General features: G+C 41.7%; 3 protein-coding genes across 3 annotated transcripts; 1 reads left to right on the forward strand and 2 right to left on the reverse strand.

Moving 5' to 3' along the window:
- The first annotated feature begins 24,622 nt into the window (after nt 1-24,622).
- Ppp4r4 (protein phosphatase 4 regulatory subunit 4) lies at nt 24,623-109,950 on the forward strand. The gene is made up of 25 exons (XM_051196536.1): nt 24,623-24,958; nt 26,334-26,407; nt 50,185-50,287; nt 73,029-73,176; nt 73,612-73,685; nt 75,970-76,076; nt 77,246-77,353; nt 81,148-81,269; nt 83,052-83,174; nt 84,124-84,293; nt 84,615-84,734; nt 87,983-88,060; nt 88,687-88,770; nt 90,066-90,248; nt 93,137-93,242; nt 95,094-95,241; nt 97,797-97,941; nt 98,801-98,842; nt 98,941-99,015; nt 103,503-103,572; nt 104,436-104,522; nt 105,229-105,322; nt 105,755-105,825; nt 107,342-107,489; nt 109,643-109,950. The coding sequence occupies exons 1-25, from the start codon at nt 24,836-24,838 to the stop codon at nt 109,665-109,667; spliced, it is 2,628 nt and encodes an 875-aa protein (XP_051052493.1). The 5' UTR covers nt 24,623-24,835; the 3' UTR covers nt 109,668-109,950.
- Nucleotides 109,951-112,974: 3,024 nt separating this feature from the next.
- Nucleotides 112,975-119,542, reverse strand: Serpina10 (serpin family A member 10). Its single transcript, XM_051196537.1, has 4 exons — nt 118,806-119,542; nt 117,100-117,373; nt 115,112-115,262; nt 112,975-113,720 (listed from the first exon to the last, which is right to left on the reverse strand). The coding sequence occupies exons 1-4, from the start codon at nt 119,506-119,508 to the stop codon at nt 113,529-113,531; spliced, it is 1,320 nt and encodes a 439-aa protein (XP_051052494.1). The 5' UTR covers nt 119,509-119,542; the 3' UTR covers nt 112,975-113,528.
- An 11,893-nt stretch (nt 119,543-131,435) lies between these two features.
- Serpina6 (serpin family A member 6) lies at nt 131,436-140,716 on the reverse strand. The gene is made up of 4 exons (XM_051196535.1): nt 140,094-140,716; nt 137,958-138,228; nt 133,325-133,472; nt 131,436-131,795 (listed from the first exon to the last, which is right to left on the reverse strand). The coding sequence occupies exons 1-4, from the start codon at nt 140,701-140,703 to the stop codon at nt 131,610-131,612; spliced, it is 1,215 nt and encodes a 404-aa protein (XP_051052492.1). The 5' UTR covers nt 140,704-140,716; the 3' UTR covers nt 131,436-131,609.
- Nucleotides 140,717-144,179: the final 3,463 nt, after the last annotated feature.

Genomic DNA, 144,179 nt, shown 5'->3' on the forward strand with positions numbered 1-144,179 from the left:
ATGCTATTCTATGTGTGAGTATTTGGCCTGCAGGGAGGTATGAGAGTCATGCGTGCGCAGTGCCGGTAGGGGGCAGAAGAAGGCTTTGGATCCCCTGGAATGCCAGGTGAATGGTAGAGACCAAAGCCGGGTCCTCTGCAAGAACAACAAACGCTCTTAACCATGGAGCCATCTCTCCAGCCCTGGATTCTACTTTTCTCACAAGTTCTAATATAAGGTCCTTGAAGTAAACTTTACTAAGCAAGTGTGTGTTGCTTTATCTATTTATTTTTAAAGTATATATTAAAAACTAATTTCCCTTGATTCTTACTGTAAACCAGTGACTTAGTTAGGGTTTCTATTGCTGCGATGAAACACCATGACTAAAAAGCAAGTTGGGGGAGGAAAGGATTTATTCCAGGTCACTGTTCACCACTGAAGGAAGTCAGGACAAGCGCTCAAACAGGGCAGGGTCCTGTGGGAAGGAGATGATGCAGAGGCCGCAGAGGATGCTGCTTACTGGCTTGCTTTCCCTGGCTTGCTCAGCCTGCTTTCTTACAGAAGCCAGGACCACCAGCCCAGGCATGGCACCACCCAACACGGCCTGTGCCCTCTCCCATTGATCATTAATTGGAAAATGACTTACAGCTGGATCTTATGAAGGCATTTCCTCAGCTGAGGCTCCTTCCTCTCTGATGACTCTAGCTGGCGTCAAGTTGACACACAAAACCAGCCAGTACACACAGTGAGACAGGCAGGGTGGTGTAAACACATTTGTGTCCTGTCTTTTTTTTTTTTTTTTTGAAGCAGGTTCTGTGGTGGCTTGAATGATAATGGCAGCCATAGGATCCCATGTTTGCATTTTTGGTCCCTATTGGTGGAACTGTTTGGGAGGGGTTAGGAGACGTGATCTTGTTGGAGGAGGTGTGTCACTGGGGGTGGGATTCGAGGTTTTAAAAGCCCACGCCTCCCCAGTTATCTCTCTCTTTCTGTCTCTGTCTCTTTCTCTCTGCTCCCAGCTCCTGCCTCAGTACCATCCCTGCCTGCTGCCATGCTCCCTGCCCTGATTTTCATGAACTTCTGATTTTTCTGCCTCCTTCCCCAGAGCGCTAACTCAACAGGTATAGGCCGGCAGGCCCAGTTTATACAGTTCTAGGGCGGAAACCCTGGGTTTTGTGCGTATGAGACAAGCACTCTACCAACTGAGCCATATCCCTAGCCCACATTAGTATTTAATAGGCTATTTGGCCAAAGTCCAGAGAGTTGACAGCCGTGGTCAAAGCCTCCTGGTGAGCAAGCAGCATTCAGGAGAGCACACCCGGGGTAAATGAGTCCATTTCCTGGGCTTGGCTCATCACACTACTCCCCTGCAAAGAGGGGTAAAGAATTGGCCCCAGACTGCCAGACAAGATCCTGTAGCTGTTACTATTTCATGCATTTGATGTTACTTGAACCCTGTTGCTGAGAAATTGCCTTGAGGTTGTGACAATTGTTCTATTATTCTGAGGTCCCGTTGTCCCTGGCCTAGTGAGACACCCCATTTAAAAAAAAAAAAAACCCTCAGAGAAGTTGCAAATGGCCGGAGGTGGAGAACACACACACTCTAGAGGGCGAAGCTGACTGTTTTCCTCTGCTGGATCAAGTGCACTCCGAGAGCTGTCCTTGGCAGTGAAAATGGGACGGATAACTGATACATTGAAAGAATGGAGGCTGCTGACTTCTGCCAGGAGATCTGTGATGGAAGAAACAGCAGACTCCTTGTGGGAGAACTGTGGGCGGTGCCAAGGGCACTGAGCACCGTCAAAACAGGGGACAGGCTGAGGCCGGGGACTCAGTTTCCAGTCAGAGCCTTCTAGTCTTTCACAAAGGACCATGTGCTCAGGGGCTCAGATCTTGGGGAGGAAAAGAAGAAAGAAAAAACGCTGAGTGGCAGCTTCTAGGTGGGAAGGTTGAACCCATGGCAGACTAGATAGGGAGCAGAGGCCCAGGGATGGAGCTGCTAGCCCCAAAGCTAATGATGCTGTCCCAGGCTTCCCTGCTTGTTATGGGCAGCCACGAAGTCACAGATGGAACCCCTCAACTGTAGTCTTACGTGACTCACCTGGCTTACCTCTGTGCATTTCACGGGCCCGATCTGGCTTTTCTAAAGTAGCTCAAAGGGGATCTGGATTGAAGAGAGCCGGCAGGAATCTTTAAGGTTCCTATTCGAGGGAAGGGCTACCTTTAATAGTTGCCGAAGGCCTGTGTATTACAGCGTGGTCCCCAGCCTGTGGCAAGATTGGGAGTTGCTGGGAGCTTTAGAAGGTAGTAGAAGATACTGAGGTCTGAGGGATGCTTTTCAAGGGGTCCCAAGCTCCTCCAGCCCTCTTTGCACCTGCCACACACCCAAAGCAACATGGGCTTCAGCTACTGAAACCAGGGACCCAAAGAAGCGTTTCCTCCTTTTAATTTGATTGTCCCAGGCACTTTGTCACAGAAACCTCAGACTAACACAAGTGCAAGAACAAGTGCAAGAAGGTCAAACCCTGGGTACCCCCCACGGAGGGGGTGGGACTCGTTTCAACAGGACGAGGTCCTTTCCAGGCCCTGTGCAGGACACATTCTTAGGTCCCTGTGGACCCTGTGTTTGTACGGCTTCGAGGAATGTTTGTTGGTTGCATGAAGGGATGAATTGTTCATGCAAGGCATTTCCCCCTTCAGTTCTTGTAGAATGTCAGCTGAAGATGTATTGCATTTGGTTGTGCTGTAGAATGTTTGTTTAACGATGCAAAGACGTGTTGCATTCTTTATGTTGCATTTGTTTAACTCTGTGAAGCTGTGTTACTTCAGGCAAATCTGAAACACCTGACTGGTCTAATAAAGAGCCGAACAGCCGAGAGCTAGGTAGGAGAGAGAGGCGTGGCTGCAAGGTAGAAAAAAAAAAAAATAAAAAAGAGAAGAGGAGGATGGGGAAAAGGAGGAAAGGAGGTTAGGCCAGGGGCCAGCCAACCAGTCACACAGCCAGCCATGGAGTGAGAAGGAAAGAAAGACACACAGAATAAAGAAAGGTAAAAAGCCCCAAAGCAAAACATTGTCAAAAAGAATCTGGATGATTTAAGTTAGAAAAGCTGTCTAGAAACAAGCCAAACTAAGGCCAGGCATTCATAAGGGAGAATAATTCCCCATGTATTTATCTGGGAGCTGGGTGATAGGGTCCCCAAAGAGAAAAACAAACAACAAAAATCAACTACACGGGACCCTTCTTATTTGCCTGTGCTTCTGGACACTGTGTGGTCAGACAGCTAGTGCATCTCTGAGTCCCAGGATACCCCCATATATTCTTTAGGAACCTTGAGGATAAATATTTATAATTTCAAATGTTCCACAATTCATATTAATGGCACTGTCTAGAAGTGTCATTTTAATTATTTAAAATGGTCTTTAAAAAAACACATCTTGAGTGATCTCTGGGGACCTGAGGGACCCATGAGCTTTGTTAGGTAGCTATCAGGAGAGTGGGTGTCAGTCAGGGACTGACAAGGAAAGTTGACATTGTCATCTTAGGAGATTTCAGGTGAATTTGATGGAAAAAAATGTTCATAGAGGTGAAACCAGGCATAGGGAAGTCACAGGGCTATCCTTCAGGACATCAGGCAGCCTGAAGGGACAAGAGGAGTTATTAGTAAGAGGGCCCCTTGTCATTTTTATTCTTTCTTCATCAGCAGAACCAACAGGGAAGTCAGAAGTTGGGAAGCAGACACCATGCAGGGGTATAGGACCTATTGAAGGGTGCAGCCTGGAGTGACAGATGGAGGGGGTTCTTCAGTGCTTGCTCCCCCACCCCCCATAAACTCGTGACCTGTTCACAGGTCACCAAACAAGCCTGAGAACAGTGTGCATAGAGAGTGAGGACTGAGGGCATGCAAGGCAGCTTTTGCTAAAAGGACCAGGGAGAGCCCGCAGGAGGTGGCTCCTAGTTGGGTCCTGTGGGTGAAGTGTCCAGCAGGGCGATGTTCAAGAAACGCCCAGATGAGGCTCAGGGGAGGAGCAATCAGCACTCTGGCACAAATGGGACAATGAATCTCAGGACCCAACAGTAGCTACTGGCACTGTGTGTATGGGGGGGATCTTGGGGGCGGGAAGGGGGCGTGTTCAGACAGGACTGGGCAGGGGGAAGAAGGAAATCGCTTCTTCTGCTGCAGCAGCTTAGCTGGCTAGCTTCACTATTTTTGAGGCCAGAAAAGGACCTGCAGAGGTCGTGAACACCAATGGCAGCCACCATCACTGAGTTCCCTATGTGTATGCAGGGGCGTCTGTGCCCATCCCCCACATGAAGCATCACATTCCTGCAATGTGGAATCATTGCCTCCTTCTTATAGAGGAGGCAACTGAGACTCAGAGAGATTAAAGCACTTTGCCAATGTCACACGGGGGGTGGCAAAGTCAAGACTCTGTTCTAAACAGTGAGCTTCCTGTTGTATTGCTGTCCGTGTCAGAGACAAAGACCTAAAATGGGGGCTTACAGAAGATGGGGGACAGACTATGCAAATCACTGAGGAGAGGTAAGGTAAGGGCAGGAGGCACGGAGGAAAACAGGTGCATTGCCCTTTGAGGGTCCAGCTCCGGTGACCATTGGCAGATACAGGAGTGGGCGGAGCTCCTTATCGAGAGGCAAATGACAAGACCTGTGTGGTTACTAGCACCCAGCAGGAGACATCCTCCATCAGAGTCGCATTTGGGTGACAGTTGTATATCTTGGTCTGTTTGTGGGGCCCCTAGCAGTGGGACCAGGACCTGTCCCTGAGGCACGAGCTGGCTCTTGGAACCAATTCCCTATGGTGGGAATGTCTTGCCCAGCCTTGATACAAGGGCGGGGGGAGGAGCTTAGTTCTGCCTCATCTTGGTATACCACGCTTTGTTGACTAACGTGGGAGGCCTTACCCCTTCTGAATGGAGACAGAGGAGTGGGTTCTGGGGAGCTAACTCAGCCCTCGCACATGTGATACAAGTCCTTTTACTGTCACCACCTGTATGCAACCTTTATTTCTCATTCCTACCCCCATTAAAGCTGGGTGGTAGTGGGTAACTCACTCTTATCTAGGGACTGTTTGCTTTCCTAAGAGCAGTGACTGGTTCCTGAGTGACTGGGATTCTGGGAAACTTCAGTCACCAGGAGTTCCACAGAAACCAGCTTCAGGGTCATGGTGAATGTGTGGCAGAGTGTATGAGAAAATCCCAGTTGTTTTCGCCTCTCTTGCTCTTGAAAGAAGAGGGCTGCCACCATGTTGCTAGTGGCCTTTGTGTCCCTTGGGACTAGGGCAAGCTCTGACCTCTACCTTACTCTTCTGGTCTCCGTACTTCCTGGTTTCAAGTCCTAGGTGCCCATGCTTGGCCTATAGGCAAAGAGTGTTTGAAGGGGAATGGGGAGAGAAAGTGGTCGGCTGCTGGCTGGTCCATGTGGTCACCAGGCGGCCTCTGTGGGTTGCTGCGTGGAGATTGTACTTCCTTCTTCCTCCCTCACATTCTCAGCTCTTCCTTGGCTCTTCCCTACTTTCACCGTTTGCCGGAAAATGTTCTTCAGGGTTGGTCATGGACTGTGTAAGGGATGAAAGACGAAGCCCTTCCCATTCCGTTCTCCAGTGTTAAGGTTGTGCAGTTAAGTTGGCACAATAAGTTGAAGAAGAAACAGTAGCCACGCGCTCATACCAGGCAGTAGTGGTTACTTAGCAACAAGCAAGAAGCTGTGTAAAGCAGGTTGTGTCTGTGTCCAGGCTGTGTGCGAAAGTAGAAGGCCACTCAGTTGCTTCTCTAGAACTCACTGCAGTCAACTCTCCCAGTGGCGTCAGAGAGGCTGTAGTAGTCCCAGAACTGCTTTGTAGGCCAGAGCTAATTTTATGAACAACGTCTCTGTGCCTGTTTGACATTTACACTGTGCTCATAGCAGTTCTCCTGTAGTAGCTGAGAAGAGCTTAAGGATGGACTTAGAAGCTAAGACCATCAGTCCCTCCTGCTTTTTGTTGCTCCAGTGGTATATTATTCCCATTTCACCTTCTGCAGTAGAGGTACAGAAAGGAGAAGGCAGGTGCCCAAGGTCTGAATCCACCAGCACTGTATTGATGGCAGAGCCCCCTCAGATCATCACCTTAAAAGTCATATTTGGGCATGGGAAGAGAGCAATTGGGAAAGTGCCTGCCTGGCAAGCATGAGCACCTGGTTTGCATCCTAGAACCCACATTTGAAATAGGCAGTTGTGGGGCTGGAGGGGTGGCTCAGTGGTTAAGAGTTCATACTGCTCTTGCAGAGGACAGATCTTATGTTGGGTAACACACAGCCAGCTGCGTAACTCCAGGAGCATTAGACACCTCTGGCCTCTGTAAGTACCTACATACACTGTTCTGCCCCACACTCACACTCACACACAATCAAAAATAATATATATATATATTTGAATATATATGTACATGTACACACACACACACACACACACACACATATATATATATATATATATATATATATATATATGCCTATATATTTAAAGCCAGATGTGGTGCTTATAATCCTAGCACAGGACAAGAAATAAAGACAGATGAATCCTTGGGGTTTCCTGGCCAGCCAACCAAGCCGCATTGGTGAACTCCAGGCCAATGAGAGACCATGTCTCAAAGAGGAGCATGGAGTTCTTCAGGGTGGCCTCTGAGGTTGACCTCTGGCTTCCACTTGAATCTGAACACATATGCACATGCCCCTGCATACCCATGTGCACCCGCATGACATATGCATTAAAGAAGCATAGTGTTCACATTATTAACTCATGAAACAAAGTGTATTTTCCTTTCCCTTTCCATGTGATCTAATTCTTCTTTGACCCCAGACCTGCCCACTCTGTCCCACATATGGGGTCTGTATGAGGTTTGCACTGTGACCCTTCAAAAATGGTATTCCTGGATATCTTGGTATTCCAAATCCAGCATGGAATGGCTACTGTTCTGGCAGGCCTTCCTTCCGAGTAAAGACGTGGGAAGAAAGGAAGCTAGATTGCAGCTGTAGTGTCCACACTGCCTTCCACATCACCGGGGCTCTAGTACTGTTTGTGCTGAGTGAATGAGGGAAGTGAATGAAAGCTTGCCATTCCATTCCCAGCTACCTTGAAAGCTTGCCATACAAACCAAGGCGGAACACGCACAATGGCTTCCGCTACCTGATACTCTGGAGATTATTTTTCTGTAAATGACACTGCTTTTGCCTGTTGCTAGAGAATTATAAGGTCTCATTGTTCGAATTATTGTTCTCTGTAATTATTGTGGTGACACAGGGAGAGGCGTGGCGCTGCCCCCTCTTATGAAACAGTGAGTCGGTGTGAGTCAGGCGTGAGCCTTAGTGAGTGTTGCAGTGAAACAGATGGACTGCTTCGGGCCCCTTGTGCTGAGACATGCGCCATGATGGCACTAGCTCTCAGGAACCTCTCAGGAGCATGCTGGGAAAGTGTAGAGGCATCCACCTCCTGGCTCAGTGCATCCCATGTTGCATGGGAGCCTTGCTCACATGGGCTTGTTTCGGAGCTCTTCTGAGATGTGCTTGGAAGCTGGCTCTTCACAAGTGAGCAGGTGCTGGGAAGATGCTCAGTGGGTGGTTTCACCTGCTGAGCCCTCTAGCTTGTATGATGGCTTAGCTGGTTAAATGCTTGCTGCTGAAGTGTGAGAACTGGAGTTGGATCCCTAGAACCCATGCAAATGCTTGATGGGCATGGCAGCCTGTAGTCCCAGTCTGGGCTGGGGATGGATGCAGACAGGGGATCCCTATAGCAAGCTGGCTAGCTAGACTATTGGACCAGTCAGCTCTGGATTCAAGTTAGAGATCCTGTCTCAACATATAAAGTGGAGAGAGATCTAGGAAGACAATAAACACAAGAATTCTTTGGATAAATTTTAAAAATTGCCTGAGCCAAGAGCTTTAATTATTTTTTTTTCTTACATAAGGTTAGTTGACCGGTTGCAGTGCTGAGCAGATTTGAGTTTTACCACTTGATTAGTTTTTCATGGTGGGGAAGGATTTATGCAGTCCTCAAGAGAGAAAATGAAGACTGATGAAGAGTGAAAAATTCATGGTTGGGGGACAAAGTCCTTGCAAGGAAAATACTAACTTTCATTATATGGAGTTTAATGTATTAATAAGTATTCTGGCCCACAGGGGTTCACCTGAACAAATTCATGGAGGCAAAACTGCTTTAAAGGTTTGGGGCCTTGCTGGTAGGCTGTGTCTGCATTCCTGGGCTTTCCTAGGGCAGCCCCTTAGTGAGGCCTGGAGGACTAACTGCTCTGTAAAGGGGATAAAATGCCACCTTTCCAAATAAGACAGGCGGGGAAGAAAGCCAGGGAAAACTTCCTTAGAAACATGAGTTTCTCAGTGCTCAGACTCCTGAGCAGAGCAATGTAAGAAAGGAAATGTCTATAACACCATGGATGGCTGTTTCTGTTGTTTGGCAACAGGGTACAGCAAAGCAAAGATGCTCGCCGCATGGCAGCCAGGAAGTAGATAGCACGGATGGAGGAGGAACCAGAGAGAAGGTAGGCCGCTGCTCAAGGGCGTTCCTATAATGGTCTCTCCCTACCTGGGCTCCTCTTCCGTGTTTCTACCACCTCTCAATAATGCTGTCGGATTATGAACTCAGCGACAGATGAGTCCACTGTGAAGCCAGTGTCCTCATGGTCCGAATCACTCTCCCAGTCTCTGATCATTTCACTGGAACCAAGCCTTCAACACATGGGGGCATTCATATGCAAATCATAGCAGAGTCTAATTACATTCTGTCTTTCTCTTAGATGAAACTCATTCTGGATAAATTGGTTCGGGAGAAGCAGATCTGCATTTGATTGATCCACTCAACCAGCATTCATTGAGTGCCTGATGGGAGCCAGGCACTGAGTCAGGACTTCACAGAGAGATTCAGCCAAGTCCTTGTCTTAAGCGTATGCCGAATGATGGCTGGAATGGTGGGTGAAATGTGGGTGGGTAGGGAGCTCTCAACCTCTTTGTATTGTGTGAAATGGCTTTTTTACAGCCAGCCCTCTGATGGTGGAGGAAGGTTACCCCCACCCCCACACACAGAGGTTGTTGTGGCTATGCTCACCATGGTAACAGTTTACAGAGAGCTGGAGCTCTGGGGCGGAGCCCAGCTGTTGGAGCTGCCTCCTCCGCTGTCTGTCTGCCAGCCCCGATGACTCTGCTCCCTGCTGAGCGCTCATCATTTCCCTGGGCGTGAGATTTGGCTGGAGGACCTACCGCAGGCAGACAGGACAGGTGGAGGGCTACTAGAGCCGGTGCGGGTTCACGACGAATAAGGAAGCCACGAGCCTGGTGTGCGAGGAACTGTGCTAGGCATGTGGCTTCGTCGTGTCTGATCCTCTGTGTGATTGGTCATCTTAGACGGTGACAGGCAACAGAGCATCAAAGTCATAGTTCTCTGTGTCTGATGACTGCAGTTCAGAAAGGCAGGGTCAGGGTATCTGCAGGGGTGTGGAGCTCAGTGGGTAGAGAGGCTAACAATGCAGATTTCCCACTTTGGGGCCTCCGACTGCGTCACTGTCCCACTGGAGGTGGAACCCAGGAACTGAACATGAAAGGAGTTTGTGAGGCCACCTCACCCAGGTGTGACGAGAAGGGAAGTGACCCGTCCTTGTTGTAGGGCTAACTACTTACACTATAGCTCAGCGGACTAGAAAGGAGTGGGTGCAAAAGTGGATGGAGTTTTCACCGAGAATCACAAAACATTGGGGTGGGGCTCCACACGCCGAAGGTCATTCTCTATTTACAATGGCAAGGCTCCCTCCAAATGATGCTCCAATCAATAAAAAGAAACGAAAGTGTGTGTGTGTGTGTGTGTGTGTGTGTGTGTGTGTGTGTGTATGGGGGGGGAGGGACCTCTAGCTGGTGCTTATTATATTTTCTTCTCAGCATTTGTGCCTACAAAGCCAGCCCACTTCCCAGCCCTGTCACCAGGGCAACCAGCACCCCCACCTCGACAGCTAAGCATCATAGGCAGCTTCTTGCACCCACAGCCAGGGCCAAGGGACCCAGCCCTATAATCAGCCTCCCGCTGCCTGTGCAGGCAGCCAGCAGCAAGTCTCATCCCATCACAGCTCCACAGACACCCCCTCCCCATTCTCACACGTGGCAATTTGCTAGTACCGCCTCCTAGGAGACCCTGGGAGTTGACGTCGTCACTCCAAAGGGAGGGATTTGCCCTGAAGGAGAAGCATAACTCGAAGTGGCAGCCTACACAGGAGAAAAACGCAACCTCCAGAAGGGGAGTGGTGGCAAGCTCCCTAGCCGAGGAGACAGCTTTGGGGTGTGGTGGGAGTCGAGGAAGCGTGTGAGGAGTGATGAGCCAGTGGGAGGTTGGGCAGCGCAGGGGAGGGAGACTCGAACTGGGCTCCCACTGCTCCATTGCTATGCAATCTGCTCCCAGCTGGGTCTCCAGCCAGTCCGAGGCCACACACACCTGGAGTGTGACCAGAACAGTTTCACAAGGCCAGGGATTGTCTGTCAGGGCTGTCAAAGGTCACCTTTCTATCCAGCTCCCCGGGCTCTGTTTTTTTCTAGTCTACCAAGCTCACAGGTCGCTCACAGTTGGAGTTCACAGGTCCTTCTGGGCAGCCCTATCTCCATCCCCCCCCCCCCCCCCCATTTTCCACTATCCAGCAACTTCCCTCACTTCTCCTGTTTTGGACATGTTCTTGGCCAGGCCACCTGGCTGGGGTCTTACCAATTCACAGGCAACAGGAAATGAATCTTTTCAACTCTTCTTCCTCAGTGCATGGCAACCTAGGGCCAACCTCAGCAGGCCCCTCTGCCTGCTCCTGGACTGGGATGAAGCCTTTCTCCAGAGGGCTGAGGGTCTCGTTCCCTCCTGGCTGCTTAAACAGCCAGCTGAGAGCCGGTGGGGGCGGCAATGGCAGGGACACACACCTTTAATCCAAGCACTGAGTTCAAGGCCAGGCTGGTCTGCAGAACAAGTCCCAGCACAGCCAGGACTACACAGAGAAACTCTGTCTCAAAAACAAAACAAATCAAGACTGCAGAGACCAACAAATAGCAAGGGCATTAACTCCTAGAGCCACTTGTAGCTGGTGGGAGGCACGAGGCGGGGGGGGGGCAGTAAATGCCCTCTTACCTTGGGCAGTTCTCAGGCCTGCGTTTTCTGTGTGGCCTGGCACTGAACGGAGTGGGGCCAGTCTGTCTGCACAGTGCTCCGGTCCCTTCTCAGCCCTGCTTGCCGCACATCCTTCTCCATCACGTTGCTGCTCCCCAAATTGTGCCCCCCCCTTAGAAGTCAGTGAAAGGAAATGCTCCCCTCACACCATTTCCTTGAGAACCTAGGGTGAGTACTTCTATGCTAGTTGATCAGAATTCTTGTTCTGTGTCACCTAGCCTGACCCCCTCATCTGATGGAGGGAGCCCAAGAATATAGAAGTAAAGGTGTTTTCCCAAGGATGCAGGCTGGATGTGGAGGAGTGGCTCTTACTCCTGCCCGTAACAATTATAACAAGGGTTTGCCATGTGCCCACAGGCACTGCAAATGCAGCAATGAATAAAATTGACAGAAATCCCTGGCTTTATGGAGCATGGCATTCCACTAGAGAACTGGAAGAGCGAAAGGACCATAATCCAGGCAAAAAAAGTGAAATCTTCAGAATGTGGGATGTGCTCACCCCTGATCCCAGTGATGGTGGGTGTCATGGGCTGAATAGGACACCCTAAAGTTATTAAGTGCAAGTTTAACATCCCTCTCAGAGAGCCCTTAAACTCTAAGTGACTAGGTTAAGTAGTTAGTGTCCTCGACAGAAGAAATTGGGACAGATAACCAGGGAGTGACTGCATGACCAGGCTGAAGGTGCGGCTGTCACCGCATCAGAAGAAAGCAGGCTCTGAACTTCTGACCTCCAGAACTGAGAAAATCCAGTCCCTGCGTCAACTCACCTAGCCCGTGGTGCTTCATTCTAGCAAGTGAGACTTTCATTTCCTAAAAGGAATCTTGAGTTGGCGTCACCAAGAACGTAACATTTAAGTGAAACACCGAAGTTGCTGATGGGAGGAGTTCTTTGAAAATCTTAGCATCCTGGGCAGAGAGAGAGAGAGAGAGAGAGAGAGAGAGAGAGAGAGAGAGAGAGAGAGAGGGTCTTCAGCACAGAGAGCCCATCCCATGCGATGAAGGAATGGATAGAGGCCAGCCTGCAGGAAGGAAGCTGAGTGGGTGAGGGAGGAGAGAAGCAGGGGCCCTAGATGAACTGTCTCTCTGCAAGAGGGAGACGTTGCAGGCCTGCTGGGAGTAAGTGTGAGGGTGCTTTGTCCCTGAGGAGTATTTGGCCATGTTTGCCAACAGCTTTTCTTGTCACCGCTGTGGAGGCCGGGGAGAGCATGGCAGAGCTGTGGCGGGAAGGGTCCAGGGATGCTGCTAAACCGTGCAGTGCCCAGGGCTGTGGTTCTCTCCCCTCACCCGCCAACGCTGGTCCACATGGTGGTGACACATATGCTGAGAAACCCCGGATTAAACATAGTCCGTACCCGGCTGCTGCAGTAACAGATCTGCTCTGGCTGATGTGGGAGAGGGCAGAAGCTGAGGTTCTGTTTGTTGGTCCAGGTGAGAAATAAAGGTGGCTCAGACCAGGCTGGTAGGAGGGCTGTGCATGTCTTCTTTGTTGCCGCTTTTCTCTTTCCTTGATCCTTCTTTTTTTTCTTTCCTCTCTTCCAATAAACATTAGCAGGGTCCTTAGTGTGTGCTGAACAGTGGGGCGAATTCTGGGCAGATTCAGGATCTCGAGCTCATGGGGGAACCTACTGGTTCACTCAACTTCTAAGCTGAAGAAGAAATACTACTCATGTAAGGGCATCTGGATGGAGTGTCAACAGATGTCACCCAGTGAGTCATTCAGTAGAACAAAGGATGAGTAGTAGGTGGGTATCCAGCTGTGCATGTCACCCTTACTGCTTCTGCCTCTCTGACCTTTGCCCTCCTCCTCTATTCTGTCCCCATGAAGACTTCACAAGTCTGTCTCATAGGGCTACTCCAATCTGCTGTGTTTGGATGTCCATCTAAAACTCCCCCCACAGGCTCCTGTTTTGAACAGTTCTTCACTTGGAAGGAGGCTGTGGAGTTGGAACCTAGCTCATGGAAAGTAGATTGCTTCCAGCAGTGGGGTGTGTGATTTCTGCCCACTTCCTGCCTTGCTCTCTGCATCCCGACACACCATGATGTGAACAACATCTATTGTAGGCTCCTGGTCTTATGAGCTAGTGTTCTGAAGCACCAGGATGGACTGAAAAACCTCTGAAACCTGGAGACAAAACAAATGTTGTCTCTCTCTCTCCAATGGTTTCTGTCAGGATTGGTGATCATGGTGATGAAAAAGTAACTAACGCATGGTCCATCATTTCATTCCACAGTCTTACAACCTTGGGATGGTGAGTGATAAGGTAAACATGACATCTCAGTGGTACAATACAATGAAGGTTTAGTTTTTACTTGTTCAGCAGTAGGTGGAATGTTCCTTTCCCCCACGTACACACACTCTTAGTCTCCTGCATCTTTCCCTTGCAAATTCCTAGTTTGCAATTACACATTGTATGGTTATTGACAGTATCTTCCTTGTGCTCAATAGTATATGTATCCCTTGATGGTGTGCTTCATGCCTGTTTATTGCTGGCCATCCCTAGTGCGCCAATCACAAAATATTTTAGGGAAAAACAACTATTAAAAGTTTTATTTGACTCCATGTGTCAGAGGTCTTAGCCCATGGTCAGGTGGCTTCATTACTGTGGATCTGGGTAAGGCTAAAGCATCCTGAAGTGGATGAAGCAGGTGTCAGAGTAGAGCTGCTCATCTCTGGGCAGCAGCTGGGATGTGAAGCGAGCAGGAAGGGGCCAGAGCGAAGATGCACCTTCCAAAGACACTGCCTCATTGACCTGGTTCCTCCAATCAAGTTCTTTGGCCATTCGGTAGTTTGAATGTAATTGACCCCCACAATCACATAGGGAGTGGCACTATAGGAGGTGTGGCTTTGTTGGAGTGGGTATGGCCTTGTTAGAGGAAGTGTGTCACTGTTGGGGCGAGCTTTGAGGTTTCCTATGCTCAGGGTACCGCCCAGTGTATCAGTCAACTTCCTGTTGCCTGCAAGATGGCACTCTCAACTCTGCCTGCACGCCGCCATGTTCCCTGTCATGGTGATAATGGACTGAACCTATGAAAACTGTAAGCCAGCCACCCCAATTAAATATTTATTTTCATAAGAGTTGCTGTGGCCATGGTGTTTCTTCACAGCAATAGAAAACATAACCAAGACACACCACCTCCCTGAAATGACCAAATTATGGATCGTCAATGAATTAGAATCTATTTATAACTCATTGATTATGCCAGAACTAGTAGTTGGGTGGGGACCAAGTCCTCAACACATGGGTGTTTTTTCTTTTTTTTGTTTGTTTGTTTTGTTTTGTAAACAATTTAAATCCAAACTATGACAAGTTGAAATTGAGCTGGAACAATTCTGGACATATTTTTGAATAACTGGATTCATGAAAAGAGTGGCCAAATGTAACTAGAAATCACATAATTGCCCCAGTCTAATCAGTTCTAAACTATGGTCTGGCTAGATGGCTCAGCAATTAAAGGCAGTACTGTTCTTATAGACAAGCTTGGTTCTCAGCATACATTAGGCAGCTCACAGTAGCCTGTAACTTCAGCTCTGGGGAATCCAGCACCCTCCTCTGAACTCCACAGGAACTGTACTCATATGCACATATCCACACATAGACACTCATTGACATATGGTTTTAAAAAATGAAAAACCGGGCCTGGAAAGATTGACTCAGCAGTTAATGACTGTCTGCCATTCCAGTGGATCTGAGTTTGATTCCTATCACCCACATGGCAACTCACAACTGTCTGTCACTCCAGTTCCAGGGCATCTGATGCCTTCTTCTGACCTCTGAGAACACAGACATGCAAATGGTACACAGACACATGTGCAGGCAAAATACCCACTCACATAAAATAAAAATAATTTTTATTAAAAAATGTAAAATATGAACTCCATAAATTATCTTTAAGATAAAACAAAAACTCAGCTTACTTCCTAAACAAAGCAAAACAGCAGAACATTCCAATGCCCTATGTGGGTCCCACTACAATTACAATTCATCCCTAAAGCTAAACAATAGATTTGAGTTTTGTGTTATAATCTCATCATCTTTTGAGGAGGGGTTCATTTAAATTATATATATATTACCTATATTGTCTTAGAATGTCATGTAATGGCGTCATGGTGTAGATAATCTTTGGCAATTTACATCTGTCATTCAACAGTTCAGCATCCTCAAAAGATTTATCTTGGTGGATGATGGAGCCATTCATTTTTCTCTCAGTTTCCTATTTTTGGGCCTAAAATTATTAACTTATTTGTTTGTCTGTTGATCATTGTTGGCGTTGTTTCGGTTTTTGCTATAGTCAGACCTTTTCTTTTTTTTTTTTTTTTTTTTTGGTATTGCCAGATCCCAAATAATGCCACAGAGACTTTTTATTAAGTATGAAAGGTTGGCCTTAGCTTAGACTTATTCCCAACAAGCCCTCAAAACTTAACCCATTAACATTAATCTAGGTTCTGACACATGGCTTGTTACCTATTCTTTCATGTCTGGCTGGCAATTCTCTGTGTCTCTGATTCCTTCCCAGAGTTACTACCTCTGCCTGAATGTCCTGCCTATCCTCTCGTCACTAGTTATTGGTCATCTAACAGTTTATTACACTGACCAGAAGGTGCCTTGGCAGAGACTCATCTTCACAGTGTGCAAAAAGATGACCCCACATACACAAGTTTCCTTGTGCATGTCTCTGTGTGAAAACAAGCAGAGTTTCTCCCAGGTGAATGCTGTGCACCTAGAAGAAGTGATGTATCTGATTTTACAAGCAAGTGGCAGATTGTTTTCCAAAGTGGTTGTACAAGTTTTCACTCCAGCCAGCAGTATGGAGATATGTTCTCCTAGGTTGTCATCTGCACAACATGTGACATGATCAGACATTTTTGCCTATTTAGTGAGTATATAGATGTGTTTATCCCATTTCGTTAAGCCTCATTATTAAGGTATTATTAATTTATTTTGTGTGTGGTATATGCATGTACACGTTCATATGTGCATGTGCACATATGTGTGCAGGTTTACACGCACTGGTGTGTATAGTCTGGAGGTCAGTGTTGGGTATTTTCCTACACCTTGTATTTTGAGGCAGATTCTCTCACTGAGTCTGAATCTTCTCGATTTGGCTATGCTGGCTGGGCAGAGAGCACCAGGCATCTCCCATCTCCAGCTCACTTGGTGCTGGGATTACAGGTATGTGTCATGGAGCCTGGAGATCAAAACTCAGGTCTTCATGTTTGCTCAGGAAGCATTTTCCCAAGGGAGTCATCTCCCCAGCCCTTGTTATTACTGATGGCAAATTGACTTTCATGGGTTTACAGGCAATTCTGTAAAAGATTTGTTAATCCCATAGATGGGAGGAGAAAGACCACAGATCCAAATCATGGACATTAAAAAAAAAATTTATGTGCATGGGCTCTCTCTCCCTAAAGGTGGGGTTCAACAGATCAGCATTGGACATGAGGAAAATAAGGGTTTTAATAGTTTGGGAGTTGAGGGTTTCCAAATGGGAGATTTGCTAGACAAGTAGGCAGGGTTATAGAAGTGGAACACAAGCATAGCAAGGCGATCATAACAACTTTTTGAAAAGAAGGCATTGTTGCAAGGTAGTTATAACAAGCTTCTGAAACAAAGGCATGGTTGGCTGGCATTTCCTGGAACAGACAGTATAGAACCGTTTGTGGTTAAGGTTACAGGTGGGGCATAGCCCAATCCTTGAGAAACAGAGATTTGATCATAAACAGGAATGAATGTAGTTTGTCTTTACTATAAGATGACTTTCAAACCCAAGATGGAAACAGGTTGGTTTGCCAGGTTGTGTACATATTTTGCTCACTTTTATATTTGCTTGTTTTTTTTTAATTTAAAAATTTTTATTTATTTTACATACCCTCCTCCCCCTCCTCCTGCTCCACCCTGCTTGCCCCCATTAGATTTTTTTTTTTTTAAGAGTTCTTGGTTCTGGACAGTAATCCTTTTAGGATTAATTTGTTGGAGGTTTTCCCATTCTGTAAGACACCTTACCACACTCTTTGATAAATACAAATTCACATTTTTTTTGAAGTAGGTTATACTTTTTCTTTAAAGAAATCACTTTTCTTATTTGGATGTTATAAAATAGTCTCGTATCTTCTTTCAAAAGTTTGAGAGATTTGTCTTCCTGTTTCAGTTTTTCTTTTTGCCTGTCCCAGAAATTGTTCCCTGGGGTCTGGCCCAGGTGGAGATCAAACTCTAGTTCATTCAGATCCCAGGCCATCGCGTTCTTAATCCCTATTGCTGCTGTGTCGAGGTGCAGATAACGACATAGCAGAAACAACAGTTTTGTTCTCACAGTCTGGAAGTCAGATGTCTGAACTGGTTTTTACTGGGTTGAATCTGAGTAAGTAAGTAAGTTGGTCAGTAAGACCAAGTTGTCATATGGAGATCTAGGGGAGAACATTCAAGGTTTGGGGGTCTTGCCTTCCCTTTCAGCCTTCTACAGGTCGTCGTCTCGCAGCCCTTTTGTTTTTGAATGTGCATAGTCGCAAGCCTAGTCCTCCTTATGTGGACTCGATCTACCGGGACTGGCCAAGTGGCCAAGTCTACCTCTCTTTCATGAAAAAAAAAAAAAAAAAAAAAAAAGGTCCCATATGAACAGGGCCTACTCTGCAAACAATTGAGAATATTCACTGGAAGATGGAAGATCATCTTGCACCATAAATCAGTCATCTCAAAGACCTTTTTCCATGCCAGACATCATGGGCAGGCTCAGGGGACTAGGGCAGGAACATCTCCAAGGAAGCATTACTTTGCCTCCCACAAAAACCGAAGAGCTCACTACAATATTGATGCTTTTCTGAGCCTGAATCCACATGGTCACTAGTCTGCCAGCTATAGTAGTAATAGTATCTACTTATGCTGAGAAGTTTTTAAAGCATCAAATGCATGTTATCCCAATTAATTCTTTCAACAACAATTATCCCTAAATACTATTATTATTTAAGATTTATTTGTGTGTGTGTATGTGTGTGCATGTGTGCGTGTGCACACACACGTGTGCACATGTAAATGCAGATGTCCAGTGAATCCAGAAGAGAGTGTCCAGAAATGCAGACTGTTGTTATGAGCCTCCTGACAGCTGGTTGGAATGGCACTTAGGTCTTCTGGAAGAGTTCTATGTGCGCTTAACTGCTGAGCCACGTCTCCAACCCTTATTATTATTATTCTTGTTTGTGTGTGCATGTGTGCATTTGGCACATGTATGTGTGTGTGTGGGTGTCTTTCTCTACTGCTCTGAACCTTATTTTTGAAGAAAATCTCTCACTGAACCCAAAGTTTCCTGCTTTGGTTAGGATGGGCTGGCCATGGAGCCTCCCATGCCTGTTGTGGAATAATCTTTTTGTACACTATGAAGATTTGCTAATTGGATTGGTTTAATAAAAAACTAAATGGCCAATATCTAGGCAGGATTGGGGGGGGCAGAGAGGAATATGGGGGGAAAAAGGGCAGAGAAGCCAGACAGGATGCTGCATGAGTCAGATACACAAACTGGATAGAGGTAAAAAGCCACATGGTAGAACATTGATTAATAGAAATGTGGGTTAATTTAAGTTATAAGTGCTAATTAAGAAGAAGCCTAAGCTATCGGCTGAGCTTTCATAATTAATAAGATGCCTCCGTGTGGTTATTTGGGAGCTGTCAGGCAGGAGAGAAAAATCCATCTACACCTACCCCGACCCTCTTCCCAGCAGTAGGTTACAGCTTGTGCCAATGCATTTTACATTGGTCATAGGGATCCAAAGCCGGCTCCTCATCCAACACAGCAAGTTCTTTACCCACTGAGCCTCCTCCCCAGTTCCCTGAATACTACTACTAGTCCTAGCTTAGAGATAGAAAAGGTCAGGGTGACAGTAAGTAGGATAGCAGGAAGTAACAGCCCCGATTAGAATCTAGGCAGCTTCAAAGTCTTGTGCTTAGCCACGTGCTGATGTCAGATGAATAAAAACTTTTCTCAGCTGTGTGATCTTACCTAAGTCACATAGCTTCTCTGAGCCTCAGTAGCACACCTGGGCAAACAGTGTCACTGAAGCATCTTTTCTACAGCCCGAAGACCTGCTGTGGGGCCTCATGGAGTCATGGGTAAAAGTAGGGCAGGAAAGAAAGAAAAACTCACCCTGACACAGACCTAGTAGACTTCCTAGGGGAGGCCTTACCCTCTCCGTGGAGCAGATGGGAGGAGGGGGGAAGTGGAAGGGTGGGAGGGAAGGAGGGAGGGGGGACTGGGATTGGAATGTAGAAAATTAATTAATTAAAAAAAAAAAGAGGGTGGGAAAACCACGCCCTGAGCACGTGTCACTGGTGAAGACAGGACTGAGACTCAGGTTTCCTAGCAGCCAGGCTACTTCCCACCTAGGGTGGCCATTAGAACACTTACAGACGACAGTCATCAAATTGATCATTTCTTGTCACCAACCTCCCCTTCTAATAGCCAACATCAAAGCTATGTCTGTGTAGTCAAGCAATCGTGAACCAAAGAGTGAACCAAATCTCAGATGACACAATTATAGAGTCCAAATATGCAATACTTCTTAGCTGCAGCAGGGTAAGATCCCCATAATGGATCAAGGGGAAAGGGGGCAGAATTTCAGAAATTAACACGAAGGGAAACCACATGGGCCTTGCTCCCTAGCAAAGCTTTTTTTGTCGGACTTTCTTTTGTGGGGTCACCAGCCAGCCCCAAGTAATGACACAGAGACTTATTAGTAATTATGAAAGCTTTGCCTTTAGATTAGGCTTGTTCTGAACTTATAACTTAAATTAATGTGCTTTTATTAATATATGTTTTGTCACGTGGGTGGCTTTTACCTCTCTCCCATTCTGTATGTCTGATGTCTGTTGTACACCTCTGATTCTTACCCTCTGAGTTCTCTCTGCTCAGAAGTTCCACCTAACTTCTCCTACCTAGCCATTCAGCTTTTTATTACACCAGTCACAGTGACACATCTTCACACAGTGTAAACAAAGATCCACAATACCCCATGACTTTGCCTTCTCTCCATCTTCATCCCATCATATTTCTGTTCCTTTTCATTGCTCCTTGACATTGTTTGTAGACTAGGGAACATCATAAAATCAGGATTTTAGCTGCAGGTTCACCACCTGAAACATTGAAAATATAATTGTGAAGAGTGAGGAGATATACTCTATTAGATATTAAGACAGACATTAGTCCCTGCTTCTGTCCTCAGGGGATGTATTTCAGATGCTTGAAACCTAAGCTAAGAATGCAACTTTGTATATTCTGTTTTTTTCCCCCTATAAAACTACAAACCCATGGCAGTTTAATTTATAAATTAGACACTGTAAGAGAGCCACAATAGGAACTAACAATAAAATGGAACTATATTACAAAAAATAAATGTAATATAAACACAAGTACTGTGACACCATGATAACAAAGATGGCTGCCAAGTGACTAATGGGTGAGTGGTATATAACAGATGGATACTCTGATCATGGGTGATTCACATTCTGCCTCCATTAGGATGGAACAGAATGAGATAATCTCTGCTCCAAGTGGAGCATGATTTAAAGTTTTAAAATGGTTTATTGGTGGGTTCCAGACCACAGATGATAGGCCGTAAATGAAACCATAAAAAATGACATTGTAGCTTGGGAGACTACTATGTAACTAAGGCATAGGAATACAATCAGAACCTGGGAAAGTAGCTCAGTTTGGTAAAGTATTACCTTATTCATGAAGCCCTGAGTTTAATCCCCAGCATCACATCACACCAGGAATGGTAGTACACATGTGTGATCCAGAACTCGAGATGTGGAGGCAGGAGGATCAGAAGTTCAACGTCATTTTTGGCTACTTAGTGAGTTCTAAGCAAACGTTGGCTACATGAGACCCTATCTTAAAAAGAAAAGGAAAGAAAAAGAGGCAGGTGGTGGCACACACCTTTAATCCCAGAGGCAGGTGGATCTCTGTGAGTTCAAGGCCAACCTGGTTGGTCTACAGAGGGAGTTCCAGGGCAGACTCCAAAGCTACAGAGAAACTCTGTCAAAAAAGAAGGAGGAGGAGAAGGAAAAGAAAAGAAAAAGTAATTCAATAACATAACACTGGTCTAAGAACATCTGGATCACCAGAGCAAGGAGAGCTAGGAACAGATGTGTGTGTATGTGTACTTGTCATAGTGTCATAGCACAGAGATGCACAAACACATTGATAGGGGATGAGTGAAATGTTGGGTGGTGCTGCTGAAAAACTGACTCACTAAGAAGAGAAAACACCACATTTCCATTAATACTATACATAATTAATTCCTATTGATACTATCTTAGTGACCCCCTGATGGGGTGTGGTCTAATTGTGGTAGGTGGAGATGTGAAGCCAGATACAGCAACAGGTAGCTGAGTATGTTGGATCTTGGGTGAGAAATGATTCTTTTGTTGAGACAGAGTCTCACTATGTAGCCCTATTCTAACTCTGGCTGCCCTGGAACTGGCTACAGAGCTCAGGCTTGTCTCAAACTCACAACAATCTGCCTCATGAATGCTGGGATCAAAGGCATGTACCATCACACCTAGGTACAATTCTTAAATTGATTTCCCCCAAATATACTTCCTGTATGAGTTAGGGCTCCCTAGGGTAACAGGATTTATAGAATGAAGCTCTCTTTATTTATGGAAAGGGGATTTATTAGGCTGTAGTCCAGCTAATCTAAATCTCTGTCTATGACTGGAAGGTCCAAGAATCAGGAGTTGTTCAGTCCAAGAGGCTGGATGTCTCAGTTGATCTTCAGTACATGCAGGAATCCCAAAGTAGGAGGCTCTAGTGCCTGTGATGGAATGAATTTGCAAGTGAGATGAGAGCAAGCAGGCAAAGAACAAAGAGCTTCCATCTTCCATGTCCTTATACAGGATTCCAGCAGAAGGCATGGTTCAGGTTAGAGGTGCGTTATCCCGGTTCAATCAAAAGGTCTGGATTAAAGGTTTCCTAGCCCAAAGATTTGGATTGGAAATGGATCTTCCCACTTCAAATTAAGCAAAAACAGAACAACAACAACTAAACCCCTCCAAAAAACCCTCACAGATGTGCCCCTCCAGTTTTTTGGGCTTTAGTTAATTCCAGACATAGTCAGGTTGATAATCAAGGATAGCTACCACACTCCCCATGTCTAAAATGTATTTGCTGTTTCAAAATGAAATATTTTTCATCCACTGTAGGATAGCAAAGACCAAATGAATAGGACACTAAAGAGAGAGCTATCTGCGTTGCTCAACCATTTCTCCTAAGATGTTCAATTATTTATTGAGAATAATTATTTAGAATATATAAGAAGTTCCTCCAATTTACTTAGAGAGATAATAGGAAAGCAGAAAAACAAGCAAAGGATGTAAGTAGGCATATCACAGGAGGGGGAAAATGTGGGGTGCTTAAATATGTGGAAAATGGTGAACATATCAAATCATAAAAAACCACAAAGATGATTACAGTGACACTATTATCATTAACATGAAATGTACCGCAGGTAATAGCATGTGTCAGGATGTGGCATGTTGAAACAGGAACTCTCCCCTCATTTATTCGCTAACGATTGGATAAAGCCACCCTAAAGGGCTGCATGGCAGTGAAGCCAAGGCCTGAAGACTGCAGGACCCAGCAATTTCATTTCTCTCAAAGCCTACACGGGGCAGGTCTAATGTCCACCTTATTGCTGTCTGTGCTAATTTTTGAGTCCTTGATGGTAGTATTGGACATGCAAGTAGAGTGTGTCAGTGGCAGGATTAACCCTCTTCCCCCAGCATACAGAGCCACACAGCTAACTAGAGCCCTTTTATGGGTCATATCTTACATTTCCCAAAAGGCCATATCTTAAAGTCGTAGTTATCAATCACAGTGCTATCTGGAGATGTCAGAAACAGGTTACTGAGAGCATGCCCTTAGGTCCTCCAGCAACCTTTCTGTGGTCACAAGGTTTATTTTTGTAAACCTGCCACCTCAGGTTCCTGCCATGAGGCCCAGCTGCAGCTTCAGGCTCACAGCAATTGGATCAAACGACTACGGACATAAATCTTAGGAATCATATGCCAAATGAATGTTTCTTCCTTTACGTTTATTCTGTTAAGTATTTAGGCACCGTGATGAGAAACTAATATACCTCTGAGATGTTAAACTGAGGAAAAATTAAGCAACAGAATGAGTTCTTACCTCAGACAAACCAAAAGCATTAATTTATTTTGTGATATGTACATATAATGTGGCACATTTTAAACAGAAGTGTGTGTGTGTGTGTGTGTGTGTGTGTGTATGTATGTGTGTGTGTGTGTGTGTGTGTTATACAGGGGTGTTTCATGAGGAAGCCAGAGAAAGCTATGCTTTTCCCCTTTAGGACAGGGTCTTACTGAAGCTGAATGCTGAATGCAGACTGCAAGCTTCAGGGATCTTTTGGGGGGTTACAGGCTCATGCTGTTTCTTTTTTGTGTGAATTTTTTTGTTTTGTTTTGTTTTTGATCTTAATCACTGAGCCATCTCTTCAGCTCCAACTTAGTCTTAAAAAGTGTGTGTGTGTGTGTGAACGTAAGATGGAATAAGTGTGGAGGTCATATGATGACCTGTAGAGTTAACTCTCTCCTTCCATCTAAGTGTGTCCAACAATTGGAACTCAGGTTATCGGGTATGGCATCTGAAAGTGTTCTTAACAACTGGGCTATCTCTTTAGCTCCTCACCTGTCTTATTCTTGCTAGAACTAAATGTAAGCGAGTCAGTTTGCTCCTCCAGGGCAAGGCACTATTCCACCAAGGTCTTAAGTATCTCTTTCCACCCACCGTGCCAACCACTAGCTCCTGATACCCTAAGAAGAGCTGCACTCGTCACAACCAGAACATGTCCAACTTTCATTCTAAAGGGCTGGCTCCAGCCTTTCTTAGTAAAGCCCTACTGATTTTTCAGGATTCAGTGTAGGTCTCTCTTCTAGGAGGCTATTTCCCTTCGCCAACGTCAGCGCTGCAGCATTGTATTCCCATACACCTGTCCCCTACCTTCAGGCACACACTGCGCACTGAAAGTCCGATTTGGCCACTCAAGGGCTTAGCCCGGAGCTAAGCTGCTAAGTTAGCAGGGGCTTGTCAGCGTCAGTAGGCGACCAGGAGGGCAGAGCAGAGACAAAAAAACTAGAGAAAGTTACTCGCACAGGTGCGGGACAGCCCAGCCCACCGTCCTCCCCCGCTTCACTCTCATTGGCTCAGCCTGCCCGCGCCCATTCCCCGCCCCCAGTCCGCCTCCCGGCCTCCTGGGGGCGCGGGGAGCTCTGCGCACGCGCCGAGAGGCGGGGCGCGCCTCCTGGGGGGCGGGGCCAGGGCCCGGGAGCCCGACGGGGGCGCGTCGTTGCGAGGCAGTTGCGTCCTACGGCGCGCGCAGCCCCCGGGCGGGGGCGGGACCGAGGCGGTCGCTAAGGCGGCTCCCCGCTCTGGTCCCGCCCCCTCCGCGCGCCCCGCCCCCTCCACCCACCCCGCCCCCTCAGCGCGCTGCGCTCGGGCTCCCGCCGCGCTCGATCTCTCGTCGCCCGCGGCCTCTTGCTCCGCTTGTCCGCGGCCGAGAGAGGGACCAGAGAGTCCTTCTGGTGGGCGGCGCGGGGCTGCGCGCGTCCGGCATCCCGGGGCCGCTCGGGCCGGCCGGCGAGGGTAGCCCCTCGGCGGTCCATGCATCCGCCGCCGCCCGCCGCCGGCGTCGCGATGGATTTCGGGCAGAACAGCCTGTTCGGCTACATGGAGGACCTGCAGGAACTCACCATCATCGAGAGGCCGGTCCGCCGGAGCCTCAAGGTGCGCAGGGCCGAGAGACGCTCCCCTCAGGGCGGCTCGCCCGACCCGGCGGCGTCCGACGGCCCCTCGGCGCTCCAGCGCCAGTCGCCGTGTCACCGCAGCCGCTTCAGAGCCTCACTCCGCCGCAGCCGAGGGTCTGGAGCCCGCCCCGTCCCCTGACTGAGGCTAGTCCCTTCCTCTGGCAGGAACCAGCTGGGTCCCTTGACTGCGGCCGGTCCTGTCTCGGAACTGAAATCAGCACTGTCCCCTTACTGGAATCAGCCCTGTCCCCCGACTTGGCCCCTCGACTGCGGCCAGCCCTGCGCCCCACCCGGCTCCGGCCTCCCCCGCGAACGGCCAAGCCGCTGTTGTTGTGGCCAGTCTCCGTGTGCCCCTCATCCGCGGCCGGCTTCTCTCTGGGTCCGTGTCCCCAGGTTCTGGTCGCTGGCCCACACAGCCCTACATCCATCTCTCACTCGGACATCCCAGGTCCCATCCATACACGGTCCTCCTCCCACTTCTGCATAAGACCACGCTCGGGTCTCCCGGTGCCCAGGGCGGCTTGGCCTCCCTTCACCTCCCAAAGAGAGGCACCCTTCCCAGAGTCGTCCTAATTCAGGGTTTCAAAGCCTCTCTCAGCCCTTTGCTCCCTTCCAGAGTCACCATGCATCTGTTTCCTCCCAGCCCCTCCAGGACTGAAGGTGGGACCCTGCTCCCCAACCCCCTTGAGGGAGTCAACCTTCTGTTTATCGTCCCCCCCCCCACGATAACTCCCCCACCTGCAGAGCCATCTTCCCAGCCTTCTGAGACTCCAATCCTCATCCTCACAGACGGGCAAACCTAGTTTAAGGACCCCTCCCCACTCATCGGGCCACTCCCTCAATAGCTCTCTTGAAGCTTTGATTCCTTTTAGTCTGAGTTTATTCGGTTCCCAACCGGAACTCCAAAGCTTGTCCTCCTCAATACCATTCAGCTTGCAGTCTTCAATCTAAACCCCCCCCCTTTAAAACATTGCCTGGTGTGGAAAAACGCTATAGAGTCATATATATATATATATACACACACACACACACACACACTTATATGTATATATATGAGATAAAAATATGACTATATTTATATGTGTCCACATGTGGTATATATGTATATATATATGCATATACATATATATATGTATATGTATATGATGTTAAACCCAGTGAGGTCCCGCAGTCTGTAAGAGTAAAAACAGCCCCCTCCCCAGCACCCAATTGGAGGTGTTTGCTATATACAGAAAGAAGAATCATCAGACTCTAGACTAGTTGCTGTAACTGTGAATTTTTTCCACCTTTGAGGGTCTTTGGGAGGCAAGAACTACTAATGTTTGTATATCTAATTTGCATTTTATACTTGACAGACACCAGAAGAAATAGAAAAATTGACTGTTGATGAAGACCTCAGTGATATTGACAGAGCTGTTTATCTGCTCAGGTATGTCTCAGTCTTTCTGTCAAATTGCTGCTCTTTGCCTGTGGGGCAGACATGAACTGCTTCTGAAATGTCATGTTTTGATTGTTAATGGTGTTTAGATTTACTCTCCCACTTGAGTACGTTTGCATGCATCACAATTATGTTATGAATTAGGTTAGGTTTGGGCTTATGAATTTGAGAACTGAAATCAAATCACATACCTAATTTCAAGAACATTGCCTGGAGGAGGAAAAGCAGAACAGCCAATGGTTTGAATTGAATCACATCCTTTTAAAATTACTTTCCAACTTTGCTCACACAGGAGTCAGTTAGAATAGGTAAGATTTAAGGGTATCCAGTGATGAATTTTTAAGTTTATTGTAGAGTATGAATATCACATGTTATTTACTATAGAGAAAAAATTCATGGATACAGATTTGCGCTCAATATATATTGTTCATATTAGTTTTGCAATGTGAGCTTTATATTGCCCAAGTTTCTTTTTTAAAAAATTGAGTCTACTCTCATTTAAGTTTCAGACCATCTCAAAGATTCTATAGCATAGCTTAAGACAAATGGTTGTATTGTTGCTATATATGTGTCTGTTAATTCTACATTTTATCAAACATAAAGGTCTCCAGTCTCAAGCTGGGGCCAGGGGCAGGGTTAGGACTGTTCTTAACTCCTCTTACAGGTTTCAGGACCTTGCTGAAATAAACCTCATATGCATTTATAAACATATTAATACAAATGCTCTGAATCATTTAAAACGGTAACTATATTGATGAAAAATCTTCAGAAATAGACAATGTCCTAGGCATTTTTTTTATATGTTTAGGAATTGTTTTCACCTATATATATATTTTCCTTTTGGTAATTAGTCTTCACTTTTGTTGTTTGGAATCAAATTTTTGAAAACTGGTGTTACCTCCTAGTATGTCTGTTCTCCCTGTTTTCTTTGCTTAGGCCTACTTTACTAGTTTCTAGAGCTGGCTATCTTATACAGTTCTTGATTGTAGATGATAGATCATATTTCCAGTCCCATGATATTCACTGAATGATTATGTAAGAAATTCCTTCTCAAAGATTCTTCCTCCTCCTCTTCCTCAAACTCAGGGCCTTGCCCATGTGAAGCAAACTGTTTACCAGGACATTAATTACTATTTATCTCCTGGTGGCACCCTAGTTTCTGTTTTTACTATGTATCAATATACCTACCATCCAGACCCTGTTGATCATGGTCTTCAGTGATTTTATGAAACAAAAACCAAACCAACCAGATAAACCAACAGATTGGCAGGCAGGCAGACAGACAGACAGACACAAGCAAGCAAGCTAGCAAAGCAAAGTGAAGCTAGCTTGGTAATGCCACTGTTTGGGGAGGCTGATGCAGGAGAATTGCTGAGAGTTCAAGGACAGCCTGGGCTGTGCTGGGAATACCAGGGTAGCCAGTGCTTCATAGTGAGACCTTTCCTACCACTTGGCTTTCACAACAATTCTTGTGCAAATAACCAGACAGTTGAAGAATATCGGATACATTTCTCTTGCTATGCAGCAGTTAATGATGGAAAGTAGGTCCTCCTTATTGTTGTGGCATACTTCTTTTTCTTTTAGTGTACCCTGGCTTATAATCAGGTAATGGAGAGTCTTACTGTTCTTACTGCTGCCAGCAGACACCTCACTCTAGATGTCATAGATAAACCTTTTTTTTTTTAAAGTTTTTTCTTTTATAACTTTGCTTTTATTGTACACTAGAGAACTAAGTTGTCTTCCTCCCCCTCCCTCAAATATAGAACCTAAGTTTCTTTTAGTTCTGGAAACTTATGAAGACCTTATGAGACAGATTACCCCCCCCCCCAGATCCCTTTTTAGAGAAGAGAGTTTAAAAGATATCATGTGTCTCCTTTAGTTTCCTATGGACAGGGGAACACTAGTTTGCTTGTGTGTAGCTTATCCAGCTAGGTCCTTCTTTTGTATTGCTACCTACCCTCTTACCGCCTCCTAGGGTCAGGTGGGGAGGGCAGAGGTCAGGGCAGGATGGGGACAGGAGGGGTTTCTCTTTCAGGCCTGCCTCTTGAGGGATTATAGGAGGATTGCCTGAAGGGTTCTTCTCTAGGATTCAGGGGAAGGGATTGGGTTGTCTTATAGATGTATTCAAACTGTCACTGCTAAAGCTTGCTTTCCTATCTGCTCTCTTGGAGTGAGCTTTCTATTTTAAATAATTTATTCCCTTAAAAATTTGCTCTGAATATTCTAGAACCTAATAGGGACTTCTGTCTTTTCCCTCTGTAGATGAGTTTCAGGTTTAATTTTGAGTGCTTCACCATTCCTAGTGTTGGATATGTATTATTTACTACTTTTGTGTGTTAGATTTGCTTCCTTATTTTTCTTTTTTCTTTTTTTTTTTTTTTAAGATTTATTTTTATTATGTATACAGAGACTGCAGGCCAGAAGAGGGCACCAGAACTCATTGCAGATGGTTGTGAACCACCATGTGGTTGCTGGGAATTGAACTCAGGACCTCTGGAAGAGCAGCAGTCACTGCTCTTAACCCCTAAGCCATCTCCCCAGCCCGCTTCCTTATTTTTCTTACTGTGTGTTTTAAAACTCTGGGAATCCTTGAAATTATTTATTTATTTTATGTATGCATGCAGGTCTGTGTACCACATGCAGTCAGTGCCTGAAGGAGGCATTGGGTCTGATGGAACTGGAACCCCAGTTCTCTGGAAGAACACTGGCCATCTCTTCACCCACCAATTCTTGGAATATTAATAATACTGAATTAGAATTCAGTCAAATTAGCATTAGTAGGTGAAGCTTTACATTAGTGGAGGTTCTCACAGCATTTAAATTGAATCTAGCAGCCAATGACAGACAAGTTCACTGTTTACTTTGTCTGAAAGTGTGACAGGTCAGTTATCATTGCTGTTTTAACAGAAAGTTTGGAACATTACAGTGCTTGAAGATTTAACACAGATGATTTTGCAGTTTTGCATAAATATGATGCTGATAGACCCATCTGTGGCATTTAGCACCGAAGCAAAACAACTTCCCAGTAGTCACAGCTTGTGTCTTAGTTAAACTCAGATCACAGCATCTTTTTCCTGTTCTCTCTCTTCTGTGTGATTTTGGCATGTATTTTAGGAATGTACTCACAATATGTGAATAATTTTATTAGAGAAGAGTCTAAGTATGCATACTGTATTTTCACTAAGTAAATTTTCACTCATAAATCTTGAATTGTTTCATAGATAATCCTAGACTCTTAAGGCATTTAAAACCCTTCCTTGTGCATGGTGATACTCTGTTTGTGACTCACTTTTATTTTTTTTATTTTTTTGGAGACAGAGTTTCCCTGTGTAGTTCTGGCTGACCTGGGACTAAGTCTTTAGACTAGGCTGCCTCTGCCTCCCAAGTACTGGAATTAAAGGTGTGCACCACCACTGCTTGGCTGTTCCTCACTTTTTAAAATGGCTTTACTGAACTATGTTTCCCATTCCATTATGTTTTTCTTTTGAAGTGAACAGTTAGTGGTTTTCATGTATTCATAGAACTATGCAACCGACACTATGTCAAGTTTAGAACATTTTCATCTCTCCACTCCTCATAAAGCTTGCAGCTACATCTTACTTCTGAATCCTTTCAACTTTTGGGAGCTACTTATTCTGGAATTCCTATAAATGGAATGATTTGTTCTGTGATTTTTGTATCTGACTTCTTTTACTTAGTAAAATGTTCAAGGTTCATGGTAGATCATCATCATTACATTCTTTTTGTTGGTAAATAGTGTTTTATTGCATGGGCATATAGGGGTCTTCCCTTAACTAAAGGCCATATGCTTCAGGACCCCTTACTGGATGCTGAAACTCTAGAGTACTGAGTCCCAATACTTATCACATTACTAAGAATATAGATGGTCATAACTTTTGTAGTTTGAGATTAGCAACAGAATAAGCACAAATGCCTTTTTCCTTATCATTTTTACAAAACCATCTTTTCTACCATTTGTTTTAGAAACTTCAGTATACTGCTTTTTTTTCTTTTTCTTATTGAGAAGTTCACCTTCTCACTTAAAGGAAGCACTTCATGGATCCTCTCTGGCATATCCCAAATTGCTAGCACTACTAGCCCTATGCTTTGACCATTACTAAATAAGGAGTACTTACACACACACACACACACACACACACACACACACACACACACACACACACACGAGTGCTATATTGGAAGACATTGCAAGAAGAAAAATTTTATCATTCTTGCAGAAATTGCATGCTATTTATAAGTTTTAAAAAAATTCTGGAATTACCTATTCACTATCTTCTGATAATAATTAAGGATGGATAACACACTACAGAAAACAAAATCTTGTGTAAGGAGGAACTCTTGTATCTCATTCTGTTGATCCGTTGATCCATTCATCAGAAGATAGACATTTGAGCTGTTTTTACTCAGATCTGTACATTGGAGCAGTAATGTTGATTTTTTTTCACTGTCCTTGGATCCATGTAGTTACCCCTTACTCTGCCTTTCCTCATCTCAGAATATCCCTTCATCAGACCTGTCTAACATTTACCATCCCAATATCCAACTGCAATCTCGTGCCTACTAGGAGGCCTTCCCTAATGCCAAAGCTTCTCTCAACTTCTTGTTGTTTTAGTATTTAGATCCCTTAAAAGACAAAGATTCCTTTATGTTTCCAAACTTGTGTGCATTTTCTTTAACATAGTTCATGCTTTTGAAGTACAAGTTATGTTCTGTTTTTTAATTCTTTCTTGTTTATTTTGTGATATGGATATATATACATATTTACCCCCAGAAAGGGTTTCTCTGTGTAACAACCTTGGCTGTCCTGGAACTCACTCTGTAGATGAGGCTGGTCTTGAACTCACAGAGATCCACCTGCCTCTGACTCCTGAGTGCTGGGATTAAAGGTGTATAGCACCATGCCTGGCTGAATATATACCTCTTAGCACAATGAACTATAAGATAGACAAAACCCTAGAGGAAATAAGCAACTTTTGATTGATTGAGAGAGAGAGAGAGTGCGTGCATGTGTGCATGTATGTGCATGTGTGCAAGCATGTGTCATGGGCAGTAGAATCAGGCCATACCCTATTTTATTATTCATTGCTTCTGTGATTATAGGAAAGTTACTAAAGTTTTGGAAGTCTGAATTTTTTCCTTGGCAAAGTGAAGATACCCATTTCCCAGAAATGTGAACCTTGGGGAGCACTTAGCACCCAGCGGGCACCCAGTTAATTCTAGCCTTCAGTCTCTGTTTTGCTTTCCCTGCTTCTCCAACACCCAGAGCTCAATGCACATTTCAAAGTCATAAAGTGGATAGTGCTATTGCTTTTTCCTTGCAATAATTTAGTAAAGTGTAAGTAAAGTTATCAGCTGCAGTTTGTGATAGATACCTGTGAGCCCTCTTTGCTGGTGGTACTCACTAGAAACCAGACTCTCCACAAGCATTTTCAACTGAGTGACAGTGATGCCCCATCTTAGCAATGTGCTATTGATATTTTGCATTGAATGTGTTCATTGGATAGTGCACCTAACCCATCTTTTTATGTTTCTTCACTTTTAAAGTCACTTGAAAGTATTTTGCACTTTGTGCTGTGAGTTTTCAAACATTTTGTACTCTGGCTGTCAAGGGGATTCAGGGGCAATGAACACAGGGCAGTAAATTGTGGTTCCCACTAAGAGCTCCACCTCACTCTGTGTTTAAGTCCCCAGTGAGATGGAAGCCAGGGGCAGTACCAATGATTAGCTTTCTATCATCTAGTTTTTGATTTTTATATTACAGAATTCCTATTTCTCCTGCTAACCCTGGAAAATGCCAGTGTATGCGTGTTTTAAAGAGCTGCGATTTCCTCACATATTTTTTACTTTTTATTATTGTTGCGATTTCTGCTCTTTATTGTTGAGACCTTCTGCTTCCAGTGTTGTTTTAGTCATTCATGGTGAGGTCCTACAGTGTATGCAGCCTGTTCTTTCTACTCTTTAAATACTTAAGGTATGACTTTGTAATCTCATTTTGAAGAGGGACTTTGTGTGTGTGTGTGTATGCTCCTCCAAAGCAAACCTTGAATATATACAGAAATGTTCAAAGGTTGTAAATATGTAGCTTGTTGAACTTTTATAAATGAACACAGCTAAGGAGCTAGTATCCATATTAAGAAATCAAACATTATCTATTGGATTAACCCTGTAGACACTCACAAACTCATTCCTTTCCCCCCAGCTTCTTGATAGGAACCACAGTCTGGATTTTTTCTTTTGTTTTGTTTTGTTTGTAGTCTCTTTTGCTCAACATTTAAAAATAGGTTTATCCATATTGTTGCAAAGAGCAATAGGTAGTTTGTCTTCATTGCTGTATGATATTCTTGTAGGAAAGTATCACAACTTATGATGATAATGATGGGTGTCTACCTTGATTCTAGTTTGGGTTTTTATGCAGAATGCTTCTATAAGCTTTATATATGTCTTAGTAAATAGATGTATTTCTTTTAGTTATCTTTTCTAGAAATAGCATACTCCTATGTCCAGCTTAAAGGACTGTCTAATGGTGTTTGAAGTGCTTTTATCAGCTTCTGTTTCTTTCAGCATAAGTTGTCCCAGTTGATATATTTTTAGGAAACAAAGTGACAAACTTTGTAGCACACCAGCTATGACTGTCTGGTTGGCCTTTGGGTGTTTCTGTCCCTGTCCTGACTTCCTCAGGTCTACTAGCTTCTCTTCTCCCTTACAGGGGAGTGTCTTTTTTTTTTTAAATTTACATTTACTTATTTATTTCTTTTTCTTTTCTTTTTTTCCAGGGGAGTGTCTTTACACTTCACAGCTGGTGCTTATTCTGCCTAGGCTGTGGACAAGACATCAGACATTTTGTGTATTTTTGTCAGAAAGAGAAGCAAAATGGATGTTGGAGATGTTTGTTGTTGTTGTTTGTTTTCTGAAAGTACTGCCCTGGTCTCTGTACTTTTTAAAATGAGCCCAAGAGGTCCTATTTTTTAAAATTGCTGAGGTGACATCCTCTGTGAAATTGATGTCCAACTGATTTGCCATTTTACGTAGAAATTTCAGGACTCCTCATACTCATTGTTTGGTTAGGACCATTGTCTCCTGTATTAAGAGAGAGTTATAGATGGAATTCAACCGCTTGTCTTTGACCATTGCTAAAGGACTAGTTCTTGGCAAATTGAATTCCGTGATTTGGAAAAGTTCTAGGTCTCTGAATATGAGAGGCTTGTCTTCTGTTCTGAGGACAACTGCAGGAGGTATCTGGTTTCTTTTCCCTACATACTGAGCTGCAGGAAGCTCTCTCTGTGAATCAGAAAGCAGAACGGTCTCTTGGGATCTGCAGGAAAAGCTTCAAAATAAAAAGTGAACTATTTTCATCATTGTAAAAGTGACCCATATAATGTCATTGGAAAGGCATGGAGTTTAATAGCATGATACTGTTGTGAGAGAACTGGGCAAATTTTCATCTTGTAAGTATAGTTATTTGATTACTTATTAACATACTTAGAAATTTCTATAATAAAACATCATAGAATTATTTAAAGTAAATGATTATATACACTTGAATGAAATATAAGCCATTATGTAATAATAATGTAGCAATAATAAACATGTAAGTTTTATATACATGTATATTTTCACAAATAGCTAATTCACACATATTTTGGGGATGTGGGTGAGGATTGAATTTTATCCTACAGAATACATAATGGGTTCCCAGGAAGCATTTGGAATTGTACTCTTTAGCTTGCGGCCTTAAGTTGAAGTTAACAGTGGTTTCTTAGTGTCCACATCAAGAATTAGTGTTTATTATACAAATGATAAAAAATTGTCAAATTAGGGCTAAATGAAATTAGGGCAGTGAAACCACCGAACAAACTCTATTGATCATTTAAACCTGTACATGTTTTGACATAGACTGTTAAATTAGTACAGTATCTTTCATGGCTCATGTTGGCCATCAGAAGTAGGAGGCAGAGGACAATGCTGAGGCTAAGTTTCTCAGTCCCTGTTCCTGCCATATTCTCATAAGATTCTGGTGTATGACAGGTACATCAGAATTGTTGAATATTTTATGCCTCATAACATAATCTTCCCTCCAACCAGAGATGTTAATAAGGGAAGAGATTTGTAGTGCAGCTAGTGGTTACTTTATAATGAATCTTATGGGTTTAAATTGAAACATACCAAATATTTATTAAGCATTTACATGCTTTGCGTCTATTGATAAAAGAATGGGAGTGTGCTAACAGATACCTGCATTCAAGGAAGTCATTGTTTAGGAAGCAAATGAATTTTATGTATTTTTCATGGCATAGAAGTCATCGCTAATTCACAAGTACTTTTATCATTGAGTCTTATGTGGAGACTGAGGCTTATTCACTTACTTTGGTAGACCTTGGGTGGGTTGTGTTTCTTCTCTGACCCCATGCCTTGCCTAATCTAAGTAGGAATTTTAATGCCTACATTGTAGGATAGGTGAAAGGATTAGAGGTAATGCATGTAGATGGCACCAGCTTGATACCGAGTTGTGTTTTCAGCAAAAGGTGATTTTTTTTTTCCTTTTAAATCACCTGTTTTCAGGGCACAACATAGTTCACTTTTGATACCGAGGAAAATTTCCATGTCAGAGTTCTCTGTCCGGATTTCTAGGTTGTAATATCTAACCCCTTCTACTATTTTATGGAAATAACTTTATTACAGTATACTTCAAATAAATTAAGCATACATTTTGATGATTTTGAAAAGCAGATCCCTTGTCTGACCTGCATTTCAGTCAACATATAGAACATTCACATTGGTGTCCTTTTGAGGTTAACCCTCCCCTGACTCTGGGCAACTGATGTTTTTTGTGACTGTTGGTCAGCTTCACTTGCTCCAGAATGTAGACATATGTTTTTATATCTCTTGGATAAGTTTTTTAGAATGGAATGCAATGAGTCATCTGGCAAGTATATTTTTTCATTTTTATAGCTTTGAGATACAATTGACATCCAGTAATCTGTACATATTTAAAAGGTGAAACCTGGTGAGTATTTACATATATACTTATCTGTGACACTATTACAATCAGGTAATAAACATTAGTCATCCAAAAAAGTTATTTTGTATTTTTTTTTGTCATGATTTTTACCTGTTTCCCAGCTCTTCTCCCACTCAGGACAATTGTTGATCTGTTTTTTATTGCCGTAGATTAGTTTTCAATTCCTGAGATTCTATGGATATGAATAATGATTATATAGTCTTTTATTTGGCTTCCTTTATTCAGTATAATTACATTGAAATTCATAATTTTTTATGGATGTGAGACATTTTGTTTATCCATTAATCAATTGATGAACATTTGGGTAGTTTGGAGAATTTGTGTAGTTTTTGAGTATTAAAAAATAAATGACTAGAAACATTAATTTACAAGTCTTTGTATGAGCTTGGAATGGTAGCACATGCTGGGATCTTACAATATGGGAGGTAAAAACAGGGGGATCAGTTCAAGGACAGTCTCTGCTACAGAGTGAGTTTGGGATTATCCTGAGATACATGAGACCTGTTTCATTGTGTGTGTGTGTGTGTGTGTGTGTGTGCACACACGCGCAAGCGAGCGCTGCCCTTGCTCACTGTTAAACACTTAGAAATGGAGTGACTTGGTTGTATGCAAGGTCTATGCTTTCACCTTTATGAAATAGCTAAGCTCCTCTGAAGTGATGGTACCATTTTATGACATCCTGTATGAGCAATCTCTTTAATTTTAAGCCATGCTGATGCATATGTAGTGATATTCCATAATAGTCATAATTTGGATTCCACAGTGGTTAGGGGAGGTCATGTGTGTTAATGAGGCAGCCATAGGCAGTCTTTTTTGGTCTGTTTGATTCTTTGCTCATCATTAGGTATCCAAGTGTTTTCCTTCAGCTGGTGACTTGCCTCTTGATTTTCTTAAGCCTATCTTTTGAAATGTAAAATCTTTTAATTTTGTTGAGGCAGAGTTTATTGATGTTTTTCTTTATAGTTAGTACTTTCTATGTCTTGTTTAGGAAATCTTTGCCTAATAGGTCACTGAGATATTTTCCTTTTTTTTTTTTTAAAAAAAAGAAATTTTAAGAATTTAGCTTTTGCATTTTAGATCTACGTTCCATTTTCTTTAAATTTTATAAATGTATTAGATTTAAATGCACCAGGGGTTAATGTTAATGTTTCTTTAATATGGCTTTAGTAAGGGCCAATTTGCTTTGGTAAAGTCAAGTATTTGGCTTCTGTTTTTGTCACCTAAACTCTTCAGTTGATGCTTTTCCTGGTTTGGATGTTCAAAATGATAGGCTGAACCTGATAAAACCTATCCTTTTGATTCTAAGATAAGGAGATGGACATCAGTTTCATATTCCAACCACTAGGTGGTGCTAATAGAGATGACTGTGGGGTGAAACTGCAAGCTCAAACTGCCAAAGTGGACAGGAAAAACTTGTGAGGCCTCAACCCTTCAGGAAGAACTATAGGCAGCTGAGTAAAGCTGGGAGCAGGGGAGGTGATCTTTCCCAGGGAGGAGCACAAAAATGGGTTGTTTAGAGTCAAATTGTATATGAGGTAATAGGCAAGTTAATTAGCTTGATTCTGGTATCCATTCCACAGTGTGTACATTTCAAAGTATCCTGATGGCTCTGTGTGTGTGTGTGTGTGTGTGTGTGTGTGTGATATAAGTTGTCAGTGTACCTTATAAGAGATAAGACCTCACTATATTGTATATTTTGAATGTATATAAATTTTGTCAGTTATGTCTCAGTTAAGCTTAAAATTCCCCCCCCCCCCTTTAGGTTATCTAGGATATTAGTAATTCATCTATCATTAAGAGAAATAGAAAACTTTCCTAAAATAGGTATTTACTATGAGGAACATCAAAAAGAAAATTAACTTTCTCTTAAGGGAAACATTCAGGTGTAAAGAGTTATTTAGGAAATCATGAAATATCTTAGGGGACTGATTGGTAACTGTCCTAATCTGATTCTTGCTTTGTGGAGATTATGCTTTCACTCTGAACATGTCCCATGGCTGCTTTCTTTACTACCACAAAGTGAAGCCCACGAAAGAGGTTATTTGTGTTTCTAAACACCTGTTTAACTCTCTCATTCTATTATGTCCTATTGTTCCTTGTCCTTCATTGTCACAGATGGCTGGCTGAGTGTCTCTTTGTTCTTTTGGGCCGAAATCATGAGCAAGCAAGAGGAGCAGCTCCCATAGTGTTGATATCCCTGATCTCTTTTTTTTTAAATATTTTTTTTATTTAATTTTATATAACAAAGTCCAATTAAATGAAAACAAACATTTATACACAATATTTGGGAATTTGGGCGTCGTTCTTTCCAAACTACTTCCTGCTTATCCTGATCTCTTGAGTGTCAGAGGCTTACAGGCCACGGTTTCAAACCTAGAGCCCATAGCTCTGCAGCCTTGAGACTAGGGACTCATGGCTCCAGGCTTTCTAGGCCACAGACTTACTTATAGCTCGAGGCTCAGGTCAGCTTTGAGCTGTGAATGCCTTTGGCTCCTTGCACCCAGCAGCTAGTTTTGCAGCCCTTGAACTTGGGATGTTGGTGCCCTGGCTTCTTACCTCCTTTCAGCAACTCTGGCTGCATCCTCCCCTGTGTGGTCTCTCTTATTCTGTCATCCTTTATTGTTGCATTCCTTAGTCTATACTCCCTGCCACTCTCTGGAACTCCAAAGACAGCTTCTAACTGCTGAATGAATAGAGTGGCCTGGGTTCTTTTGAATGTCATTCTGTAGCAGGTTTTAGTTGCTGCTTGGGGCTGAAAGCCCAAGGTTTCATCCATTCTTGGAGCAGCTCAGTCTGCTCCACCTGTAGTAAAAACCTCAAAGAGGCAAAAAAAAAAAAAAAAAAAAAAAAAAAAAAAAGTCCATCTGGGAGAAGCCTTTATTGGAACCCAGTGTTACAACACAAGGGGAAGTGCACCAGAGAGAAGCCACTGGAATCAGTCTGAAAAGAGTAAAAACAGCATGTTTATGTAGCTTATGAACAGCCTGAAACCTATCACAGCCTTACTTCACAGTGCCTGGCTTCTAGACCCAATAGCGTGCCTCACATAAGCATCAATCACAGGTCAATGAGAAGGTGCTCCTTTTGCATCTTATGTGAGATTAGCTGCAGCGTATATGAAATCACCCAGCACACTGAGGCTTATTGTCGCTACACCTTGTCTGGAGTGTTGTTCCCGAGCAAAGCCTCCTGAAACAGAAGCCAGGACTTCAGCCACAGCTGTGGTGTTCCTTACAGCTGGAGTGGAGTTTCCTCAGAACAGTCGTAGAGTGTTCAAAGCCGCTGCTGCCTTGGTGACAGTTCAGCTGACTGCCAGAGGAAGGGCTTCTTTAAAATGTCTTTTACTTATTTTTCATTTATGTATGTACAAATGTCATAGCTCACATGTGACAGTCAGAGGGACAGCTTGTGAGAATGAGTCTCTCTTCCTCCCATGTGGGTCCTGGGGCTTGAACTTGGGTTGTCAGGTTTGGTAGTAAGTACCTTAACCTGCTGAGCCATATAACTGGCCAGGAAGGACTTTTTTGTTTTGTTTTATTTTTTGAGACAGGGTTTCTGTGTATAGCTTTGGAGTCTGTCCTGGAACTCTCTCTGAAGATCAGGCTGGCCTGGAACACATGGAGATCTGTCCCCCACCCCCAACCAAGTGTTGGGACTAAAGACATGAGCCACCACTGACCAGCTTTAGGCACCCAAGCACAAGGTTTTGTAAGCTGTCAATCAAATGGCTGCCTGACTCAGCCCTGATAGTTTTTGACCATTTAAAAAAAAATCAAAGGAGGGGCTGGAGAGATGACTAAGTGGTTAAAAGCACTTACTTCTTTGGCAGAGGCCCCTGATTTGATATCTAGCACCCACATGGTGGCTCACAATTGTCTATAACTCCAGTTCTAGGGTATCCAATGACTTCTCCTGGCACTGCACACCTGTGTTACACATGCATACATGCCTGGAAAACATTCATATTTACTAAATACATTAAAACATCTTTAAAAATCCAAAAGATGCTTACAATAATGATGCATGAAACTGACATTCTTTTAAAAAGTTAGCCTATTCTGCTTTTACCAAATAAGGACTGTGCACATGGATAGAATGCACTTAGATATTTCCCTATTACTTTTTCTTATTCCCCCCATCAATGAGTATTCCTGATTGTCTCATTTTTACTTTAGGGTTTCCCCATTTCCAGATTCCACACATGAGAGAAAGCATGCAGTTCATGCCTTTATGGAACTGTTTTTATTTCACTGGTGTGATGATATCTAGTTCCTTCCATTTTTTCTCAAAAGTAACATAATCTCAGCTATCTATCTATATATACATATACATATATATATATCACATATATCACAAAATGATATATACATGAATCCTCATCCTTTTGTTCACTGATGGGCATCTAGGTTGAGTCTATAACTTGGGTATTATTAGTACTACATCCTTAAATATAGGTTTGCTGATCTCCACAGTAGCTCTGATTCTTTTAGGTATATATGAAACAAAAGAAATTCACATTCCTCATAGTACTTAACAAGGCCCAACCCCCAGCCCAAAGACCTGGGTGAAGGGTTGGGTCCCTCTGATATGTCTCATTAGCGTAAGGGAAAGGAGTCCTTGTTCCATACACCTACATAGTGACTTAGTTGACTCAAGATCTCTTAAATGTTATAATTGATGTTTGTATTGCATTTCTTCAGACTGAGTTCCTTATTTATCGGCCTATCAGTCAGAGGAGCAGACAGGAACTATTATTATATGTTACTTGGACTTTGTGTGGGTCATAGTATCCACTCTGGATTTTAGTCATTATCTCCATACTATCATTTCCAAATCTGAAATGTAGGTAGTAGCTGTCCCTGACCTTTTTTTTCCTGAACCTCAGGCCAAGATCCTTTGCTGGCCTTCTGGTGTTGTACTTCCACAAGGTGTCTCCTCTAGAATGTCTTGCTGACCTTCCAGATATGAAATTGAATTCATCACTTTTTAGTCTAAATGTGTTTACTTGCTATTGAAGCCTGATTATCCTTTTATGTCATTTCGATTGTGTGCTCTCCTTTCCGCATCTAAGTACCCAGTCACTAATTGCTACCTGACAAAGTCTATTCTGGGCACAAAGCATTATTAGGTTGTGCTAGAGAACTGAGACCAGTGCGTGGTAGCCAACATTTCCTAGTAAGTACGTCCTGCAAGGCTGGGCCTTCAGTCCACTTGTCTTCTTCTGCAGCTCAGTAACTGGGGCTTGTCCCCTTGTCACCTCTTTTTTATAGGCGCCAGGCTCCAGGCCTCTGTCTCCAAGTGTCACTTGCCATTTTACTTTCTCTGCTGAACTTTCCTCTTACATCATCTTACTTAATCTGTCATTCCTGTTATGCCAAACATATCAAACATATGTTTAGAAGCATTTTAAAAGGATTTCTTTCCAAAGTTTTTAGTAATGGGGACATCATAAGCTTGTTTAAAAAAAACTAGCAGGGGAAGAGCTTCTGGAAACCTTTGTATTTTGCATGCCTTTACATCTTTCAGCACTACCACTGTAGCTCAGGAATGAAAGCAGACCATTAAAACTTTCCATTTACTCTGAAAACACTGCAGAACTATGATATTCATTATTATACTTTTCTGACTGTATGCTCACCAGTAGGAATACATTTTAAAGTTGTGATTGGCCATATACAGTGCATATTTGTGTGTGTGTGCTTATTAATATATGTATTTATGAACATTTAACAATAATTATTTTATGTTGATGTCTAATAAATCATCAAAGTTGACACCAAATAAATCTTAATATGGAACTACAAAATGGGAAAAATTTAAAATAAATTACATAAAAAATAAGATTTGATGATCCTCAGGTGTTCTTGAATTTTATTTTATTTTGATAATTTTTTAATTTAAATTTGAAACAAGCTTATTTTACATATCAATACCAGTTCCCAAACCCTCCCATCCTCCCCTGTTCCTTCCACCAACCCCTATCCCATCCCCTTTCTGCTCCCCAGGGAGGGTGAGGCCTTCCATGGGGAGTCTTCAGAGTCAGTCATATCATTAGAAGGCATTAGGAGGAGGGAGAGTGGAGAGGTGGGCAAGAGGGAGAGGAAGAGAAAGAACAGAGGAGAGCAAGAAAAGAGATCCATAATAGAGGGAGCCATTATAGGTTTTAAAAGAAATCTGGCACTAGGGAAATATCCAGAGATCTACAAGGATGGCCCCAACTAACAATCTAAGCAAAAGTGGAGAGGCTACCTTAAATGTGCTGAGTTCCATTCCAGGCGAGTGGAGATTTTGTTTTCTGTAGAGTGTGGTGAGGTGTGAGGAGAGGGAAGCTTAAGCTGATGTTGTGACATGCATTTGAGAGTCAGAGGGCTGTTGTGTGCCTCTGGTAAAAGAGTAGCTGGAACAGCAGCTCCATTTTAGGTAGGTGGAGGCCATTCCCCAGCCAGTGGTCACTATGCACCTGATGATGTGTTTAATAAAGTTGAGGACTTTGGCTCTTTACAACAATCACAACCCCCCCAAAACATGGCATTCTGATATCAGTGGGAACATAGCAGAAGTCATTAGTAAAATAATTTTTATATTATTGATATCAAATAAACCATCTGACAACCCTTGTGGCAGTATCAACTAAGATTCTTTTTTGGAGGATCAAACCCAGTTGTGTGTGCTTGGCAAGTCCTCTCCCATTGAGTTAAACCCAGCCCAGAGAACTTCTTATAAAAAGATCGACTGTTAATCTGCTTCTTGTGATGGCATTGTGATCTGAGGTCATGCACGGCCATAGATTATGAACTTAGAAATGGTAGGTTGAAATCTTGCATGTAATTTTTACTAGTTGATAACTTTGAGTGAGCCATTTTCCCTTCCCCGGGTCTCAGTTTACACAAGTATAAACTATAGCAATATATTTATTCTATACTATAAAGATTAGTGAAACACTTTAGGAATAGTATTTGCCTCATGTAGTAAGCAGGGCCTTCAGCGTTAATTTTTCTTGTATTCTTGCCTTAGTTATGTTAAAAGGTTTATATTAATTTTTTGTGATACTAAACATGGTGATTATAATCAGGTTTGATGGTTCTCTGACTTTATAAGTTTTTAAGGCATTGTTTTGAAGATTTAATGTTGATTTTGCTGAATAAAGAAATAATTAAATAACTATATAAGTTTAGATTTTGTTATGACCTTAAAGCAAGGCCTGTTTAGCACCTGGTTCCTTGTATATTCAAACACTGTCTCAGTACTGTGTTGTAGTTTGATCTTAAGCGAGAGCCACTAGGAAGGGCTCCTTGGCTCTATAGGAGCTCAGGTCATTTAAACCCTGCACTTAGTCAAATAGTAGTAGTAAGTGAAGCTCTCAGATACAGTAGTGACTGTGTCATCCCATCTTTTGCAGGTAGAATTTTCTTCTTTCTTTACTGACTGATTTAGGGTTAAGTAAACTGTATAGATTGTTCAGGCTAGGAAAAGAGAGGACATTATGCAATATAGTTAATATTCTGATCATAGGAATATGTCTTCTCTTTGAATTTTGAACTTTTAGATGGTTGGCGTAGGGTATTAGACTAGTGACACTATTTTAAGAATATGGATTCATTGGTTCTTTATATGCTATGCATTCTTCCATTGCGCTACATCCCATGTTACTATTGTAACTTTATGAACTTGGACGAGGCTTTCATAAACAAGAGTAGGTAGCCTCATTTTGAGAACCTAGAGATAATGTTTCTGACATCTCCCTCCCCCCCTTGTCTCCCATTCTCCCCCCCTCCCGTCTCACAATGTAACCCAGATTACCCTTGAACTTTTATCTTTCTAATCCCTTCTGTTGCTTGATATTATACTATCTACTCTGCTTGCCTCCTCAGACAGACATGCACACATGCACACATGCACACGTACACACACACAAATCAACCTTCTTTCCTTGATTATCTCAAATTGATTATCAGTTTGTGTATCCTTTCCACAGTAAAGTGATCCATAGCTTAGCTTAGGAGCAAGAGTGGAGTGAATAAAGTGGAAGGAGAGGTTTGATCTTGGTTATGCATTTAGTTTATATTAGAGTTCCACATCTGCCACCTAGGCTCCATCCCCTAAGTGTTCTGAGGCCTCACCAAATAGCACCCCCATCTGGGGATCAGGGGTCCCAACATGAGCTTGTACATATCCACACATCCAACTGTAGCAGAGGCTGTGTAGTGTAGAGATTGGCAGCATAGGTTTGGAGTTGTGCAGGACGTATACTTTGAAACCTTTATCTTCCTAAAGTGAAAATAGAATGTAGCCGGTGATAGTATCTATCCACTTCTAAGATTATTGTGAGAATTAGCCTATGTGAAAGTAAGTCAGGTGTTTATTAGCCCAGTGCTGGGTGTGCAGTATAGCAGACACTGTTTTATCTTGTTATTGGAGGAGGAGTAAAGAAATAACATTTTTGGTGAAAGTGTTACAGATGTAGTAGTGAGAACAATGGCACAGAAGAAACAAAACCAGGGGGAATGTTAATGTTAGAAACTGGGGGATCAAGAGGGAAGGAATTAAAATCGCCATGAGTGTGTAACTGGTCTTAACCATGGGAAAAAAATACAAAGTAAAGGGTTCTGGTCAGCAAGGGAGATCAGTTTAAGGTTCTGGACATGGTAATAAGATCCAGCTTTTTGACAGTGGGAGCGGAATGCGGATGTGAAGTAGAGGAAATACGTATTTACCCTGTGCCCGTGTGCCAGGCATGGGAGTGTATAAGATCTTAGAAAAACACTCGACTAGAGGAGGTTGGAAACTGCCAGTTGGTCACTTAGGCACCCGAATGGTGTTTAATATCACAGCAGAGGGTGTGGCAACAGTGACAATCAAACTTTATTGTAGTAACAAATGCTTGAGTTTTCATTGGCTTAATCTATCACTGAAGAGGCTTTTTAAAAATAAGTGCATCTCCCAAGAGAAAGCAAATAATTAGTAACACTAATTTAGAATTTGAAAGATAGCTGTCCTACATCCATTTATTTAGTCTTATATTTTCTCCTCTTCCCTTTTTAACCTCTAGTGTACAACTTAGATGATTAACCCAGTTCTTTTCAGTATTAGAGGAATGGCTTTCTGAGTGGCTTTAGAGTGAATTGTTTGCATCCTTTTTGTTTCTGATTGAGTATCCTAAAAATGAGCATGCTCTAAAGACTAGGGCAGCCTGTGAGTGTTTTTCGTGCTTAGCTTTCAATAGAAAGCTGGAGGTTTTGAAGTCTTGGAAGCTTATTTTGCTTAAACAAAAAGGGTAAGATTAATCAGATAACATTTAAAGATTGTATATGCTGCATTAAGTAAAAAATTTTACACTGATTTCTCTATATGGTTTTGGGTCCCTTCTGGTAGTACAGATATGTATTAACCACATATGTTTATCCTGACTGTCACCAAAGTTAGCAAAGGCTAACTGCAGGCTCATAGCCTTGAGAAATTCCAGTTCAGCACTCGACTTTAGCATTTCTCTTTTGCCCTGTTGGCAACCATTTTTTCAGATTGTCTCACATTTTCTTATAATGTGCATTTAAGCAGAGGCTCTTAGTTCAGGTTACCATTGCTGTGATGAAACAGTGTGACCTAAACTATCTGGGGAGGAAAGGGTTTATACAGCTTACAGGAACTGAAGCAGGGCAGGGACTTGGAGAGAGGAGCTGATGCAGAGGCCTTGAGGGCCTCTTACTGGTTTGCTTCTCATGGCTTGCTCAGCCCCTTGTGCATCAATCACTAATTTAAAAAAATGCTCCAAAGGCTTGCCTACAGCCCACTCTTCTCAATTGAGATTCCTCTGATGACTACAGCTGTGTCAAGTTGATATAAAACTAGTTAGGGCACAGGCTATAGATCGTTCCACCTATACTGCTTTTGGTGCTATCCATGTTATAACAGCAGTACTGTGAGGATGGATGAAGAAGGGAGCATGTATTCGGTAGGCTGCTTCATTTGTGCAAACCGCTGCTGTGATTGTGGCTCATTCCACTCAGTCTACAAGTTGTGGTGACTCTGCAGGCTCTCTTTCTTCCTTTGTGTCTGTCCTAGGTTGCCTTTTATTGCTGTGAGAATCACCATAGCCAAAATCAACTTGGGAAGGAAGAGGTTATTTAATCTTACAGCTTATAGTCCACCTTAAAGAGAAGTCAGGGCAGGACCATGGAGGCAGAGACTGAAGCAGAGGCTATGGAGGTTTGCTGCTTACTGGCTTACTCCTCATGGCTTCCCCAGCCTGCCCAGGGGCGGCTCTTTCCAGTGAGCTGGACCCTCTTATATCTGACAAGAAAATGTCCCACAGAATTGCCTACAGGCAACCTGATGGAGGCATTTTCTCATGTAAGGTCCCTTTTCAGACAACTCTAGTTTGTGTAGTTGACAAAAAATCAACCAATACATTTTCTAAAATTATTTTTTCATTATTAAAAAGTCATCTACCATGGTGGCTCCTAATGCATGGTCCAGATCACAGCAGCAGTATCATTGGGTGCCTGTGACAAATCAGGTGCTTAGGCTAGAAACTAGAGTATCCTGGAGTTGGGCTCAGTTTTACCTGATTCTCAGTTTTATCTCATTCTAAAACATGTTAAGTTTGAGGGCTACTTCTCTAGCAAGCTGTGCTTAGCAGCCTGCATATATTTTGTTGAAGTCAGGACCAGTGTATTTCTGCTAAACTGAACATTAGCTGAAAATTTGAAATAACTATTGTAGCTAAGCTGTTATCTAACACTGCTTTTCACATCATTAGGTAATAGTTGCTTTGCCTAAGCCAGAGTTTCTTGGGTTTTTGTTGTTGTTGAGGCATGGATATTCTTTATTGTGGGGAGCTGTCCTACACACTGTAGGATGCTTAGCAGCGTCCTGGGTTCTACCTGCTGGGTAACAGTATATAGTGATGGTGAAAGATGTCTTTAAACGCTGTCTTATGGACCCCAAGCAGATGGGTAGGAGAGGGGGAGTTCGCTAACAGCTGAACCACTGGATAACTTAGTTCCTAATTAACTGATGATGCCAACTATGTTATGCATGGTACATCTTATTTTCTTCCTGACAGCAGAAGAGCCAGGTATTGATTGATTATAGAAATTTAGTTTTTGTGTTTGTTAACAAATGTGAGAACTAGGTTCACTTTATTTTTTTCCTGTTTACATCTTATGTATAGTAACATTATTGCTTTGTTAATATCACACTGCTATCAGAATCAGGGATGGCATGATTTTCTGTTGTTAAAGGGCAACAGCTTATCTAAGTGGTGGTTGCACTATATTGATTTCTTGGGACTATGGTATGGTCTTTCATTTTTTTTTAATTTATAAAAAATATTTTAAATTTATATGTATGGGTTTTTTACCTGTGGGAGTGTGGGTGTGTCTGTGCACTACTTGTGTCCTTGATGCCTGTGAAGGTCAGAAGAGGGCATCAGATTCCTTAAAACTGGAGTTGTTAATGGAAATGAGTCACCATGTAGGTGTTGGGAACTTTACCTGGGTCCTCTGCAAGAGTGGCAAGTGCTGTTAACCAAGGGCCATCTCTGCAGCCCTTAAGTATTTACTAATTTTTTCTTTTTCTTTTTCTTTTGGCCATGGCATGTATGTGGAGGCCAGAGGACAACCTTGTGGAGTTAGTTTTTTTTTTTTTTTTTCCTTTCACCTGTATATAGGTTCCAGGAATTGAACTCAGGTTGTCTAGCTTAGAGGTAATTGCCTTTATCTGCTGAGCCATTTTGTCAGCCTTTAAAAAAAGTTTTATTTGACCATTTCATACATGTGTACATACAGTGTACTCTGATTACTCACCCTCTCCTCCTTCCTCCCTCTCTTCTTCATACAAATGTTTTCCATATTCATGACTTTTTGTTTGTGTCCCCACTGAGTTTAACTTGTCCAGTCTGTTTGACAATGGGATTGAACTATTCTCCAGAGTCGCCTAGGCTCAAAAGTGGTCAGACAACTGGATACTGTGGCTCCCTCCTCTCAGAATTTTAGTTGCCAGTAGTTTATCAGTAAGTGGTGGGGTCCTTTGAGCCCCTCCTCACCCATATTCTTTGTTAATGGGGCCAGTCTTAGCTATGTCCAGGGCCTGTGTCTTAGTCAGTGTTCTGTTGTTGTGAAGAGACACCACGATCAAGGCAACTCTTATAAAGGAAAATATTTAATTCAGGGCTGGCTTACAGTTTTGGAGGATTAGTTCATTATCATTATGGCAGAGAGCATGGGCTTTTGAAACCTCAAAGCCCACCCCCAGTGACACACTTCCAACAAGGCCACACCTCCTAATCCTTCCAATCTTTTCAAATAATCCCACTTCCTGGTGACTAAGCATTCAAATATATGAACCTGTGGGGGCCATTCTTGTTCAAACTACCATAGCCAATTTTAAAAATATTTTTAACTTAAATGAAATTCCTTGCTGGGTTTTCATCTTGGAATTCCTTCCAACAGCGTATTTTATTTTTGTCCTTTTGTGTATTACATTTTCTCATATCCTTTTTACTTTTAAATCTTTTATTTTTACATTTAAAATTTCTCTTCTTTTCTCTTCATTCACCTCTTTTATAGTTGAATCATTTCCAACTTCCTGCTGAGTTCTGTTGCCTCAATTTTACATTTTGATTATTAATGGTGACTGTGATGTTTTTGTGCCATAGGCATTTTCTTAATTTTCTTTTGTAGAGAAATAGTAGGTTATAATTATGTCTTGTGGGCACTGCCTTTTGTGATAAGGACTATTAGTCTTTGCCTTACTTTCTCTTTAAACACACACACACACACACACACACACACACACACACACACACGAGAGAGAGAAAGAGAGAGAGAGAGAGAGAGAGAGAGAGAGAGAGAGAGAGAGAGAGAGAGAGAGAGAGAATTGAATTATAATCTTTAAACCCTGAAGGTCTGGTTCAGGATATCTTCCTATTTGCAGGGTTTTAGAGCCTTTTTTGTTACCTTTTTGTAGTGTTGGACATTGGATGTTTTGCTTTTTGAGGTCCAAGTGTTCAAATACATGAGCCTATACTCATATTTAAATCATAACGGTAGTACATTTGTTTATGTTGCTGATGTAACACATTACCACAAACTGGGTAACAAGAAATATTATTTTCATAGTTCTGTAGATCAGAAGCCGCAAATCAAGAAATCAGTGTAACTCTAGAGGTGCACCCAGTTTTGGCTCTCTTAGCAGATAATCTAGAATGATCTCTTCATCTCAGTATCCTTCTGAAAATTAAGAATACCCTAGCATTTCAGGATTGGGCTGTAGATATATTTTAGGGGTTACCTTTCAACCTATGACAAGTAATTTTTTTGACAACTTTAGTTTTCACCTTTTGACCATTTTTTTTAGATTAGCATAGTCCCCTAGTTCATGCCATTCTCCTTTATTTCTTCATTTTTCTTGAAAAGGTAAGAACAGTGAAATGATTGTGATACCCTGTATTCCATATTTTGCTGTACTGTAATAGGTCAATACTTGCTATGTAGTAGGACAGCTTCATTTACAACTAGATCATACTTTTTATGACTGAAAAAAAAACCCTACACAATTCTGAAGAAACAAACATATTACTTAAAAAAATTGAAGAACTTATATTTAAAGCTATGTACATTTCATAAAACTATGAATAATTCTTGTCATAGTTACTTTTCTGTTGCTATCATAAAACTCTATAAAAGAAGGAGTTTACTGGGCTCTTAAAGTTTCAGAGTATTAGAGTCCAGGACCATCATGGTGGGGAGCACAGCAGTAGGCAGGCAGGCAGGTGCTGGAGCAGTCGCTGAGAGCCTACATGTTGAAACACAACCTTAGGGCAGAGAAGGAGACTCAGAATGGCTCTTTTGAGACTTCAAAGCCCACCTCCAGTGACATGCCTTCTCCAACAAGGCCACAGTTCTACCAACTAGGGACCATGTATTCTTCTTCAGAGGACCACAGTTCTATTTGAAGAAAGTAAAAATAATTTTAATTTATTAAAACTATGTAAATAAATAAATGAATAAATAAATAAATGTTATGCCATAAGCATTCATTGTGTTTAGTACCTGTTTAGAACAGGTGGCATTTCCCTTTGGTACTTGACATGCTTGCAAAACTTGTATCATTCAGGCTGTATTTTGAAGTATTTGTAGTTCATGGAAATGTTCTTTCCAGAAGAATTTGAATATTCCTCAAAGTACTTAGGATACCACAGAGATTATTTTTGAGAACAAAGCCTTAATGCATGCTAGACCAAAAAGGCATAGTATAAAATGCCCTGTAAGAGCTTTGAGTATATCTTTCAGAAGTTTCTTGCAACTCACAAAGACAATCTCTACAAGTCATTTCAATGTACTCAACATTGTGTTTTTGCCTAGATTATTTTAGTTGTTGCTATAATTATTATTTTACTATATTGTATTATCATATGATTTTATAAAGTGTAGCAAACTGTCAGATCACAGAGCAAAATGTGGTAGAATTTTAAAATATTAAGATTGTTGACACTTTATGACGTGTATGTAAACAGGAAATCTTTCTTCAACATAACTGAAATGTCCCCATGTATTTGTTATAAGATTATTTAATAAAATTTTATATCTGGTTTTACTTTTGTATCTCAAGGGTGTGTTTAAAACATTGTAGAAAGTCATTAAAAGCTGTCATTTTTTTCAAATTAACCCATGAAATTAAAAATTCAGCTTCTAATTTTAAATTTAAAAATTTGCATTTTCCTTATAAGTGCTGGTCAAGATATCCAAGGAACAAGTGTGATTGCAAATCTTCCATTTTTGATGCGACAGAATCCTACTGAGACACTTCGGAGAGTCTTACCCAAAGTCAGAGTAAGTTGGTATGAAATAAGATTTAAGTTTCTTATTTTTCTTCCCCCAGTAGCATGTTGTCACTATTGAGAGAAAATTTCAGAAATTTGATGACTGATCTTTTAGAAGAAGAAATATGATTATGTTTATTTTAAATTGTGATAAAATATTTAGGAAAATTAGTTGTAAATAGTTCCTGGGTGATCTTCAGTAAAGACATTTTAAAGGTAGATTTTTTTAATAGCTTAAAAATGTAGCCGTCTTTATAAAATGATAGATATACCATTTGATATTGTTTTCAAAAATCAGCACACTAATTTTATGTCCTCACTACTGTATTAATTTAACTAAGATCCTGCACAATGGACTTGTGGTGACTTCTGAAGAATCCTCAAATGAAGTTCATTATGGTTATCACAATTTTAGTTTGCATGAATTTCATTCCTTCCTAAAGTTCTTGAGAATTAGTTTCCTGCTGTGAACATAAAATTTTCTCTACATCACATTTCTCTGCAAGTACATAATGCCCATTGATTATTAGTATATCACATTAGACATTTAATAATTAATATTTATTATTTGTTTATACCTGTGTGCATGCAAAGAACTCCTTTTTTTAAAACAGGTATTTTGTGAGCAATCCAGAAAGTAGTCTTTTTGTTCTATAGTTTCTTAACCATTAATGGGGTCAGAGGTTGCCTGCTATTGGAGATAATATTTACTAATAGTTTTATTGACTTACCTTCATATTTGGTTATAACTATTTACAAATTTATAAATATATATATATATATATATATATATATATATATATATATGCTGTAATCATTAGCCTATCTTTGAGCTTTGTTTTTTGGAATTATTTGTAGCATGATTCCAACTTATATAATTTTTATAAGAAGTCCACATTTCTATTAGCCAGTATGAATTCTTACTGGCTACCATGGTGATTCATGAGTGCATTAAGCTTTGTTATGTCTTTTTTCCCCAGAATCATGCCTAATTTTGCAGTGAGTAAGCTTATATAAATCAAGCCTACTTGCATATTCAATTTTGGTAGTGTTAACTGACATAACATTGTTATCATGACAGCCAGAGGCATCACTTAAATGGTAGAAAAGAGTTCATGTAAGTAAGAAAATTAATTTTAATGTAAAAAATGTCAAACATTCTGCATACTGTGTTTATTTGGCTAAGTCTGGTCCACAGAGATCAGACTGAATGTTCAAAATGCACACCTGGTTCCCAAAGAGGCTGGGAGAGGTTATTAGGATCTCCTGGGACTAGAGTTATAGATAGTTGTAAGTTACCATCTGGGTTCTGGGAATTGAATCCAGGTCCTCTGGAAGAGCAGCCATCTCTCACCTCCTAGCATCCAGGTATATAAAACAAGAATAAAGGGTGAAAAGCAGATAGCACCAATCTTTGGAGGTTCTCAAATAGTTCTGCCAAAGTTTTGATAATGTGCTCATAGTAAAGGCAATTATGTAATTACTAAGAAATTTTGCATGTGTGAGGACCTGGGTTCATTTTAGCCCCCAGCACCAAAACACCTCCCTTTTAAAAAAAGAAGAAAGGAGAATATGCATTCATTTCATATATACAGTGCATTCATATGCAGTTTCAAATGTACCTTCTCAGTATGTAAGGTATGTTTGAGTTATGGAAGATATGTTTGCTTTTTGTTTTTTGAGACAGGGTTTCCTGTAACTCTTTGTAGTCCAGGCTAGTCTCAAACTAAGAGATCTGCCTGCTTCTCTTTCCTGAGTGCTAGGATTAAAGGCATGTTTCACCATGCCTGGCTGAAGATATGGTTTAAATACAGAACATTAGCTGATTAATTGGATGCAAAACCAGTATCCACTAATGAATTTATTTTAAGAAAATCTTTACTTATTGATGAATGATTTCCTTCTTTTTATTTTATTTAATTAGTTTGCAGTCAGAATCCCGTGTAGCCCAGGCTGGTGTAGAACTCAGTATGTAGCTGAGGATAACTTGGAGCTTTTGCTGATTCTCCTGCCTCCACATCCCAAGCACTAGTATTAGAGGATTGCATCTCCATGCCCAGTTCATGTAGTACTGGGGCTCAAACTTGGGGCTTGTGCAAGCTAGGCAAGCACTCTGCCACTGAGCTCCAGCTCCAGCTCTTCATTCTTTCTTCTGGATGGTTAGTAAGCCAGCACTTGTTAGGACTTCCATCTCTCTTGCCTGCACTGTGTGAAGGAGATACAGAAAAGGTTAGAGGCGGGGCCCACATCAGGAAGGTCTTTAAGTCATGCAGTTGGCTGAAGGGGCAGCAGCATGCAGGAGAGTACTGTGTGGCTCCAACTTTGCATAAAAACATTCAAGTGAAACATAGGAGATAGACTTTAGGGGGCAACAGTGATGAATGTGCTTTTCTAGATAGCTTCATACACAATGGAAGATGGCCAAACATTTATCAGTGCACTTTAATGGGGAAACTATGCCGATCTGCAGACAATTTTAAAATCATCGTGCTCAGAGACCATCAAGACTTACTGGTACTTCAGGCTGGCCCATTTTCAGGTCTACCTAGCTTGTTTCAGCGATAAGCTGTGATAATGTATTTCTCATAGTCAGTTTGTTCACCTTGCTATCCTGGCGATTTCTTAGTTAATGTTGTGGCAAATCCACATTGTATGCCATGGTGAGCATTTAGGAATCATGACTTTTATGCTCACTTGTATTTATTTACTGAGCACTACTTGCCAGGTGAAAGGCACAGTTGTAAACACTGAAGTAGAGATGAATAAGAGACAGGGGACTTACCTGGGACTGGTATGTAAAATAAGATTGTTTCTAATTAAAATAAAAGACAAGGAACTTGTTGTTTAGAAGGCTGTGGTGCACAGGTGACCCAGACTTTAACGGTAGCCACACAAAAGGCTGACTGTCACTTGTGATAAGTGCTCTGAATGTAAAAAAAAAAAAAAAAAAAAAAAAAACAAAACAAAACTGGGACAGCAAGACAAAGGAGTAAGTTAGCAGGAGACCTTCCATGAACCCGGAGGGCAAGGAGAGCCTCTTAGCAAGACTGTGGCCAAGACAGCAGCAGGTGGCCTGAGACGCAAGAGCCTCATGGAACAGTGGTTAAGTGTGGTTGGGGCTAGTAGGAGGGGTAGAGTGTGAACAGAGAACATGCTGGGCAATGTCAGTGACCTTGGTTTTGAGGACAGTGGAAAGCTATTGGAGACTTTGAACATAAAGTTACTTAATCCATTCACATCTTGTGCCATTTTGATTAATGTGTAGATAGAGCAGGATAGTTACAGAGCTTCAGTACTGGGCCTCTAAAAGTCAAAGGCAGGTAGGATTAAAATAATGAATTAAAGCAGTGGGGTGGTGTGCATATGTGTCTCAGTTGGATTTATCATTGTGTACAGAATTCCATAATGGATTGGAGTGAACAAATTCCAATTGGGTTGGGTTTGGGAACAGCTTCCAGATGGTTGGGGGGAATGTCCTTCTGTAAATATGAATAAAGTACTGCTGGCAAATTGGAAGGCAAGATAAGTGGGACTAGGAGACAAGGAGGATTCTGGTAAATGTAGTCGGGGAGATTCAAGGTGTAGAGACTTGAGAGAGGAAGAGGTCTGAACCCAATTCTCTGGTAAGATAAGACCAGCTGGAAATACTTAGATTGATAGAAATGGGTTAATATTTAAGACAGAGCTAGCCAATAAGGAATGCTAGTAACAGGCCAACAGCTTTATATCTAATACAGCGTCTCTGTGTTATTTGGGACTGATGAGGCTCTGGGTCCAGGCTGCCGTAACAAAATGGTGTCCAACATGGGGCCTGAGAACTTTCATTTAAAGCTTTAAAAGGGGTTTTAGAAACAAAAGAACAGAGACGAGCAAGGCTTCTTGGTAGCAGCATTTTTTCTCAATTGGGCTCTGTTTTGCTAGAGACAAGCAGAGATTTGCACAGCTCCTTTAAGGGAGGTTTCCTGACTCAGCATTAAGCAGCAAACCCTGCTAACAACTTAATGGTGTGTTCAAGAGCTGGCAGTGGCAGTGACCATATCTCCAAGTGGTAGCATGCTGCTGGATGGTAGTTTAGATCAAGACGGTGAGCACAGCTCTCAGTGATGGTGCTAAATGTACCACCACCATCTTGGATAGACCAAAGCTAGTACAGCTGTGGCTTTCATTCTAGCAATGTTGTTGTTTACCAGATAAAAGACTCGTGGCCAGAAAAAGATAAAGTTTTACAGTAAAGACAGATTCAGATAAAGAAAAACCTCTAAAGGTTTACAATGTGTTTAAAAATATACGTAAACTTGGAAGAGAAAAAGAAACAGGATAAAGTGGTTTAAAAAAATAGAAAGATAGAGAGTAGCTGGGTGTGGTGGCACATACCTTTAATTCCAGCACTTGGGAGACAGAGGCAAGCAGATCTCTGTGATTTCTAAGTGACCCTAGTGTACAGAGTAAATTCCAGGACAGATAAAAGTTACACAGGGAAACCCTGTCTCAATAAATAAAAAAATAAAAGTAAGAGAAACAACAATAAAAAAGCCACCTGAAGATGGAAAGCACAAAGAGTCTGGATACTGTATGCTATTGTGTTGTCTTTGTATTGTTTGACTCCTGAGGCAATAACAACTGTTAAAAGAAATGCTGTTGGATTAATCCAATTTATATATTTAAAAAATGCTTTGACTTCCAAATCTAAGTCTAAGGACAGGTTACTGGGGAAAAGGATTTCTATTTTTATTTCCACAGAAAATGAAAAGCTGTGGATTCCTTCCAGACTAACATGGTTTGATCAAGCAAGACCCCCTAAAGCAGTGTCCCAGGCAATCCAACATTCAAAACAGCTGGGACAAGGCAGCCTTTCAGACCACTACAGCCAGGATTTCTGTGTCTTCTTAGGATCCCCATGACAGCAGTCCATCAGCAGAAAGCAGTTTGGAAATAATATCACCCAAATATTGTTTATAAATGTTTGTTTTCACTTAAATGGGGTTGGTTATAAATGACCACAACCAATCTCTTTTTAAAGGTAAAAAGGTGATTATGGTATAGAAATGAATACTTTGTTTTGGAATGGATTTTCATTTATTGATACAATTTAAGGTCAATTTTGTGATAAGTATATTTTTCCTCTTGTTTAGGTATTGTGTTTATATAGCTCATTTAAAAATGTAATGTAGTTTAAATACAGATTATAGTTACCTGTAATAGTCAAAACTTATAACTATATTAGTTAGGATTTCTAGATATACAGAGATATATTTGAGATGGATAAATATTCTTCAAACCTTTCAAAGACCTACAGAATATGGCATTTAAAATGGTTTAGGGTTTTTCTTGATATGTAACTGTTCCTGAAAACACCACCTGCATCAGAAAGGAAGATGGAAATGGAAGAAACTCATTATGGAGTTTACTTCCAATATGGCAAGACTAGCCATTTGGGCAAGATACTGCTTTTGTCTGGACTGTTTGACTTTATGCTGTATAAACTGGACATGCAGGACCCACAGAAAAGTGACTGCTGATCCAAGATGGACATTGCTACAGGGTTCCTGCTTCATGGAAAAGTCTTCCAGACAATCTGCTGGACACAGAGAAAAGTGACTGACAAACTGCCGATACAGGTGGATAGTTTAAAGTTTCTTGCCTTGCTGGGGAGTCTGCCAGACACACTATGGCCTATAGGCTGAAGATGGAACATTACAGAAGAACTTCAGGTGACTGGCCAGGTAGTGAGATATCTCTGTCATTTCTAGAGTTTATATACTATCCTTCTGTGGTCTTTAATGGAGTTGAAGACAGATAGGTATGGTTATAGTTTTCCTTAGTTAAGATTAAAGATAAATTACATATAAGACTTTAGACTCACAAAGATAAGATAGATGATAGAATATTTTCTTTAAATAATGCTAAATATTAATGGACTAAATATTATTAACTATAGCTCTTATTTGATGTATATTTTACTATGCTAAAGTTAAAACCCTTCTTTTTATTTTAGACAGAAAAGAGGAGATGATGGGAGATGTCATTCTGTAAATATGTTTGTCTTATTAGTTAATGAATAAAGCCCTGTTGGCTATTAGGAAGGCAAGATAGGCAGGACTAAGAGACAAAGAGGATTCTGGTAGATGTAGTAGGGGAGATTCAAGATGTAGAGACTTGAGAGAGGAAGAGGTCTGGACCCTCTCTCCAGTAAGATAAGACCAGGTGGAAATACTTAGATTGATAGAAATGGGCTAATATTTAAGACAGAGCTAGCCAATAAGGAATACGGTAACAGGCCAACAGCTTTATATCTAATACAGTGTCTCTGTGTTATTTGAGTTGATGGGGTTCTGGGACCAGGCTGGTGGGAAAACTGCTCTTACATGCTTTACCTAAAAGAACATGAAGAAAAGGGATGTTGGGGGCACTACTGGTCATACACATTATAAAATTGTACTGGTGGTATTTTCAACTACATTTGCATTTAATCATTACTACTGTGTCTTAATTAAAAAATACTTTTTATTTATTTTTATTGTTTTTTTTTGAGATAGGGTTTCTCTGTGTTACTTTGGAGCCTGGCTGCCCTTGAACTCACAGAGATCCTCCTGCCTCTGCCTCCTGATTGCTGGGATTAAAGGCTTAATTAAAATATATTTTAAAGGCTACTATTTTCACTATTTTAGAGATGAAGAATTTTGACACTCCCCTCCCCCGTTTTTGAGAAGATCTCTTTGGGTAGTCTTGGCGTCCTGGCTGTTCTGGAATTTTCTATGTAGACAAGGCAGTCCTCAGACTCACAAAGATTCTTTTACCTTTGCCTCCCAAGTGCTGGGATCAAAGATGTGAGTCACCACACCTGGCCAAGATGAAGAAATTCAAACTTTAAAATAGAAGGGGCTGGAAAGATGGTTCAGCACTTAGGAATGCATACTGCTCCTACAGAGAATCTGAGTTTGGTTTGAAGATGGCTTATAACCATTTGTAACTACAGCTCTGGGGCATCTGATGGCATCTTCTGGCCTCTGTGGACACTGCATTTATGTGCATACATGTGCACATGTGCACATGGAAACACACGCAACTAAAAATGTAAAAAAACAAAATAAATAAAATATTAAAATGCCAGCAACAAAATTGACCTAATTTCATTATTTCCAAAATTTCCTTTCTAAACTATATCCAAAGTGGATTTGAGATGTTATGTACCTGTCTCGTGGTGGAATTTAAGTAAAAATAAAGAAAAAAAATTTTTTTTTGACTTCCAATTTAAGTTCTATAAATGTGAAAATCCTTCAAGGTATAGTTATTTTGTTCATGTTATGTAATTTAATCCTATGGTCATTATTTTTTTCTACAACTTAAACTGGATTCTTAGACATTAGACTTAAATATTAAACTTAGGCTTATGCTGTTTGGAAGTGATGGGATTTTGACTGTCAAAATAAATTTCTAAATTCTGTATCCTTGTATAAAATTACAAATGACGGTGATATAATTACGCTTAAAATATAAAATTCCATTATAATGCAGTACCAAACATTTCTTCTTGTTGAACTTTTGAATTAATTTCATTTTTCAGTTACTTATGTTTTGTTCCCAACAATGTCATAATATTGGACAATTGAAAATGTGCAGTGTTAGGAACAGAAAATAGCTATAGTAAGTATTTACTAAGACTAAGGTCTTACTGGATGTCAGACGCTGTACACTGTTGAATGTTTTATGCATTTGAATCTCTGAGTCCAGACAACAGTTCTGTGATACACATCCCACAGAGGAAGAGATATCTGAGTTAAGCAACTTCCTACAACATCTCTCACCTCCTGTATACTTCTTTGTGTCTGTTCAGAAAGGGGCAGACCTCCCGTGGGTATCAGCAAAGCATGGCATATCAAGTTGCAACAAGACTAAACAACCCCCTCCCCTTGTATTAAGGCTGTGCAAGGCAAGCTACTATAAGGAGTAGGGCTCCAAGAACCAGCAAAGTGTTAGAGACATACCCTGTTCCCACTGTTAGGAATTCCACAAGTAGAATAAGCATAGAATAAGCTACACAACTGTCACATATATGTAGAGGGCCTAGGTCAGTCCCACGCAGGCACTCTGGTTGTTCAGACTCTGTGAGTTCCTATGAGCCAGGTTAGTTTTTTCTGTGGGTTTTCTTGTAATATCTTTGACTCCTCTGACTCCTACGACCCTTTCTCCCTCTCTTCAGCAGGATTCCCTGAGCTTGGCCTAATGTTTGGCTGTGGGTCTCTGCATCTGTTTCCATCAGTTACTAGATGAAAACTTTCTGATGACAATTAGGGTAGTCACCAATCTGATTATAGTAGACAGACAGTTCAGGCTACATATCCACTACTGCTAGAAGTCTTAGCTGGGGTCATCTTTGTAGATTTGTGGGAGCTTCCATTGCATCAGCTTTCTATCTGACCCCAAAGTGCCCCCTCTTCCAGTCAATTCGTTCAGTACTCACCCCTTCCATCCACATCTCAACCAGATCCCCACATTCCCATCCCCACCTGCCCCACTACACTCAGAAGATATTTTCTATTTCCCCTTCCCAGGGAGATCCATTTGTTCCCCCTTGGGCCCTCCTTACTGCCTAGCTTCTCTGGGTCTGTGGATTGTAGCATAGCTATCCTTTACTTTACAGCTAATCCACTTATGAGTGAGTACATACCATGCTTGTCTCACTCAGGATGGGTTTTTTCTTTTTTAGTTCCATCCAATTGCCTTCAAATTTCCAGATGCTGTTAACAGCTGAGTGATACATTTTCTTTATCCAATGAGAGGCATCTACGTTGTTTCTAGGTTCTGGCTATTACAAATAAAGCTGCTATGAACATAGCTGAGCAAGTTTCTTTGTGATATCACTGAGCATCCTTTGGTTACATGCTCAAGAGTGGTATGGCTGTGTCTTGAGGTAGATTGTTTCCCAGTTTTCTGAGCAACTTCCATATTGATTTCCAAGGTGGCTGCACAAGTTTGCACTCCCGCCAGCAATGGAAGAGTGTTCCTCTTGCTCCACATCCTCTCCAGCATAAGCTGTCATTTGTGTTTTTGATCTTAGCCATCATTTTTTGAGTTTAGCCTCTTGATTGGCTTATCTGTTTGCAAGGATCTCTAACCTGCAATTCACTTCTCAGGCCTCAGCTACCTTGTCTGCTTCTACAACAGCTGCACTCAGGACTTTGCCTTCTAGAAGCCACTCACCAAGAGGGGTCTTTAAAAAGTACTAACCGATCATGTTTTATAATCTTGTGTGATAAGTATCACTTAAGTGGTGAAGTGACAGAAATTTGTCCCCTTCCCTTTCCCTTATCCCCAAGAATTAAGCTCTGGTCTCAGGAAATTGTAAATGGTACCTTATTCCAGAACAAGGTAATTTCAGAATGTGTGTAAATAATGGATCTGTAGATAGGGAGATTGTCTTGGGTCATTTGGATGGGGCCCAAATGCTGTCATGTGTCTCTTTTAAGAAGGCAGACAATGAATGAGTGGGAAAGACAGCAGTGAAGACAGAGACAGACGTGGGAAGGCCAGGAAGTGATGGCATAGTAGCTAGCAGTAGTAAGGAAGGGATGCTGTCTGTGGCAGGAACATGGCAAGACATCTTATCTGAGTAATACTGCTTTAGCACATCTGGCTTCTAGAACGGTGAGAGAGTAAATTTCTATTGCTTTAACATGCTTAGCTTCTGTTAATTTGTAATAGCAGCTTCAAGAAAACTAACACAAATAACTTTTCATTTCAGATAGAATAAAACTTCCTATCATGTCCTTTCTGACCAGTCTTTCTATCTTTTCCATAAAGGCAGGGTCTTTTTCACTGTAGTTTGTCACTTAATCTTCAGAGGCTGGAATGGTGTTTGGAAATAACAGGTACTCACAGCCAAGTTTAGAAGGACTGTTAATTGAACTGAATATTCTGAGAGAAGCAGTGTCTACCCAAATGACCTATGATGTGTTTGACACTCTGGTCTGACTCACTGAAGCCTTCTTAAGTGAAACAGCATTGATGGAATGCTGTGACTCTGACTTTTCCTTCCAGACATCTTACAGGATTGAGAAGTACATAATAGATGATATAAGAGGCATAGTCTATTTAATCAATGTGAAATTTGATTATTAAAGTTGGCAGGTATGATATAGCAATATTTTGATTGTGCAAAGATCCACCAATTCTACTTTTACTACTGTTTGTGACTTTATTTTCATGAGTAGATACAGTAAGAAAATACCTAAAATATCTTGCAGTGTGAATAGTGCAGCATTTTATACTGAATAGAGATAGATTCTTAAATGATCTCATTTTGAATTTGATTAGAAAGCATTTACCTAGCAAATAAAGGTATTTGTGAATGAAAAGCTGAATGCATTTTTGAAGAAGTCTTATTTGAAATAGTCCAGTTGAATGGACAAACAACAACGATTTGTAGAATGCTTAATGTGGGGCAGGTGCTGTGCTTCATACCTCAGATACATCTTTTAAACAATTGTCACCTCCATATGATATATTATACTCATTTAAACCCGAGGAAATGTGCACTTAAAGCTCAATGTTTGACTGTAATGTTGTGTTAGGTTTCTAAGAAGTATAAAAGAATATAATTGATTCTGATAGTTCCCTGAAAACAAGTCTTAACTAGGGAATGAGCGAATACAAATGTGCTCTACAAACTGCTGCCTTCTTTGCTTTGCATCTCAGAAAACGTTCCTCTCTTCCTCACCATCGTTGACATTTCAGGGATAAACGTTTAAATTCCGAGAAAAGCAAAAGGGGTTTGTGAAAGCAGTACAATTATACATCTGAAACAGAACATGATGTTCCAGGACCCCTGTGGGTCACAAATGGCCTGCGGTGAAGCATAGCATTCCATTGGCTGACACTCTGATTGCAGACAGGGTGAGAGGAGAGGGGAAGGATTCCCACGGTGGTGTAAGGTTAATGGAGGCTTCCAGCATCAGGGTAAGCATCAACCATTCAGGAGGCCTTGTGGGTTAGAGGTATGGAGTTATAGAACAGTCTCCCAGTTCACCAAGAAACAGAGTGGGGACAGCTGGAGGGACTGGAGCAGGGACTGACAGTGGGGGCTGCTCTTCTGTGCTTTAGAGTGTAAAATAAAATTATGTTGACCATAATCTTTCAAGGATAATGTCTGTGCTATGTTTTTTTCATTTTATCGTTGTTTGTATTTAAGGATAAAGTAGATTGACATTGCTACTTTATAATTGGACATAAAGGAAGAATAATACAAGCAAGATTTTTTTTTCCCATGAGGCAAGGCCTGATGTAGCCCAGACTGGCCTCAGATTCTCTATGCATCGAAGGAGGTGGCCTTGAACCTCTGATCCTCCTGCCTCAGCCTCCCAAGTGCTACCATGTTCAACAGTTAATATTTTTTAAAAATAATTTATTTTTATTTTCTGTGCATTGGTGTTTTACCTTCATATATGTCTGTGTGAGGATGGCAGATCCCCTGGACCTGGAGTTACAGATAGTTGTGAGCTGCCGTGTGGTTGCTGGGAATTGAACCTGGACCCTCTGGAAGAGTAGCCACTGCTCTTAATATCTGAGCCATCTCTCCAGCCCCCAGTAGTAAATATTTTTAATAGATCTAAAGTTTGATTTGTGCTTCATAAAATTCTAATAAAGAACAGTGTTCATATATTTTTCTCCTTGGTCATTTAGTCATCCATCCTGCCTATAAGAAAAATGAGCTGGATTTTCTGAAATTTTTTTAAATGTATAGTTGAGCTTAAACAAATGTGAAACAATTCCTGAGCTCAAAAAAACAGTAGCCCCACTTCCTCTTAGGTTGTAGAAGTTTATTCTCCTTCTAAAACTAGGTTAGCAAGTAAATTCACATGCTGATATCTTGTCTTGAGCCTGTCACAGGTACTCACAAAGCTGCTACATGAGTTGAATTCTAAAGAGCAAGATGATTTTGAGTCCTTTAAAGAAGATAGGACACAGGGACACTGGCTCGTTTGTTTGTTTACTACAGATTGTTTCTGTATTGATCTGGCTGGGCTTGAACTCACAATCCCCGTCTCTACCCTCTGAGCACCAGTTGCAGATGTACCACACAGATCTGTATCAGGTTGAGATAACTTGTGACCTAGTATACAGGTTGAATCTCAGCAAGACAAAAGAGAAAATGGAAGACATAATGGCCAAGACTCTGAAATAAGTAAAAGACAAGATACCACAGTGCTAAGAATATAGGACACCAAACAGGAGAAACACACACAAATACACATATTCATGCGCAAACACACATGTGCACACACACTCTCTCTTTCCCAGGAACATGATGATAAAACTGCTGCAGATAAGGGAAAATGAGACAGTCTGGGGAGAGCAGCCAGAAAGAAAGGAGCAGGAAATATTACTTGGAGGGACACAAGCAAGAATTGAATTTCTGGTTAGAAACACACTGCTGGTGAGAATGTGAAATGACTCAATCACATAGGAAGATTGATTCTCAAAATTTTATTATGTACTTAGCTGATTCCCTTCTTTGGATTAAGACTGACTTTTACATTTGCTTAGAGACTTGGTCATGAATACATTGAAGGCCATGGTTAGTTACTTGAGGCTAAAGCTGAAAACAACTGAAAATATACATCCATAGGTAATGGATAAATTGTAACTGCATAGCCATGGGATAATCCTTTTGTTTTTATGAGACAGGGTTTCACTATGTAATCTAAGCTGGCCTTGAACTTGTACAATTCTGTTCCTCAGATTCCCTAGTGCTGGTATTGTAGGTGTGTACCACCATACCTGTACTTCAGGTTCATTCTAAACATATTTCATCTGGTACAGGATTTTAGAGTGCTTACTGGTAGGTTTTTGTTATTCTCTCTCTGTCTCTGTCTCTCTCCCTTCTTCCCTCCCTCTCTGTCTCTCAGGGCACACATACAGCTTCTCTAATCTGTGGTTTATTTTATATTGCTAGGTTTGGGAAATTCTGAATTATTTTTTTTCCCCAATGTGCTTCTACTTCATCCTTCCTAGGTTTCTCATTTCTCATATAATTCTTAGTGTCTTTTGTCTTTTACTTTTTCTGTCATTTTTCCTTTTTGTGATTTATTTTGGCTATTTGGTCCTGAAGTAGTTTGTGTCTAACCTAATTTTAATTTTCATCACTGTATTTTTCTGGTCTGGAAATTCTGCTTAACTTGTAAATTTTATACAATCCATTTACATATATTAGAATTTTCTGTTGAAATTCTTAATTGTACTTTTTGCTTTCTTTAACCAGGCAATGTGTCTGATAGCATCAGGACCTGGAACTCCTTTTCAGTATGTTTGTTTTTGAGACAGGGTTCTCACTATGTGGCCCTGACTGACCTGAACTCTTTCTAGAAAAGGCTCTTTTTGAATTCACAGAGATAGCTTGTCTCTTTGTTGACATGATTTGAGGCCCACAGGATAGCTTCATTTGGAAGGGAATGTTTTTCTTCTAGCTAACTACTTAACTATTGTCCTAATGTCTCTTGGGATCCTGTTCCAAGTGTAGGATGTATTATGATTCAGATATAAAGTAACCTTGAAGATACTTGGGTTGAAGGCTTATTTCCCAGCTGGTGGCATTGTCTAGAGGTGATTGAATCATGAGGGAGCTATCTTTATCAGTAGATAACCCATTGATGATTGTAGGTGATGATCATAGGGTTACTTGAAAATGAGCCTACTTGGAAGAAACAAATCACTAGGTATATGTCCTTGAAGGATCCTGTCCCTGGAACTTCTCCCTCTGTTGTATGTCAAAACCATCTCTGGGGAGATGCAGTACCCATCCATCTATTGTCCCCACATAGGGCGCCCATGACAGAATAAAGTCCAACTTGATGAGGCAGTGAGTTTTATTGGGGTTACTTACAGGAATACGGGTGAGGGTTTACTTACAGGAGCAGAAGGGACTGGGACAGCTGCATTACCAAGGTCCACCCTGCATGGGTGACAATTCATAAAAGCTGGGAGACCTGAAGGAAACTGAGTTTGCAGGCAGTTCAGCAGGTTGGACAGTGTTCCTTCTTTCAGGTCTAAACCTGTCCAGACAGTGTGGCTGGTTTCTGATTTTCTTAGGCAGCTGGTCTGGTCTCTGTAGCTTCACTCCCTGAAAGTCTTACAGCTGTATTGTTTATTCTGGGAGGGAGGGACCTAGTGAATCTGGTCAGTCTCAGGGACTTCCTTCATGTTCAGTTATTTACCTTCCTGCTTAAGAAACATTCCTACAAGATGAATGTTTCCATCTCTGAGAAAACTTAGATGCTAGCTTCCTTTTCTCCCCTTTCACTCATGAGTAGGCGGCTCTGACCCCCTTTTCTGATCACTCCACCCTCCCTGCCTTAATGCACTGTATCATCGAAGGTCATGGAAGCAGCCACCTGTTGACTGAAGCTCTGAGCCAAAATACACACCTGCTCTCAGTTGCTTCAGGCATTTCTCCAAGTGCTCTTCTCTGATCGAAAGAGGGCTCCCAAGGCCCCTAAAAGCCTAGCAGAACAGTTGTGGTCTCTTAAGGTGCCAGCCTCTCCTGATCCTCCCCTGGAATCAGCAGTTATTGAAAAAAATCTATTCAAAATTACATGCTTGCTTCTCTGTATTTGTATAGTTTGTTGGGTCTCAGTGGGTAAACTTTCTATGTGTTTTCCTGGAGTCAGTTTTTATATTTTTGTCTAGATTTTTAAAAATGATCCTTGTTGGGAGTATTGATGAGAATCACCCCATTTGCCATTACTAAAAGAAGTTCTCTATTTTTCCTTGTTTCAATTTCAGAATGTTAACATTGAGATTTATTTTATTCATGTGTGTATGTATGTAGGTATGTGCATATATGTGCCTGAAGAGACCCTGGAACTGGAATAATTCTTGTGTGATTGTTGGGAACCAAACTTGTGGCCTCTGAAAGAGTAGTATACACTTAACTGTGGGGTCATTTCTCTAGCCTTCAGAATGTTAACTTTAAGTATTTTGTTTATGTAGCTGCATAGGTTTTAGGCATGCATATCTCCTTCTGCTTTTCCTGTAATTACCCTTGCACTCACACAGGCCAATTAATTAATTTCTTATGATGTTAGGAACACTCCAGAACCTATAATGAAATATTTTGTCAAAGATTTGTTGCAGATCTCCTTACATAAACATTATTTCCCTTTTAAAAAAAGATTTATTTATTCATGTATGAATGTTTTGTCTACATTTATGTATGTGCACCAGGTACATACCTGGTACTCTCAGAGGTATTGGATTCTCTTTGGAAAGGATATTACAGGTGGTTGTGAGCCACCATGTAGATGCTATCAATTGAACCTGGGTCTTCTGCAAGAGCAGCCAGTGTTCTTCACTACTGAGCCTTCTCTCCAGATCCACCACCACTGTGTTCTTAACCCCCACCCCCCGTTGTTTTTTTTTTTTTTTTTTTTTTAGGTGAAAATTGTGTTTGTAGTAATAATTTCTCACTTTCATATCTATTTTCTCTTTGGGAAATCTCATAAATCCAATCCATGCCTTTAAATTCATCTATATGAATTCACTTACTGTCTTCCTCTTACTACTGTGATAAACACCATGATCAAAAGTACTCTGGGGAGAAAAGGGTTTATTTGGTTTGCCTTTTTTGAGTAACATCCAGTGAGGGAAGTCTAGGCAAGAACCTGGAGACAGAACCTGGTGTAGAAGCCCTGAAAGAACACTACTTACTAGCTTGCTGTCCATGGCCCACTCAGCCTGCTTTATAGAGCCCAGGCCACCTGCTGAGAGAGAGCATCACCTCCCACACCATTAATCAAGAAAATGCTCTACAGGTTTGCCTGCAGGTAATTTGATGAAGGCATTTTATCAGCTGAAGTTCCTCTTCCCAGATAGTGCTAGCTTGTATCAAGTTGTAAGAAACTAGGGCACTTGAAGATTATGAAATCGGTATGTATGGTATTCCGCTTGTGATATCTATTTATGCCTTAAGTCAGTAGACCTAAACTTGAGCTCATGGAATTTCTTTTTGTTGTTTTACATAGATTTATTTGTGTGTGTGTGTGTGTGTGTGTGTGTGTGTGTGTGTGTGTGTGTGTGTGTGTGTATGCAACTTGGCAAGAGCTGGCTCTCTCCTTCTACTATGTGGTTGGGGAATCAAACATAGACCATCAGGCGTCTTTACCCATGGAGCCATCTTACTGTCCTACTCATGGCATTTCTTCCAACATCTGGGTTTCTTCCACTGTCTTCTCTCTTAAGGTGTTTTATTCAGTGTTCTCCTGGCTTAAGAATTATCCAGGTACCTTTGGTTCTTATACCACTTCCTTCCTTATATAGTCTTGTTTGTATTATGTCTCAAACATTCCTGTCTCTATCCACTTTCCTCAGCCACACTACCCATGTTGGTCCCAGCTGTTGTGATGGTTTGCTCTGGTTAGCACAGTAGCTTTTCATGGTTATCCTAGTCTTTGCTTCCCTCTTGTGGCATGTTGCTTCTCTGCTAATTCCATTTCAGCTCTTGGTAGGCAGGGCATTTCAAAGTATTTAGAACTGCACTGCTTGTCTTCTTGTGTTTAAAGGGTCTGAGGCTTTGCCTAATTGAGCTGCCTGTCATTGCCAAACCCAACCCACCTCTTTGCCCCAAGCAAAAGCATTGCTCTTTTAGTTCTCTTTCTTATTCAGCATATTTCTCCAGACTCCCCAAAGCTGGGTGCATGCTGGGACTGCTATTGGTTATAATTCTTCCTTTCCTGCATCCTCCTGTTCCACCCTCTGTGTAGGTTTTCCTTTGTCTTTACACAGGTTGTTACTTCTCAGGAAAGCTTTCTCCAACTCCTCAGATATTGTATGGTAGGGCTGTCATGGTATCTTGAGCTTCTTTCTCATCCTTAGCTCTCATCACAGTTTTTTTTTTTTTTTTTTTTTTTTTTTTTTTTTTTTTTTCTGAGACAGGGTTTCTCTGTGTAACAGCTCTGGCTGTCCTGGAAATTGCTCTGTAGACCTGGCTGGCCTCGAATTCATCTCCTCCTCTTCTCTCTCTCTCTCTGCCCAGAAGTCCCACCTAACCCCTTCCTGCTTACTTATTGGTCATTCAGCTCTTTATTAAACCAAACAGAAGGTGCCTTGGCAAAGATACATCTTCATAGTGTACAAAAAGATTATTCCACAACAACCAGGAGCTGAAGAGACACTTCAGGATGGAGCCCTGCCCTGTCCTGGAGGCTTGCAAGGAAGGTTCTGGCCTCCAGACTTGATCTGAAGGCTCAAGTTGAGACTTGGTTCTATGGCATAGACACAAACAGGAACAGGAGCAATTCTCTGAGCACGCACCCCACCCTACCTGTCTAAAGCTGGTGCTCTGCTCTTCCAGGGTGTTTGATTGCCACTGCCCACAGTGAGGATGGAGGACTTGCCCTCTTGCCATCTGCTTCTCAGAGAGCACAGCTGCTTTTACTGGGGCTGAGAGAGCAGGGCGCAGCTGGAGCCTTCCAAGGACACAGGGCAGCCCCCCCACGAGGGAGAGGGGGCTCCTCACCTCACAGCTCTGAAAGCCTTGAGGAGGCTCTAGGTCTTTACCTGGCTATCTGGTACCAAGGCAGAGATGGCATGTAATACAATGAACTAGTCTCCAAGGATTCCTGAATGCTCAGGGAGGGCATCCTGCATACCCGCTGGGCGACATCTGATTCCCCAGTTTACAAATGTTTGGTTGCAGTTTTCTTAGTTTTTGAGGGGACTCCTGTACCCCAGACTTCACTCAATTTTTTTTTGAGCTTTTTTGTAGTTTTGTTTCTGGTTTGGGATTTGGAGCCTCCACCTTCCAGATGCTGGGTTACCCAACCACTGGTGTGAGACTTGGTTTTTTTGCTTTTCTTATGTGAGATTCCCTTCCCTTCCCCTTTTCTCCCCTCCCCTCCCCCTTTCCCCTTTTCCTCTCCTCTCCTCCCCTCTCTTTCCCTCCCATCCTTTCCTTCGCGCGTGCGTGCTTGTGTGTGTGTGTGTGTGTGTGTGTGTGTGTGTGTTTATTTGTGTTTGGGTCTTCCACTCCACTTTGAGGCAGTTTCATGCACCACCTAGTGTTAGCTTTTTGTTTACGATGCTTTTCAACTTGTTTGTTAGGTACTTGTTGGGTTTCATTTCAGTGACAGATTGATAATAAACTTATTTATAGAAACCTAAAAATGAGTCTTACTAGAATGTTTTAGAGAGTAAATTTAGGATAAGAAAAAAATTTGACTGTTAGAAAAACACTTTCCATTTGCTTATAGAAATCACTAAACTTTCCATTACTACTGTTCACTAAAGAAAGTAGTTTATAGTTTTTTTTCCTCACAAAATGTTTAACTAATTAAATACTTTATGGGTCATATGAAGTGTTTATGGCAGTTACTGAACCTATTAAGTAGGCATTTCTTTTCATAAACACATTTTTTGCAAAGTGTTAAACTGTTACTTTACATATTACACTGGACCTCCAAAATCCATGTTTCTAATTTATTATGTATAAGAATGACTTATAAACTACTGAAAGTGCAGTTTTAAGATCTTGATTCTCCCCACTACTCCTTCTCCTTCTCTTCTTTTTTATTTTGTTATTTCTGTTGGTGACCCTGTATTTTTGCATGGCAGGGCATTTATTCACTCATATCCAATAGTGTAAGAGTGACCATTGCTACTCCCTTTACAAAAAAGTTCTTAAGACATTGTTTGTATACACCCTCGTCAATTCTCTGCTTAGTCACTGAAGTGTATATTTAAAGAATGGCTGCATACATCTCTTCACTGTTCTGGTTTATTATCTGCTGTGCATTTCCCTTCCTGCCTGACTTCCTGTTTTTAGCCAGCTCTCCTCCCAGCTCTTTCTTTTGGTTTGGGATGAGGAAGAGAATGAGGTATGGGAGTAAATTGTTACAGGCATCTTAGAGTTGGCACATTCTATCTGTTTATCTGTAGCTCATATTTAATCTTTTGTAAATGTTATAATTCTATAATAAAAGAGCTGCCACCTATTGTTGGTTACTAAAAGTTCCCACATGAATTTCCCTTAATCCCCCAAATACTTAAGTTCCTGTTATCAGTGTTGTAATGTACTTCTTGGTTTTTTTTAGTAATTTTAGAACATGTGAATCTAGGATACAGTTACCTAACACTTTGTTGTACATTGTGAAGAGAAAATAATTTTTGATGGATATAATATGGGTTCATTGAAGGCAGTTATTTCTCTCTCTGCAAGGAAGGCAGCACACTATTTCATAAAATACTAACTAGAGTGGAGTATAGAAGTACCTAGCATGTCCTCTCTCCTTCAACAGGACTAGTTTTAAACACTTTGGAATGCCCCATTACTCAATGATGAAATGCCTCCTTTCATTTGTGAAGAATTTAGGCTGGGCTGCCTGCCAAGCAGTAGTATATTACCTGGCCTTCAGGCCTGCACCTAAGCAAATGGAGGAGTTTACTTTTCAGTGTCTTCCAAGGTCCACGAGGATGCACTTATTTATCCCAGGAGTATGGATTTCATGATGTTTGTTCAGAGGGTGTGATTCTGTGGAGAACACTAATTGGTAAGTATGAAATTTATTATACTACATTTCAGAAAAATTAATTCCTTTCTTTCTTTTGTTTTTTGTTTGTTTGTTTTTTGAAGCAGTGATGAAATCTCATAGTCTGTGCTGGTTTCTTAACAGTGGGCAGTCCCAGATGTTGAAGACCAAAATCCTGACAAGACTGGAGGATTTTTTTAAATCAGATGCCAAATAGTTGGGGCCAATATTGCTGCGAGAGTCAAGGTTAAGTCGTACAGTAAGAAGACAAAGCAGGAAGCTCTTCCTTTCTACTCTGTGTGCAGTTTGCCTCTGTGAAAACCCAGGCTGTAGTGACATTAGGGGCCAGGAAGCAGCTCTTGGAGCTTAAAACAGCAGCCCATGTGAACTAGAATGCACACTGTGGCTCTCAGGGTTTATTTGATTACAAAGTTCCTTCTATTTCTAAATAAAAGCTATGCTTTTCAAACCTGTAACTCTCTTTATTGGCCACTCAGATTTTGTTTTTAAAAATGTGTTCTCCAGATTCCAAATTGTTAGTATGGAATGAATGTTTATTCTGGGAACACAAAAACAAGGGTGATAGGAAGGTTGGTTTCAGAGACTAATTATATCCTCTGCCTTAGCATGCTTTTTCTTTTTCTCTTAGTTGGAAATTCTTAAGATACACAATTGATAGTTGAAAAAAAACTTACATAATTGTGTGTGTGTGTGTGTGTGTGTGTGTGAGAGAGAGAGAGAGAGAGAGAGAGAGAGAGAGAGAGAGAGAGAGAGAGAGAGAGAGAGGCAAATACTTTTAACAAAACAAAACCAGCCACACAAGTAAGTGGTGGGCTTTATGGGAAGTAACTGTATTGCATAAACATTTGCTGTATGTCGCAAAGACCATTGTGAGATTTCCCTCACTGCCCCATGAGGCTTAGTGTCGGTATTAATCATGTCTTAATGGTGAATGGACATGCGGGATCTGTGAGGAAGAAGTCAGTATACAGTAGGGTTTTGGTTGGCTGTACACTCAATGGCCAGCCACAAGCACTGCACTGCCCTGCTGTTCCTTCTGCTGGAGTACTAGCTATGTGACTTGCACCTGATGGCTGGTATCTGTTTTACTGCAGCAGATGAAGCGAGGACTATGGGTACAGTGTGCACACAGTGGTGACAGCTGCTGGGGGAGCATAGCAAGAGCAGCTTTGTGTGGACATAATTTGAAGAGTGAGAATGTGTGTGTACCTGTGTGTTCAGCCTTGCCTTCTGTCTGACTCTGCCAATCCCTAGGCTTTAAGGCCTACCTTAAAAAATAGTTTTTTCTTTGATTTTTCGAGACAGGGTTTCTCGGTGTGGCTCTGTAGACCAGGCTGGCCTCAAACTCATAGAGATGTACCTGCCTCTGCCTCCTGAGCTGGGATTAAAGACATGTGCCACCACTGCCTGGCTCCTCAAAATTTCTTGATACAGCCTTTTAGGAGCTGTTGAAAGTATGTAGAAAGAAACAGAACACCAAGAGCAGAACGTTCTATTCTGAATGCACGCTGTGTATTCAGACTAATTGTTACAGTGGGCTAACAGACAAAAGTTCTCAAAGTCATAAAAAACATTCTCCATTTGGGGGAGGTAGACCATGTCCACAGGGCTGTGCTGCATGTTGGGTGATAGCCTGAGCCTCTCTAGGGGCTGGTGAGCTGAGGGTGTGTTAGGGAACATGACATTTACATATCCATAAGTATGCTCTTTTTAAGAGTCGAATGCATAACGTTTTCTTTTGAAGTAGTTTAAAATAGAACTGTTGGGGGAAGACTCACTTTAAAAATGGTGTCAGAATCCAGGTACAAGAGGTCAGGGCGCCACCATGTGGAAATCTGGGCTAAGGAAGATTTGTGAGCAGATCCTGTTTAAGTCACCAAAACCAACTTGGGCTCTGAGTGAGACTCTGGAAAGCCATGGGGGATTTGAGCAGAAAGGAGCAGGGTCTGCATTATTAATTGTCGAGATAATCTCTCTGGCTCCCTAGTGGAGGATAAGATTGGGGCAATGATGAATCAGACTAGATAAAGGTTATTGGGATAATTTAAGCTGGAATTGTTGGTGGTTTAGACTATGGTCATAAGGGAGAGGTGACAAGTAATCAGATTACAGATCCTTTTGATGGGTTGAATGAAGGAATCGGGGAGCTAAGGATGAGCCTGAAGTTTGTAGACTTAGAAGCTTGTATAAACAGAGTTGTCATTTACTAACAGAGAGAGGAAGGTGACAGAAAAATAGGTTTCAGGACAAGACCAAGACCAGTGAAGATGTGGGTGGGCAAGCTGCTATTCCTTCTATGAACTCAAGGGTAGTGTAGGAAAGATACTGGATGTACAGTGGCCATTATTTAAATGGTCATTTGCACAGTAAGTTGGTAAATTATATAAATAAATGATTTAAATGTGTGTGATGATCATGTTGTAAATGACTTTTATTATATCAAGAAATAATGCCAGGAAAGTTGGTTTTCCCAAGATCAAAAAAATTTAACTTTAAATTTATGACAACGAGTATCATGATGTTCTGATAACTTTGCTCTGTCAGTCACAAAATTGACATGTGAGTGAAATTTTCACAATTTCCATAACTGAGCAAAAAAAAAAAATCTGTTCTGCCTTTACGTTATACATAAATCCCTAAAACCAACTGGTTTCTAGAGAAATACAGTTATGATATTTGATAAGGCTTACTTAGGTTATTATTTTAGCCTTTTATGTATTAAAAGTGTGTATTTTAATGTAGACTTTAAATTTGAATATGTATGTTCAAATTTTTAGATGGTTATAAATTAATTTATTGTTTAGAAATGTTCTTATATTTAAGAATGCATGTGATTGAGCTTTGATATTATGTGCTCAGTAGGATGACATCTATATATTGCCATTAGCAGTGTAAAGGTTCAAATCCATCAAAACCACCTACCCTGTCCTTTAAAGGTTTACACATGGTTTAACATTTTCATCCGGTAAAGCAAAAGAATGTTATTTATTGTATAAATTCTCAAAACATTTAAGACTTCTTAAGAAATTTATCATCAAATGAATTAGGGACAGGCTAATATGGTCCTCTTAAAGTATTAAGAGTTGAATCCTTAAAGGTTGTATTTAGTCATCTGTAGAGCACGACCGTTCACTTTCTTTAACCTTGCCTCTTTCAAACATTCCCTTTTGATCTCTCATTGTTGTAAATAGTTAATTCTTTCTGATCACACAGGAAGTGCTGCATGTTGCGAGTGTGGAAATGCAGCTAACAGCTGCGATGTCATTTCTGACCATCCTGCAGGAAGAATCAATGTCAGCCCACACCTGTGCACACTCCTTCCTGCAAATCATTCTCCTGCACCTGGAGCATAGGGACACAGGTCAGGGCCGAGCATACTTAATTGCATTCTTGTTTATGGTGTCTAGCAAATGGCTGTAGTTTACTTGCCATCCATGGGCCCAATGAAAACAGCAGAGGTCCCTCTAAGGAACACCCTTGGGAGAGAGAACACACCCGTGTGTTCTTGGGGTTATTCTTCCCTTAGATGTTTTCCTTTATGTTTATGTTCATGGGGTTATCATACAGTGAGAATAGAATACCACAAGTTAGAGTTATCTCCCTCAAATTATTTTTCAGTGTTTAAAATTTCCTAAAGTTTGTCAAGACAAAAAGCTGTAGAAAATGTCTTAGAGTAGTAATAAGAATAATTATTCTTATTTTGTAATAAAATGTGATTGCAGCTGTTAATGGATGAGTTAAGAGTGCATTTGAACCTGAGATGTTTAACCTAGAAAGTTGTGTCTATGCCCATTAGGTGTCAGCAATGCATGGCTGGAAACGCTTCTCTCTGCAATAGAATTATTACCAAAAGAGACCCTGAAGCATGAGGTAATACTGTGTGATTTTTTTTTTCTTTTTGTAAATAGTAACTCACTTTATGATTTTTTTTTTAAAGGAGTAGGATTGGTTTGCGTTGTGAAAGCGACATATGCTCGTTGCAGAAGACTTAAATAATTTGGAAAATGTAAGGAAGAAAAATAATTTATACTTCAGTAGTTGGCTGCTTTTAAGTTCTTGATGTATGGCCTTCAGGTTTTCCCCTCTGTGTGGCTGCTGCTTGTCATGTCAGTAATTGTACTGAATCTGAGCGTGGTCTCTTTTCAGTGAGCATTATTTCCTGTGTGCAGCTGCAAATTGTTTTACTTTTAATGCTGGAAGCTATTTTCAGCCTTAAATTTTACTATCAAAAAAAGGCATCTCTGTAGAGCTTTACAGGTAGTCTTTAACTATAGCATCCACAGAAGTGGCATCACCAGGTGAGAGAACATTAATATTCTCAAACTTTTCACTAAATATGTGAAATGTTACCCTGGGTTTTTATTAAAAATACTGCTCTATGGGGATATGGGTTAGCTGCTAGAGTGCTTGCCCAGTATGCACTAAAGCCTGGGTTTGATACCCAGGTCATGTGCATAGGACCCCATTCATATGCATATGACCCTGTGCTTGTGAATCAGACACAGGGTGGGGGTGGGGGTGGGGTGGTGGGGGTGGGGTGGGGTGGGGAATGTTATATGCTCATAATCCTGGTGCTCAGAAGAAGAAGGCAAGAAGTGAGGAGTTCAAGGTCTTCCTTGACTACATTGTGAATTCAAGGTCAGCCTGGGCTACATGAGACCCTGCCTCAAAATCAACAACAAAAATTGTGTTCCAACTTCATTTGATAGGCTAAAGGTATAATTACATTTTAATTGGAAATGTAAAAATACACTGTTGACTGTTTTTTCATATAGTGTATCAAATTAGTTGCATTTTCTTCTTTTTTTTGAGACAAGTTTTCTCTGTGTAACAGCCCTGGCTGTCCTGGAACTCACTTTGTAGACTAGGCTGGCCTCAAACTCATGGAGATTCACCTGCCTCTGCTTCTCCAGTGCTGGGATCATACCATCTCTCTGCCATTTTTTGTTGCATTTGTACATATTTGCATAAGAATTATTATTCCCAATTGGTTATTTATCTTTTAATTTTTGATATGGTTAATTCTGCCCTTCTTGAAAGGCTTTATTATGAGTTAAGATGATAGACTAGAAAAGACAGACAGCAAATCTGTCCTCTAGCAATCTTGAACATTATTTAACCCTGTATATATTTTTTTGCAGTCATACCATTGTAAAATGTTATTCATTGAAATATCCTCCACTGATTTTATTGTGTCTTTGTCCTTATTGTAGTTTGTCATTCAGTCACAACACCAGAATACTAGTTAAAATGGCAAGTTTCATATAGTTATAACAATGTGTACCTGGGCTGGGCAGTGGTGGCACAAGCCTTTAATCCTAGTACTTAGGAGGCAGAGGCAGGCAGATCTCTGTGAGTTCAAGGCCAACCTGCTCTATGCAGCTAGTTCCAGGACAGCCAGATCTGTTTCAAAGAGAAACCCTGTCTCAAACCACCCCCAATAAAAAGAAATGTGGCAAATATCTAGACATCATGCATATTAAACTGCTGAGCATAATGCAGAGATGTGCTCTTTGTGTTTTTGAAGAGCAGTGTAAATGTGAATGAGGCAATTGCTACTCAACAGTGCTCAGCATTTTTAGGATGTGATTTTTGATAGAATCCTTGAGATGAGAAATAGCAAGGTTAAACATTAAAGAGTTGGTGCTAGAATAACAGACCACTATTCATAATTCTGTGCAGTGTGCCATGCTATTGAATATTTGAATGCCTAGTATATGCAGAATATAGCCCTTGACTTAGATTGTTATGTTTAAGTAATGAAATTTCTTAAATAGACTTTCTGTATTTTTAGGATAAATATAAAACCACTCCATGTGAAATAAAGATCAGAGTATCTGGTAACTAATATGCTTTTCTCTGTTGAAAATGTACTTTCAAAATTATCTTCATATGCACTAAGCTTATTTCAAAGTTTGCAATGAGTTTTACTTCAGTCTTTTTCTTAATTCATTTTTATTGCATAACTTGGCATCTTTACCTTAGCCAAAAAGACAAAGAAAGTGCTCTAGGTTAAGAGTGACCAAGTATCTCAATTGTAATGTATATTCTTTAAACGTGTTTAAAACATGAAGGTGTTCTTTGAAGAAGTTGATGTTAATGATGAGAATACATGATACTTCCTATATTTTATTCTCCAAATTGTTTTCTTTAGATTCTGAATCCACTTGTTTCTAAGGCACAACTTTCCCAAACTGTCCAGTCGCGTTTAGTTAGCTGTAAAATTTTAGGAAAACTAACCAACAAATTTGATGCCCATAGGTGAGTATTTATATGTAATTTTATCTCATATTAAATTAAATTGATTTAAAATATGCAATAGCAGTATCAACAATGCTTAGTTTTGTATTATTCCATATCACTCACAGACTTAACCTTTTTAGTTATATAGACTTCTCCGACAGAAATCTACCTATTAGAGGCATTTCTTCTCAGTTTTATGGATTCTCAAGATCAAGTCTCATACCATCTTTTCTTGTAAAGATAAAATAGCATTATCTTGGGACATAAAGATAAGATTTCTAGGACCACTATTATGAATTCCTTTTTTTAAAAGTAATCTTATAACAGAGCATGTCTACAGTATATATGCTTCTCTTTACCTAGATAACAAATGACACATGTTCACATTTGATGTGTTGTGAATTTTAACATGAGATTGTCAAAGCAGAAGTATATTTTGACTGATAGTTGCCAGAACCAGACATCACATTACTAAAGTCTTTTGAATTAGCTATTGACATTTCATTGCTGGAACAGATACTGTTATAAGTAACTGATGATAACATTCAAATTTAATAACACATGTAAAAATGCATCATAAACTGTTCAACCTAATGTTAAAGTATATGGTTAATAAGGTAAATTATGGTTTTAAAGAATATTTTAATGTTATTCTTTAACAATGTCATATGTATATATACATACATATATGTATATAAATAATTATCTTGACATATCTAACCCAAATGTCCCTTTACTCCAAATGTTTCCCTTCCCACTTTCATGTCATTTTTTATTCTTTTAAAAAATAATCTATTAATCAGTACTGCCTGCATGCACATGGATGTAGGGCAACCTATTCCTTCACCCTGGAGAAGAGCAACCCACCACACCCACCTTCCATCTTATTTATCCCTCCATCCTCCCATCACGATCCCTGCTCAAAACTTTAATCCCTAATTTTCTCCTGTCCTACTTTCATGTCATATGAACTCAACTCTCTGCGTCCTCAAGGCCTTTTCCTCCTCCATCTATGTGCCCCTTATAGCTTCCTGATTTTTACAGATACTTCATATTAAACATACAAATCTAAAACCTCAAGGATGTTCTCTCTTATATGTGGTGATTTGAAATTTTGAGAATTACTTAAAAATATTAGTCTAAAATGTTTATCAATTTACATGTTTTTTTAAACCTGTCTTCCTCAGCATTAAAAGAGAAATACTTCCCCTGGTAAAATCACTCTGTCAAGATGTGGAATATGAAGTTCGATCTTGTATGTGTCGGCAGTTAGAAAATATAGCTCAGGGCATTGGGTAAGTGTACTTCCAAATCCTTATGCCACACAGTCTTATTTCCAGGTTGTGAGACAAGTATATCCTGCTCATGTATGCCATGAAAGTGTGCTGTTCATTTCTTTCTGTGCTTTCTCCAAACGATGATAGCAGGCCTCTACTAATGTGTCTACAGTAAAAAAGATGGGAGGAGGTGTGTTTAGCATGGCAGCAGATCTCCAGTTAATGTCCGTTTCTTTCTTTCTCACCTGGTTACTCAGTTATAATTGTAAGCAACTATGTCCAACAAAGGACCATGTCCCCAGTAGTGACCACATTTGGCATATATCTGGAGTACAGCATTTCTTTTGGATGATCATTTCCTGACTATATTTTTAAGTGTTTTAGGTGGATTTGCTGTCACTGAAGTGTGTCCCTGTGAATTCCAAGCTCTGTGTGCTTTTGCATTTGTGGTTCTTGTCCTTTGGGGTATACTGTTCAGGAAGCAGGAGCATGGGAAGGCAGTCTACCCTCTGCTTAAAAACAGTTTCCAAGTCAGGGTACAAGTATAGTATTAAAGGAAATATCTACAAATTATCTTGGGAAATGATTTTTGTTTTAAGGATTTTAAAGTTGGTAGAGAAACACTAGTGTCTTATTTTTAGTAGTCCCTGCATTGATTTCATCTGATATGCTTTTTCACAGATGAGGACAGTGAGCTTATAGTAATGACGACTTTGGAAAGCTTTAGGATGTCACTAACAGACTCAGCGCATAGTCACGCATTTTGTGCCATGTTTGCTAATCAGTTAGTTTTGACCTAAAAACTACTTTTTGATAGGTCTTCTGAAGCTACATTGCTCTTGTTGAATCACTGTGGGCTATAATTAATTCAGTCTCTGCTAAACCTATGTTTATGAGTCAGAATCAGAATTTGACTATAAAGATGTGAAATACTTATTTACTTTTTTTAAACCACCTGACATTTTTTCCTGTTTAAAAAGTGGGAAGGCTAAGTTGCTTAGTTATGGTTCTATGCTGTGAAGTAACACCATGACTAAGGCAACTATGAAAGGAGGCATTGGTTTGGGGGCTTGCTCACCGTTTCAGAGGGTTAGTTCATAGTCATCATGGTGGGAAGCAGACAGGCGTGGTGTGGGAGCAGTAGCTGAGAGCTTTACATCCTGATACACAGGCAGCAGCCAGAGAGGAAGAGGGGGAGGGAAAGACACACACACAGAGACAGAGACAGAGAGAGGCTGGGCCTGGTGTGGCCCTTTTATACTTCAAAGCCCACCTCTAGTGATGTGCCACATCTCCTAATCCTTCCCAAGCAGTTCCAACTGGTGACCAAGCATTCAGTCATAATCAAACTGCCACACTAAGGATGTTCAAATTAGTCTTCCCCAAATTCATTTAGGATTATTCCTTGAGGATTAATTTATGAGAACAAAATTACGGAGAATATACTCAACTTCAGTAGGCTTAAGGAATCAATTTTCTTGACCATATATGCATATTTATTTTCTGTTGGGCATTACTGTTGTCCTATTACAAAGTCCTACAAATATTACTTTTCGTGGTGTGATAACTGAAAAGTAATGGTGCCTTATTTCTAGTTTTGTCAGTCAGCTTTCCATTGTTGTAACAGACGCTGTAACAACTTATGGGGAGAACAGTTTTATTTGGGGTCATTATTTGGAGGTTTTCCTTTTACTTTTGGGCCAAGAGAGGCAGCACTTCATGGCGGAGCGTGTGGGGGAGCCCAGCCATCACCTTTTCACCAGGAAACAAAAGGAAGGAAGAAGGGACTTCTGTTTCCAGGACGTGTCTCCAGAGTCTGGGAAACTCCCAATATGCCCTATGTCTTAACGTTCCCATCACCTCCTTATAGTAATCAAAAAACAAAACTGTCTTTGGCTCTAATGAAATGAGAAAATTAATTATCTCCTTAACACTTAAAATTATTTAAATTCTCACTAATACAATGTGGTTGAGGAGTTAATGAGGTGACATTCTTTAGATGAAAAAGCCGTGAGAATGAAAGTTTAAATAATGTTAAAATTAACTTCTAAAAATTAAAACAGGATAGAAAATTCAAATGCTTAGTGAATAGTTGTACACAAGCACCCTCCGAGTTCAGAAGAGAAAGGTGAATTGCTTAGCAGTGTGCTGTTAGAGGTGTGGCGGGGGAGGAACTGTCCACATGTCCAGCTGAGGTTCATGATGACGCCCTGTCTGTCATATAGCAAATGCAGTAATTACAGACAGCGTAGGAGAAAGCTTCATTCAAGACCCGTGTGAGGAAACTGAAGGAACAGTCTTCTGTTGAAGGCTTTTTTTGTTTGCTTTATTGATTTATTTTGACAGGGTCTCACTATGTAGCCTTTGCTAGCCTGGAGTTCACTATGCAGACCAGGCTGGCCCCAAACTCAGAGAGTCACCTGTCTCTGCCTCCCCAGGGTTGGGATTAAAGGTGTGTGCCGCCCCTCTCTGTTTTTAATGTTTTATCTTCTTTCTTCTTTCCTTCCTCCCCCCCCCCCTTGTTTTTTGAGATGGTCTCACTGTGCAGCCTGGCTGGCATGGAACAAGACCATAGTGGCCTTGAACTCACAGAGATTCACCTGCCTCTGCTATTTTTTAAAACTATGTCAATAAAATATATCAGGTATAATTTATGCTGTCTTGCAGAGAGGGAGGAATGATAAGCAAAGGGGTCAAGAGCAGGCCACAGAAACCCACAGAGACAGCTGACCTGAACAAGGGGGAGCTCATAGACCCCAGAGTGATAGGTGGGAATCCAGCATTGGACTGACTCAGACCCCTGAACAGGGGTCTCAGTTAGAAGGGACCTCTGACAATGGAACCAGGATGTATCCCTGGTGCACAAAAGGAATTTGGGAGCATATTCCCCATGGAGGGAGGGAGGGCCTAGACCCTACTCCAAATGATTTGACAGATTTTCATGATCCCTCCTGGAAGGCCTCACCCTCCCTGTGGAGTGGGTGGGGAATGGGACAGGAGGAGGGATCAGGGGACATGGGAGGGAGAGAGAGGGAACTGGGATGGATATGTAAAATAAGAAAAAAACAACAATAATAATACAAAGAAAAAAAGGAAAACATAAAAAACATCATGCTGTCTTCCATATTGCATCTAAGAAAGCTGGCTATGTGTTACGACTCCCTTTTATCCGAGTCTGAACCCTGTCATCAGTAGGAATGAAGTGCTGGCTTTTTACAGCTTATGACTATCTTTTAAATGCCATCCTCTAAAAGCATCTTTCATACCTTAATCATTTATGTTGAATATCCAGTGTTGTCTATCATTCTTCTGTGTGGAAACTATTATAATGTTGTATTTCAGATGATTAGAAAGATAACATATGCCCCAAAATCTAGATCAAATCATTTTGCTTGAATTTCTACAAATATTTATGATAATTTTTTTCTTAATTAGCTGGATCATTTCCTGAGATTTCTTTAAAATAGAAATGATATAACTTATAAAGCTTAATATAATATCCCAGTCATTAAAATATCTATAGTTCACAGTAGTTTACAGGGAAAATTAGAATTGATGTAATCATGAAATTATTATTAATATTTATTTAAATATTTTAAATTCTTTGAGAATTTCACAAGATGTATTTTAATTATATTCCCTCACAACTCTCCCATAACTAACCTGTATTTCTTATACCCATGGCTGCTTTCCCAACCAGATGGCATGCTTGGGGACTAGTGTGGACACTGGGACCATCTGGGCTAATCACTTGTTTTCACTGGACTCTTGCTGTTGGTCTGACTTACTTTCTTCTACTGCTTATTGTGCAGGACAGAACTGACAAAGAGTGTGGTGCTCCCTGAATTAATAGAACTCTCTAGGGATGAGAGTGGCAGTGTGCGGCTTGCTGCTTTTGAAACCTTGGTTAACATGCTTGACATGTTTGATACAGGTAAATCTGCATGTGCAGAAATCTTTATTTCTGAAAAATTATTTTTCCATTTTTTACATTACTAATAAGGATCAAAGACTGATTCAAATTTTTTGTTACGTTTATAGTTTTATGATTCTTTCCTCTTGATGCCTTCCATGCTTCTACGCTTACCTTCCTGGAATCTAGTGCTGCTGTATGATGAGAGATGTCATTCTGTAAATATGTTTCTCTTATTGGTTAAGGAATAAAGCACTGTTGGCCAATAGGAAAGCAAGATAGGCGGGACTAAGAGACAAGGAAGTAGTAGGGGGGAGATCCAAGATGGAAGACAGAGAGAGAGCAGAACACCAGCCCCTCTCTCCAGTAAGATAAGACCACATGGAAATAGATTAATAGAAATTTAAGACAGAGCTAGCCAATAAGAAATACTAGTAACTGGCCAACAGAATTATATCTAATACAGTGTCTCTGTGTTATTTGGGGCTGGCACGGTTCTGGGACTAGGGTGGTGGGAAAAACCTACTTATAACAGCTGTTATGTTTCATACTTCTTATTTCTCTCTTCAAAACTTAACCGACATATATAGAAGTTGAAGAATTCGTCTTGAGAAGTAGCCCTTAACTTCCCCAACTAACTGATGTTAAGTCCTGATTGTACCATGTTTAAATGACATAACATGCTTATAACATGTCTAAATGAATTCTTTCTCAATGATATTTTAATGCCAGAAATCTTGTGGGAGGAGAAGTTTGGTGTAGGTAATTCAGTGGGGATGTGAAGAAAGATATTTCCTGTTCTTATGCAAACCAAGCCACAGAAAAGCTAGCTGCTCTACCAAGTGTGTACATAGACCTAGATTGGTGCCTAACTCTGGATAAGTAGTTTATCCATGGATATTAGCCACCATGACAAGGTATCACTTGGAGGGCTAAATGTCAAGACTGAGGTATGAAAGTCAGTTATGTAATTGTAGGAGGGTTCACTAGGACTATCAACATTTTGTTGGAACTGGGAGGGCCTCTGAAGGTTATTGTGGTATAGACAATAATTTTGTATAAATATTTCAGAATGATCACTGAAGTAATATGATACATACAGGAGGAGCAATACTGCACATAATTGGGTGAATATTTTGCCTCTAATATTGAGGGCAGCCCTAGGATCCAGCCTGGAAATGCTGGCATGAACGGATCTTCCCACTTTGCTTCACTGGGCTCTGTTTTTGCAGACTTTCCTTCATTTCCTCCCGGGTGCTCCGACATCTCTAGCCTTCCATGTCCACTTTCCTCTCCCTGATGTTGCCTCTAGTTGTCTTTCTCCCCCTATCCTCTATTTTTGTCCTATATGACTTCTAGGCTTCTTTTAGTGTCCAGTTCAAATACATTTTCTTCTCTTTTATCTTTTCAAATTTCTTATATGAGAGCTTAGAGGGTTACTTAGAAGCTCACTCAATCCTATGTGTTTTGCTAAAGTTTGTTGGAACCTAACTATGTTCACTTGTTTATATAATGTATGTTAGAATTCTTCTGGTTATTCAGACTCAAATCATCAGTTACATTATTGTTTTAATTGTGATGACCCTATCTTCATTCCTTGGTGGTACCTTAGAAGCCCAAACTTAGTTTCTGGTGATCTTACCCCTTGTCACCAGCCCTCTTTCTGTCACCGTTATCAGATATTTCTGTCATTGTTAGCCTAACATAGACATTTTTCTTCTGGAGGGTATATGTGTATTAGTTTCCATGCAGTAATGTGAGCAACTGCCTCTAAAGTATATCCTGTTTTGTTTTGTCTTTCAGATGACAGAAGTCAAACTATACTTCCCTTAGTGAAATCCTTCTGTGAAAAATCTTTCAAAGCAGATGAATCAATCCTTATTTCTTTATCTTTTCATTTAGGAAAGCTATGTCACGGACTCTATGGTATGTTACATAGGGCTTGTAAGACTAGTTGTTATTCTGTTTTGCTCATGCTCATTTCATTCAGTTCTTTACATGTAGCACTTATTCTCGTGTGTGAAGTCTTAGGGTAATGTAATTCAAAAATGACATTTTCATGGATGGAACCTTATCTGAAAGAGTCAAATAAGCATAGCCCTTGGGATTTCTGGGCATTTTGTATGTTTAAGTTGGACTGTGCTAATAGAAGGAAGGTCAGGTATGTAGTACCTGCTGGTGTGTAGTAAGAATAATTAAATATTAAATAAATAATGATTAAAAATCACGTTTCAAATAAGAAATATAGCGTTTAAATAGTTCAGCTTAGAATGTAGACCAACACCCAAGAGTTGAGTTATTTGAGCATATTCTTAGCTTACTGTAACCATGTAACAATTAGTCTCTTATCTAGCATAGTAATATATCCTTTATGTGGATTGCAGACATCTGGTAATTGAAAAATGTTTTACAATATTCAACAAATCCTTAGTGCTAAGAGAGCTGATGAACATGCTGTTGACCTCCTCCAGGCTAGGTTCTTAGGTTCCTTCTCTGTAGATACACATGCTTTTCCCCCCCCCCCCCCGTAGAGGTTTTAAAACATATACCATAAATTAACAGCAGTATTATAAGTACAATCCTGATGATGATATCTTAGTTTTTCAAGCTGTGTAACTAATATAGACATGGTTCTTGTTTTCTGTAGTTTTTATTTTTAAAATTAAAATATTATTAAAGTGAGCATGAGATGAAAAGTGTATGACCCATTAGCTTTCTTCAGAGGAGTTTTTTGCTCATTGCTGTTACGAGCCATCTATAACAATTTTGGTTAAATATTTTGTTCTAAACATGTTTTTATTGTACTTTGAGTTTCTTTTTTAAGTTTTTTTGTTTGCAATTGAAATATTGAACACAGGTTTTTCATATGTTTTAGGAATTTTCACTCCAGATCAGCACTTGAGATTTTTGGAATTTTATAAGAAACTTTGTACGTTGGGTTTGCAACAAGAAAATGGCCACAATGAAAACCAGATTCCATCCCAAATCATAGAGCAGGAGAAGAAATATACTTCAGTACGAAAGAACTGTGCTTACAACTTTCCGGTAATAAAATACTTGATTGTATTTACTGGATGTGTTGATTATGACTTTAAAATGTTTGAGTAGAATGCATTAAAATATTTACATGTCCAACACCTGCTGTTTAGCACTTTATCTAAATGTATAGGAAGTGTTAATCAAATATCTGTGGAATTTATATTTCTGTATATAATCAAAAATATGTGCATGCATTTGTGTTTTACAAATATACATTTTTATTAAATTTGCTTAATAGGATATGATTTCAGTTCCAGTGAGATGATATATTAGGTATTGATGCATGTTTTTCTTTCCTTCCCATTCATCTCCTTCGACCTCCACTAGGCCATGATTGTTTTTGTTGATCCTAAAAACTTCCACATGGAACTCTATTCTACATTCTTCTGCCTTTGTCATGACCCTGAAGTACCAGTCAGATACACTATTGCTATTTGCTTTTATGAAGTAAGTCTAAGAATGAACTTGATGGTACACATGTTGATTCTGTCTGTGTATTAGATGCTGTTTTAATATTCTGTATGTTGTATTTATAGATTTATTATGAGGTAGATATTCCATAGCTCTTTTGTGTTATAGTTTTAAATCTTATTTTTGAATTCCCATAATTCTCTTCTCTTTCTAAGTATGTTTACAAAATCCATTTACATAATACATTATATTCATTTACTCATTAACCTATTTTTCTGAATACTTAAACTTAATACTTACTTTAAGGCAGACATTATGATAGCTATAATTTTATGTGCTTTATCATATTTGTAGTTTGCTCTTATGTTTAAGTAGTTTTAGGGTAAATGGAAAACTAAGTAACAAATTATTTACATTTATTGCTTTTACCATAAATGAAATGTTATGAGCATAGCTTTTAGCTTCAGCTATACAACTGTCCATAAATTATGTCCAAAAGTAAAACAAACTTTTATGATGAACACAATTAACTTTTCATCTTTGAAGTTGAAACTAGGGGCCTGTTTCTCAGAAAATGACAATGAAAAACACATGTATATAACAGTTGCCAGGCATATGTTAGTTACTTGTCTTATTGCTGTGACAAAATACATGACAGAAGCAACTTTAGAAGAAATGTTTTACTTCAGTTTGCAGGTCTGGGGCACATTCCATCGTGGAGGGAAGGTATGGTGGCAGGAGCAGAAAGCAGCTGCTACTCTAGTCCACAGTCAGAAGCAGAGAGCCACGGATGCTTCTTCTCAGCTCCCTGTCTCATTTTCATTTAGTCCAGGATCCCAGGCCATGGGATGGTGCTACCCATAATTAGAGTGTGTCCTAGTTTGCTTCTCTGTTGCTCTAATAAGTACCATGACCAAAAGCAACTCATGGGAGAGAAGGGTTTATTTGGATTATATTTCCATATCATAACCTATCATTGAGGGAAGTCAGGGCAAGACTCAAGTAGAAGCTCAAAGCAGAAACTATGGAGGAATGCTGCTTCACAGACTTGCTCTCTCTTGGCTAGCTTTCTTACACAGTTTGGGCTGGGCCCTCCCATGTCCACTATCAATCAAGACAGTGCTCCACAGACATATCCGCAGGCCAGTCTAAATCTAGGCAATTCCAGTAAGGTTCTTCTCCCCAGGTGATTCTATGTTGAGGAAGTTGATAACTGATGCTAATAACTAAGACAGCATGGATCTTCCCACCTAAGCTAATCCAATCTAAAAATTCCCTCAAAGATAAATGCTGAAGTTTGCTAGAGTAAGTCTAGAACCCGTCACATTGACAATCCGTATTAACCATCACAATATATAAGCTATTATCTTGTCAATTCAAAATAGTCACATGACAGCCTCTTTATAATTGATATGAAATCTTTCCTTGTAAATTGTATAGTAAAAATAAATAAATAAATAAAAATTAAAAAGTTTAAAAAAATTCTTATTGCCAGTAAGACTATTTCATCATCTTCCTTGCTTGTTTTCCCATGTCAGCCACTAGATTAGCTGAGAGAATGAAGGATATTCATAGCATCATTATAAATGTTTAAGATGCTTTGGACTGCTGAGTCATATTCTTTGCTTCTTTAAAATAGCACTTTTCTGGGGCCAAGGAGATGGCTCAGTGAGTAAAGTGCTTGCCTGAGTGTGAGGATTAATTCAGATCCCATGTAAATCTAGGGGGCATAGCAGCCTGCCTGTAATCCACACCCTCAGGAGGCAGGGACAGGGCATCTCCAAAGCAAGCTAACTAGCTAAACTAGCTGAATCTGGAGCCCTAGGTTTAAGTGAGAGGGCTTTGATTTATCAAGTGGAGAGTGGTCAAGAAAGATACCCAATATCAATTTCATGTGCTCACATATATGTGAATATGCACACACAATGCACATTCCCAGACACATGTAAAAATGAATGGCAATGAAATAAAAATGTAAAAATTACACTTTTCTGACATGGGTGAGATCATAGTATAAGCTCCAGAAGTATTCCACTGCAATGTGCAGTTATTTAAAGTAATCCCAATGTTACACAGCTGTATCTTATCTGTAAACTGACCCACAAAAGTTCACTTTTGGAGGAGGACAGGGCAGAATGTACTTGTAGCGGATCCTGCAGGTTGTGTTTTGTTCAGGTTGGTCACGATGCATTCTTCTCAAGACTGCATGGGAGTAAAGTTTAAGAATATCTACGCAAATGTTAGTTTCCCTTATCTCCTTTGTTTAATCTTTGCTTTTTGTTATATTTTTGTAGCAGGCAAAACAACAACATGCACACACATCTATTTCTGTAATAGGAGTCACTTTGGAGATGGTTGTGCTATGTATTTTGTGGATGTCTGGTTTTTATATTCTCACAGTCATATCTAATGTGTGTAGGCTAAGAGTAATGTTCAGTTCCTTGAAACAAAGGGCTTATTTGATTTTGCGCTTTAAACAATGAAAATTCCCCACTGTGTAGTTTTCTAATCCAGTGTTAATGCTAGATTTGATACTTACTACATTGTAACTTTATTCTTATTTTTCAGAAAACACCTGTTTGAAAATATTTCTAACAACTTAAAAACAACCCAAAGCTTTTAAAACACTGTCTTTATTCAGGCATCTTCCCATTCCTAAACCCTGTAAACAAAACTGACTTATTCCAGTGTAGACTATGTTCTTTCCCACCCTTTAAGAGGTAATGTACAAATGAGTGAACTCATCTTCATGGGCAATGAGTTAATTACAGGAACAAACCCAAAAGCATTGATCTAGACTGGCTGAGACTCTGTCAGTTGCTCTCAGATTGAGGACAGTCTCTGACAGGGTTGAGGAAGGCTGTTTGCCTTGTTGGGAGTTACTACACCCCACTGTCATGAAAGGCCTTCAGTCCAGTTTCTGTCTTGTGAGAAGCTTTAGTGGGAATGAATGCCCCGGGTATTTTTAAGACCCCTTTGAATTTCTAGGACTCAAAGTGTAGATTAGTGGAGCCGGTGGGTTATTATGGGCTGGTGCAGGCAGAAGTTCCAGCGCTGGTAATCTTATCCTTTGTGCATTCCCTTGCCACTGTGCCTCTCTTGCCCCGTGACCGAACATACTAGCATATTAGGAAGCAGATCTATGCAACTAAATTTACCAGAAATTAATTATATATTTATGGTGTAACTTTTTAGAAGGAATATTTAACAAGAATCTAGTTTAAAAATGTGTGTTTTAACATTATATAGTCTCAAATCTGAGAAATTTTATTGTTGTATTTTAGGTTTCTAAACTTCTGAATTCTGGAGTGTATTTAATACACAAAGAACTGATAACATTATTACAAGATGAATCATTGGAGGTAATATAAGTTTCCACTCTGGTATTTCTTGTTTTATGTTAAGCCAGACTGTATCAGTCACTGCATCTTACAAATGAGGACTTCCAAGACATCTGGTTTGAAAACAGAAGTGTGTATTGTTTATTGAGGAAACTTAGGAAATGTCAACAAATAGACAAAAGAGAAACTTTTATTGAATCACTGTTGATATTTTGTTACTTTTTTCTAGTAAGTGTTACATTTTTCTACTAGAGGTTTTGTTCACACTTGTAATGACATCACATTTTGGATTTTGGTTCAGCATTGTTTTGTGAGAGTGTTTTACCTTGTACATAGACTGGTGATGATATTGAAAGATATGGAAGATATTCTTCTATCTGATGCTATGTGTGGCACATTCTATTTACCAAAATAACTATTAGCCTGGGGGACCTTAGCTCATCATGTGATACTTGAGGTTGTCACCTGATGTGACAGTTTTGAGGATATTAGCTTTCTCCAGTTTAGACAAGTGAATGCTACATTTTTTTTTTTTTAAACAGAAATACCCCTAATGTTGTTTGGTCAAAATATTTCTGTATATAAACTGAAGTGTGGGGTTAACTAACTTAGAAGACAGATGATAATTATCAATATTTCTTTAAAAGGTACTAGATGCTCTTATAAATCACCTCCCAGAAATCTTGGAACTCATGTCTATTGGTGGAGAAAGCAGTGCTCATGAAAATAAGGTAAATCTTGTCTTTCAGGACAGTTACAAGTCTGTCATCTTGTGCAGGGCGGTTGTGCGGAACAGTGAAGGAGTGTGTGAGGAGCATTGGAGCAGTGCTCGGCCCCATGCTGCTCAGTGTCCAACCCTCTGTGCATTTGTCAGTGCATCCCTAGCTGGCATTAACACTTACACAGCAAGGCTAGAGAGACGGCTCAGCAGCTAAGAGCTCTACTGCTCTTGTAAAGGGCCTGGCTTCCACGCGGGCACCCTTACTGGGTACCTCATGATCACAGGTAATGCCTGTCTCCAAAGGAATCTAATGCCTTCTTACAGCCTCCTTTGGCTCTGCCTTTACGAGCTCCACCCCCTACCACCCCACAATGCACATACTTAAAAGATACAAATAAATGTATATAAACAAGTCCATGTCAGCCTTACGCTATAGCTATAGACAGGAAGGGCAGGTTACATTCCTAGCTCTGAGGCAGTTTTGGAAGCATTACTGTACTGACAATTAATTTGAAACATCTTAAGCTCTCAATTTTTGTCCTGTTATTAAGGAATTCGAAGGTCAAAAAGCCACAGGCTCCACACACCTTTATTTTCCCAGATGGTGAAGTGCTGCAGGGGCAAAATCTTCCAAGTTCCCAACTCCTTTCCCCGCAGGCTATTTCCTGTGCCTCTGCAGTGTGGGTGACGTGATGAAGTGTGTAGAGTATTTAAAAACTTCTAAGGGAAGGCCTTTTTCAAATACTGGATTTCTAATCATTAAACTCTCTGTCTCTATAAACAATATACACACAACTAAATAAAATAGCATCTGCTCTTAGCTAACCCTATGCCTATGAGAGCTGCCGGCATGAGATGCCCTCTGCAGCCACTATATGTAGTGGCTCCGTCTCTCACAATTCTTATTATTGTCCTTGGAATTCGTATTCATATTTTCAGTATTAATTATTATTATAAGTATAATTAGTGAGACACAGGGTAGGAATTTAGAAGGTCAAGTTGCCCACAGTGATATGTAAGATATGTAAGAATAGTTGCCTTACATACAAAGAAGAATAACAAGTCCAGGCTTTAGTGATTTCATTTTACTCATACATACACACACACACACACACACACACACACACACACACACACACACACGCACGCACACACACACACACATATCTTTGGTTCTGTCTGATAACTGTCTCCCAGTGACATCTGAGATGGCTTCCAAACCCTGAAGTCCTTCCCTGCTGTGTGTTTTCATTACAGGCTGCAGTTGATGGATTTAGTCACCACCATCCTTGTACTTATTTGCAGTTGTCTTCTCTGCCTGACTTGATTCCCGCACTCACAGCTGCTGAGCAGCGAGCTGCAGCCTCTCTGAAGTGGAGGACCCATGAGAAGCTGCTGCAGAAGTATGCCTGTCTGCCTCACATCATATCAAGCGACCAGATTTATTACCGCTTCTTGCAAAGAATGTTCGCCATCATGATGACAAATGTGAGCCCTGAATTTCACCTGATTGTTTTAAACTTGGCATAATTTTGGCATTACCAAATTCTTCACCTTTTCACAATACACGGACCTCTGTTCCTATCGGTTTGGAAGAGCAGTGTCTCCATGGGTCTCTGAGGAGGAGAGTCAAGACTCCTGCTTCTCTGATTTTCCCTTTGCTCTTCCACCATTAGCTGTAGGGAGGTGTGAACAGGACTCATCTTACACATACGTTTCATCCACTGCCAGAGGAGTATGGATGGATTTACTTCACACTTTCATGTTGTTCTCAGAAGCAGTGCACAGGGAGCCCAGTCTATCCTCAAATTTATTACATAGCTGAAGGACATTGATCTTCCTGTCTCTATGTCCCCAATGCTGGCATTAGAGGTGTGTGGCACTATACTTAGTTTATGTGGTGTTGGGGATTGAACTCAGGGCTTCATGCCTGCTAGGCAGGTACTCAACCTATTGAGTACCTATCTCCTGCCCTTTACCTCAGACTTGTTCCAGTACTTCTGGAGAAAAAAGGTTGACAGGACTCAGTATTGTCAACTGCAAAAGAACCTCTGCTTTGCTCTTCCTTCTGAGTGTATTCACACTGCCAGCATCTCACACCTGCCAGGCCTTTACTCCCAAGACTCCCAGCAGTCCCTGATCGTGTGGATACTGTGTCTTTTATAGGGCCTAAGGACAGTCACACTGCAAGTTTGGATGCATTAGTGTAGATAGCCTATTCAAGGAAAAGAAGTTACAATTTGCTCTGCAAACAACTATATGCAAACCTTATGAAGTTATCCACCTTTCAAAACACTTCCAGAAAAGACTGTTTAGCCTGCAGTCCACTGTGCATGCACGATGTCATCCTAATAAAAGTTTAGAAACTTTTTTTTTAACTTTAAAAGCTACAACTACTGGAGATGTATCTGAATAGCACACATAAGCTCATAGGTTCAATTTCTTGTAGCAGGTCTGTAAGGAGTAAGGTTTTTCCTCCCGCCACCTGGTCTTGTCCCGCCACCGCACCAGCTCCAATTAACACACAGAGACTCTGTATTTGATATTATGCTGTTGGCCAGTTACTTGTTTCTTATTGGCTAGCTCTGTCTTAAGTATTAACCCATTTCTATGTATTTCCACATGGTCTTACTGAGAGTGGAGGAATGGCTGTTCTGTTCTCTCCAGACTCTCCATCTTGACTCCTTCTTACTACTTCCTCTTTCCTCTTTGTCTCCTAGTCCCACCTATCTTGCTTTCCTATTGGCCAACAGTGCTTTATTCATTAACCAGTTGAAAAACATATTTATAGAATCGCATCTCCCATCACAGGTCAAAAACAAACAAAAACTTTATATATGTTTCCACTTTATAATCTGAACTGAAATATCTTAACTTTTCATTTCATAAAATGGAAATGAGGAATTTAAGAGTCATCTCCAAAATTCAAAATCAGGTTCAGTTTCAAAGATTTGGAAAGGAGAATAATATTATTGGTGTTGTTTTCAACTTAAAAAGACACATGGTATATTACTCACCACTCAACAAGTTCATCACACATAACAATGGAAGTCTGAGGAATTTAAGGTTGTGCTGTAGATATAATAATCTTAAAAAGTGATTTGGCAAGAATAACTGTGTGTTCACTTTTTGCATTTATTTGTTTACTATATGTGCATGTCTGCATGTATGAGGGCACACAGGTAACACAACACATGTGTAAAAATCAGAGGAAAACTCATGGAAGCTGTTCTGAGGCCCTTAACATTGATTTCTGCCCCAAATGAATACTTGCCTTGCATTATAAGACATATTATATGAGGTATAAACTGAGCATATTTTCATATATCTTGTATATATGCATTTGAAATTTTATCATATTAAACCACATGAATTTTATCATATTAAACCTGTATTAAATTTATTTAAACTCTATTGTATTTCTGCTTATACACAGTTATTAAATTTTCATGGTAGACACTGTCCCTTTGTATCCAACAGTAACAGTGTCTGTCACATAGCATAGTGCTTAGTAGAAAGGACACTTGTGTAGGTGGAAGAAGGCACAGCCAGCACCACTGTGTCCATACAACTTTAGTCCACTGCATGTCAGAGATTCCCACTGTAGCAACCTGGGTGGAATATTGTAATATTGACAAGTAGATCGGGATGGTAAACATGAATTTATGATTGACACAGTATACCTGGTTCAGAGACTTTTCCAGGTAACTGGTTGAATTCATTCAGAATCGAGGTTCCATATAGTGGTGTATTGGGAATCTGAAGGACAGAGACTTTGGAATACTGGTAATGTTACCCATCAGCTGGTAACATTGCTCTTTTTGGTGACACTCTCCAATGTTAATACCTTTTGTAGAGTTCTGGAACCTTTACCTCCATACTGACAAATAGGAATAGGAAATTGAGATTTCTCAGCCCTGAAGAGATATTTAGTCTCCAGCCTTAGATATGATACCAACCTTCAAATTCTTCAACAATGTACCTGAACATGGGATCTTTAAATTTCTGCTTTAGAAGTGGCACAGTTTTGGTGATGGCACGTGGTATTTCCCTAAATATATTTGTTGAATATAAATAGTTAATATTCTGCTACCCAAAAGAATGGGTGGCTGAGGAATGTGTCATTTAAGATGAGGTGGCAGGAAATGGTAGTTAAACATGGATGATTCGGATATGACTAAAACTGAATTAGCTTGGGATAGGACTTATTTTCCTGAGTGACATTAACATAGGTAACAGAGATCTCTCCAGAAGGGTGTGAACTCAGGGTTTGAAAAGTGGCAAACACATTTAGCCAATAACTAATTGATTTGGTGGGGACTAATTTTTGAGAACATAGCTTAGTGAAATTGTCTCTCCTATTCTGTTTCTTTAAGAATGTCTTACCCGTCCAAAGAGCAGCTGCACGAACTCTATGCATTTTTCTACGCTATAATCGTAAACAAGAGCAGAGGCACGAAGTCATTCAAAAATTAATTGAACGTAAGTAGTAATTTTGGAAAAAAGTTACTGAAGTAGTTGACCTTAATTAAATCTACAATGTATTTTATATCATTTTTTTAAGATAAATAGGCTGCTTGTGGTAAATATTTGGGGTGTGCTTTTTGTTGAATTCTGTAGGTAGGTTAATTTATGTTTATTTTGGAAATCTTTATGTCACAATCAAAATTTTCATAGAGGAAAATAGTATTTATTCAGATCTTTCTTTTGTGAATTCACTGCACTTGAGAAATTTAAATACATAAATTATGTTGAAAGGCTAATTTCTACCTTAATGAAATAACATTTGGGACTAAAGCACGAACAGAACATTTTTTAAATATAGTAATTTATTTTATAATGCTGTTTTTATTATTAATTGAATGAACAAAATGTGAGCTTACAATTCTTTCTTGAATGCTGTTGATGGCAAATATTAGTGTGAATTTAGTGAGCTGTGGTTATTTGACTGTATTTAGAAACTAGATTAACACATACAAATTTATTGTAATTTGTTAAGGGCTAAAAATCATGGCAAAATCATTAATTTTAGTGGCAAATACGTACATATATTTTTAGTGGGTTTATTAGTCATCAAACACTTGCTTTGACTATAATTATGCTTAAATATTTTTAGTGAAACTGTTATCTAACACAGACAAGGAAGAGGATTTCCTGACTATTAGATTCACCATACTAATCATGAACCACCACTTTTCAGGAGAAAAAACGTACTTTTGTAAAATTCTATGTAAGAATAATTATGCTCAGTCTGTTTTCATTTAGCAGTTGTAGGAACTTAAATTTAAAATAAGTCTGATTTTAAAAGCTTCTATTTGGTTTTAAGTATTAAGAACTTTACCTTTGCACATTTATGTAAAAATTAGATTATACTTTAAATATGACCTAAAGTACTTTCTTTCAGTAATTGTGTTTACATATGACTTTATCTACATCAGACACTTTTAAGGAAACAACAACAACAACAACAAATAATTAATTTAGTTTGAAAAGACTTAGAGGGTTTGAAGACTGCCTTTGAGTTGGTTTAAATGTGTGCATCCACTCAGATGGCTTTCCAGGTTTCAATAAATACTGTCTACAGGGTAACTCAGCCTATAGGCAATGGTCAAACATAGTAACTCTCTCTAGTCATCCAGTCTTCATAATCCACCAGTGCTTACTCAAGTTTATTGTGTTAATAAAACCCTTTCCTAATTTTTGATGTGTAAATATTATAGTCTACAAACCTAGAGTATGTAATGACTATTTTTCTCTTGTATTTCTTAAGTAAATTGCAGGTAGAGTGAAACTTTGCATAACTTTTTGGTGTTTAGGTTTGTAATATATAATTTCATGTAGGGAAAATTGGGTTATGGCATAACATGGATAATAAAACCCAGAGACATATATCAGGTTTTAGGCTGAAGGTCAGAAAAACAAAGCAACCAAGCCACCCGAGAGCTCTCACTTCTACCAAGGCTGGGGTAGGGAACCAGTCCTCAATGTGGCTGGAGACTAATTTCCCAGGCTGGAGACTAATTGCCTTCCTGTCCTCAGTGAGGATGGAGAATATGAGATGCTGCTCCTATCTTATATACCTCTCAAGGGATGGAAGGTATTAAGGGCATGAGCTCTGTTTCTCTTTTAGAATGATTCACTCTCATGTAGCCCTGGATGGCCTTGAACTCACAGAGAGCCATCTTCCTCTGTCTCCTGAGTCCTGGTATTAAAGGAGTGTGCCACCACTTCCCAGCTTCTATTGTTGTGGCCAGCTTTGCATTTTGATCTTCAGTGGCTTTATTAGATCATAAACAATATATCACTACATTATGGTATTTTTGTTGTTTGTAGAGTTGGGCCAAGGAAAGAGTTATTGGAATAGACTTCGGTTTTTGGATACCTGTGAATTTATCATAGAGATATTTTCCAAATCATTTTTCTGCAAATATTTCTTTCTACCTGTTATTGAACTAACCCATGACCCAGTAGCAAATGTGAGGTACGTATTGCTCTGCAAGGTTTGGAAAATGTTGCATTTCTCATATGTCCTTTGTTGTAAATGTTTGCAAACTCCTTTTTCTTGGTTAAGTGAGAAATTGATGCTTGCTTTTAGAGTCTTAGTAGTTGTTTTTGAATGTTGACTTAATGATCACACATTTATGGGATACAGCATGATAATTTAATATATGAATATTAGATGTAGCAATAAAACCAGTATAGTTAGCATTTTCATTTCCTTAAATATTTGTCATTTCTATGTACCCAGAGCCTCCAGACTGGTCTTCTAGTTATTTATAAAATATATAATGAGTTGCTGTGAACTGTACTTACCTATTGCACAGGCTACAAGATATTCCTTGTATATTAACTGAATTTTGGCACCCTTTGCCTACCTCCTTCCAACCTTCCTTCCTTCCACCCTTCTACTTACTCATGACCACCATTCTGCTGTTCAGCTTTCCAGCTTCCTCTTCTAAGGAGGAACATAGAGCGCCCATCTCTTTGTGGCAGCTTATCTCACTGTGTGTGACCCCGTCCTGCTCCATTTGTGTTGTCGCGCTGTCCCACTCTTTGTGAGAACCATGTTCACCTTTTCTTTAGCAGTGTCTGTTGCTAGACATCTCAGTTGGCTTCATAGTCCGATTAGTAATAGTCTTGGGATAAAAATGTCAGTCTCTCAATTGACATCTCAGATCTTTTGTCTTACTGAGTTGAGCCAGCACAAGTCAAAGCCAGCCTGACAGACTGGCTGAGTAATTATTATTAATATGATAAGATCCTTAAAAAGTATTTTTTACTAAAAGCTGTAGTCCTTATTTTCGAGAACTTTATAATCTTTTGGGTTCATGAATCAAAATGTCTTCTAGATATACTTTGGGTAATAAAGAGTGAATTATGTTTTGTGTGTTCTTCTACATGAATGTTTTAACATTTGATTTACAGAGTTTAGACACCATCAAGGCTGGGAAAATCCTATTGGTATTCAGAGGAGCCTTCTCCTCAGTGGCCAGAGTTGAAGTAATTTCTCCAAAGGGGATTTGAGGGTTCTTAGTTACAGTGTCCCCAGTATCTGTGCTGAGCAATGATCGAGATGCAGACCATTGGTGCACAGTGTTGAGAATCCCAGAGAGGCGTTTTCACCTTTCAGATGCACAGAAGCGATGGCTACTGTGTAAAAGAAGCTCTTGGCTAAACATCTGCCGAGACTTCATCCTGGAAATCCCTGTAATAAATGAGACTTAGCTGCCTCAAGATTTGCCAAAGAAATACAGAGCATTAACATGGAGAACACATGATGAATGAATGAATCCAGCAGCTTTAAGATAGACAACGGCCTAGTATCTCTCCCCAGACCTAGCTTGAATAGAGGGAGAGTTGGAGCTTAACAAAGCAGAACATCTCATTGGCAACCTTCTGGGAAGGCTTTCTTCGGTCTCTTAGATCTCCATAGCCTCCTTGTTGCTTCTTTTCTCAGCTGATCTAGACAGAGGTAGTGCCTTAGCATGTTTCCCATTTCTATTTTTCTCTCACATGCGCCCTCTCCATTCCCATGCCTAAACTATCATTTTCATGCATTCCTGACTCATCGCTTGCAAGGACATCCACATGAACACCAGGCTTTCAGAGGTAGCTGCAGTTTTATAATTCCCATAGAATATCTAATGGGCATCCCAGACTCAATCTGTCGGCATTCATTGGATCTGTGTTGTCTACATCTCTTCCTTCTGCAGGGTTCTGCATCTCACTAGGCAACTGGCTCATCTTTCCACTGCTCAGGCCTAAACCTAAACCCCCTTTTCTCTATCATCCCATCTGCATTCCCGAGGCCACTCTGCTGCTCACAAAAGGCATGCAGAGAGCAGGCTTCTCTGGGCACCTCTGCTGCTCCTTCTGGCCCAAAGTACCACAAGCTGTTTCCATTGCTTCCTCCCCTCCTTAACCACTTACCGTCTAGTCCCAAAACACAGATGATGATTAGGAAAGTTAATTAAATCACTTTACGCCTCTGCTCACACCCTCCAGTGCTTCCCATTGCATTAGAGGCCAGGCTCTCAACAGCGACTGACAACATGAGCTGGCCCCTTGTCACCACTCAGGTCTCCTACGTAGCTCATCTTTGCTATGTTATGCCTCAAAACTAGTTTGCTGAGTCAGACTATCACTAGGCAAGTCTTCCCTATTGGCCACAATGCTTTTCCAGACACTTGACTGGCTTGCTCCCTGATTTTCTAGGTCTTTCCTTAAATTCCTTATTTTCAGTGAAAACATTACTAACTTCTCTAGACTGACTCATCACTTTCTGGCAGACATTTTCTTTATATGCATTCTGTTTTCCATGCTCCAAACTAGAATGCAAGGCACTGAAGAGGATTTTGTTGGTTTGATTCAATTTTGTGTCTTGGTACCCAGAATAGTGAATGTCTTAAAAATAGTAGCCACTGCACACATATTTGCTGTACAGACAGTTGAATTCTGGGGTTTTCTAAAGCTTGAACTTTTTCAGTGTCACATTCCTGTTACTGTTAGTTATTATTAAGCTCACTCTAAATACAGAATGAAACTTTGCTACATGCTGCCCAAAGTGAAATCAGCTCTGAAGATCCCTGCAGACATGCATCTCCTTCAGCAGTTAGAGATGTGTGTGAGAAAACTCCTGTGTCAAGAAAAAGACAAAGATGTCCTGGCTATTGTGAAAAAGGTAAGTGTCCCTCCTGCTTAGGAAACCTGTGTCTTGCGGTATGGCAGTGTTAACTTTAGCTTCCCTTCTTAGCTTGACAGGATAACAATCTGCACGTGTGGTAAGAATTAATAAATGGCAGGTGTCTTAGCTACTGCTGGGTATCCCAGGTCCTTTGAAGGGCATTTCTGAGGGGTAATCATTTTTGTTACTAGCGGTATGAGCTCCTTGTAGGAAAGCTGAGCATCTTCGAGGTGTTTGTGAGCCTCGCTCAAATGATGACCAATTCCTCATTCACTAGATTTTACTTGTAAGTGTTCCCATGGCAGTAAAATTCCAGAAGTCATGTTTTCTAGAAGAGTGTGGGAAGACCCCCTCAGAATGAATTCAGTGGTCTGTTTGACTTTTTAAAGGAGCTAGAGCTAGAGACACTGGCTGCTTGAGAACATGTTTGTAAGTGGTGGGGTCAGCATCGTGGGGATCTACCATCACCCAAGCACATCTTTTCCCAAACACTCTAACTTTATGCCATATGATTTTGCTCTAGTATAAGGATCTGTTATGTGGATTGTTTGGAAATGTTGGGAAACTAAGATAGTAAAAAATTTGGATTAGTGAGGTCAAACCTTAAAATGTTTCAGCTTTCAAAAACTGACTTAATATGCAACTGACACTTATAAGATCAATAAAAAGATTATGAATGGGTGTGACTTTGGAACACAGTTTTTGAATGTTAATTGGTGGTGAAAGATTAGCTTAATATCATAGTGTAAACTGTTCTCTTTGGATACCCCTGGGGAAGGAGTTTCTTTGAGAAATACTTGGGTGATTGTGTTTCATTACTGGTGAATCAACTAATTTCTAAAAACTTTCCTTGTAGACAGTATTAGAGTTGGACAGAATGGAAATGTCTATGGATGTGGTAAGTACACTCTACTCTGCCTTATAGTAAAAGAGGTATTTACAGTCAGCAAGAAGTTGTGACTAATGATTGACATTGCCATTTTAAATTTTAAACAGTTTCAGAAAAAAAATTATGAGAAAGATTTGTTGGATCAAGAGAAAGAAAGAGAAGAGCTGCTGTTTTTGGAAATGGTATGTTATCCCCGCCCCCACATACCCCTTTCTGATTAGCTTTAGCTGGGCTTTGACAGTAAACCTAAAGCTAATTTATTTCACTTTTACCTTGTTCCATATTTCCTAAAAGACTCAAGAAAAGTCTTGATTTTCTGAAGTTTTATCTTTTGTAAATTGGAAGAAAAGCTACAGTGGAGAGTGTTAAGAAAATGAGTTTTTTTTTTTTTTTAAGTGAAATCAGTATGTATTTAACCACATGTACTCAGTCCTAGATGATATATTCTCACCTGCCCCTGGCCATCCATCCTCAGCATCCATTGAGTAGTTTCTAGCAAGAGTATGATCATGTTTTCTCAAACTATGTGGCTTTAAACATGCCTGTGTCAAAGACACTAAGCAGCCTTTTGTTTGTTTACTGGCCATACTGTCTTGTTTTTTGTAAAGTCCATTTGGAGAATTGAAAGTAGGCTGTCCACATTGTTATTAATAGCTCCTTTGTCACATGCTCATATTGTGAGTATTTTCTTGAACTCTGTCTTCGCTTAGTGCATTTAACAGTCTTTAGAAAGTTTTAATTTTGATGTTAATTTTGTTTTTTAAAAAGATTGTTTTTAACTGTGTGTGTGTGTGTGTGTGTGTGTGTGTGGTGTATGCACATCAGTGTGATTTCCCCTGGGGGCTAGAATAGGGTATCAGGCCCCCTGGAGCTGGAATTGTAGGTGGTTATGAGCCACCCACTGAGGATGCTGGGAACAGACTCAGGTCCTCTGCAAAGGCTGCATTTCTCCAGCTCTATAAAGTCCAACTTATTAAGCCTTTCTTTTATGATTTTTGTTTTCTTAAGAATCCTTTGTTTGACTTCACATTTTGCCCCATGCTTCTACAAATTTTAGTTTTGAATTTTACACTTAGTCTTTGCCCAATTTTAATTTAATTTTTGTATATTTTTATTATTATCTGTTTTGGCCCCACTTATCAGAATCTTGTCCTCCCCCACTGAATTGCCTTACCCCTCTCACAAGTGTCAGTCATCTGTGTTTCTTGACTCCTTCTGCTTCACTGATTTGGGGGGGGGTCTGTCTTTTGGCGACACCAACTTGCTTTCAGACTATTTAACTGTAAGTATTTTTAAAGTCAGGTAGGGTGTGTCTTTAAACTTTTTAAAAAGTTGATTTATTTATTTTATGCTTTGGCCAGTGTAGGACCTCTGCATTTTGACAAAAGGTTGAAACCCAGTTTGTCAATTAAGTGTATTGGCATTTAGTTAGTGTTGTGCTAACTGGGGCTAATCTAGGGGCTGCAGGTATAGCTTAGTGTTAGATTGTGTGCAAGGCCCAGGATCCCCTCTTCAGCATCAACAGAGTAGAAATAAAAAAAGTATCAGAACAAGCATCCAGATAAACAGAACTTGGAATTTTCATTAACTTTTTAGTTAACATAAGACAATTGTTTTCATAATGATATTTTTATGCATACACAGCATTGTCTTTTGCTCATCTGCAGGCAGGCAGGCAGCAGGCAGGCAGGCAGCAGGCAGCAGGCAGGTATGCACATCACTGAGGAGTGGGAACAGCTCTCCTGCAGCTGTCAGCTGCTGCCTGACATTGGTAGCTTTTAGATTGGTGAACGCTAGTGTCCCTAATGTGTGAGTCTCTTCTATTTTTAGTTGTGTGTTGTGTATGTGAGTGCAGATGTCCACAGAGGCCAGAGGCAGATCCTCTGGAACTTGTTGCAGGCTGGTGTGGGTCACCCAGCGTGGGTCCTCTGCAAGAGCAGGGCTTGTTCTTAGCCACTGAGCCATCTCTCTGGCCCCCTAAAAATACATTTCAAAGGTTTTGCCTGCTAGTTAAAAGATGTTACAGCAAATGCAGCAGTGGGCAGTGGATGCCAGTTTAAGGACTAAAGCTAGCCCAGGTTAGTTTGATTCTGTCAGCAGTATTCCACTCTCTCCATAATCACAAGCTGATGGTCAGTCAGCCTTGCAGAATCTTCAGGGTGGAAATGCTGCTTTTCTGAGGTTGTTAGTTCATAGTCTTAAGTTTTTTTTTTCTGTATACCATGCTTCAATAAGATATTTTAAACATGTTTGGTAGACTTTTCCCTTCACTCTCAGTCTTTTTTTTTTTTTTTTTTTTTTTTTGAGACAGGGTTTCTCTGTGTAGCCCTAGCTGTCCTTGTCTCTGTAGAGCAGGCTGCTTTGAATTTAGAGACCCACATGCCTCTGTCTCCTGAGTGCTGGGATTAAAGGTGCCCCACCTCCGTCCATCGAAGGCCTCCAAGTTTTTTTTTTTTTTAAAGAAAGATATTTTGTTGATTGCCAAATAGGAATTGAAATAACCATGGTTAAACACATGCTCTGTCGGTGAGAACCAGTGAACACCTTGTAGGAAATAAATGCACATTGTAGAGTGATGCCAAAGTCATTGTTTTATTTGGACAAATTCCCAAGAGCAATATTCTATGATATGAAATACCACAGATTAAAACAACAGCAACAGCAGCAACAAACCTCTGAATTCTGTGCCAAAGGGAAGCCCCATTTTTTAAAAATGAATTTTTATTTAAATTAATATAATCTTATTTTATATACCAATCCTAGTTCCCTCTCCCTCCCATCTTCCCATGTCCCCCACTGATCTGCCCATCCCACCCCCATCTGTAAGGCGTAAGGTTTTTCCGCCCACCACCTGGTCTTGTCCAGCTGCCGCACCAGCCCCAAATAATGCACAGAGACTCTGTATTTGATATTATGCTGTTGGCCAGGTACTTGTTTCTTATTGGCTAGCTCTGTCTTAAGTATTAACCCATTTCTGCTGATCTATGTATTTTCACGTGGTCTTCTCTTACCGGGGAGCCGGCCGGCATTCTGCTTTCTCCAGACTTTCCATGCTGACTCCTCCTTCCTCCTTCCTCTTTCCTCCTTCTCTCCTAGTCCCTCCTACCTTCCTTTCCTATTGGCCAACAGTGCTTTATTCATTAACCAGTATGAGAAACATATATACATAATGACATCTCCCATCATCTCCTCTTTTCTGTCTAAATAAAAAGAAGGGTTTTAACTTTAACATAGCAAATATATAACGCAACAGTTATCAAATAAGAATCACAGTTAACAATATTTAGTCCACTAACATTTAGCAAGATTTAAGAAAATATTCCATCATCTATCCTATCTTTGTGTGTCTAAAGTCTATGTAACTTATCTTTAATCCTAACTAAGGAAAACTATAACCATAACTATCTGTCTTCAACTCCTTCAAAGACCACAGAAGGATAATATATAAACTCTAGAAATGACAGAGACATCTTGCCTTGTCAGTCACCTGAAGTTCTTCTGTAATGTTCCATCTTCAGCCCATAGGTCATAGTGTGTCTAGCAGACTCTTCAGCAAAGCAGGAAACTTTAAACTGTCTTCTTGTATTGACAGTTTGTCAGTCACTTTTCTCTGTGTCCTGTAGACTGTCTGGCAGACTCTTCCATGAAGCAGGAACTCTGTGTAGCAATGTCTGTCTTGAATCAGCAGTCACTTTTATGTGGGTCCTGCATGTCCAGTTTATACAGCATAAAGTCAAACAGTCCAGACAAGAGTAGTATCTTGTCCAAATGGCTAGTCTTGCCATATTGGAAGTAAACTCCATAACAAGTTTCTTCGATGTCCATCTTCCATCTTCCTTTCTGGTGCAGGTGGTATTGCCAGAAGCATTTATGTCTCACTGTCAAGAAAAACCCTAAACCATTTTAAATGCCATATTCTGTAGGTCTTTGAAAGGTTTGAAGAATGCCTATTATCTCAAATACATCTCTACATATCTAGAAAACCTAACTCACCTAACTATAAGTTTTGACTATTGTAGGTAACTATCTAAAATCTGTACTAAATTAAATACAATACCTAAAAAACAAGAGGAGAAATATACACATAACAAAATTGACCTTAAATTGTATCAATAAATGAAAATCCATTCCAAAACAAATATTCATATCTATACCCATTCACTTCCCATGGAGTGTGAGGCCTCCCATGTGGGGTCATCAAAGTCTGACACATTATTTGGGGCAGGAAGCAGGACCTAGGCCCTCTACTATGTATCTAGGCTGAGAGAGTATCCCTCCATAGGGAATGGGCTCCCAAAGCCCATTTGTGTACTAGGTAGGGATAAATACTGGTTCCACTGCCAGAGGCCCCTTAGACTTGGGCTTTCTGACACCTGCATTCAGGGGGCCTGGTTCGGTCTATGCTGGTTTCCCAGCTGTCAGGCTGGTGTCCATGAGTTTCCACTTGTTCAGGTCAGCAGTTTCTGTGGGTTTCTGCAGCATGGTCTTGATTCCTTTGCTCATCACTCCTTCCTCTCTCCACCTGAATTCCACAAGTTCGTCTCAGTTGGGAAGTCCCATTTTTAAAAGGCATTTTTTTGTGAGGTATATTTCTATCTCTAAAGACAAGTCATTTTCCCTAGAAGAAGCTCTCAAGCTGCACCTGTAACACAACCCTATATCCCAACAGGAACAGCTAGAGAAGGAGAAACATCAGAGCGATGGGAGGTCCCCCAGTGATAAAAACTTTGAGAAGAAACGTAAGTGGTTGTGTCTTCCCACTCCATTACAGGATTAATGTTGGGTGACTGGGGAAAGCCAAGTCCCTTCTTGAGTCTTGTTAATACAGTAGTTTAAGAATACATGGCAAAGGAAACTCAAGAACAACCTGGGAGTAGGTGAGTTGTTCATCTATAGCTGCCTGGAGGAGGGGAATGGAGAAGAGAAAGAGTTAAGCTGGAATGGCAGAGGGGAAGGTATATGGTGGGGAGGGGAGTTTTGGAGAGAGCAAAGCCCAAAGCATTAGGGAAGCATGCTGAGCAAAGCAGACCTGTGAAGCTATGCCTGCAGCTCTCTGTAAGGAGCTACAAGGAAGCCAGGAGTTCTGGGAAGGAAAGTTAAGTCATTAAAGAGATCATTATTCCATTATTATCAAGGCAAATCCACCTTCCTGAAGCATGATGGTCCCTTAGCCAGGTTTTTGACCCGCCCAACTGGATTAACTCTTAAGGGAACAGACCCAGGTTCTACCCAGAGGTAGATTCCATTCTTTTGACCTTTGGGCCAACAATGCTATCATAACTTTTTATCTTTGTATCCCAAAATACTGTGTGGAGCTTTAATTTGGTAAGGAAAATTACTTTTTTGCATTAAAGAAAATTTTATTTTTGAAAATTGGCTGACTAATATGATATAGGCGTTAGGAGTCCATAAAAAGGGAGGCAACAGTAAGAGACTCAGAGCTGCTGGAAGGAAAGCTTAATCTTGCATGTCAGTTTTTTGAGTTGATCCTCAATAGTCGAGACTGGAACTTGGAATATATAAAGTAAGAGTATTTGGGAAATAGTGCTGACTTTACAGGAGCCAGACGAAATTACACAACTTAAACCAGAGTTTATTTTAGGCAGAGAGTCTCGGACACCAATACAGAGCCTGCCCAAGAACATCCCTGTCTCTGTTCCTGGACCGTCTTCTAGCACTCCATCAACAAGTAAGAACTCATTCTATTTCATGATTTATATAGTGCTTTCAAAGTCAAATCACAGGTTTATTTGCTGAAATTACATATATGATTTCTAGAGTGTCCATATATTTCCAATAGTGAAAGCAAAAATGGAGATTTATCCAGTGTGGACACACTGGGAAGAGGAACAAAGATCCAGTGACATTCCCCCTTCCCTCACTGCTAAGTCCATTTTCAGGGCCCTGTTATGAGGTCAAGGTTTAATTAGAGGGTAAAGTTATGCATATCTGAGCAGCCAAGGTTAACAAGTAGTCCTCTTTGCCATTGAATCATTGTCTCCTCTGTCAGGTCACCTGACAGACTGTAAATTTCTTGTCCAGGAATTTAGCCTCTCTCTCCTTCCTGCATGAAATTCCTGGGGACATTCTAGTTTTCTTGAGGTCTACTGTTTGAATATTGTGATGAAAGGGTGGGGCAGAGTCTGTGTAGAGATCTTCATCCCTGTTAGGCCTTCACACCTTCTCACTTTGAGTGTGTCCTTAGCTATTCCAAGTAGTTTTTCTATTATCCTTCATGGTGGCTTGAATGCGAGTTACTGCAGTCAGCTCAGACCGCAGACTGCAAACTTTATCCACCTGGGTTTTTCCAGACATGGTGGGGTCTGAGGGAGACTTGGGGGTTGGAATGATTAAGGGGGAACTGAGAGTTGTATTTTTGCTTTGTTCTGCTTTAGGCAAAGAAATCAAGAAATCCAAATTGATTCGAAGCCAATCTTTTAATAATCAAGCATTTCATGCAAAATATGGCAATTTAGACAAGTGTGCTAGGTATGTGCTATCAATTGTTCATTCTTAACTGGAGTTTTTACTTTGTGGTCACCCCATTTATCTACATGGAATATTTATATCACTATAATCAGAATTAATTTTGTATTCTTATATGGGCTGGCAATTTGTCAATTCCTTCTGTAAAGATTATCACACTAAAAATAGAAGGTACTTGTTATTTGTATAAAAATAGGTCTCTTTGCACTGTAGGAAGACTATTTGACATTACATAAAAATATCATAGAATCTATCCATCATTTATGAGAAAGGATATATTTGGAAGCATGGATATAAAAAAATAAATGCAAGAGGCATATTTCATAAGAAGTAGAAGGAAGCATTCACAAAACAAGGTTAAAACCCCCAAGTGTTAGGTAACTAAGACTGAGAAGTGTGGTTTTAGGTCCTAACTCCATCACTTTTTTTTTCTAGTAAAAGCTCCACCTTAGCTCACACGCCAACTGTCTCAGGGCTGGTGAGGACGGCCATGCTTTCACTAACTGGTAAGCAGCGGTGTACACTCTTCCAAAAATGGCTACTTTAATGAAGTATTATTTTCTTTAAACAATACATTCTTCTAATTCTAAGTACAGTGTTTTTTTTCTTTTTCAATTTATTTCTTTTTATGTGCATTGGCATTTTGTCTGCATGTATGTCTGTGTGAAGGTGTCAGATCCCCTGGAACTGGAGTTACAGTTGTGAGCTGCTGTGTGGGTGCTCAGAATTGAACCCAGGTCCTCTGGAAGAGTAACCAGTGCTTTTAACTTCTGAGTCATTTCTCCAGCCCCATGATGTTTTTCTTAAATGTGTATCCTCATCAAGTCTTTAAGCAATAAACTTTTTCCTGTCACTGGGGAAATTGAGGTTCCCTTTTGGGGTTCTTAGTTGTCTTAATAAATGAATTTATAAACAGACATGAAAGTTGAGGATAGTTCCATTAGAATTCAAGAGAAAAGCAACAGGACAAGCTGTCAAACTTGGCAGTTGCCAGAATAGAAATGGAGAAGAGAAAAAGAGGAAACCATGCTGTCTGAGTTAAGGCAGGGAGGTAGACAAGCCTCCATGATGCGTGGAGGGGTGATTTATAGGAGTAAGAAGTCCAAAATACCAGAGACAGTGTGCTGGGGCTCTGGCCAGATTCTGAGAGGAAGAGACTGGAGAGAAGGAAAAAGAAAAGTTAGGCCTTTATGAGTCAGACCTCAGGAAGTTGGGCAGAACCAACAGAACCTCAGAGGGATCCCAGGGACGGAATTCTGGGAAGAAAACTACATCATCTCATGTAAGGATAATTATTCTTTGTAGCTCTTATAAGCATGGCTTCCTGAGTGATGCTCCCTTGGTCAGGTGACTGATCTGCCCAACTACATTAACCATTAAGGGAGCAGACAATGGTGTGCTTCCATTCAGAGGCAGATTCCATTCTTTTTGGCTAGGATGCAACCATTTTCTCTTAATAGGCTTTTAGTGCTACCAAAACCCAGCAGCTCAGGAAATACTTGACCATGTGCTACTTTCTAAAACCACATCAAGACTCAGAGCTTAACACTTGTAAAGAGAGGAGATGGACTAATGGCAGGATCATAGAGGAAAGGACTAATGGTAGGATACTTGACCGCGGTCGAGGGGCCCACTGAAGCAGAGACAGACACTTCCAGTAATTTGTAAGCAAGATGAGCAGAGTCCATTTATCATCTCAGTACTAAGAAAAAATTGACGGCATATTCTGTATGAATCTTTTTATGTAAAAATCCTAGAAAATGCAGGCTAATCTTTAGCAAGGGGGAAAGGGGAGGTAAAAGAGGAGGAATTATTAAGGGCCCAAGGGGACATTTGAGATGGCATGTTTTCATGTCTTGATTGTGGTAATGGCAGTGGATTATACACATGCCAAATCTTAATTAGTACAGTTTACTGTATTTACATTATAAGAAAAAAAGCTCCCCATCTGGAGTCTTCTCTCCTTGGTAAACATCTTTCTGAGTGTATCAACACCTCTCCCTCTCCACATGTGACTTCCAGATGACTCATTCCGGACTCGAAATGCCAATAGCGTTCCAGCTTCCTTTTCTCCTAACCCTGTCTTGCCCAGTACTTCCCGTGGGACAGGTAACACAGCTGATCCAAAGAGTAGTGGAACTAAAGATGTCCAGCCTCGGAAGGCTACCTTGTGAGTACCATTTCCACTGCTGACTGTGCTGTTTGGCTCAGGGCACCTTCCTTCCCACCTCCACACTTCAAAGAACTAAAAATGGCTCTGCCGAGGGAATGTTGTAAGATGAAGGTAGTTAGGTGAGAGCCTTGACTATGCTAGTGTGTCTGAGATACCTGATGTTAACATATGGTAATGAGACGTTGTCTACTAGGTATCTAAATACCTACCTAGTGTCTGATCACCTGGCATTCAGAAAGGTGGCTATAGCTGATGTCACTTGGAGGTGCCACAACAGCATGGGACCCAGTAGCTGAACATACTAGTAGATAATACTTGTTCTTTGAAGTTAAAGTTATAAAGGGCCTGTTTCCTTTCCCCATGGTTCTGTTTTGTGTGCTATTTGCTTCTTGTTTGAATTTGTTTCTTTTGAACACTTAAAAGAGTGATACCCTGAAAATCATCACAGTAACACTGCTGCACGGTTGCCTAAATATGGCTATAGCTGTTCAAATGACAGTGAAACTAGCAAGATTCAGATTTCCCCTAAGTTCATGAGCTTTTCCCTTCTCGTTCTTTTCCTTCCTTCTTCTCTTCCTCCTTCCCGTCCTGCTTCCTTCCTTCCTTCTTTTCTTCCTTTCTGTTTTTGAGACAGGGTTTACCATGTAGCCCACTCTGGCCTAGAACTTGAGACCTCTTGCCACAGCCTCCCAAATTCTGAGATAACAAGTACACTTCATTATGCCTAGCTCACATTTTTGAATAAAGTTTTTCACCTGCATCTTTCTCTGGAAACTCTTCTCTGGCTGGCTTGAGTTCCTTTTAGGAACTGGTTGTGTTATAATTATTTTCAATTCCGATTGGCCATTTTGTATGTACATTGGAAATATGTGTACCCCATTTCATTCAGAATTCAAAATTAAAGATTGAATGTGAGACTAAATGCTCCAAAATTAATCATAGCAACAGATGATTTGGATATTACAGACTAGTGGTGCTAACTCGAATGGTGTTCTTTCCAAAGAGAGCCTGGGGACAGAGGTGGCATGGGTTCGTGATCTGCAGTACTCTGGGCTCAAACCATGTACCCACTCTAGTAGGAGCAAATTAACTGTTCATTAGTGAGCCTGCAGGGCTCTGGGGCTTCTGCACATCTGTCAAATAGCAGGTCTGGCCCATAGCAGGTCAGTTCCATATCCTGAGATCTTTCTCTCTCACCATAGACCCTCTTCTGCCCTGAACTTCCGAGGAACATGGTAGCATTGTTGTAACTAGTTTTGTTTTTTAAAGAAAAGACTTCTTTTTCATGTAGCTTTCCTTTATTCCAGATATTTTATCTGTTCTGACTGATTGCTGTGCATATCTTTCCTTTATGCAGAATGAATTTCTTATTTTCTGGCACAACTGATGGTTACCAAAATGAATCTACAATAAAGGCCAGTGGGAACTCAGAGTTTGTACCTTTTTCAAGTCATTTGAAGGAATGCTTGCAAGCATGTATAGCCCCTTCCTCACACATGCCTGGCAGTGCAGCCCCTGGCTCTTCCCACACACGGTTCTAACATGCCTATTAATTGGATGGGTAGTTGATATCTACACTGGTCTTTTTCCAGTGAAGCATTATCCATAATTTAGAGACTGTCATATTCAAATTGAAAAGAAAAAAGTCCTCTTTATTTAAAATAAGCCTGTGAAGTGATTGCAGAAAGCGTTAGCATAGTTTTTACTTCTTAGGAAAATTCTGTGCAGGACATTCCCCTGCTTTACCATAGGGCAGCTCTGGTGTTGACAAGCAGTGTGTCATAAGGCGAGTACAAGTGTGCAGCATAGCTTCTGTCTTCCAGGGCTGGACAGTTGATATGCCTGTGTAATTTCCTTAATGACTATACAAAATCGAAGGTGTAGGAAAAGTTATATGTAAATTGAAGGGGATGGTAGCAAGTGTGTGCAGGATGGTCCTTGATACTTACGGGTAATCCTGAATGATTCTTAATGTGTAGTACATTTCCTCTCTACCATAGTTCTCATATTGTAGGTTTTCTCTGAGTAGCATATTTACATTTCTTTATTTACTTTATATGGACAATTGTTTTACATTTTCTTTTTGGTCTCTTTCTCCTTCCTTGCTTCCCTCCCTTCTCTCCTTCCTCTTTATTTCTTTCCTTCATCAGAAAATCCAGAAAATCCAATCCTTAAGTCAACTGCTTGGTGATGGAGGCAAGCAGTCAGCGGACATTGTGACGGTGGATGGCTCCAGTGATGCCAGGCTTGTTAAGTGTGGAAGAGACAAAGGAATACCATGCAGCTGATGTGAAATTTACCTTATTAGGAATTAGATTCCCTAGGAGGTATGGCATGTTTTAGTGTGGGCTCTGAACCCCAGTGTTCCAGTGCAGTGCAATTGAGCTCCAACTTGAGGTGTGTGCTCAGACTGCAGGAGAGATGTGCCTGTGTCTGTGGGAGGCTGGCTCTTGGTTATTCTCAGCTGTAAATTGAGAAATTCCATAGCTGTCTGGATTAGCTGATTGCTCCTTGGGTAGTTACTTGGGCAAGCACACGGGAGGTAAGGAAGACACTGTATTTCCTCAGAGCTGTCTAAGCCAAGCAGACAAGTCAAACCAATACTGTCTGTGGTGTCATGGGTCCTGGGATTCTGTGATACTGTCAGCACCTAGATGACCCCAGTCTAGATTCGGCCATGAAAATCTGAAACGATTCATGAAAATTTTAGCCACAAAAATACCTTTAAAATGATAGGTTGATGATTTCCTTAATTCCTAAAATTCTTTTATAAATGCTTTGTTTACATTTTGGATTGTACCGTCCTTAATTTCAAATGATGAATCTAGTTTGAATCAGCTGTTATTCCAAGCTATCATGCTCATGCTATGTCAACAGCACCCATTTGTACTAATGCTAATACTTCCATCAGAATTTGCCTGTGGAACATAGATTGTCCTTAACTTTACAATGTCAGTTCCTGAGATAGAATGTATGAAGCTATTGTCAGCTTCTCTATTTCAAATGCAATCAGCATATACCTATATTGATATCATAAAATACTTGTTTTTTTAAAGATATATTGATGTATGATAAAGATGATCTAATTTGTGAATGCATACATGTGCGTGGTTACTTTTTATAATGTGAAATGGATAATGAGCTTGTTTAAAATAAAGCAGAGGTTAATGAGCTACCAGCACTTGTGAGAAAAGTTTGAAATACTTTCCTACAGTTCTTACTCTGTAAGGAGAAGGCAGTTCATCTTTACATAATGAGCAAGTGGAGCGTATTTGTGTCAACCATTAAGGAAGGGCTCAGGGACAGTTGCTTACTGTTTCTTCTTTCTTTGTCACTCCTTCCGTTCCTCATATCTCTTTAGGGACTCATAACACCCTTCATCAAAGATAGTCAGGTCAGAAGTGAGAGTCTAGTAGCCACGAGAAATTTGACCGTCCTGCATAAGGAAATCAAGTTTCACAAGTTTATGGCTCCTGGCATTAGTGATGTGGAATTGACTCTGCTGTGGTCTGGAGAGTTCATTGTGCACAAGGGGGCATCAAGGGGGCATCAGTATTTTTAGTACTCTGGTTCAAAAAGCCGACATTGACTGTCTACTCCAGATAAAATAGAGAGTTTCAATTTGATTGTTAAATAATACACTTAGCAGTCATAAGCTTTTTATATTCCTGTTATATATGTGGGATAAGGGGAAAGTGTTCTGACAGAGAAGAGTCACCACTGCTTATAAAGTTGGAAGTCAATTGCTTAGGCATTAAATTCTCAATTAAAGCAGTTATTCAAAATTACTTTTGGGAGTATTTTTTCACAAACATTAAAAACTTTTAAAAAATTTGAATCTTTATTAAAATTGTACCCCAGAAACAAATATGCAGGAAGACTTAAAAGCAAATGGGTAGTGGATTGGAACATCCACTGATATCTTCATTGTGTCAGAAGTCCTAATCTTCTTTAACGGTGTGTAGACAGTGCCCTGCTCCATCTGCAGTGCTAGCCTGCCTGGCACTGGCTTTGGCCCTGTGTATTCAGTATGGTATAGCCCATAGGTTCCCTTTTCTAGATATCATCTCCAAGTGAGGAAAGAGCCAGAACCCTCTTTTAAAATTCCTCATTCTGACCCCAAGTTCAGTTCCCAGCACTTACATGATGGCTCACAGCTGTCTATAACTGTAGTCCTTGGGATAGGATGCCCTCTTCTGATGTGCAGGTGTACATGCAGACAAAACATCCAGACACATAAAATAAATCTGTTAAAAATATAAAATTTCTCTTCCTACTATTTCCCTATAAGCCCACTCACATAACTGAACACAAGTACCTACAAATGCCAGTTAGATCCATCCTTGCTTGTCTCTCTTCCTAAGCCCCAGAGTTTTCTGATCCTAAATGAACATCTATTAATGCCTGGATGACTACAGAGTGAGTTCATGTCAAGACTGAGGTGAGGACATGTGGTTTAGACTGTCCCTTGACACTGCCTCTTGTTCATGCTACTCTTGACATACAGTCATTGAGTAACTAATAAATAAATGAACGTTAGATGCGTTTATATATTAGACAGCAGAGAGAAAATGCAATGAAGTATTTAGTCAGCACAGCTGACATTTGAGTCTAGTTAGCCCCATTCAGGAATCTCTGATTATTCCCAAATGACCATCTTATTTCATTTCTATAAGATAGAAAATGATTGCCCAAGAATGCCTTAGAGGTATTTTCATTTTCCTTTCATATTGGGACAAAGTCCATGATGCCTTTTGTTTGACTGCAGTGGGTGAGTGAGGCAAAGGCAGCCCATTGGTCAACAGTCTCTGAGAGACTAGAGAGGGAAGATGGCGTGACAAGGACTTGAGGCTAGAACAGGAAGGAGACGGGTTGGCTTACCGTGGTCACACTGAGTGGCCTTGGGCAAGCGTTCCCTCCCACTGAGATATAAGGTTTGATGTATTGACCATGTGCAGTGGGCACTATAGTCATGCCCCCTCCTGATAAAAGCTCTGGAAGATGTTTCCTTAATCATCGATGAGCAACACATATACTTTCTGTTGGCAAACAGCGAATATAATTGAGACTGAATTCATCGCTATCCCAAAGCAATTCTAAAAGGTCATTGTTAGTATATGTATTTATATGCACGCATGTAAACTCTAATGAAGACAGGAGTGCACAGAGGAAAAGTGCTGTCACTCATGAAAGTCAGGACGTGGCCCTAGTTCAGGCCTGTTTGTTTCCTTGTAAAATGAAAGCACTGAACTGCACGATTTGTGGTTCCTGTGGTGGAGACAGGAAACTAGATGTGTCATGGAGACGAGTGGGGGTTTGGAGCCAGACATTGCTACTAGGGGGATTCACTGCTAATTTTATTTAAAAAGGAAAGAATTCTGTAATTAATTAAAACATATTACAGTACATAAAAAACGCGGAGCCTGATGGCATACACTTTTAGTCCTAGCACTCAGGAGGCAGAGACAGGTGAACTGTTTCCGAGTTCAAGGCCAGCCTGGTCTATATAGAGTTCCAGGCTAGCCAGAGCTATGTTGTGGATCTCTTTCAGAGAGAGGGGGTTGGGTGAGTTATGGAGGGGAAGGAGAGGAAAAGAGAAGAGAGACAGAGACTGGCGGGGGAGAGAGAGACACAAAGAGAGAAAACTTCTGGGATAAACTAAAATAAAACCCTGATTTAGCACAAGGGAGAAATAGAAAGGGAAAACATGCCTGTAGGAGAATGTCCATGTATTCCCAGAGACTTTGTTCCACATCCACTGTCCTACCTACTGCTCTCAAAGTCCAGGCATGCGAGCCGCAGAGAAGGGTTCTCCTTACCCAGTCTTCAGTCAGTCAGCAAAGGCTCTCTGGAGCAAGTATAAAATTCTGGACAGATCGCACAGATATCATTTTAATTTCTGTGTTGATCAGAGAACAGCCACAACAAACTGGCTGGATGCAGAGGGCACATCCTTAACCATTCACTACCAGCATCCTGTGGTTCCCACACCTCTGGCTCAGCAGCTGCTGTGACTGAGGCTTATACACGCCTGAGTCACAGGACAGTGGGGTTCACCACCCTGCCCAGAAACAGAAGCATCCTGGACATCTCCTCATAGATCATGAAATGAAAAGGCCGGTTCACTTTGATGACAGGAGGCATGGAGTAAGCGACAATCTCTGACCGTGTCCCCGACACTGCTTCGGTTCCTCTTTCATCTACCTCAAGCACTGATTGCTGTAAGACCTAGAAAAGGAAAGGACATGGAAGACTGTTTGTGTGACAGTGGGAAGTGGGAATTGACAGAAAACGTCCACAGTAGTTCTGCCCACCCAGCCATGTTCCCGGGGTTCAGCATTGCAGCCTCTCTTTGCTAAGAGGTGCATGAGATTGTACCTGAGACTGCCTCCTAAATCAAAGTGATACCAGGAGGCTATGGGCTCTGTGGGCTCTGTGCAATGCATTCTGGGCTTGGAACCGGGAGAGCTGGCTTAGCACATGGGCATCTCGTAAGTATTTATTGAGCATGTACTTTGTGATGCTGATCCCTAAGCTGAGCTTCTTGTCCTGGAAGGCACCCTGAGCTGCCTGATAATTGCTCTGAGGCATTTCCTGGGGGCAAGCCTGATGGTTTGTGGTGCTTTCCTGGACCCTGGTTACCTGTACTCAGACTGGGGTTACCCTGTACTGGCTCCCACGTACCTGTTACCGCTTTAAATCTCTCATAATTAACAGTGATACTGGCAAATCTGAATCAAACCTCTTGATTGTATGGTGAGGGAGAGAGTCGTAATGCACACAGGAATGCTAGGAATGCTAACTAGTTTCACTGCAGTGCACAGGATCGCTGCAAGAACCAAGATTTGCTTCCCTCGAGATTTGGTGTGAGCTAGCAAGAAGGCTAAACATGAGCTTCCCCTTCACTGCCCGCCAGAAGGACCTCAAAGGACCCGGCATGTCCAGACACCTCAAAATATCTTCCGGAGGTACCAGCTTGGCCCCAACAGCAGTAGCACCAAGTATATGCTGACTGTTACCTAAGTTGAATCGGTTTGTTCTCAGTACTTCAGAAGCAGGACCAAGAAGTGTGAGTCCGAGAACTTACCAGTCAGCATGCTGCAAAATAATCAGCCGTTTGTGTATTGGGCTGCTTTTCAAAGAAGGGATGAGTTCCTTGTCTGAAGAACAGGAAGGAGGGTGAATGACAGGGAGCGGAAGAATGAGCGGATCTCTGGGGCTACTTATAGAGGAGGTGGAATGTCTATCACAGGGCATGGGAGGTGGGCCCGCTAATGACCAGGGATTCCTTTCATGCTAATTCATGAACGCTTTCGATATTCAACACAGGTACTGATGGGTGAAAAGCCTATTGTATGAGGGGCAGATGCCTCCCTAGGCCTTGGGAGGGAGGAGGGATGGAGCTCTTCCAATGAGAACCTATTTAAAATGGTGCTTGAGCAGTAGCATGGCTTGGGGTCCTTAGAACACCTGGTTTGAATGCTACAGTTGTTAGAACTGGAGTCGAATTCCCTACTATGGCTAGATACTTAATCACAGTGACATGGTTTGCACAGTATGTGTTGGTTTCAGTGGTATTGCATGCCGAGGACTGGGCCTCAGCACAGCCCCTGACTTGCCTTGGACACCTGGAGATTTCTTGCCACGGCTGAGAGTTCGCTGAGGTCAGCTGAGGTGGAGAAGACTCTCCTGATTCCCATCTGCTGGAGCAGCTTATGCATCTCATACCTCTGGTCCAACTTGAACTTGGGAAAGAAAACCTCCATCTTCCTGTGGCACAAAGACAGCCGGTGGTGAAATGGCTCACCAGGGCGTGCGTAATCCTTCCTTCAAGAGCATTTCCTCTGCTTGACTGAGGATAGCTCATGTGATCCTTTGGTAGTGTTCTGTCCCAGAGAAAATACTTCTGGCCTATGAAACATCACTGTGTCTACCCCAGGGAGCTAGCTTCTCAGCTCACTACCCAAAATGCTGCTTAGCAAAGAATGCCAGACTCCATGTCAATTTCCCTATGTTTAAAAAGCAATCCCAACAACCACCACCCCCAGCTGCTACCTGCATCCCTGTAGACTGCTGGAACATGCTCTTCCCCACCCAGCACCCTAGATCTCAATATTCCCAGAGAACTTGGAGATGGGCAGGCAAAGGAAGCAGAGAGGGCTTTGGACAGGCCCTGCCGTCTTAGCCGGGGCCTGAGGTTATTTATTTTCCCCAGAGTGAGTTCTCTGAGGATATGAGATTTGGAATATGAGTTATTTGGCTTAGAAATTAAAAAAAAATAAATAAAAGCTACTAATTACATCAAATTAATCTTGATTTTCAGTTTTCTTGTTCTGTTAAGAGTAGCACATAAACCAATATCAGAGTTGATGTCATAAATACACCCTTCCCCTGCATCTCTCTTTGTTGCACAGCTGGGCCAGGCTCCAGGCTGGAAATAACAGAGGATATGACTTTACTAAGTGTTCATTCATAAATGTAGTCAGTCAGCAAACATTTGTTAGGGATCAAGTTTCAGGCCTTTGCTAGTGCATAAATGCTTGAAAAAAAAATGGCAGAAAAATGAAATGCTCTCATGGTCCTAACCCCAGCCAGGCAATTGTCACTTCTAGAGTCAGACTCTGGTCTAGCTCTGGTCATGCCTTCTTTGCATAGAGCTCAGGGAGACATTTCTAGTCCAGATGTTGGGACTGTGCTCTGAACTCACTACCAGACCTGTTCCCTTCACATTCTTAGTCAGTGGTAAACCCGTCCCTGAGATGCCGAAGCCAAGAACGACAGCTACTGTTGACTGACTGATTGCCCCCAGGATCCAGCCTCCATTGTCTCTCCCTTTTTCTTCCCACCCTGTTCCATATTTAGTCATCAGTTTCATCTTCCTTCCTGGCAGATCCAGTCTTATCTGCCTCAGTCATCTCACCTGCTGCCACCATAGCCTAAGTGACATCTTAAAGTTACACAGCATCTTCTGACCGGCTTCCTCATGGTCCTCAGCCTGCTCTCAACACTAGGCTCTTGTGTGGCCCTTCCATCAGATCTCCTGGAGCCTCTGTTCAGAGCCCTCTGTGTCCCCATGTCCTGCAGGCAAAGCCCAGGTCTCTGAGCTTGTGATGTGAGGTCTGAATCCTCTCACCTCTTCTCCACTGGCTGCAGCCACACTGGCCACTTTGCTGTTTCTTAGAGCCACCAGCTGTGCTATATCCAAGAACTGCCTCTAAAGACTCTTCCCCCATACATACTCATGCAATTCACCCCTCATCACTAGGTGAGAACATCCCTGGCTTTGGCCTTGACCTGCCGATGTGCTCTGTCCTCTTACACAGTATTGTTTCTCTCCCTCTGCCTGGCTTCTTAACTGATACAACCATGGCACCCATGGGTATCTCAATAGGCAAACTGTTGCATTTGCTGAGTTAATGAGCAGTAAAGCTAGGCCTACACTGGATTGATGCTGAGGATAGTGTCGAAAGCAGGACAGATGTTGCTTCTGCCTGCAGAAGCTTGGTGCTCACTGGGGAGCATGGGCAGTAAGCCACAGGGTATTAGGTAAAACTGTTGGGAGTGTTCATGAGGATGGCAAGTCTGAGGGGCAGGGTAAGCATCATACCTGGTTTTCATATTCTGGAGCCATGTCTCCACGAGATCTATGGTCAGGTAGTCCTCCAGGGCCAAGTGGTCACCTGTTTTCTCCATGAGGACCACTAGCATGGTGGCATTCCCCTGGTAGGGCAGTTTGAGGATGTGACAACGGAACTTCGTATCAAAGGTGGAGGCAAAGTTGCCTTCCCGGTACATCATGGGCACCTTAACTGCCTTGTATTTGTCCAGGTGGAAAGTGTCAGTCTCAGTGAAGACGGGGTCAAATGGAGTCAGCCACTTCCCTGAATAAGTCAGAAGAAAGCCCCTAAAGAAACAAACCTCCACAGAACACATTGATTTCACTCGAGTGATAGAGGGAATGCTGTTCCTTTTTCAAGTTTGTGTGGAAATATCCCAAAGGTCAAACTTCAGCTCTACCCATGACTCATAATGGAACCTCACACAAAAGCAAAGACTCCCCCTTCTCTCCTTTGTTCACCTTGTTCTGGATCTGAACAAAACTTCATTTCCTGGTGGATGGCTTCCAATGGCTGTCTGCATAATGGATTCCTAGCTCCATCACATGGTATCAGCATGCCCATAGGCAAACATATACTTTGCAGGCAGTGGGGGTGTGTTTCCAGCTCAGCATCGCTTCATGCGGTTCTGGAAGCAGGAGAGGCTACTACATGATTCTACACTGAGCGTCTATTTGGGAGCGCTGGCAAGTGACCCTTCTACCCGGGGCTTCATGAGTCTCCTGGTACAGCTTTAAGCACCAGAGGCATGCACATTATCCCTTGTGTCCTATTGGAGCTAGAAGAAATTGGGGTTATGAGGTCGTGGGATCCTTTGCATTTAACCTCTGCCATTCATGTGTGACCCTGATCAAGCCTAGCTTCTCCAACCTTCACCTTCATCCCCTTAAGAAAGGAGACAGTGGCCCTACTCTGCCAGCTACATTGACTGGCAGGAAGAACAAAGATGCAATCTGTTCCTGTCCTGTGGTGGGTAGCAAGCGCCAAGCACAGTGTGCAGTACCTTGCACATGTCAGCTCTTGTGGCTTTATGCCTATAGCAAGTTAGAGTCCCAGTTTTTATATTTAAAAAAAAAATCCAAGACTAGGGGGGTGGGGAGGTGGCTTCTCAGTTAGGAGCACATACTGCTTGTACAGAGGACTCAAAAGTTTGGTTCCTAGCATCTATATTGGGCAGCCCACAGCTGCCTGTGACTCCAGTTGCAGGGGGATCCAGCACTTCTGACTGATGGGTATACCTACACACACACACACACACACACACACACACACACACACACACACACACACACACACTATAATAATGACAACAAATCCAAGGGCAAAGATTTTGCCCCAGACCACAAAAACAGAAGATGGGAGTAGGGATGCAACCCAAGTCTCGCTGATAGTTTCTCATTCAATAGCCCCGTGCTACTTCTTCCAAACATTAGAAGTAAACCAGGCAGAGGAGCTGTGGAAACTGAGGACCACATGTCTGCAGTTGGTGGTGGGGTCTCAGGACTATAGATAGGTCTGCAGTGGTGAGAGTGGGGGCCTTGGGGAAAGCATCCTTCCCTCCTCAGTGTGTGCTGGGCCTGGGAAGCAGAACCCTTGCTTGCAGAGCATCCTTTAGTGCTAACTACACTGGCCAGAGGGGAAGGGAGAGAGGGTCAGATTCTCATGGCTTTGTAGCAACACAAGGCTATAAAAATACCTTTGAAGAAGATGTAGTGCACCAGAATCAACTTTGTTTCAGGACTAATCTCATCAAAGAGCTTGGGAATTTTCCCCCGAGTCTCTTTGTTAATGTAGAGGTTCATGAGCCCTTTGGCTTGTGAGGAATTTCGAAAATTTGTAGGCACGCACTCTGTATTGAAATACTTCTTGGATAGATTGAGGTAGGTCTCGTTGATATCAAAGTCCTTGTGGATGAAGGCAAAGCTACCCTGGGCGAGGTCCAGCTCCTGGTTGCCAGAGAGGGTCTCTCTGAGCCTCTTGAAGAGGGATGGGAGGATCAGGGGTCCTGCCTGGCTCAGGGCCTGTAGGTGGAGTCCATTCTCCACCTGGACTTTGGTCTCCCCCTTGGCTCCCAGCATCAAGCTCACCAGGGCCACAGACAGGCCAAATGGTGAAAAGATGACGTTGCCATCGTGCCTCATGGAGATCTTCCGAAGCAGGCTGAACCCAAAGTTTGAGGTCTCATTGGAGAGCTGCTGCTGGCTAGTCCTCAGCCAGTATTCTCCTTCCTCTTCATCCCTGGAGACAGTCCATTTATTCTCCTCCAAAGTCTGGTTCTGAGGACCCCGAGACTCCAAGTCTGCCTGGGCCTCTGGTGAATGGGAGCTGAGGTTCAAACTGGCCGCCAGCCACACCTCTGCCAGGAGGACAGGAAGCAAGAGGCTAAAAACAGCCCTCATGTCCTCAGCTGTGGAGGCCAGGGGCCACTTCCCTTCATCCTGGGGGGTGGAGTGGGGGGGGGAGGGAGAGAGAATATCTCAATACCTAATAAAGATTCATTGCTAGGTGTGGGTTTTCCTGGGTTCCTGCAGGTTAGCGATACCCTAGGCTGATCTGGAGCCCATAGGCATGTCTATGGGGGGATTACCTTCCTCCCAGAGTTCTGTCCTCTGCCAGGTCCTTGAGCAGCTTGTGGTCCCTCCCCCAGTTTCTGCTCACTGGCCAATCTGGCCCTTTCCTACGGAGTGGGCCTCAGAACAGGATCAGGTGGGAGGTGGGGCCATTTACTGACCTGCTTCAGGCTTTGCCTTTATTATTTGTCCCATGAGGCATAGCAAACAGTCCCTCCATGCTGAGCTTCAGGACCTTGATGTATGACATCTTTGACTGGGGTTTTGGAAGTTTCAAGAGAGAATCTGACCAAAGGAAGGCATGCCCACACAGAGCTTTCTGATCTAAGCCCCTCCTCCCCTGCACTTCCCGTACATGGTTCCTGGTAGGTTCCCTATCCTTCTACCCACAGCTCCAGGATGGCTGCAGGAAACACAGCTGATTCTTCTTGGACAAGACCTGGGCTCAACCCCCTCAGTCTCGTTGCACACACTAGCTATCCATGTCCCAGGACCACAGCCCCGTGGAAGCTAACCCTGCCCTGGCAGTGGCTTTCCAGCACCGTACTCACCTTCTGACTATCAGTTGCTACCTCTCTGAAATTCCTCTGCACCCTCAGATGCAAAACCTGCCTTTGGGACTGTGCCATTCATTATATTATGATCAACTGTATTGCCATTGTCCTAGAGGTTGAGGTAAATGCAACTAAGATGTCCCCAGTGGCTCACTCTCTGCTGGGACTAGGGCACCATCAGGTATGCTAAGGATACCCCTGGTCACAGGGAGCCTAAATGTAGGAAATGGGCTGTTTACCCGACACAGCTCTAAGTGTGTGGGGAGAAGTACCCCCCCCCTTGCCTCTCTCCAGCCCTGGTGGGACAAGGCTCGCCTGCCTGGGCAGTGAGCTGTGGTAGACGACAGACAGCAAGTCTTCAGAGCCATTTCTTTGGCCACCTCCTATCTACGGCTGACATGCATTTTATGCCACCCTGAGCCCAACTTTGATTTACAGCCCTTTGGGGTCTAAGCTGAAAGAGGATGCCTGCCCCCGAGACCTCTCCTTGAAGCCCACTAGGAGAGTGAGAGCAGCGTTTCTCCTCACCCTTCCCGTCACACACCCTGGAGGGGCCCCTGCCACCCACCACCCCTTACCAGATCTGGACCGCTGGTGACAGAAGATTGTTCAGAGAGAAGAGGCATGAGCTTCGAAGCCCAAAGCCTTCTGCAAATATTTGTTATTCCAAAGTGTGGTCCCCATGGGGCTGTTACTGATTAACACCCTGCTGGGATATGGTTGTTTCTGGAAATTCCGTAGGCTGGTCCTGTGGCCCCACCTATGACCAGAATTCACAAGAGGCTTGTCCTCCCAGAGTATAGACAGAAGGTTGTGGTGGGCCCCGTGGCTGCTTCTGGGGTAGGGTCAGCAGAATGCCAGTTCCCAACAGGTTGGAATTGACTAAGAGGAGGTTTTAATGTAGATTTAAGCCTGATCATTAAATAGGAGAGACATGTAAAAGAAAGATAGTACATGCCTTGGGGTTAGGGCGTACATGAACACACACACACACACACACACACACACACACACACACACAGAGAGACTACTTGGGATTGGATAACCTATCAGAAAGTTTTATATATGAGTGTGTATTGGTGTGTGTGTGTGTGTGTGTGTGTGTGTGTGAGAGAGAGAGAGAGAGAGAGAGAGAGAGAGAGAGAGAGAGAGAGAGAGAGTGTGTGTGTGTGCATTTGAGAGCACTGGCTGCTCTTGCAGAAGACCTAGATTTGGTTCCTGGCATGGTGGCTCACAGCCATCTGTTAACTAGTTCCAGGAAATCTAACACCCTCTTCTGACCTCCATGGTCACCAGGCATGAATATGGTACACATACATACAGACAACACTCACACACATAAACTAAATAAACCGTTAATGGAAAAAGAATTTTGCATTAAATTAAATGAGAGGACAAGGAGATTTGTGATAGAGATGCCCCAAAATATACCCTGAGAAGCAACTCTCAGAACATGTAAATGTGTCAGAATTAAGGATGGAAGGAAGAGATTACTCAATTGAAGAGGGCTCTGGCTCTGATGATGAATGTTCTCATAACAGAAAGGCAAAGGGAGCACGAGGCAGAGAGGACCATCAGGGGCAAAGGCCACATGAAGCTGGATGCAGAAACTGGAGTTGTATCCACAGCCAAGGAACGCAGAGGGCTGCTGACACCCACCGAGCTAGATGGGAGGCATGGAGTGGACAAACCTTGCCCTTGAACCTAGCCCTGATGGAGGGATGTCCTTCTGTATGTATGTTTCTCTTATTGGTTGATGAATAAAACACTGATTGGCCAGGCAGGAAGATAGGCGGGACTAGGAGACAAGGAGAATTCTGGGAAAGGTAGGCAGAGAGCAAGAAGGAGGATGCCATGTAGCCGCCAAAGGAGAAACCTGTCCGGACATTCTCTGGTAAGTCAAGACTATGTGGAAATACTTAGATTAATAGAAATGGGTTAATGATTAAGACAGAGCTAGCCAATAAGAAGTCCTAGCCATCGGTGGACAGTTTAATAATATAAGTTTTCGTGTGCTTATTTGGGGCTGAAGCAGCTGCGGGACCTGGAGGACAAAGATAATCTCCAGCAACACAGCCCTCCCAAACTGCATGACCTCTGTTGTTTCAAGCTACTTGGTTTATGGTAATTGGTTACATCAGCTTTAGAAAACAAACACCAAGTAATATTGCCAAATTCCCTTTGCAGGGAAAGTCTGGCGTCTACGAAAGGTGTGTGAGAAGGGCAGTTTCACACCTTGGCCACACGCCTTGCATTCATGTTTTCTGCCAATCCAGTGCTCAGCAAATGGGATGTCAGTGTAGTGTTCCAGTTGGTGGTTTTTAAGTGAGGTTGAGCATATACCCAAGTGTTTAATCACTGTCTCTGTATTTGTTTGTGTTCACATCTTTCCGCTCATTTTTGTGTAATACTTTTAAATTTTTAATTGGGTTATAAAGTAATTATCATGTATGTTAGGGTTGACACTAGTTAATTTTCTCATCATTTTGACAAAGCACAAACTGAAGCCACCTAAGGAAGGGAAGGTTTATTTTGGGTCATGGTTTCTATCCATCCCCACAGGGGAAGACACAGTAGAGTTCCTGGTGCTAAAAGTGTGTGCTAGACACTCTCCACATCTTGGTGGATAGAGAGAGAGAGAGAGAGAGAGAGAGAGAGAGAGAGAGAGAGAGAGAGAGAGAACTGGAAACTGGAAACAGGGCACACAGCTGTAGTCCTTCAAGGTCTCTCCCTAAGTCTCCTACATCCATGATCTAGGTTCCATGTTCCTAACATATAATCTCCTCAAAAGCACCACCAACTGGGTATTAGGTATTTAAACATGATCCTACATGAACATTTTACACCCAAACCATGCCCTTGCCATGGCTTATGGCCATCTGATAATGCAACATTTATTTCAATAGTCCCCAAAGTCTTAGCTGTTCCAGCACTGTTCATAGGCCCAAATCCAAAGTCTCTTCTGAGACTCAAAGCAAACTCTTAGCATCGAGCCCCTAAAAAGTCATATCATGAGGTACACCCTTATTCTGTATAGCATAGTAAATGTCTCATTCCCAAATAGGGAACAGGAGGACAGCAAGAAAAGATTGTGCCAGTGAGAACCCAAAACCAGCTGTGAAAAGTGATGACATTGTGTAGGCTCCAATGGACTTGGTTAGTCCCATTCCGGTGTCTCTGCTGCCTCTGGCACACGTCCCTCAGGTGTCTCCGTTACCACCCAATCGCCTCTCCCCTTGCATGGAATTCGGTTCTGTACCTGCCGCCTGTTCTCATGGGTTCTCCTCTGGAACTTTGATGCAGGTCCCCATGACCCCATAACTCTTGAGATCTCTGTGTTTGCAGACAGCACCAGTTTCATGGCATCAAGTTCTGTGCTCATCTTGTACCATGGGTGCTGCACTCCCTGGATGCCTGGGGCTGAGCCTGGGAAAATGACCTCCTTGGTGGCTCTGTTGTCTTCTTAAGCACTCATTTTAAAGGAAGGTGTTTCTACTGACTTTGCATTTTTATACCCTGGATCCTCAGGTGGAGGGCAGTGCCAGAGCAAAGCACATGCTTAAACAATTACAGCTCTTTTATCTGCTCTTACCTTGACCATAACATTAAACCCGCCCTCGAAAACTGCATATTTTCCCACAACTTTCTGCGCCACTTTTCACTCTAGCTTGTCATTATAAATGGGGCTTATAGCAGCAAGTAAGGACCATACTATGGTCTGAGTGTTACACTGTCTTGAAATTCCACCTGTCAAACTCCTGCATATTATTTTAAGATCCTGTCTCAAGATTTCTGGACATGGGAAGAACATAGACAGTCTCCTTGTTAAAAATGCACCATGAATTCCCTCAAGTTCCAATAGGGTCCTTGCTCCCATCTGGAAGCCATGAACAGAATTCCTGCTGTCCAGATGGCATTAGCATTCCAGCCCTCTGAAATCACACCCTGCTGGCCCCTTACATTCTACTTACAGCGCTCTGGAGCCTCTTTAACCCATAGCATCGAGCTCCTCCACATTTCTCCCACAAACCTGTTCCAAAGGCTGCACTGCATGCTCATGTGTTTGTTTGTTTGTTTTTTTTTTTTTTTTGTTGGTTTTTTCCAGACAGGGGTTCTCTGTGTAGCTTTGGAGGCTGTCCTGGAACTCACAGAGATCTGCCTGCCTCTCCCTCCCAAGTGCTGGGATTAAAGATGTGAGCCACCACTGCCCTGACCAAGGTCAGATTTACCACAGCAATGGCCCCACTTCTTGGCACAAGATTTCTGCTCTAGTAGCTTTCTTTTACCATGGCAACAAAATAAGGGACAGAAGCAACATACAGAAGATAACATTTGTTCTGGCTCCAGGTCTCAGCACAGGCTCGCCACATCTTGGAAAAGCAGGAGACAAACGATGGGAGCAGTTTCCTGACAGCCTGGTCCCAGAGTCTTGTCAGCCCCAAAATAACACACAAAGACGCTGTATTAGATATAAAGCTGTTAGCCTGTTACTAGCTATTGGCTAGTTTCTGTCTTAAATATTAACTCATTTCTATCAATCTAAGTGTTTCCACGTGGTCTTATCATACAGGAGAGAGGGTCCAGACCTCTTATTCCTCTTGGTCCTACATATGACTTGTCTCTACTACATCCCCCAGAATCTTCCTATCTTGTTTTCCTATTGGCTAACAGTGCTTTATTCATTCACCAATAAGAGAAACATATTTGCAGAATGACTTCTCCCATCATCTCTTCTTTTTCTGTCTAAAATAAAAAGAAGGGTTTTAACTTTACCATAGTAAAATATACATCAAATAAGAACTATAGTTAACAATATTTAGTTCATTAACATTTAGCAAGATTTAAAGAAAATATTCCATCATCTATCCTATCTTTATGAGTCTAAAGTCTTATATGTAACTTATCTTTAATTCTAATTAAGGAAAACTATGACCATAACTATCTGTCTTCAGCTCCATAAAAGACCACAGAAGGATAGTATATAAACTCTAGAAATGACAGAGACAACTCCCTGCCTGGTCAGTCATCCGAAGTTCTGTAATATTCTATCTTCAGCCTATAGGCCATAGTGTGTCTGGCAGACTCCTCAGCAAAGAAGGAAACTTTAAACTGTCCACCTGTATCGGCAGTCACTTTTCTGTGGGTCCTACATGTATACTTTATAAAGCATATAGTTAAACAGTCTAGACAAGAGCAGTTTCTTGCCCAAATGGCTAGTCTTCCCATATTGGAAACAAACTCCATAACAAGTTTCTTCGATGTCCATCTTCCCTTCTGACATAGTTGGTGTTACCAGGAGCAGTTGTACCTCAGTTAAGAAAAACCCTAAATCATTTTAAATGCCATACCCTTAGGTCTTTGATATCTATAAAAACCTAACAAACCTAACTATAAGTTTCGACTATTATAGGTAGCTATGTATAATTTGTACTTAATTATACATTATATTTTTAAATGAGCTATATAAACATAAGAGGAGAAATATACATATTATAAAATTTAACTTAAATTTGTATCAATAAATGAAAATCCATTTCAATACAAAATATTCATTTCTATACCATAATCTCCTTTTACCTTTAAAAAAACATTGGATGTGATCATTACCATTTATAACCAACCCCAGTTAAATGAAAACAAACATTCATAGACAATATTTGGGAATTTGGATATTGTTCTTTCCAATCTTCTTCCTGCTGGTTTGAGACACTGTAATACCATGGGAATCCTAAGAAGATGCAGAAATCTTGGCTGTAGTCTATAAGGCTGCCTTGTCCCAGCTGTTTTGAATGTTGGATCACCTGGGACACTGCTTCAGGGGGGTCTTGCTTGATCAAACCACGTTAGTCTGGAAGGAATCTACAGGTTTTCATTTTCTGTGGAAACAAAAACAGAAAATCTTTCTTTAGTAACCTGTCCTTAGGCTTAAATTTTGAAGTCAAAGCATTTTAAAATATATATATGTTGGATTAATTTAGCAGCATTGATAATCAAATGCATTTTACCAGCTGTAGCTCTTTCAACGGGAAACAAGCAATTTAAAGACAGCATTATAGTATACAGTATCCAGACTCTATGTGTATTTTCCATCTTCACATGGCATTTTTTTACTCTATTTATTTTCTTTTTATTTTTTTATTTTCTGAGACAGGGTTTCTCTGTGTAACTTTTGTCAGTCCTGAAATTCACTCTGTACACCAAGTTTGCTTTGAAATCACAGAGATTTGCTTGCCTCTACCTCCTGAGTGCTGGGATTAAAAGTGTGCGCCACCCCCACCCCCAAAATAACACACAGAGACACTGTATTAGTTATGAAACTGTTGGCCTGTTACTAGTGCTTCTTATTGGCTAGCTCTGTCTTAAATATTAACTCATTTCTATCAATCTAAGTGGTTCCACATTGTCTTATCTTACCAGAGAGAGGGTCTGGACTGCTTACTCCTCTTGGTCCTACATCTTGACTCCTCTCTACTACATCCCCCAGAATCCTCCTTGTCTCCTAGTCTCCCTTACCTTGCTTTCCTATTGGCAAACAGGGCTTTATTCATTAACCAATAAGATAAAAATATTTACAGAATGACATCTCCCATCAAAGTAAGGCAGGGCTACAACCTTCTTTAAAGGCATACCTCTCAGTTTACACCTGTGAACTTTACCCTGTAATTTCAACAGGTTTCCTAACCTCCCCATAACGCACCGCCAGCTAGGGATCATATTGGAACAAATGAAGGGATGGGGACATTTTCCTTTTCATTTCTTTTTTCATTTAGAGCTTTGATCCTTTTCATTCCTGTATGTAATGTCTCACATGTTGAATGTAAGACAGTCAACATTCAAATAGCTCGAATTCTGTCTTTCCCTGATTCAAATGGCCACCCAGTTGTCCAATGTCATTTATTTAAAAGTCATTCATTTTAAAAATATTTATTTATTTATGTGTAACTGGGTGCTCCATCTGCATGCCAGAAGAGGGCATCAGATCCTATTATAGATGGTTTGAGCCCCCATGTGATTGCTGGGAAATGAACTCAGAACCTCTGGAAGAAAAGCCAGTGCGCTTAACCACTAAGCCATCTCTCCAGCCCCTAAAAGTCATTCTTCATCAAATATGATTGTCATTTGTGCTTGGGTCATTTCCAGACTTTCTTTTGTTGCCCTTTAATTATCAATCACCTTTAATTATGCTTTATTTTAATCACAGTAAATCAGTGAGCTAGGTATTATTATCCAAATTTTAAAAATTATTTTTTAAATTATCTTGCAAATAGCATGTTTCCTTTTGTTTGTTTGTTTTTTTCACACATACGTTGTTTTGGCTGACCATCCCTGTCTCATTTTGGAAGGTCTTCCTTGTCCATCTGCCTATGTGTGTGTTCATGTGCCAGTACCAGCATTACAACTAAGGAGACTGTGTCCTCTGCTTTCCCCCATCACAGTGGCCTCCCTGCCTCCTCCTGAGGCCACAGAATCTTCTTCTTATCCTGGAATTCTTGGACATTTTGTAAATGGATTTTGATGTCATGTTGTCTATCTATGAGAAAAAAAAATTGTTGGTGTCTTTACTGGAACCCCAGTAAATTAATTCATTATATTAGAGAAAACAGTATGTGGATGAGTTTGAGCAGTCTTCCTCAGGAAGGAATAAGTTTCCACATCTAATTTGTTCACATCTGGTCTTGCATTTTAAAGGAGCACGTTTAAAGGAGCCTGTGTTTGGGGCAGTGTTACATTCATTCCTGTGTGTGTTGCATCTTCTGGGTTCAGCTGGCTTGGCTCCTCCCTTGCAGGGTGTGACTCGCAGTTATTTGTGCATGTCAAAGGTGTCGTTTTATGCTAATTATAAGCTGACTTCTTGCAGAACTTGTTTATTGACTTGTGTGATCTTTGGTTTTCGAGTGTACTTTTGACACAGACTTTGATACCCTTTTGTCTTTTAGTGATGCAGGAATATGGCCACATTATAAAAACACAGACAGTTTTATTCCCCTCACCCCCTTCTACTGTCCTTTCTGTAATTAATTACATCACCTGATAAACAATCTCAGTACCATATGAAATGGCAACGGATATAAGAAGTATTTTTATCCCAGTTTTTGCTTCAGTAAGAATCAATTTAATGTTTCCCTATGTAAGAAAAATTCCAGGTTTGAAGAATCAGGCGTGTATGTGTGTCTACATGTGCATTTGAGAGATACAGTTAGAAAAGTATATTTTCCAGGGTGTGTATTTCCATCATCTGTCTTCATCCATTTGTCACGTATCCATCCTTCTAACTATATTCTAAGCCCCTATCTGTTGTCTGTCATGCTTGTCTGTCTGTTTGTATCTATTTATGTTCGAATGATCTGGTGGGAGTCAGGCAGGAAAGCGAAGCTGCTTCATTCCCAAGTGTCTCTCTGGTGCCCTCTACTGACAAAGTCTGATGCTGTGCCCAATGTGGGAAGCAGAAACATTAAAAGGATCCAGACTTAGATGATGGAAGGACTTAACCTGATGAGTAATACATTGATAACATGCATGCCAAATTGTGTTGTTATTATTTCTGTTAAAATAATTTAGAGTTTGAAGATATCTTTGAAATATTTTCCACTTTTGCCCACATATTTACTTTTCTGATGCTTTTCATTCCTTCATGTAGGTCCAAATTTCCACCAGGAATCATCTTTCTTACTAAATAACAACTTAAACACTTATTTAATAAGTATAGTATGTTTCATCTTTGGTCTTCTAAAGTTTTTGCTGTCATTTATGTGTTTATTTTTACTTTGTGTGTATGGCTGTTTCGCCTGCATGACTTGCAGTACCCACAGAGTCCAGAAGAGGGCGTTTTACCTCCTGGAACTGGAGATAACAGTTGTGAGCTCACAGGTTGGTGGTGGGAGTCAAACCTGGGTCCCCTAGAAGAGCAGCCAGTGCTTTTAACCACTGAGTCATCTCTCTGGCCCCTTCATCTTCATTTCTGAAGGGTCCTTCTCTTCTTACTGAAAAATGTTATCACCTCCCTCCTTCACTCCCAGACCTTTAAAGACATCTTTATGTTATAGTTTTCACTACTTATGGTTTTTAGCTTTCTATTCATAACATACTCGAACTTACCAAAAATCATAATGGGTTTATATAGACTGTCTTTTAATTATGGTACATAACCACCATATAAAGTCGACAGGGATATTGTATTGTGTTGATAATATTTACACATTCAAATCTTTCAGTTGCCCCGTCTTTTCTGGCTTAGCGTCCACTCCCAGAGCTCCCACCAAAGCTGGCTTTCACGTCCCTCTGTTGCCCTTCTGCCTAGGCAATACGGGCTTGGTTCTTTCCTCTCCAGGCCTGTTGGAAGGATTCTGCCTAGACACTGTACAGGTGTTTCATTTCAGCTTGTCTGAAGCTCTTCTTCCTGTTATCTTCATGTTGTGTGGTGTGGGTAGGAAAGGCGCAGAGGTAGAGTGTGCTTCTCACGTCAACACATCGGCCAACTGACACAACTCCAGGTGAGAAATCCAGCTCCATCTTCACCCTTGTCCTTTGTGTACTGTGTCTATTTTTTCTTTCGGCCGATTTAAAGAGTTTTCTCTTGATGCTTGGTCACGTTGTCCCTTGCCCGAGGTTCTCTGTGGTTCTCGTGTGGATGTGTTTGATGTGTTGGGCCTGTGCACTTACAGTTCTCATCAAGTTTTGACCAAGATTAAACAAAAGAAAACACATGTAGAACCCCAGCCATTTCTTCTTAGCCCTTCTCATGCTGCAAGCAATGCCTGACACAAGCAGCTTGAGGGAGGTTTATTTTACTCAGAACCATGGCCGTTGGACCCACTCGGAAGGGAGCTGTAGTGGTGTGGAATGCAATGGTGGTCAGAATATGTGAAGGGAAGCTGCTTGCCTTAGGGTGGACAGGAAACAGAAACAATAGAGGAAGCAGCCAAGAAGGGCGTGGCACCCAATGACACACCTCCAGTGAATGTTTCCACCAGAGCCAACCTATCCCACTTCCCAGTGACGCGAGCATATTTTTCCAAGTGTTTCCCTCTCCTACACCCACCCTCCCCTGGGACTCAGATTTCAGATGATAATGCTAAGTGGAAGACTGAATCCTGGGAGTTTTATCTGTATACTATTGATTTTATAGTATTCTGGGAAGATACGTAAGAAAAGAATATTCAATCAGCCACCTTTGTCCCAGGCCCAGTCCAAGCTCCTCCCGGTCTTTTAAAAATAATAAGTGACTCAGTGGAGAAATCAACTTTTATATTTTTTATCCATCTGCAGTGGTTTGAAAGAAAATGCCCCCCAAAGGGCTTAATAGAATTTTCCCAACCAATGTATTTCAGATGGCACGTTGATTTCTGCTAAATACCCATTAATGGAGGACTGCTTATTCTGAAACCACATTTCACATATAGGGTATTTAAGGATAGGTGGAATTAAGACAAAGGACATTTACCAGCTTGGTTTGATTAGTCTTTGACTTGCCAAAGGAAAAAGAAAAAAAAAAAACAACAAAAAAAAAACTAAACCCAAACCATAGTCACGGAGGAACAGAAACGGTGTTCTGCCCACGGCTGACACGGGTAGACTCAGGAGGGGAACTGTGTCAGTGTGGCTAACTCAAACCTCGGGTTCTACATCAGTATCGAATGTGTGGTAAGAACAGAGGACTAACAGATGTCGGAACTGACCTCTCCTATCTGCTCCATTCTCCTCTGATAACTCTGTGCCACTCACTCACCCATGACAGGCTTTGTCTGCCAGGCCTTCCAGTGTGCACCCAGAAGTTGCCGGCCCCTCTACCTGCAACCTTGTAAAGAAACCCACATCATTGTAGTTTCAGCTTAGGAGCACTCTGTGACCCAGCTGGGCTTCCGTCTCAGGCCAGTCTCCCTTTGAAGCCACACATCTCCCAGTGCACATGACTAATCCAAGATGCCCTGTGCTCTTGTTCCCAGCACCCCTCTTGGGGCAGGACTACATGTCGTGGAATGAATGTCTTACAGATTCATCTGGAAACCAAGGATTAGAAGACTATGAGGGCTTCCAGGAGGTGATGAGGTCATAAGGGTGGAGCCCTCACGAACAGGATTAGTACCCTTATGAAAGACTCTAGAGAGTTCTCTCCACTCTGCTCCTCCCTCCATGTGAGGACAGCAAGAAGGCACCACCTAGGTGTAAATCAACAAGGGAGCCCAGAGTTTGCAAAAACACCCTTTAATAACTGTTTGATATATCTCAGTGACTGTCTTGGGAGCAGTAACAACAGTTATGCATTACAAGATATCTAAAAGTAGGGATACCTGGTTGGGTTGGGGGAACCTGGAAAAGACCAGGGAAAGGCTTCTACCCCCGCAAAGTCAGGTACTACCATGGCTTCTCTGGCATGCACTAAGCGGGATTCATGATTTTGCCTAACAACAGGCTGCTCCACGTGAAGTTGTCAAATATCATGACGATGAAGGGCCTGTCGAAGGTGAGGGCGAGCGGTTCAGACGTTGGCTGTTGTGGAGCTCCTGCGGTGGCAACAGGCGGTTCATCCGTCTCATCCAATTGCAGCACGGCCTTGTGTACTATCTGTGAGAAACACACCAGAGACAGGAAATGAGGCCATCGTGAGGCAGGAACTGTCCACACCTCATCACAAGGACATCTCACCCTCTGATTCACAGAAGGCGAAGCAGCCAAGATTCCCAAAGCATCACGTGTTTACGCCATGTCTAAGCAGCAACTCCAGACCGGACGCTGCACATAGCTTCCTCCCGGCTGGAAAAGCAGGATGCATGCACCACACAGAAGCTAGAGGAAATGGGTCTCATGCTCTGTCTTGGGCTCTACTTACCAGATCCTAGGCTTCAAGACACCTTACTCTGCCCACTTTGCTGTGGAAACAGCAGAGTTGAACTTGTACGAAGTGCTTGTGTCTACTCTGGCTAGGAAAGCCCAGGCTGAAGCAAAAATGCAAATCCTTTGCTGGGTGTGTTCCTTTTAATGATGAAAATTAGATGGAGTTCTGAGGACAGCTAAATGGTTGACAGGTCCTACCCTGACAACTAAACAATAGTGACAGTCAATGTATTCCCAACATCCCTTGGTGGTAGTGGCGTGTTTTGGGACTCATCATCTCCACTTCTCAGCAAGTCTGTGGTCTCTGAGCATCCCTGTGTTAGGCTCTTGTAGCCAGGCAGAGGCTGAGCTGTGGTTGGGAGCTCCGCAGTGGGTCTTGAGGACTTGAGGTCTTGTGTAGACAGACACAAGGTCAAGTGTTCAATTGATTTTGCTGTTGCTGTTTGATTTTGCTAGCTCTGTGACTGTGTCAAGCTCTTTGCCCTTCCTGGGTTAAGGATAGCCCCGAGCAGTTGGGATTTTGTCTATGTCTGCTATATAAACCCAAGGCTCCAGTCAGTGGTCAGTGTGCTTTGCAGCCTTAGACCATTCAATCCTTCAGTGCTTCTAGTACAGCCATAGTGGGGAAAAAAGTCCTTTTTAGTTTTCCAAACAATCAAGCAGGTAAAGGGAGGCTTCGGTGTGGCTTAGCCTCCTCAGTGACCTTACTCATCCACAGGGCACATTTACTCCATTCACATCTCACCAAGTAAGACTTCCATGCACCCAAAGTCCTTGTGTTTTGAGGACCGTGTCCACATCTGAGTAATGGAAACATATCCAGATCCCAGCACAGGCTTGGGCACATAGTAGGTGTTTGGTCAAAATGTTCTGAATGAATTTATGAATTGAGAACATCAAGCTGGAGGCCACACATGGAACTGAGTGGAAGGCTCAGGGTGTTGTTAATGAGAACTTTACTGTGTCTTCTCTTTCTTTCTGCCAGGGGCTGCCTTCATTTCCCCCATGACAACTTTGTTTACTGGCGTCCCCTCTCTGTGAGGCTTAGGGGGGCAGGTAGTGCTGCAACACTCCGTTGTCACGAGCTTTCTGTGCCCTTGTTTTCTTGCTGAGCTTCTGTTTACTGAATGGTGTTTGAAGGGCTTGGTCCTGGGATTGTTTTGCTTGGGGTCCAGGGGAGCATTCACAAATGGGCTGTGTTGCTTACTCTTTTTTTAGGTGTACATTTTGGAGGGAAAACTCCCAAGACACTTACTCACCTTTGATGCCTTCTGTGGAGAATCCTGGGTGGCATCTGAGAAACCTGATTGGTTGGTGAAAAAGCTTGTAGTGCCCATGCCCACCAGCACATCTTCAAGGTTGTAGGTACCAGACATGGAGACTCTGGGGATGTACAGGTTCATTTGCCTGTTCAGGATGAAGCAGAAGACGTTAGAAGGTCCAAGGCTAGACCTGGCAATAGACAGCAGCAATCCTTTCCCAGACAGAAGCGCGCTTCTTTGTGTGATCTCTTCAGCACTTGTATCACCAGCCTAACTCACTCACTAGGGATGAAGGGCAGAGCAAAAGGCAGAAACTATCTCTTCCTCATATGTAAGGCTTCTTCTCTGGCTCTGTGAGTTACCTAAAGTCATTTTTTTTCTTGATGATTCCTTTGAGCTGATATATGTGTGATGTATCTGGTCCACTGATTAGTTCTTTTGGTCCTGGAAGATGATAGAAGAATAGTGGAGATAATTCCTGGCTGGAAGCAGTAGTCCTGGCCAAGATATACAAATGATTCTGTCTCAATAGCCAAGTTCTGTCCCCTCTGCTGATATCCCTATCACAGCTGGTTCAGCTATGTACTGTTAAGGCTTCTGACGGTTGATCTTCATTTTCGAATAACTGGATTTTAGAATTACCTAGGAGGCACACTTTCAGACATATCTATGAAAGCATTTCTAGAAAGGCTTAGCAAGAGAGGGAGGACCCATACTAAATGACCTCAGTTATGATATTATGAGACCAGAAAAAGGGATATTGAAGGAAGAAGCCGCTGCTTGTTTTCGTGTCTTGCTGGCAAGTTCATCTGACCTTTCAACTACTCTGTTGCTGGCACTACCAGCTGCTTCTCCTATCTCTTGTTGCCATCAGAATCCAGCTTTTCGGACTTATACTATGGAATGAATATCAACTACTCTTCAGGAGTCTTCTGGGTCTTCAGCATCAGATTTGGACTTCTGAGTCATTTAGCCTCAAGGACTGAGAAGCTTCTGGTGTTTTGTTTTTCTCATCCAGGGCAAGACTTCCATTGTTGGACTATCTAGACTTTAGTGGTGTATAAGCCAATCTAATACATCTTCTTTTTATAAATAATAAACATTTTATGTGACTACCCTACAAGCCTTGAGAACTGGCTTGAAGAACTTGGAAAAGGTTGGAGGGATGGCTATAGAAGCACCTAGAGTTCTGTAAAAAAGGAGCCTAACATGTGGTTAGGGAGGGAGCTCAAAAGATAAGAATGCTAATGGTCCTACGTGGATAATAAAGACAGCTCATGAAATTTCAAGTGGGAACATGAACTGGATGAGGAACTGAGAAAGAGGAAGTTCACATGAAAATGGGGGGAGGGAGGGAAGGAGCAGACAAACCCTATGAGCACAGCATTTGTCTTACTGTTTCTTGAGTGTGGATACAATATGGCCAGCTATCTCCCTTTCCTGACATTCCACCTTTCCATCACAATGGTCTGACTGTATCCTCTCTTAATCCAGGGCCCCAAATAAAACTGTCTCCTATTATGTTGCTTCTGTTGAGTGTTTGTCACAGCAATGGGAAAACTAATACACAAGTGGTACCAGAAGTGGGGTTGTTTCTATGACTAAGTGATTTGTAGACCTTTAGACATGGTTTCTGTGAGGGCTTTAATAGAGCTTGGATCTGTGGTCTAGATAAACCCTAGATTTTGATAGCAAAATCTGGTAAGAGTGTGGGAGCCAGATTGCTAACAGAAATGCAGGCAGAAAGTCCTGGTCTGCAAGATTTCATCTTGAAAGGAAGACTCTATTGGGAATCAGAATTCAGGCCATTACTTTACATTATATAAAAAGTGTGGCTGTGTTCTGTCCATCTTCCAAAAGCTTGAATGAAGATGAACTCAGATGTAGTGTTTTGCGGGGAAAATTTCAAGAAAACATCATCCAAGTTGTGGTACCGTTATTACTAAATTTACCCAGATTTACAGGAAGAGACTTCAGAAAATTAGGGCAGAATGGTTTGGAGAATGTGTAGTTTGGTGAGGAAATGAACCTAATCCTGTTTGAAATTGATGATAGGATGGGCTTAGATAAAGAGATTAACATTGTTAGTGGAAAACCAGGGATTTTGCACTGGGAAAATTAGAAAAGAGCCTTGGTTGCAAGTCCTCATTACTCATCAAGAGCTCCAAAGACTCATTTGAAAGGATAGCACCTGAAACAATAGAGCCTCCAAGGTACCTGCCTAGGAAAGTATCTTCAGAGTGTAAAACACAAAAGCTTACAGAAGCCACTGCATTGTGATCCCAGGGGTGACATCTCAAATTTTGGTAGGCATGAAAGATGCAAAAGTCAGGAGGGAGTCACAGAAGCTGATACCAAGTTCCCAGGAAGTCTCTGAAGCCAAACAATGTGTAGTGTAGGTTTCCTATGCAGAGTTCCTGAGCAGGCTATATGAAAGTGGAGCCTAAGTTGCAGTGGAGACCCCAGGATGTTGGCTATGACAGGAACTTCAGGTGACTGACAAAGAAAATTGCAGGCATGGAGTGTGGAGTCAGCCCAGGAGAGAGACAACATCAGTCACAGGCAGCAAAAGTGTAGAAATGTGGCTACCCAGAGCTGCTGGAGCCTGGGTGAGGCCATCAAGTAAAGATGTTAGACACTGCTTTTTTCCTTTTGGATTTCAGTCTTGTGTTGGTCTGTCTCCCCTCTCCCAATCTACCCTTTTATAAGTGGAAATTTTATTCTGTGATGTTGTATGAAGTGTTTAAACTGGTTTCTTGTTTAACAAGGTCTTACGGTCAAGATGTTGCCTTGAGTCTCAAAGGAAACTTTTGACTTTTGGACAGTGTCAATATTGTTAAGCCCATTTGATTTGTAAAGAAGTAAATTCATTTTGCACTGTGAGATGGCCATGCATCCGGGGCCAAAAGTGGGATGTAATAATTCTAAAGTGATGTGTTTTAAGTAGTGAGTTGTCAGGGGGTAGACTTGTGATGATTAATCTTCACTGTTGATCAGATTTTAGAATCACCTGGAGACACACTTTTGGGTGTATCTGTGAGGGTGTTTCCAGACACGTTTAGTCGCAGAGGGAGGAGCCATCCTGAATGTGGGTTGGGTATCCTGATGCACAAAAGGGACAGAAGGAAGCCAGTGCTCTGCTTCACCACAGACGGGCCCAGAAGCAACAGAGTCAGCTTACTATGGACTGAAACCCCTGAAACTATGGACAAAAGTACATCTTTAAATGTTTCTCTCAGGTACTCATGACAGCAACGAAGAATGAACTAACACAAACAAAAGCTGTCAGGAGTAGGGTAATTTTCTGTGAATGCCTGACAATGTGGTTCAGAACTCTTGAGAGTCAGCTGTGGAATTTGGAAGAGCTCAGAGGTATGGCTAGAGAAGCCCTAGCGTTCTGTACAAAGGAGCCTAACATGTGGTTAGGGAGGGAGCTCAGGAGATCACAATGCTGATGGTCCTACGGAGCTACCGAAGACTGCTCGTGAAGTTTCAAGCGGGAACAAGAGCCGGGTAAGGAACTGAGCAACAGGAAGTTCACACTACACTTTGCCTGTGCCTTGAGACCTGCACAGAGCGTGGATTTAAATGTGATGAATAAATTCATAAAGCATAGGTGACTTCAAGGCAACCCAGTGGTTGTGCCATGGGTTCTGCTGACTTCTCTTGACCAGATTTATAGTGAGAATTGAGAACAAAAATAAGCAGAGTGGAAAGGTCTGAAAAACAAAAACAAAAACAAACAAACAAAAAAAACCCAAAAACCAAAAAAAACAAAAACCAATCTGGTCATTAAAAGTTGTGAACAAGGAGGGTAGGGAATGGTTGCTAAAGGCATTTCCATGGTTACAAAGAAATGAATCTGGGCCTCGTGGTAATCTGTAATTTCAGCTACTGCAGAACCCAGAGAAGGAGGCCAAAGCTTGCTCAACATACAGAATGAGTTAAACCCAGCCTGAGTAAACCCTGTCTTACAAGGGAGGTACCGGGGATACAGCTTGGGGTGAGTCTAGCATGCAAAGACCCTAGGTTTAATTCCTAGTACAGAATTTTCAAAAGATGAAATAATTAAAATTTTAACAATAGGAGCCAAGTCTTGAGGTGAGATCACACACCCCACAGGGTCCATATAGAAAAGCAGAAACTCACTTAAAAGACATTTGCTTAAGAAAATAATGCAGCCAGAGCACCATGCTCACACAGGGCACCTGGACAGTTGTTTCTCCATGATTCTTTTTACTACAGTCAGTTGCCTAGCATGCAAAGGCCATTAGCACTGTTCTCTGCAGAGGCCCCAAAGATCTACAGACTTGCTTTATAGTGGGCTGGCTAAGAAAAGAGCAAAGTGGGGAGCTTGGTGTTTGATGAGCTCCCTCTAAGGAATTTATATAAAAACATAATGTATAAGACAGCTATGACTGTGACATTCACAAGAAATCGGGATTGGATTTATGCTATGCCCTGAATGACATCTGTGATAGGTGGATGTATAAGTATACCTTCCAGTTACAGAACCTCTGGGGAACAATAAGGCCTTGTGGGGTCTACCTTGAAGAAAAGGACGTCTCTGCACCTTATTTTCTGGAAACATACACCCAATAGAAATCTATGTGATGCCTGGAGGGCTTACCTTTTGGTCAGAAGCTTGTCCCATCTCTCAACTGTGTCCCTATTAAGTGCAGAGATGACAGTGTCCATCTGGCCCTGGTCTGGAAGGACGAAGAAGGTAGTTCCATTTTCCAAATACTTTATCTGTACCAGCTGGCAGGGAATCTCTGAGTCATGAAGATAACCGACGACGCCTGACTGGAACATCATAGGCACCCTGACTGTACTGGTCTCGTTCACGTGGAAATCCCCATCCCTGGTATTTTCTGGGCTTATGGGAAGCTCCCACATGCCTGGAAAGATGAAGGAGGGGGAAGAGTTGGGGGCTATCATTCGTTAGGTTAGTAGACTGGGGATCAAAATAAAGCTTGGATACCCTCTTCTGAAGCCGCAGAACACCCACTGTTCCTGTAGAAACAAGCTGGGCAGCTGCCTCCTGCATGCCAGGAGTATTCCAGCTTGAACTGCTTGATTTCAGAAAGGTATGGTAATCCCTAGGGACTTACAGCCTGTTGTACATGTGAAGTGTGCAGCTACAGCTGTAGCGGCGTGCAGGACACCTGTCCTGTCTCCTGCGTCTCTGGTGGCTGCAGGTTTGCTCTGTGTGAGATCGGCTTTCAAACACAGGCAAAGGCATGGATCTTGAATTTAGGGTGGGCCCTACATAGACTAGACTTCGACCTGAGCCTCTGGGCCTGAGGTGGGCCTTGGTGTGGAGAGTTCTGGTGGTTCTAGTACACGAACCTTGAACTCAGAGTCTCTGGTGGGAAGAGGGAGGAGCTGGCTTTGGGGACATGAACTATCTGGCCAGTTCCTGGAGGAGGCTCAGACCTCTGCCACTTGAAGGAGGGCATTGCAGACCATGGTGCTTCCTGTGTATAGAGCAAGGATACAGGATGCCTTTTGGCTCATAGTTCCCCCTCACCCTGGGCTGGTGGGGTCACCATTCAGCCTGTTTGCTTGCTGTAGTACTGGTTAGTTCAAACAGGAAGAATGTTGCTCCTTAGACTGAGTCAAAGCTTGTCAGCTTGCAATCCCCCACCCCACCCCTAGCCTCTTCTGCCCTTCAGGAACCAGCCCCAAGCAGCGTGTCCCATGCTATTTCCCTGACTTGCACAGCGATCAGGTGACAACCGCACACAGCCACTATCCACCCGCAGTAACCTGTCTAGTACTATCAAGAGTATGATCGCACCAGCGTCTGTGGAAGCAAGCATGTACAAGGGCAGGGGAGAAATTTGGTATATTCAGACTCTGTGTGTGTGTATGTGCTCTGTGTGTATGTGTGCAGGGTGTGTGTTAAGTAAGTTTGTGAGTATATATGTTGTGCATGCGTGTGCTCTGTGTGTATGCTCTATATATGTTTGTATGTGGTGTGTGTGTGTGTGTGTGTGTGTACTTGAACTGTATGTTAAGATGTTAGTGGAGGGAAAAGTGTGAGACACAAGGCTAAAAAAAGACAGAAAAAATAGAGGGTTCTTACCCACGGTTTTCAGTGTTGACCCTCTGGATAGTTAGGGACTATGGCACCATGGGGGGGGGGCTGTGTGTGTCTACATGTTTGTGTATTTGTATGTGTTCTCTATCTCTCTCTCTCTCTCTCTCTCTCTCTCTGTGTGTGTGTGTGTGTGTGTGTGTACATTGTGAGTAGCATGTTCAGCAGCCTTCCTGACCTCTACTTACTGGATGCCAATAGCTCATCCTATCTCATCCTTAGTTGTGACATAAAAATAAGTTCCCATGTCTAATGTCCCTGGGAAGGTGGGGACATCACCTTCAGCTGAGAATCAGTGCTATAGCAGAAGTTCAGATTTGATTCTTAAGGGTGAGATGTCTCCACTGACCCAGAGTAGATGTGGCATTAGGTTGGTAGAGAGGCACGTGTCCCACATTATGGACTTTCCTGCAGAGGCCTTGTTTCAGGGGTCTCTTGTGAGTTCTGAAATCTATAATTTTAACAAATCTTTCAGGAAGTGTTCAAGAACAGCACTGTGGATATCCTAGCTCCAACCTGGTAGACACTGGCATTTATTAGGCACAGGACATGGTTAGAACCAGCTGTGAACTCTAGGCCATTTTGTGTGGGATATCTTTGTGGGCACTAAGGAGATCTTAGGTGGAGTAGGGTCTCATTAGGATGGGAAAGAGAGAACCATACCTTTGAGGAGATTGTAGTTGACCAGGATGAGGGGAGCTGGACTGTCTTGGTCTGAGAACACATGTGTAATTTCCCCCTGTGTCTTACTCTCCACATGCTTGTTGATATGATCACGGGCTTTAGCCCAGTCCTTGAAATTGGTGGTCAAGACCTCTGACTCATGATAGCGTTTGATGTCTGCTAAGAATGAGTCCCTCGGATTCAAGCTCTGGTCAAGGAATATGGTGCTGCCCACGTTCATCTTCAAGTTGCTGTTTGACTGGCTGAGAAGATGACTGAGCCGCTGGAAGTTCTGATAGATCTCTTCTTCATTCATCTGTGTGAGGTTGAAGCCAATATCCTGAAGAAGTTGACCCTTCTTGGAGTCTACGGTGACAAGGGATATCATGGCCAAGGCCATGGAGATACTCACAGGGGAGATTAAGATGTTCTTGTGAGGATCTAAGGCTGATAGGTGATGATACAGATCAAAGGCAAAGTCAACATTGGTGGGAGCCAGGGATCGGTGAGAACTCATTGAACTCCCATCAGTGCTGTTATTCATGGAATGGGCCATCATGAGGCCACTGGTGGAGAGCCAGAGGAGACAGGTGTACAGAGCAAGCGGCATTGTTCTGGTTGACTGGGCCCTGCCAAATCAAGAGTGCTTGTTAAGCAATATGGAAGACCCAGAGTCGGGGCACAGAGTGCAGTGGGACGCAGGCCAAGGCCCCACTTTGCCACCATTTTCCCCTTCACTTTGTCTGTGAAAGAAATGGACCCAAGAAGTCACACAGAGCCCTAGGCTTCAAGGTCCCCATTTGACTATGTGCTTTTGTTATATAGTGCAATATAGTGCTTTTGAAAATCATGCAGTTGCTAAGTGCCTAACACTTCTTCTAGCAGTTTGAGTATATTCTCGTGTAAGTTTCATCAAAAAAAAAAAAACAAAAAAAAACAAACAAAAAAACAAAAAAAACAAAACAAAAACAAAAACAAACAAACAAACAAAAAAAAAACTCAAAGTAGACTTTCTTAACTCTTCTGTAGGCAGCCAGAAACTCACACAGGTTAAGTACCCATCCAACTCATATATTTAATATGCAAGAAAAACCAAACAAAATGTGGCCATGCTCTCCTTCAAACCCAACAGCTTGCTAAAGCATGCTCAGTTTGCACAATAGGAAACCCTGCTAAATGGATTTCCTTTTGATCGCAGATCAGAATAAAAAGGCATCAGACATCAGTTATAAGCAGATGGAGAGAGAAACAGATAAAGATGATTGCTAAAGAGCAGTGTGCAGACAATTGTCAAGCTAGGTATCACTGGAATTCCACTTTGCAAATTCACCTTTTTATATTCTATATGATTTTTTAAAAAGCCTTAATGTTGTTGAGGGTCTCTCTGTGAATCACCGTCTACTGGAAAAAGAACCTCTCTGATGAGGTAGGGTTGAGAATCTCACCAATCCCTGGGTAAAAGTTACTCTTTAGCAGAGTAATGGTGGTAGGTTTTCCATTGGTGGCTTCTGGAAGAGGGAGGATCAGTTCAATGCCACTCTTGAGAGACTAGCCATGATTCTGTAGATAGTCCTACACCATGTATGTACTAGCCACACTAAGTGGACTCAGTATTTTTTTTTAAAGCCCAGGCAGTGGTGGTGCACACCTTTAATTCCAGCACTTGGGAGGTAGAGGCAGGAGGATCTCTGAGTTCTAGGTCATCTTGGTCTACACAGTGAGTTCCAGGAAGTCAGGAATGTTACACAGAGAAACCATGTCCCAAAATAAAACAAAACAAAACACCAAAAACATAAACCAACCAAACAACAACAAAAAACCAAAGTAGTAACAAAAGACCCCAAAAACAAGCAAACAAAAATGAAATTGGGGGAGGATGGACTAGGAAGTGGGGGGGGTACTTGAAGCAGAGGGAAAGGAGAGTGGATTTCATCAGAATACAGAACACATACTCACGTGTTAAATTCTCAAATTCTCCAACAATCACAAAATTAGACATCAGTGTCTTGGGGGCTACCCAATGCAGAGAGAGAGAGAGAGAGAGAGAGAGAGAGAGAGAGAGAGAGAGAGAGAGAGAGAGCGAGCGCACCTGTGTCTGAAAGGGTGCAGGGCACAGCCGCAGAAGCTGTTTTCAGAGGCTCCCTTGCCCACGCGAGGCTCACCCTCACTCCTGCGGGGCCCTCACAGGAGGGTGAGTGAGGCACACGGTTGCCCCCAGAAACAGCAGAAAGGATAAGGAGGCCCAACCTACTGGGCCCTCATGACCCAGTCCTTCAGTCTTTAATTGGAGTGCTGTCTGTCTGTCTGTCTGTCTGCAGCACTGCTGGGCGTCACAGGTTTCCTCCTGGCACACACTGAGTTGTTAGCCTGCTATAGGCCAGGTCAGAGGTTAGGACAGGGCAGGGCAGGGCGCAGGAGGCAGTGCAGGTCACTAAAGTCCCCCAGTGTTGGCTGAGCTCTGTTCTGGCCTGAGACCTGGAGATAAAGATGGCTCTCCTCTGCCCCTGCCCATGTGGCTCCACTCCGGGGCCCCGTTCCTTCTATTCCCTTGCCTGGCTCATTCCCTTTTGGGCTTTCGAGACTCAGGTCCCTGGTCACTGCTTCCAGGAAGCTTCCCTTCTTCCCTCCTTTCTGCCCCTGTCCTTGCTTTCTATACAGGGACCTCTTGGTTTCTGCTCTGGGCTGTTACCTGTCTATGAACCCCTTTGGGGGAAGGACCCCAGTCAATAGTAGGCTGGGCCTCCTTCCTCGTCCTGCTGTTTGAGGGGGGGGAGGCCATGTGCCTCCCTCTTCCTGTGTCAAACCTGCATGGCAGTCATGAGACTGTTGTGCATGCCTGGTGTGGCTGTCATCAATGCATGACTTACATAAACTCACTTCATAAGTCACCTGCACCTCACTGTAGAGATGGGGAAACTGAGCTGAACAGGGCATTCATAAAGGACAGGGCATGCCTCTCCAGAGCCACCCTGCCTATCTCTACTGAAAAGCATATGGCCAGCAAGGTGGTTCTTTAAGACCAACCTATGAAAAGGCCACTCCTCTCTGAAGCCACTTGGATCAGGTGGGGATTTAGGTAGGCATCACAGCCTGTGATACGATGTATAGTTAACACAGCTTTGCCTCTTCCCCGCATCGTCTCTACCCCAGGTTACCAAGTGAGGAGCTATGGAGGAGAGGTGTGTGGACATGCTTTGGAGTGTCCCTGCATGTGCCAGCTGTGCACACACCCCCCATAGTGCAGCCTGGCACCTAATCCATCTCAGCTCTGAGATTCCCTCCCATTTCTGACTCCTCATGCTGTTCCACCAGGCCCCAACTGGTGTCAATGAAACTCAGCCACAGCGCTCAGTGTTAGCCTCCTGCAATGAAGACACCCATAAGAAATATCAACACTCAGGGCTAACCCCCAGACTCCAGGTTCTGGGGAGTCTTCCAGATGTTTGCCTCATGCCACAGTAGGCTGCCCTTGTTTTTTGTCTACTAAAAATCTCGAACAAGCAAGCTGCAGGCATGGCTGTGTTCTGGAGGGCGGAAGATTCGGGGGGGGGGGGGGGAAAGGCTGGCAAGAGCAGAAGAAATAGAGTGTTCTCAGGGGTAACTCACATCTGCAGTGGGCTCGGGTCGCTCCTGCTGGCTCCTCTCTGCTGCCTGGGATCCCAGCACATTTACAGTAAGGCTTCAGGGAGGCTGCCCACTAAATCTTGTTTGTCAGTGTCTCCGCTAGTTAATGGTTAGAGGAGGGGGACAGTGGCCTTCACCATTTGGTGGTCCCCACCCCCCAAACACCAGCCAATGGGAGGCTTTATAGGTAGTGAGGGTAAACACAGCAACGCTGCAGATTAACTTTCCACTGCATCTGATCCCTGAAGTTTTACTTTTAATATCAAAATGCGCCTGGGGTTGCATCATTGTTTGTGGTTGATCCATGCCAGCTGTCAGGGGATTGACTGGTGTCATTAATAAGCACCATGGCATGGACTCCGTGAAGAGCCAGGTACTTGGCACCCGGAGGGGGAAAAGCCACCAAGGGTGGGAGAAACAGATGTGCATGAATGACTGTGTGACTCTTCCTGTGGGTGATCT

This window comes from Phodopus roborovskii, unplaced genomic scaffold (assembly GCF_943737965.1).
Source record: "Phodopus roborovskii unplaced genomic scaffold, PHOROB, whole genome shotgun sequence".
Lineage (NCBI taxonomy): Eukaryota > Metazoa > Chordata > Mammalia > Rodentia > Cricetidae > Phodopus > Phodopus roborovskii.

Excerpts from the sequence above, each read along its gene's own strand:
- Ppp4r4 (XM_051196536.1), top strand. The coding sequence starts at position 24,836 with ATGCATCCGCCGCCGCCCGCCGCCGGCGTCGCGATGGATTTCGGGCAG. Across the intron at positions 84,294-84,614 it reads ACTGTGCTTACAACTTTCCG|GCCATGATTGTTTTTGTTGA; the intron begins GTAATAAAATAC and ends GACCTCCACTAG. Across the intron at positions 98,843-98,940 it reads TGGAAATGTCTATGGATGTG|TTTCAGAAAAAAAATTATGA; the intron begins GTAAGTACACTC and ends AATTTTAAACAG.
- Serpina10 (XM_051196537.1), bottom strand. The coding sequence starts at position 119,508 with ATGAGGGCTGTTTTTAGCCTCTTGCTTCCTGTCCTCCTGGCAGAGGTG. Across the intron at positions 115,263-117,099 it reads CTCCAGAATATGAAAACCAG|GAAGATGGAGGTTTTCTTTC; the intron begins GTATGATGCTTA and ends TTTGTGCCACAG. Across the intron at positions 113,721-115,111 it reads GAAATCTCCAGGTGTCCAAG|GTCTTACAGCAATCAGTGCT; the intron begins GCAAGTCAGGGG and ends TTCCTTTTCTAG.
- Serpina6 (XM_051196535.1), bottom strand. The coding sequence starts at position 140,703 with ATGCCGCTTGCTCTGTACACCTGTCTCCTCTGGCTCTCCACCAGTGGC. Across the intron at positions 138,229-140,093 it reads CAACTACAATCTCCTCAAAG|GCATGTGGGAGCTTCCCATA; the intron begins GTATGGTTCTCT and ends TCATCTTTCCAG. Across the intron at positions 131,796-133,324 it reads CTCCACAGAAGGCATCAAAG|ATAGTACACAAGGCCGTGCT; the intron begins GTGAGTAAGTGT and ends TGTTTCTCACAG.